Source organism: Equus asinus, chromosome 6, assembly GCF_041296235.1.
Source record: "Equus asinus isolate D_3611 breed Donkey chromosome 6, EquAss-T2T_v2, whole genome shotgun sequence".
In the NCBI taxonomy this organism is placed as follows: domain Eukaryota; kingdom Metazoa; phylum Chordata; class Mammalia; order Perissodactyla; family Equidae; genus Equus; species Equus asinus.
Genome location: NC_091795.1, coordinates 12,196,361 through 12,328,375, shown reverse-complemented (window position 1 = coordinate 12,328,375; position 132,015 = coordinate 12,196,361). Strand labels below are relative to the sequence as shown.

At 40.6% G+C, this 132,015-nt stretch overlaps 2 protein-coding genes across 7 annotated transcripts; both read left to right on the top strand.

Annotated features, from left to right (window-relative positions):
• Positions 1-42,553: 42,553 nt before the first annotated feature.
• IL1RL1 (interleukin 1 receptor like 1) lies at positions 42,554-72,328 on the top strand. Of its 3 annotated transcripts, none has more exons than XM_044773059.2 (11): positions 42,554-42,634; positions 56,313-56,484; positions 57,043-57,253; positions 57,889-58,063; positions 58,160-58,322; positions 59,631-59,702; positions 61,142-61,283; positions 61,376-61,521; positions 66,165-66,311; positions 67,314-67,481; positions 70,047-72,328. In XM_044773059.2, the coding sequence occupies exons 2-11, from the start codon at positions 56,424-56,426 to the stop codon at positions 70,442-70,444; spliced, it is 1,683 nt and encodes a 560-aa protein (XP_044628994.1). In that variant the 5' UTR covers positions 42,554-42,634; positions 56,313-56,423; the 3' UTR covers positions 70,445-72,328. The 3 variants fall into 3 exon arrangements, with proteins under 3 accessions (XP_044628994.1, XP_070367658.1, XP_044628993.1); XM_070511557.1 differs by lacking the exon at positions 42,554-42,634 and adding an exon at positions 42,733-42,946; XM_044773058.2 differs by lacking the exon at positions 42,554-42,634 and adding an exon at positions 55,321-55,457.
• A 3,310-nt stretch (positions 72,329-75,638) lies between these two features.
• IL18R1 (interleukin 18 receptor 1) lies at positions 75,639-116,214 on the top strand. Of its 4 annotated transcripts, none has more exons than XM_014854113.3 (11): positions 75,639-76,414; positions 82,404-82,488; positions 85,451-85,694; positions 89,486-89,651; positions 92,275-92,425; positions 96,787-96,849; positions 101,167-101,287; positions 103,863-104,002; positions 107,358-107,519; positions 111,933-112,091; positions 113,970-116,214. In XM_014854113.3, the coding sequence occupies exons 2-11, from the start codon at positions 82,431-82,433 to the stop codon at positions 114,323-114,325; spliced, it is 1,620 nt and encodes a 539-aa protein (XP_014709599.1). In that variant the 5' UTR covers positions 75,639-76,414; positions 82,404-82,430; the 3' UTR covers positions 114,326-116,214. The 4 variants fall into 4 exon arrangements, with proteins under 4 accessions (XP_014709599.1, XP_070367659.1, XP_044628996.1 ...); XM_070511558.1 differs by having other exon boundaries at positions 107,361-107,519; positions 113,970-116,207; XM_044773060.2 differs by having other exon boundaries at positions 75,661-76,530; positions 113,970-116,207.
• Positions 116,215-132,015: the final 15,801 nt, after the last annotated feature.

The window sequence follows — 132,015 nt, the reverse complement described above, 5'->3', positions numbered from 1 at the left end:
CCAGGATTTCTGAGGAAGTCATTCAAGCTGAACTCAGGGTCTGAGGAAGTAACTTAGGCGTGGGGTGCTGAGGAAATGGGAGAGAGGGCAGGAAAAATGGCCACTGTTCCATTGTTAGTAGACTCCTTTCACCCCTGCATTCTTCGGCGAATACTCTTTATAGCTCCTGGACTTGACTGAGACTTTATTCTCCTCTGAGGATGCCCTGTCTCCTGTGGGGCTGCTTTGTCTCCCCTTTTTCATGTCTTTGAGAGGAGAAGGTAGTGGTCTTTTGCATTCATTGTCATTTCCAAATGGACACACATTGAACTTAACTTAATGTTCTGAATCCTAGCATTTCTTTCCAGCCTACTGTGTCCTGTCCAGGCCACCCTCAACATCTCTGAAATCACTTTCAATAACGTCTTTAGTGACTGCACTGATTGCTAATGGAAACTTCGCTGTCCTTCTCTACCTTAAGCTTGTGGTAGTGTTTGCCGTTACTTACCACCTCCTTCTTATAAAAGCTCTCTCTGCCCTGGCTTCTGTCTGCATGCTCTCCCCTTTCCCTCCTACCATACTTGAAACGCTTTCACTTTCCTATAGGTACCATTCTACCTCTTGCCCATCAGGACTTCATGCTCCACAGGGATCCATCTTTGCTCTGCACTCCTTGCTCTGTTCTCTCTTCTTGAGTGATCTCAATCATCCCCATGACTCGATTACAATTTCTGTACTGACAAATCCAGAATTAATAAGTCTGGTCCATAATTTTGCTGACATATTTCTAATAGTTTGATGTCAAGAAAGCTTCTTAAAATTAGCATATCCAACATTGAACCCACCATTCCTCTCCTACTAACTGTTCCTCCTCCAGTATTTGGTGTCTCTGTGAATGGTTCTCCACCCTCCTAGCTTGCTTCAGAGGCACGTCCCCCAAACTCCTTCCCCTCTTTCCCTGCCAATGCAAAAATAGCTTAGTAAATTTAATTAATTCTACCTTTAAACACAGAAATACAATTTGTTCTTCTTTCCTATTCCACGCTAACTTTCAGTTTCTAAATTCAAGCCCTTGGTGGGATTATTGCGGGAGCCTCCCACCTGGCATTCCACCTCTTGTTGGTTACCTCTGATCCTCTATGCTGTTACCCTAAGGATTTAGAAGCTAAACTGACTCTTGCATTTCATTACAATGAAGATTGGGTTTCATAGAGCTGTGGGATGAAATGAAGACCCTTCTCTATTTCTCCTTTCTTCATCTACATCTCTTCTTTCTACACAACTCCTTCTCGTCAACCATAATTCCTTGGATCACTATTCGTCCTCAATCGTTCTTCTGAGTTCTTCCATAAACAAATGATGCCATGGGTATGCATTCTCTGAAATAGATTTAAAATGAAATTCAAAGGAAGAAGTTCAAATTTCATTTATATGTTTCTCTTAGTTTTAGATAATCTGCCTTTAAAGAATGGTGAGCCATACTTGAACATGCTAGAATTTGATGTGGGGGATCCTGTCACGTATGAATGCTCAGATTTCCCATTGCACATTTTCAAACATATCGTCGTCTTCATCTATTTTTTAAGTGTAAGATCCATGGATTATATTGCATTCCTTATCATATAACTTCAACATGTAGCTGTGGTATTTTGTTTTTTTTAACAAAAATTTGGCTTGATTCATCTAATTTTTAAATACCATAAAGGAAAAACTATAAATTAATTTTTCAACATTTTTTACAGTAATTAATCCATCTGTAACACGATCTTTACTTTGTATTTTATTCTAAGTATGTAAAATATCTCATAATCTCTGATGGTATTGCGTCAATGTATTATTATTTTAAGGTGTTCTGTGTTCAAGAAAGGTCAGAAAATGCTGGCCTAGAGAACACTGAAGTCTCTGTCATTTCCAGAAAGACGTTGACTTTTTGCTTCCAAAAGCATTTCTTGAACAGTCTGTTCTGTGGGGTGCATAATATTTATACTTTTCTAAGCATATGTGTTGATTTTGAGACATCTTATCTGTCTTTGAAAATGCTATCAATATATCTGTCTTGGCACAGAAAGTTCTAAAGAGCAGGAAACTTACATGTGGTCTATTCTCATGACGTCTAGATCTGTGATTTAGTCAGGGCTACTGGGCAACAGTTAAGGCAAAAAGGTGCAAGAATAGCATTTTGTTACTGCTAATGTTACTGATTAGACCTCACTCAATTTCCTTACCCTACAGCCAAAGGCACCCACCTAAGAGACTGATGAGACATGGACCACTTACGCAAAGACTTGGTAGACAGTATTACCCAAAGAGCAGGTGTCGGAGTCCACTTCATTGAACCTTGGATCTTAGCTTTCCAACTTAATGACTATGTGACGGCTACCTCTCTGTGCCTCAGTTTCCTATACCATAAGGGTGCTAGTAATACCTTAATCTCAGAGTTGTTTTTAGTGTGCAAATGGGCTAATATATATAAAGAGGTTAGCTCAGGGCCTGACACATGGGAAGGTCTCAATAAACAGCAGCTACTATGATTTAAGCCACAGAACTCCCTGCCAAGTGAAAACGCCCTCCTTCCCCATCATTTTTTTGGTAAGAAGTTGTGGAGCTATCTTTGTATTAAACTAGTGGATGTGGGAATACTGAGTGTGCTAATTTCAGCAGCTGCTCTGATCACAGAAGAAATGTTAGTTCCACCCTTGAGGCTCTGTTGAATCTTCAGGTGTAGCTTAAGAGACAACATCTTTGGTTCTATAGGAGATGCTCCCAATGCTTGTGGATCTTCTCAACTTTCCCTGGAGAGTTCATGTCATAGTTGTCAATGTGCTGATGTCACAGTATATTAGCTGAACACCTGTCCTCATATGACAGGCTTTCTGACCCTAAAGAAGGTAGCTGGAAGCCACTCATTCAATTCCCCAGCTGAGTTTGAATCAGTTGAAAGATTGACCTATCAATAAATCTCTAGAACTGACTCCTCTTGTTGACCATGAGGCAACATGATGAAGAGTGAGAAATAGGGACAGTCTTTCTGTGCATTCCCTAAGAGCTTTCTGCTTCAGGGCTTCTGTAGTTGTTTGCCTGATGCTTTCAGCCTGATGGGTCTCTCTGAGGATGATGAGGAAGAGTAACTTGGCTTAAGTCAGATGCCTGTCTGTGTGCTCTGTTTGCAAGTGAAGGGCCATTGTCAACAATCCCACTTCAGTAATCTGACCACAGGTGCAAGACTATAACTACTGCGTAAGCATTTGAGTGTGCAATGAGCCATTCTGAGAGGCAATTCTTCTCCTCGATGGACTTCCCATTGAACGGCCCTGCAAAATCAAGATGGATATTTGCTTTTTGGTCAAAATTTGTTCCTTCAATAGTAACACAATTTTTCCCATTAAAAAATCCTTTCCAATTATATAGATACTGCCTGCTCATCAGTTCAGGGGTGTGTGGAGCCTGATGCCACGGTGCTCCTCTGCCACACAGTCATTGTTGGGAATGGCCACTGTTGCCAGGATGTCCTTGCTGGCCTTGGAGGTGCCTTTTCTCTTTTGCACTTCCAGTTCCGGGTGTTCATTGTTTTCCAATGTACAAGCGCTGCGCTGAGGCCTCTGGTCACCAGTCTACACTCATAACTTGAGGGTCTTGTGTAGGACCACCCTACTGTACACCACCATGCCTCTCTAGCTCAGAATCCCTGAGAACAGTCTTTTTCTCCCCCAGAAAAGGTTTCTGTGCAGCAAAATCTATTTCCCCCAAAGAGGCAGCTTTATTAAGCCCATTGAGACAGAAGGTTCATTTCTATTCTTCTCTGAAGATAGTGATTGCCAAGTCAGCTATATTGCATACCTAGGAGGGCACTCAAGTGACTTCAGTCGAGAATAAAAGGTCTGTTCCAAGCTAATCAAGAGTGGTGTCTTCCAAGAAGTTTCCCTGGAAACGTCCCTGGATTAACAAAATTAAAAAAAGGTCACACCCTGTTATATGTAAAAGACTAGCTACTAGCTATTATTTGTACTTTTATTGTTGGCCAAGCACATTTTCTCACGTATCATTACAATAATCTTGGGAAGTTGTAACCTTACCTCCATTTTACAGATAAGGAAACTGAGGTTTAGAGATGCTACGTAACTTGCCCGAGATTACAATTCTGGTAAGCAATGAAACATGTCTAGCCTCAAAGCCTCTGCTCTTAACCACTGTGCTTGTCTGTCTTCTAGATCCTTATGCGGCTGGCCAAGGCCTTGATTTCCTTAAGACATTTCCTGGTAGATTCTGTAGGAAGTTCCGTCACTTGAGGTGACTAATGAGATAGGTCAGGTTGTTAAATGTTTACAGGATGTGATGTAATGTAATATAATTTGCATAGGTGATGAGCAGATTAAAAAAAAAACTAAAAAAGAAAAAAAAAAGAACGAAAAAGAGAGCTCTAAAAGACGCTTTGATCTGTAGATGTAAAACAAGTACCCTGGAATTCCTTGCTCCCTGAAACAGTAACAGAAGTACCGTTATTGGCCCATGTAGCCAGCACCACCTCTAGCGTCTTGGTACTTTGAGGTACGAGCAGCTCTGGCCTGTAAGAGGACACATCCAGCTGTAGGAGGGCTTCGTGTCCATTCTTATGTTCAGTGACAGAGATTAATCACTTTTAGACAAGGTCAACTCCTCAAACGTCCTTCAAGGCCTCAAGGTCAACGCCCTTCCCTACTAGGAACCGAAAGGCTTCCTTTCATTAAAAAAGACCCCTCCAATAGCCCCAATGAGGTTAGAAGTTCTTGTTCTTACAGTGCATGCATCATGGAATTCCTCTACTTGAAAGAGCTGGCAGGGTAGCCTAAGGAATTTCTTCTTCTTTATGCAAATACATATCGTGCTAAGACATACCAGCCTTCCTGGAGTTACTTTGTAGACAGACATTTTCTGGGACAACGATCCCTTCTGTGTGGCATGCTGGGGCCTCTTGCCTGGTGGTTCTGCTCCCTTCTTGGGGATTCATTTCATCTCTGGATCTTCCCATGAAGACTTTGCCCCATAATCCTCTTGTCATGTACCCTCAGAGTACAAGCCATGACTGTTTTTTGAGTTCTCTGGTACTGTAAAACCCATCCAATAGCATTTAAAAGATCCTACCCTTATCCTCTAGATTTGTCTAAATGTTAGTAAACCACGTCATCTGTCTTTAAGTGAGGATTTCCCATAGACACTGTTGTCCCCATCTTGAGTTTAGGAGAGCGCTTCCGTTGGTCCTTAATTCTGGGCTTCCTCCGGGGCAGTCATCCAGTCCTCTCTTAGATCTTTCATGCCTCCCTTTCTTAGTTATCTCTGGGGGGAGAGCCCTCTCTAATCTTTAGGAATAGTTAGGGCCAGTGACTCTCCTTTTCCCTTTATCAAGGTCTATCTTATCCTTTAAGATGACTACCTTCTTCCTAACAAAATCCTCTCTTCTCCAGCTCAATATTCATGCATCCTCCTTAATTCATAAAACAAAAGTTCTAACACTACACCAGGCTACAGGACCAATGCTTGTGTTTTTTTCATCTTTTTTTTTAAACAGAACGCCTTTCTTCTTTAGTGTCCATATCAACAGCACTCCTAGAGATAGTGCAAATCTTGTGCAGTTTCTTTTCAGCTCTTGTTGAGGGTTGGTTTGTTTGTTCTTTTTGTTTTAATTTCAATGCCAGAAGGTAGCTGGCTTACTATGTGATAAAGTCATTCATCCTCTTTGTAAAGACTATTAATAAAAATCACCCGAACCTAGTGATTGAACCCACAGGCTGGGCCCCTGAAATCCACAAACTTCATCAGAAATTATGCAGTTACTTTGGAGCAGAGAATCTTCTGTGTTTAAGGGCTTGTGTGTAGGTCCCCTGAACCCAAGAGGTATTTCGCCAACACTAACGTCCCTCTTGTATTTTATAAAGAGGAACAGAATGTCGGCAGCTAAGATAGTGCTACCACCTGCCCCACCCTGGTAATGATATGAGAGCAAAAAGTCTTATGTACATGTGCCCTGCAGCTTTTGCAACTTATACTCCTAGATGAGAAGTTGAATGAAGGGGATAAAAATAGATGGGTTTCTGCCTAAAATCCCACATACTAGTGATCTCCTTAACTTTGTTTTCCAGCCCCTGGGGATCCTTAAGACACTTAAGGACCCACCTGTCATGTTGGTTTTGAAGTCTGCAGGTGAAGTTTAGAGGTGAGAACTTACTAAATGACTGGATTCCCAGGAATTTACTTGGCGAGAGCACTGGGGGGCAGCTCAGCTGAGTCCTGAAGTCAAGTAGCTTCTTCCAGGATGAGTCAGAGGGTTTGGCTTCTTCATGTCAGACTTTGTCCCTCAGATATCACTAGCCTGGCAGTTTTCCAGATAACAGAGTGTGTTGGACTTTGGGGACTGTCGTCCCACAGCCCTCCACCCAGGTATGTTCTACATGATTGGTAAAAAGACCCAAAGGCCCGAAGCTCCCTGTGCAAAGAGGTAGGGTACAGAGGGAGACTTTTTTTTTGCTCTAAGACATGGTGAGCACAGTGCCACAATTAGTGTGCAGGAAAGCTGTGATGTGCTTTATGGAGAAAACACATTGTTAGATCAGCTTCGTTCAGGCCTGAGATATAGTGCTACTAGGCGTGCTGTTAATGTTAATGACTCAATAATCTATGAAATAAGATATTTAAACACAGACTCACATAAAACAAGGTCATGCATTGACTGGTTGAGAAAAATGTTGCGACGAAGAAAAATGTGCTTGAAGAAACCTAAACTTGCCTGTCCCCTGGGAGCAATGGTTCAGGATTTGCCAATCAGTGTTCATATGACTTAATAAAACATAGCCACTGAGAATAACGACAATTAACTGTATCTGATTGGGATACGAGTTGTAAAGGCTGGGATTGGTTTTCTAAATTTTATGGATCTCAATGGTGTTGGTGATATGATAATGCTATGGGCTTGGGGCATTTTCAGTAAAAGAGAATGCATGAAAAATACGATTGGATGAAATAAACTTTGGAGGGGTTTCTAGTAGCAAAGGACCAGATGGATGCTGATGGAATCCAAGGCTGCTCTGACTGAGAGTCAGAATACAAAAGTGAGTTGGAAGTGATTTGGATCTTTGGTCTTTAAGTCGAGGTGAATTGACCTGGGACTTTAATTTCTCCTTAGGTTTTGATAATGGAGGACAATTTATATTGGGGACTTTCTTGGAGTTGGGATATTATTATGTTGTCATTTGGATTTATTGTTCCCTTTCTGCTGGTCTCTTTAGTTATTGTAATTGGGTACAACTGAAGCCTAGAAGTAGATGAAGCCATGTATGTTTGGCCTTAGTTGCAGAAATGCATTTAATGTCCTATGCTGTCCCATTGCGCAACTATTTGGGGGCCAAAGCTGAACTTCTCTCTCTTAGAACAGCAGTTGGCGTTTTTTTGAGGAACAGCCTCAAAATGTGGGGGCAGGACTTCCCCAAACCTCTACTCTTCTGCTCTCCCAGGGGGGATAGTTACACCCGAGTAGGTCACAGGCTTGACTGATAAGCACAATGAGTTAAGAGAATTAACACTTGGGAAACGTTAGAAAGTGTCTGATCTCCCTTCTTTACATTTATCTGAGGGAGCTTCTGTTACTGATGAGATCAAGTGGGGTCGAACTTTCAAGCAGCACCTAAAAGGGATGATGGGGTCATTTCCCTGAAATTCTGGCAGGGTGGGCCACCCCTTATCTCCCTTCTGTCCCCTCCCTCATTTCCCTCATCACTCTCTCCCTCTTTTTATATAGCAGACACACATGTACTTTGTTCATATAATCAAGAGGGTAAATCAGAGTCCTATGGTTCTGAGGCTTGTGTTCAAAGAAGGTGCGTTTATTTTCCAATCTAGCTTTACTGTGAAAGTTGGTTACATATTTGGATACATAACAGATGACTTGCATGTGTTCATCAACAAATAGCTAGAAGCCAGAGAGGATTAGTACCCTTGAACCTCCATTAAGAAGGAATGTAGGGTCGAACTGGAACTATAATGGCAGGGGAATGACTATAAAGCTGATGTGAGGAGTCCAATATCACTAGTCAAAGGAGTAGAGGGCAAACTCAAGTTCAATTTGCGCATGACTTAATTCACAAAGAATCTGACCTACAGAGGAGGTGGGGCAGCTTCCAAACTTCTAGGTTGCTGCTTTATCTTCTTCAAGTAGGCATCTGATTTTGTGTTTCATAGATATGAGGTACTAGGACACAACATTGGAGAAGGGGGAAGGCAACAAGGAGATGAGGCTCAGATTCATTGGTTTCACAGGTGGGGTTGAGGATTGAGTCTGAAGAGGAGACCTGAGGAGGTCAGGCTTCCCCACATTCTGAGGGTGCAATAAGGTGTGTGGTCTTGTAGGACTGCAGTCTAACATGTGCATACATGAGAAGCATGTGAGTGAGCACTTGTCTTCCCCAGCTTCCCAAGAAGTCCACTTCTTTTTCCCCTCACCCAGATTACTGAGGTGTGCTGCATGACTGTGAAGCTGGGAGCAGCTAGGAGAACAGTAACCAGGACTCTTGAAAGTCGTCAAAGGGACATGGATCCCACTAACCATTTCACAGATTTCATCAGGAAGCCCATCAAAGAGCTGCTGGGAACTCCTCACCAACAGATTTCCACTAGCTGGCCCAGGAGCACCCCCAGTGCTCTGTGCACCTCACCCACACACAATCCCCCCACTCTCACTGTGTGGCCAGCTCCCTGTGTATGCCCCTGAAGGTGGTGAGTGTGAACCTTTGCAGACAGCTCATGAGCATTCACAGAAAGCTGGTTTGACTCTGTGGGATTGGGAAAAAACACACAAAGTTAAGCATTCAGGGCCACCCTAGGGAAAGCAAATGGGAGACTCTCAGCACCTAAGATGGCTTTGGAGGATGAAGAAGGCATACGATCTTAAGGATTCCCCCCTAAGAGGGAAGAAGAAGTGTGGAGCAGGCATATCCACAGAAGGTCTGAGAAAGCCTTAGAATCCCTAATATGGCTGACAGAAGGTATTTGTCACCTGAAACCAGGCAGTAAAGACTGGAGGAGGTGAACACTTCTCCAGAAGCAAAGACAACAATGCAAAACTTCAAGGAACATGGAAAATCAAGGAAACATGACACCACCAAAGAAACACAATAATTTTCTAGTAATTGACGCCAAAGAGATGGAGACCTATAATTTTGCTGATAAATAACTCAAAATTGTTGTTTTAAGGAAGCTCAGTGAGCTATAAGAAAACATGCAAAAAGAGTTCAGTGAAATCAGGAAAACAATACACGCACAAATCAAGAAGTTTAACAGAGAGATAGAAATCATAAAAAAGAACCAAACAGAATTTCTGGAGCTGAAGAATACAATGAAGAAAAAAAACAAAAAAGCAACAGAGAGCATTTGACGTCAGACTTGATCAAGCAGAAGAAAGAATCTGTGAAGTAGAAGATAGGTCATTTGAAATTATCCAGTCAGAGAAGAACATAGAAAAAAGGATGAAAAAGAATGAAGAAAGTCTTTGTGAACTATGGAATACCATCAAGAGAAATAATCTACACGTTGTTGGAGTCCCTAAAGAGAAGAGTGGGAAAAAGGGGCAGAAAGCTTATTTAAAGAAATAATGGCTGAGAACTCCTCAAATATGAGGAGAGCTTTGGGCATCCAAATTCATGAAATGCATAGGTGCCACAAAATTTTACCCCAATAAGATTTTCTCTAAGACACATTATAATAAAACTGTCTAAAATCAAAGACAGAGAATTTTAAAAGTAGCAAAAGGAAAAATTCCTCTCATCCAAGGCTATCAGCATATTTCTCAGCAGAACCCTGGCAGGCCAGGAGAGAGAGAGATAGTGTATTCAAAGTGCTGAAAGGAAAAAACTGCCAACCCAAAATGCTGTACCTGCCAAAGGTGTCTTTCAGAAATGAAGGAGAGAGAAAGACTTTCCCAGACAAACAAAGCTGAGGGAATTCATCATCACAAGATCTGCCTTAAAGAAAATGTTGAAGGAATTCTTCACACTAAAATGAAAAGATGCTAATTAGTAACATGATAAAATAAATAAATATAAAACACACTGGTAAAGGTAAGTATATAGTCAAATTCAGAATATTCTAAAATGGTGGTGTGTTAATCACTTACCTTAGTATAGAGGTGAAAGGACAAAAGTGCTAAAAATAGCTATAGTTACAATAATTTGTTAATGGAATCACAATATAAAAATGTAAATTGTGACATTAAAAACATGAAATGCGTGTGTGTGAGGAATAAAGAGATAGAGTTTTTGAATACAATCAAAGTTAAGTTGTTATCAGCTTAAAGTAGACTATTATATCTATAAGATGTTTTATGTGAGTCTCATGGTAGCCACAAAGCAAAAATCTACAGTAGATATACAAAGATAACTAAGAGAGTCAAAGTTTACCACTATGGAAAAGAGTCAGTTCACAAAGGAAGACAGCAAGAGAGGAAGAAAAGAACAAGGGCAATACAAAAGAGCTATAAAACAATAAGTCCTTACTTAATAATTAATTTAAAGGTAAATGGATTGAATTCTCCAGTCAAAAGCCATAGTGGCTGAATGGGTAAAAACACAACTCAACTATATGTTGTCTATGAGAGACTCATTTTGGCTTTAAGGACACAAATAGGCTCAAAGTGAAAGGATAGAAAAAGATAGTCCATACAAATGGAAACCAAAAGTGAGCAGGGGTAGCCAAGCTTATATCAGACAAAATAAACTTAAGTCAGAAACTGTAATAAGAGACAAAGAAGGTCATTATATAATGATAAAGAGATGAATTCATCAAGAGGATATAACAATTGTAAATATATATGCACCCAACATTGAAGCACCTAAATATGTTAAGTAAAAACACTAACAGATCTGAAGGGAGAAATAGATGATACAATAATAGAGGGGGACTTCAGTACCCCACTTTCAAGAATGGATAGCTCATCCAGACAGGAAGATCAATAAGAAAACACAGGATTTGAACAATACTTTAGACCAAATGGACCTAACAGACATACACAGAATATTCCATCCAATAGCAGTAAAACTCATATTCTTCTCAGGTGCCCATGGAGCCTTCTCCAGGATAGGTCATATGTTAGGTCACAAAACAAGTCTTAGCAAATTTAAGAAAACTGAAATCATGTCAAGTATCTTTCCAACCACAATGGTATGAAACTAGAAACTAGTAACAGGATAAAACTGGAAAATTCATAAATATATGGAAATTAAAGCACATACTCCTGAGCAACCAATGGGTCAAAGAAGAAATCTAAAGGGAAATAAAAAATTATCTTGAAATAAGAGAAATGGAAACACATATACCAAAACTTACAAGATGCCAGCAAAAGCAATTCTTAGAAGGAAATTTCTAGCAATAAATGCCTACATTAAGAAAAAAGAGGGGCTGGCCCGGTGGCACAGCGGTTAAGTGTGCATGTTCCCCTTTGGCAGCCTGGGGTTCACCCGTTTGGATCCCGGGTGCGGACATGGCACCGCTTGGCACACCATGCTGTGGTAGGTGTCCCACGTATAAAGTAGAGGAAGATGGGCATGGATGTTAGCTCAGGGCTAATCTTCCTCAAAAAAAGAAAAAAGAAGAGAAAAAAGAAATATCTCAAAAAGACAACCTAACTTTACACCTCAAGAAACTAGAAAAAGAACAAACTAAGCCCAAAGTTAGCAGAAGTAAGGAAATAACAAAGATCAGAGCAGAAATAGAGACCAGAAAAACAATAGAAGTGATCAATGGAACTAAGAGCTAACTTTTTGAAAAGATAAACAAAACTGACAAACCTTTAGCTGGACTAAGAAGGAAAGAGAGAAGACTCGAATAAATGAAACAAGAAGTGAAAGAGGAAACATTACAACAGATAACACAGAAATACAAAGGATCATAAGGGAGTACTATGAACAATTATATGTCAACAAATTGGATAAAGTAGAAGAAATGGATGAATTCATAGAAATATACAACCTACCAAAACTGAATCACGAGAAAATAGAAAATCTGAACAGAGCACTAACAAGACAGGAGATTGAATTAGTAATCAAAAATCTCTCAATAAAAAAAGCCTGGGACCAGATGGTTTCACTTGTGAATTCTACTAAACGTTAAAAAAAAGAATTAACACCGATCCTTCTTAAACTCTTCCAAAAAATTGAAGAGGAGGTATCACTCCTGAACTCATTTGGCCAAAACCAGAAAAGGACACTACAAGGAAAGAAAACCATAGGCCAATATCCCTGATGGATATAGATACAAAAATTCTTAAAATATTAGCAAACAATTCATCAGTACATTAAGGGAATCATACACCATGATCAAGTGGGGTTTATCCCTGGGAGACAGGGGTGGTTCAGCACATACAAATCAATAAATGTGATATACCACATTAATAGAATGAAACATAAAAATCATATGATCTTCTCAATAGACCCAGATAAAAACATTTGACAAAATTCAACATCCTTTCATGATTAAAAAAACTCATAACAAATGGGATATATAAGGAATGTACCTCAACATAACAAAGGCTATATATGAGAGACCCACAGCAAACATCATACTCAATGGTGAAAGGCTGACCTCTTTTCCTCTAAGATCAGGAACAAGACAAGGGTGCCCACTTTGCCACTTTTATTCAACATAGTATTGGAGGTCTTAGCCAGAACAATTAAACAAGACAAAGAAATAAAAGGCATCCAAATTGGAAAGGAAGAAGTAAAATTGTCTTTGTTTGAAGATGATATGATCTTATATATAGAAGACCATAGAGATGCCACCAAAACTCTGTTAGAACTAAGAAACTAATTCAGTTAAGTTGCAGTATGAAAATCAACATGCAAAAGTCAGTTATATTTCTATACACTAACAATGAACTATCTGAAAAAGAAATTTAAAAAAAATCCCATTTACAGTAACACCAAAAACAATAAAATACTTAGGAATAAATTTAACCAAGGAAGGAAAAGATCTCTATGCTGAAAACTATGAGACATTGATGAACAAAATTGAAGAACAAATAAATGCAAAGATTTCCTTCACTCACGGATTAGAAGAATTCATGTTGTTAAAATGTCGGTACTACACAAAACGGTCTGTAGATTCAATGTAATATTTATCAAAAATTTTGATGGCATTTTTCACAGAAATAGATAATTCTAAAATTCATATGGAACTATAAAAGACCCAGAATACCAAAGTAATCCCAAAAAAGAAGAACAAAGCTGGAGGCAGCAAACTTCGTGATTTCAAACTATATTACAAAATTATAGTAAGCAAAACAGTATAGTACTGGCATGAAAACAGATACTCACCAACAGGACAGAATCGAGGGCCCAGAAATAAACCCATGCATGTATTGTCAACCAATATTTGGCAAGGGAGCCAGGAATACTCAATAAGGAAAGGACAATCTTTTCAATAAATGTTCTTGGGAAAACTGGATATTCACATGCAAACGAATGAAACTGAACCCCTATCATATGCCACTCACAAAAATTTACTTGAAATGTAAGACCTGAAAATGTAAATCTCCTAGAAGAAAGCACAGGAAAAACTCATTGACCTTGCTCTTGGCAAGGATCTTTTGGATATGACACCAACAGCACAAGCAATAACAGCAAAAATAAACAAAGGGGACTACATCAAACTAAAAAACTTCTGCACAGCAAAGGAAACCAGCAACAAAACAAAAAGGCAACCTACTGAATGGGGGAAAGTATTTGCAAATCATATATCTGATAAGGGGTTAATATCCAAAATATTTGATGAACTCATATTACTCAATAGTAAAAAAAATAATTCAGGGAAAAATGAGCAGAAGACCTGAATAGATGTTTTTAAAGAAGACAAACAAATGGCCAACAGGTACATGAAAAAATGCTCAATATCACTGATCATCAGGAAAATGTCAATCAAAACCACAATGAGACATCACCTCCCACCTGTTAGAATGTCTGTTATGAAAGAGACAAGAGATAACAAGTGTTGGCGAGAATTTAGAGCAAACAGAACCCTTGTGCACTGTTGGTGGGAATGTAAATTGGTACAGCCCCTATGGAAAACAGTATAGAAGTTCTTGAAAAAAGTAAAAATGAAACTACGATATGATTTAGCAATCCCACTTCTGGGTATATGTCTAAAGGAAATGAAATCGCTATCTCGAAGAAATATCTGCACCCCCATGTTCACTGCAGCATTATTCACGATAACCAAGAAATGGAAACAACCTAAAGTATCCATCGATGGATAACTGGATAAAGAAAATGCGATACACACACACACACACACACACACACACACACACTGAAATATTATTCAGCCACAAAAAGAAGGAAATCCTGCCATTTGCAACAACATGGATATGGACCTTGAGGCATTCTTCTCAGCAAAATAAGTCAGACGGAGAGAGATAAATACTGGATGATCTCACTTATATTACAATCTAAAACACCTGAATTCATAGAAACTGAGAGTAGAATGGTAATTGCCAGGGTCTAGGAGTTGGGGGAAATGATGTTGGCCAAAGAGTGCACACTTCCAGTTATCAGGTGACTAAGTTCTGGGGATCTAATGTACAGCATAGTGACTATAGTAAACAGTGCTGTGCTGTATAATTGAAAGTCGCTAGGGGAGTAAATCTTAATTGTTCTCATCACACACATGAAAAGAAAAAAGTAATTATGTGAGATGGTGGATATGTTATTGTGATAGTCTTATTTTGGTTATCATTGCACAAAATATATGTGTAACAGATTATCACATTGTACAACTTAAATTTACACAATGTTACATGTCAACTATATCTCAACAAAGCTATAAAAAAAGAACTTTCCAGAACATTCCAGAAGCCTCTGGCTCACTCATATCCATATGCCATCCCTTTGTTCCTATGCACAACTGGCCTTGGCTGCTTTTGACACGTATCTCTGCTCTCTTCAAACAGAGAGAACACAATTCTGCAGATCCCTCTTTACCTGTCTAAAGAAACATCTGCTTCTACTGTGTCATCCTTAACCTTTTGTTTTTGTCTAGTTCTCTCACTTTCAGTACTTAACTGAGACAATCTGTGCAAGCCACTGGATAGGTGTGACTGTTTTGATGCAGTGATTAAAGTGGTTAAAATGAAGCTCTGGAGCTGGGCGGCCTGGGTTCATAACCCCACGCCCCTCTTTACGAGCTTCATGACTTTGGGCAAATTACTTAACGTTTCTATGTTTCAGTTTCCTTGTCCTATAAAGTACCTCTAGTGCCTACCTCATAGGGTTGGTTTGAAAAAACATATGATGCCCATAAAGTGCTCAGCAAAGTGTCGGCCCTACAGCAAGTGCTCATGTATGTTAGCTCTTATTAATATGTTTAGCAAGGACAGAAAACTCTTTTTTAACTCTTGCCTTAGAGAAAAATAATTGATGAATGCCTCTATCTTTAGTAAATGGCAGAACTTTTTCAAAAACGGTGTGTTTATTTTTCTGCACCTCTACTTTGGCTACCTGCTATGTGCCAGACAACATGTGCTTGATACGGTCCTCAAAGAGCGCTTTGCGGAAGCTGTTGACAGCTCCCACAGGTAAATCACTCCAATAACATTAATGGTCAGTAGGTCAAACCAAGAGGTCACTATATGCTTTCGATGATACCAAGTGTTTTCTCAAAGTAGACATTGCTCCACTGGCAGCAGCAGTTGAGTTAATCCTTGTACAGTGAAAAACTGCACAGTAGGATAATTAACTTTGACTATAAATCTCCAAAATTTTTGTGGAATGTTTTATAACCAAATCCAGGTCTGTAATATCACTGTGCATTAGCATACATCATGCATTCACAGTGATATTGCAAATATGCCAGTCACCGAAAACACCTTTCCCAGAATCTTCTAGCTGTGGTACCCAATCCTGGACATGAGCAGATCACCTGCCGAAAAGTATTAGATATTGCTAAGAGAGTTCTTGGATTCCAAAGGATGTATTTTTCTCAAAGTGGTCCTTTTGTTGGACATTGTACATTTTCATATTCCTGAATACACAGGCAAAACACTAGGCTAACTTGTCACATCCTGGGGAGGTATTGGTGCGTCTTAGCTGATCCGTAGATTCAAATTTTCTGGGTCAGGCATTCCTTTTAAGAGCTCTTTGTAACAAACAGTTCTCTAAAAGGTAACTGTAGCTGTATGAAGGACACAAAATAACAACTTAAAAGAAGTGAAAGAGCCAAAGTTGAACCATATCGCCTTCTAATATATGTTAGCAAAATCGCGTTTCATAGAATGTGTGGAATACCCCGACACTTTCATTTGGATTAAAATACAGGCCTACTTATATTTAGTCCAATGTTCTTACCAAGGATTGCAATTAACCTGCAATTTGGGCAGCTAATTCTACCCCCTAACTTACAGTAAACAGCACCAATCAATCATGGACTCTTGCACTGAATCTGGATGGAGTTTCAGAATCCTTCTCAACATAGTGCTCCAGGGAACCACTGTCAAAAGATCAGAGTTGATAACAAGTTGGAATCTATTAGTCACTTTTTGTTCCCTTTCGTCTTCCCCTTTCTATTTCAATCAGCTGACCACATTACAGTGTAGTAACATCTGAAGAAGAGGACTTTGAGAAACTGTTATCAGGGAGCCTGACATGTGGCCCTTAGAGCCCTACATGTGTAACACTGAATCTGGGTGATTCTTGCGAAGAAGGAGATTAATGGAAATCCAGGAGAATTCAGGAGACTGCCCTGGATGTGTGTACATGAGAGGCTGGCGGGTGGGGATGAGTCCAGGAAGCAGGAAGTCAGTAAGAAATAGAAGAAGACATCAGAATTTGACACATAGGGAACTAGAAGCAGAGAGCAATGGCAAGGAGAGTTTACAGGAACAATTTAATTTAACTTTGGATGTGATAAATTGTTTGCTTCAGCAACGAACTCCTCTGCATTTGACCTTCGAATCAGCCAGAAATAAAAGCTTGAGTGGAGGAAGAAACACCTGGGATGGAGATGTGCATCTGGGAAGCCATCTATCAGGCAGGTGTGACATCACAAGGTAATCGAGGCTGTGATTGGGGGGCAGCGAGGCTGCGAAGGAGAGAACCCAGATGGAGAAAGTAGATTTGGGACTCTGATGAGTGAGGTGGGGTGCCCCCAGGGAAATGGCAGGTAGAGTAAGACAGTCAGCAAAATGAAACACAGAAGAGAGTTTTCTGAGAAGCAGGTGGTTGCTGAGAAATATAAAATGTAAACATACAGTTACCTTCTTTAATAAAGAGAGATTATAGAGGCGGAGTGATTAAAAGTGCCGACAGCAGCAAAATGAGTAGAAGAGAAATTTGACAAATCACTCACTGGATTTGACCACACTGATGTCATTGGCAACTGTAGAACGAAAGCCTTGGGTCTCTCTCCACCTCCCTTTTAGACAAGCTTCTTCCCACTTTCCATCTTGCACCCATAACTCTATGGAAACAAATCTCTTAATTGTCAGTAATCACCTCCCTGCACTAGATCCTCAGACCTCTTCTCATCCAGCCTCTCAGCAGCATTTGACACTGCTGATCACTCTCCTTAATGCCTCTATTCTCTAGGATTTTGATGTACAAGCCACTCAATTTTCTTTCTTTCTTTTTTTTTTTTTTTTAAGATTGACACTTGAGCTAACATCTGCTGCCGATTGTTTTTTTTTCTTCCTCTTCTCCACTAAGCCCCCCCATACATAGTTGTAGATTCTAGCTGTAAGTGCCTCTGGCTGTGCTATGTGGGACATTGCCTCAGCATGGCTTGATGAGCGGTGCCATGTCCGCGCCCACGATCTGAACTGGTGAAACCCTGGATTGCCAAAGCAGAGCGCACGAACTTAACCACTCGGCCACGGGGCCAGCCCCCCATTCTTAGTTTTCTATTAACTCCTGACTGCTCTTCCAGGCACCTGTAGCCTCATTCTCCTCTCCATGGCTGTTAAATGTTCAATGGCTCAAATATTTATGTTCATCCTTCTTTTCTTTTCACTTTATATTCTCTCTCTGACCCCATCTACATCTATGATTTAAATGACCACTTAAATAATAACTCTCATGTTTGTATATCCAGGCCCAATTTCTCTTGTTTTTTCAACAATTCTTTTTTTTTTTTCCTAAAGATTGGCACCTGGGCTAACAACTGTTGCCAATCTTCTTTTTTTTTTTTTTTTCTGCTTTATCTCCCCAAACTCCCCCTGTACACAGTTGTGTATCTTAGTTGCCGGTCCTTCCAGTTGTGGGATGTGGGACACCGCCTCAACGTGGCCTGACGAATGGTGCCATGTCGGCGCCCAGGATCCGAACCCTGGGCCACTGCAGCAGAGCGCGCAAACTTAACCACTCCGCCACGGAGCCGGCCCCCCAATTTCTCTTTTGAGTCTATATTCAGCTGCTTACTTGACTTTCACTCAAATGTCTCAAAGTCTCTCCCAGCTCAATATTTTCAACACCAAATTCAAGTTATCCTCCCCACAAAACCAAGCAAGCGAGCCCTGGTCTTCTGCCTCTGTCCACCATCCGTTCTGCTCCACAATCTGGAAACTTCTCTTTTCTCTCACATCAATTCTATTACCAGGTCCTGCTAATCTTACCTCTTAAATACTTTCTCCACCTCTGCTACCACCACCTTAGTTCAAGCTACCTTTGTCTATCACCATCTCTACCGAAATAACCTTATTACTGATGTTGCTATTTTAAACATTGCCCTAAAGTTCTTTGATATGTCTCCATTGAGAAGTGAGGTCCATGTTCTGTTCCCTTGAATCTGGTTTCACTTGGGACTGGATCATTAAAGTCTTTGTGGTTAGTGCTGGCAAGTGGATTCCAATTCCCAGTGACCCTGTGGACAGCAGAGCAGGACCCTGCCTGATCTTTTCGCGCCATCCTCTCACCTTCCACGCTATATTAGACAATGCTCTGCTGTTATTTCATGGCTAATTCTTTCAGATGTGGGTGACTAGGTCCTTCTTCCTAGTCTGTCTGAGTCTGGAAGCTCTGATGAAATCAGTCCATCACGGGTGACTCTGCTGGTATTTGAAATACCTAAGGCATAGCTTCAGTATCACAGCAACACACAGACATCACAGTGTGACAACTGACAGATGGGTGTGTGGTTCCCTGACCGGGGAAACGAACTCAGGCCACCGTGGTGAGAGCACCGAATCTTAAGCACTGAACTACCAGGGCTGGCTATCACTAAAGTAGCAGAGTGTAACTTCTGATCTGGGTGGTAAGAGGCAATGCAGCTTTCCCTGGCTTGCTGGAGCACTCATTTTGGAGCCCTGAGAGGCCGAGATCACCCTGCTGTTAGGAAGCCATGCCACATGGAGAGGCTGCATGTAGGCATCATGGCTGGCAGTTTCAGTCTCTGTATTATCTCAGCCAAGGCCCAGACAAGCGAGTGATCAAGTCTTTTAGATGATTCCAGCCCCTGGCCGGGAGCTCGCGCCCAGTTTTTGTGCCTTCCTAGCTAAAGTCCTAGGCATTGCAGAGCAGCCACAAGCCACGCCCTTTCTCCCTCTGCCTTCCATCCCCTTCCACCCTCTTCACTTTCCACCCCCTGTGGCTTGTCCAAGTTCCAGAAACACTGAATCAGTCAGCATCATAAAAAGGTTGTTCCAAGCTGATAAATTGGGGGGTAATTTGTTCTGCAGCAATAGTAACTGAAACATATATATCCCTCTTATCTCCACACATTTCTAATATTTTCTGGACACTACAGAGCCAGAGTAACCTCCTGCTTGAAACTGTTCAATCATGTCCCAATGCCCTTAGGCTGAAGAGCAAACTTCTTCACATGACCTCGAGGGCGCCGCCAGGCATCTCCACCCATCTCTGCTGCCCAGCAGCACGGCCCTTCCTTCGGTCCTCCGTATTCGCCACGCTCGTTCCCATGGTAGTGCTTCATACCGTTTCCCTTGTCTGCCGACTCTTCTCTCCTCTCTTCACCCTTTTTAATGGCAGTTCATTCTGCAGGGCACGAATCAATTATGCCTCCTCTGGGAGACCACCCTTGACCGTAAAACTCTCAATCAAATTTTCTTCTCATCTGATTTCATAGATCCCTGACCCTCTCAGCATGGCAGTGATCACTGGCAGGAACTTTGAACTTCATTTTGAAGGCAATAGGAAGCCACTGATGATTCTGAGCAGAGGAATTGAAATATTAATCCGGCAACAGAATATAAAATGTATTGAAGTAAGAAGCATGAACACATTTTACATGTTAGGCCTTGTGTGTGTGTAAATATTTGATTGGGATCTTTTTCCTGCATTAGACTGTTGACTCTCCTGGGGCAGTAGAGACCATGCCTGTTTTTGCTCCCAGTAGCATTCTTGCTGCCTTGCATGCGTCTTTGGTCCTTAATTCACGTAAGACTCACTCCATGTCTCCTTGCAGGATGAATGGACAAGCCTTGGGTTTACGTACAAGGCCAATATTTTTAACCATGTGTATAGCTTTAGGTTATGGGAAAGATAGAGAGATGAAAGACTTATAGGTCTCTTTTTGAGGAAATTACAGTCAAGTTGGGGAAATAGGATAGGTATGTTAATACTTGTGATGGTTAGCTTCTATTATGAGACAGGCACTGTACTAGGTGCTTTATACAAACGATTTTGTTTATTTTCCTCACTCCTGTGAGGTAGGTATTATTATTATTCTTATTTTGCAGATGAGAGAACCAAAGCTCAAGCAGGCTTTGAACCAAAGACTCTGGTTCTAGTAACTGGGCTGAAAACATGATATTTTTTTGGTAGAGAATATTTTGGTAAGAACAGAAGTGGGAGATAAAGTAGGTGGGAGCCGATTTTCAGGCTAAAGAGCTTTGAGATTAGTCTGTAAACAGTAAGGATCCACTAAACGATTTTGAGCAGGACACTGCTGTATTCTAAATTGATTTTTCAGGACCGTGACAGAGTAGTTGTGTTGGACTAGCCCTCTCGCCACAAACAATTAGAAAAGTGGACAAAATCTACGAAGAAAATTCTTCCCGACTTTGGACGACAGACACTGAGCACCTTGAAAGAAGGAAGACTAGATAACCCCCACGTAACCTGAGCTTTCGCTCAGAGGCACTTTGTGAATGGCAGCGCAGGACTGGGAGCACAAACACTACTGTGGTCATGCTTAGCCCAGAGGACAGTGATCCAAGTTTGAAGTGGGCTTGAATTTTGGGGATAGAATACCAGAAAAAAGGAAACTGTACAGAGAAAGAGCCAGGAATTGCATAGGAATGCTTTTGTGGATTCGGCCAAAATTAAGCTGCACAAGCATGGACTGAGCTCCATAGTGCTAGGTAAAATTCCACTGTCGAGCACAGAGCAACTGCTAGGAAGCCATGAGCTCAAAGTCAAGTCCAAAGCTCTCAGAGGCAGGAGAACTTCCAGTTCCAATCAGCCAGAGTGGAGAGGCCTTGATAGAGTTCCAAGTATTCAGAGGAGACCCAGAAGGGCCCTCCCGTGGAGTAGAGCTAATCCGCCATGAGTAAAGGCTACTCGAGACCCACCTTAGTGGAGCTTTATAATAAGCTTTCAAAGGATCAAGCTGATCCACAAGTAAATTATTTCTTACTAGAAGAAGATTCAAAATTCAAGGAAAATAACAAAATCCAGATACACAACAGCATAGCATCCAAAATGTCCAACATACAACAACACTTTATGAGACACTCAAAAAAGCAGGAAAATGTGACACCCAAACCAAGAGAAAAAATAACTTCAATAGAGATAGAAACAGTTAAGAAAAAAATAATGGAATTAGCAGGCAAGGATTTTAAAAATAGCTCTTTTAATTACTTTCAAAGCTTTCAACAAAATATGACCACAGTAAGGGGTCAAATGGGACATCTAAGTGGGGAAATGGCAAGTAAAAAAGAAAAAAAAGAGCCAAATGGAAATTTTATAACCAAAACAATATAACATCTGCAAAAAAAATCAATGGGCTTCACAGCAGATTGAACCATGCAAGAGAAAAATAACCAGTAGACTTGAAGACAGGGGAATAGACTAAGAGACTGTAGCATAGAGAGCGGGAAAAAAGGCTGGAAAAAGAAATAGAAGAGATCCAGGGTCCTGTGGGACAATATTAAAGCAGTGGAACACGCGTGAAATTCAAGTCCTAGAAGGAAGAAAGAGAGATTTAAGCACAAAAAAAATTTAAAGAAATAATCATGGGAAAATTTCAAAATTTGGTGAAAAGAATAAATCCACAGTTCCAAGAAGTTCAACAAAGACATATAGATTAAATACAACATAATGGAACAGCATAATCAAATTGTTGAAAACCAGTGATATAGAGAAAGTTGAAGCCAGAGGGGAGGAAAATATATTACCTATAACAGAAGAATGATAATAATGATTACTGTATTGTTGTCAGAAACAATGCAAATCAGAAAATAATGGAACAGCATCTTTGAAATGCTAAAAGAAAAAACAAAAATGACAGTTAACCTGGACTTCTGTGTTCACAGAAAATATCTTTTAAAAATGAAGGTCAAATAAAAATGTTTTTGTGCAAATCAAAGCTGAGAAATTTTATGACCAGCAAACCTTCATGAAAGAGAAGTCAAAGGAAGTTCTTCAGAGTAAAGGAAAACGATGCTGGGTAGAAACCCAAATCTACACGAAGGAATGGAGAGTGTAGAATGGTAAATATGTGGGAAAATATAAAATAATTTTTCTTGTTCAATAGTGGATTTAAAACCTAATGGATTATTTAAAGCAAACAACCAACTAACCATGTATTGTAGGGTCTTCATACAATGTGGGAGTAAAACGTGCGAGAACATACCACAGAGGAGGGGACAAGCTGTACTCTTTCACGTTCTTTCATTTTATTTCGATGTATAAACTATTTGAAGGTTAGATTACGATAAGTTAAAATGCATATTGTAAATCCTAGCAACCAGTAACAATAATACAAATAAAACAAAGAGGTGGAGATAATCAGCCAATAGAGGAAAAAAAATGCAATACAAAAATAATTAATGCAAAAGAAGTCAAGAAATGATGAGTAAAGATCAATAAACAGGAGACAAATAGCAAGATGATAGACACAAACACACAATGTCAATTTGTCCATTAAAGTAAATGGACTAAACTCCCCAATTAAAGAAGAAAATGTCAGACTGGATAATAAATAATACCAATTCTGGTAATACCAATTTTCTGGAGTTTTTCGGATAACACTTGTCTATCTACTAAATGACTAAAAGACGTGGCTGTGAGTCACATCATGGGTGGCACACACCATCTCTCACAGTGCCTCTCAAGTAAAGAAGTCTCTGTGACAACATAGCTTTTGATTTCTTTCACTGTAAATTGAACTTGCAAATTCAAAACTAGTCTTCCATACTCATTTCCGCAAACATTTGGAAAAAATTAGGAATGTTTATAATTCCATGTAGCCACCACATCTGTTTTGAAATAATGTTTCAGAGTAATAAGAACGTGTAGAACATAGCATTTGGCTATGGAAAGACTGTGAAAATTAACAGGAATTTAAAAGAGTGTGACCCGAATAAACACTCACAGTTGATTCAATAATGTGGAGCTAGCAACTGATTAAAGAAAAGGCTTACGGGAATTCAGTTTGATGTGTGTGTGAGCTGAATGCAACATGGAAAATGTGAGTCTCTAAGATACCCTTAACATGAGCTCTGAACAGGATCCCAATCTACTCAAGAAAAAAATTTTTAAGTTCAGATTAAATTATACTACATAATTATAGAATTTTAGAACATTTAAAAAAGAAAAATGTAATGGACTAAACTCCCCAATTAAATGATACCTCAACACAGTTGTTAAAAATGATTAAAAGCTTCTGTTCCTCAGAAGACAGTGTTTAGAAAATGAATAGGCAAACCATGGAACAGGAAAAATATTCACAAAAACTTGCATTTGACAAAGGCCTTTTATCCAGAATATATAGTTAACTCTTACAACCCAATAATAAAAAGATGAACAACTCTATTAAAAAATAAACAAAACACTTGAAAGATCAGCTAATGGCCAAAAAGCATCATAAAAATGCCAATCATTTGTTGTTAGAAAAATGCAAATCAAAAGCACAATAAGGTCGTTAAATATCCACCAGAGTGGCTGAAACAAAACCTAAACCTGACAGTGTCAAATGGAGTGTCGATGGGGGGCAACTTCAATTCAATAGCACAAATGGATCACTTACATTTAATGATACATATATGTCTCCCATGACCCTACAACTCCATCTCTAAGTATCTACTCAAGAGAAATGAGACTATTTTTCCACAAGTAGATTTGTACAAGAATATTTTTAGCTGCATTTTTTAAGTAATAGCTCTAAATTAGAAACAATTCAAAGTTTATCGACAGGAGAACAAATTATAGTAAATCCGTGTAGTGAAATACTACTCAGCAATAAATAAGAATGAACAACTTGAAACCCACAAGAACGCGATTGAACCTCAGAAACATTGTGTTGAACAAAAGAAGCCAGACACAAAAGAATATTTTTATTTATGACAAGTTCTAGATCAGGCAAATGGAACCCATGGTGAAAGAAATCTGAACAGTGGTTTCCATCTGAGGGTGAAGGGAGTGAGACTGTCGGACTGTTGGGTAGCATGGTAGCCAGCCTCCCAGAGGGCCCCCAGTGAGTCCTGCCTCCTAATTTCACAATTTTGTGTAATTGCTTCTCTGAGTTGGCCTTTGTTATCAACAGAATAAGGCAAAAGTGATGGCTTGGTATGTCACTTGTGAGATTAGGTTGTCGACACTGTGGCTTCAACATTGTGTCCTCTCTCTCTCTTTCTCCTTCTCTCTCTCCGCTCACTCTGGGCCCTGTCTTGAACATCTCTATGGAGAGCCCAGTGTGGTGAGGAAGTGGACTCCCTGGCGACATCTGAGTGAGTTTGGAGGTGAAGCCTCCAGTTCTAGTCCAGTCCTTAGAGAATATGGCCCTGGCCACCAGCCTGACTAAAGCTTTGTGAGAGACCCACAGTCAGAAGCACCCAGCGGAGCCACTCGCAGGTTCCTGACCCTCAGAAACCATGGGAGGAAAGAAAGCAGAATGCTCGTTGTTTAAGTTGCTAAGTTTGGGGGGTAATTTGTTATTCAGTAGATACAGGCGGGCGTAGGAGAGCTTTCAGGGGTAACGGAAATGTTCTACATCTTGTTTGAGGCCTCGGCTATACAGGTTTACGTGTTTGTTAAAAATCGTGGTACTGTACACTTAAGATCTGTGAATTTATGGAAATTGTAACTCAAGACAATGTATTCTGTATATAAAAATACTTAGGTTTAGGAACTTTCTTCCAGTGAAAGAGCATATAAACAGGTGAACATTGGCTTCTTAGATATGAGTTTGTATAAAGTTAGGCGTATTTCAGAACTTTTCCTGAATAATGTGTGAGAGACTTCTCAAAAAATTTATTTAAGAGACTTGCACATAAATATCCAACAAGAGACACTTGGGGGTAATCCTGGGAAGATCTGATTTTAAATGGACCCTGGAGGTAAAATCTGTGGCAGATTCTGCAACTGGAAGGACCCACAACTAAAAACACGCAACTATGTCCCGGGGGGCTTTGGGGAGAAAAAGGAAAAAAAAAAGCCTTTAAAAAAAAAAACACAAACAGAAAACCTTTGGCAGACATCAGGGACTCCTGAGTAGTAGTTATTGCTTCTCATGCTTTATGGTTTTTTTCCCCATTATAAACAAAAACTGCAACATTTAATTTTTTCCCCCAAACCAAGATACTGACATTAGGCTGATTTCCGCTTACAATGTTGTTCCCTACAATAGAAGCTGGGACAGAAATAAAAACACAGCCCACCGAATGGAGGGGGTGGTGGAGGCAACATTCTGTTAGAAAGGAGGGAAATTTAAAAAAAAAAAAGCCTTCCCCTCGCCTCTATCTCCTGCTCACCTTCCCAAAGAGAGGAAAGCATGCACATTCTCCATCCTGGCAGATTGTGCCATGTGGTCAGTTCGTGGGGTGATCAGAAAGAAAAATAACCTAAATGTATTGTAGATCTTTATTTATTTTCTTTAAATCTCCTAACAAAAATGTCAAACTGTCTTTCAAGAAGATTCCTTCAGTTCTATTCTCTGGCTGGCAGATAGGGTGGTGAGAATGTTTCTGAAATAGGTACCCAGTGCGAAAGCATAATTCGCAAATTGTTAAAATCGTAATTCTCATATGAATAGATAGTGTCTGTCAAAGTTTAGTTAATGAAGGAACCAACAGAATGTCGGGACTGATTTCATAAGGTTACGAGAAACTGGAATTCATATAAGAAGTGGGGAAGGAATGTTGAGACAATAGTGTTAAACTGGATGCACAACGACATAAACCGTTTCCACTGTGTTATCTTACAGACCAGAGAAGAACAAAAACTCATTCCACTTATCCGTTTTCTACAAAGTAATCCCTAACTTTACAGAGTTGCAAAAGAATTGAACTCTAATCAGTTTTGGGTCAAAATTACATTTTTTTTTTTTTACTAATGTTATGATAGATTACAACCTTGTGAGATTTCAGTTGTACAATATTGTTAGTCATGCTGTGGGTACACCACTTCCCCCTTTGTGCCCTCCCCCCACCCCCCCTTTTCCCTGGTAACCACCAATCAGATCTCCTTGTCAATATGTTAACTTCCACCTATGAGTGGAGTCATATAGAGTTCGTCTTTCTCTGACTGGCTTATTTCGCTTAACATAATACCCTCGAGGTCCATCCACGTTGCTGCGAATGGGCCAATTTTGTCTTTTTTTATGGCTGAGTAGTATTCCATTGTGTATATATACCATATCTTCTTTATCCAATCATCAGTTTCTGGGCATGTAGGTTGGTTCCACATCTTGGCTATTGTAAATAATGCTGCGATGAACATAGGGGTGCAAGGGACTCTTGGGATTTCTGATTTCAGGTTCTTAGGATAGATACCCAGTAATGGGATGGCTGGGTCATAGGGTATTTCTATTTTTAACTTTTTGAGAAATCTCCATACTGTTTTCCATAGTGGCTGTACCAGTTTGCATTCCCACCAACAGTGTATGAGGGTTCCTTTTTCTCCACAAAATTACATTTTTTTGAGAGAACATGATGATTCTTAGACTGGCTTATTAGAAAATGTTCTAGTATTTATTTTTTGCTTTATTTTCAATACTTCTTAAATACCAGTAAACCTTATGCTTATTTCAAATTAGGGATTCTGAACTCATTTTTGTGTTTGGTGCTCCATAGAATGAACATGTTGCGGAAACTGAGTCAGCTGAGCAGAGAGTATACAGGAAGGCAGAGGACGCCCCTGATATGGTCCAGGTTATGGGTGATGAGCGCCTGCATAGGATGTTGGCAACGGAAAATAAATAAAAGAGAAATCTGCAGGAGATACTGTGTTGTGAGAATCAAATAAGATTTGGCACCTGGGGCAAGGGAAAGGATTGCAAGGCGTCGAGTCAGGGGGCCATTAATAAAAGCAGAGATCTGCGACCTTTAGCGGCAGGGATAGGAAGTTGGAGCTGGGAAGAGAAGTCAGTGAGGCAGCAGGAGAGCCAGGAGAAAGAAGCAATTTAACTGGGGTGTCCTTGTCTGTTGGCTCAAAGCATGGGAGTCATAAAGCTAAGGGTTTAAATCTTAGCTCAGCTGTGCGCCCTGAGACAAGTTACGTCATCTCTCCCAACCTCAGTTTCCTCTCTTATAAAATGTGAAAGTAATAGCTCCTTCCCTGGGTGGTCATAAAGATGAAGGGTCTGTAAATGTTCAGCACAGTGCCTGCCACATACAGCACCGTAGGAATGATGTGGGAGATGTTACTGTTCTCACAGATGCCTGCGTGCCTGGTATGAGAAGAGAGGTCCAAAGGACGATGCAGTGAAGTTGGATTAAGGAGGATGGAGACTGAGAAGAGCCCATTGGATCTTGTGTTGAGGGTGTTACGACCTTCACTGAGAACAATTTTAAGAGAACGGCAAGTGGAATAACCGGGTTTCAGGGTTAAGCAGTGAATGAGTTGTGAAAAAGTGGGAACAATGAGGGTAAGGACTTCTTTTTTGGTGAAGTTGAGACAGCAAGTGAAGGGGAGCAGAATATGCCACCCCAAAATATGCCTCTTTGGCGTGTGGATTATTTTGAGCTGAAGGCAATGAAGACCCAGCTGACTTGGGAAAGATTTTTCCCTCCCCTGCACAAGCCGAGTGATGGGTCAGGGAGTGGCAAGGCTGCCGAACATCCTTCTTTGTTCTGGCTTTTCTGAGAGTGGAGAAGACTGGGACGTGCTTGCAGACTAGAGGAAGAGTTTACTGAAGGAAAGCGGAAATGACAGGTGACATAAGATTTTGAGGAGATGTGAACAAGTAGGTTGGGAGAAAATTTTTTTTCCCTAATGCAAGAAGAGAAGAAGGGGAAAATGGGTGAAGATAAAGAGATGTTGAGTTGAAGAAAAGTGCAGTGAAATATATATCTGTTTTATCCTAACAGTAAAATAAGACAAGCGGGTCTGCAGAGACTGGCGGAGGTGTGGTTGCAAACTTGAGGAGCAGTTTTCCTCATCTAGGAAAAGAGAGTAAGACACGAACTTGAAGGAGCGAAGCCAAGCAGTGCAGGTGCAGGTGTGGGAGCAGAGAGAAGGGACACTAAAGATGTCAGGAGGGCAGGGAGGAAAAGATGCACAGAGAAACGGAGGTGGGGAGAGGAGAAAGAGAATGGAAGGGAGCCAGGAGAGAGGTGTGGGAGCGAGGCAGGGGAAGCCACAGGACGGCAGATGGAGAGTTTTGAAGCTGGGTGACTCTGAACAGCTTAACTACTTCTTAGGGGAAGGAGTTACATGGGGGCGTGATACGGAAAGGGTCTTGTGCTGCACATTTGCAGTTGTGATACCATCAGAAAGAGGCACTTCTTGTCAAGAGATCTTTCAAACTCATCTATGTAGTGACTCTTGGAGAATGCATTGTCAAAGCAGATCCCTGCCATCTGAACAGAAATAGTATCTACTCAGAAACACAGTCAGGCAAACTTTCCCCAGGGTCGACAATGAAAGATTCATCAGTGGGACTAGCGGCAACTGCTTTAAGGAACAAGGGGGCATTGCTGAGCTCTCAGGGCCAGCAGAGCAGCCGCACTGGTAAATACCTGTGACTTTGGTTTATCTCCGCGTTCTTAGTGATGGGAAGTCGGGGGAAGGCCGAACTCCATGCTTGTCTTTTATGGCTCTGTCAGACGAGTTTTCTCTAAGTGGCTTTCAGGGCAGTTTTATGGACAGAAAAGACTGTTCATGAGTTTATTTCGGTTTTAAAACTAATATTCAATTTGTTAAAGTTAGAAATTTAAAAATCTAGTTAATTATGGGTGGAAGTTCAGCTTAAAAATCACATTATGCCATTTATAAGTCTAGCGCATTTTAACAAACTTTCACGCTAGGTTATCCATCCCATTTAAAAATTTAGTAAACTAAGTATCTTCAAATATTTTTAAACTGTATTTATAAATTTAATGTATTTACTTTCTTAAGTACTTTGATTGAAACCTTCCTAAGTAATGAATTAATTCTTCTACTTTTAAGTTCTCTTAGTACTTCCAATGCTACCCATAAACTTACATGCTGCATATGAACTTAGTAAGAATTCGACTTAAAATTGGAAGTCTAAATCAATTGCTCAGTTACACCCTTTAACATAGAGTTAGAGGACTATCATTATGCTAGGTCAGTTTCTTAGGCATTTACAAGTACGTAATTTCAGATATGCAGATTCCTTTGTTGGATGTGCCGTGCAGTCAGTTCTGACTCCTAGTGCCCCTGTGTACAGCAGAGCGAAACCCTGCTCAGTCCTTTTTGCACCATCTTCTCACCCTCTGGCACTACATCTGACGATCTTCTGCTATGATTTGTAGGGTTTTCACGATCAATTATTTCAGAAGTGAGTGGCCAGGTCCTTCTTTCTAGTCTGTCTGAGTCTGGAAGCTCTGCTGAAACCTGTCCACCATGGGGGACCCTGCTGATGTTTGACATACTGGGTGGCATAGCTTTCAGCATCACAGCAACAAGCAGCCACCACAGTATGACAACCGGCAGACGGGTGGTGTGGTTCCCTGACCAGGAAACGAACCTGGGCCACAACGTCAAATCTTAACCACTAGGCTACCAGCCAGCAGGTTCCTTAACACACAAAAAATGATTGTATAGTTGTGATTCTCATTACATAGTTGCGGACGTATCTTCCGGTCCAGGTCTAAATACCAGTGAGCTCAACATGAGTCCTGCGTTCCTAGCATCTCAAAACTCTTAACGGATGTTAAAAAGTGACCCAGTTACTTATGGATACACCTCATAGATGTGCCTTGATTTTGGTCACAAATCCAAAGTCATTCTACTGACCAAGTGTTTGTATAAAAATATGCATGTACTTCTCACTTCGGCGTGTATGTTCAGACGTGGTTAACACATCCATTTGAATCCTATGTAACGTCCTGAGTTAGATGCTGAGGCCTGTCATATACATATCACCTCTTACAGTCAAGATGCTGGTGCCCAGAGCGAGCCACAGGAGGAAAGCAGCCTGGCAGCCTCCCTTGCAAAGTGGCATCTGGGGTGTTACAAGCCAAAGAAGCTTCAGGGTTTTGTGGTGAGGGTTAAATGAGATCATCCTTGAAGTCACCTAGCAGAGGTTCTGGTAAATAACAGGTGTTTAAAAAACTAGTTGGAAAAGGAATAGACTGAAGAGAAAATTAGGGATTTAAAAGTCATTTTATTCCCCGTCATGATCGTCTCTTCTCTCTGTCGTTACCACCTTTCCTCTTGCGCGTGTGCTGTGGAAGAGACTGTAGACAGGCCCCGGCAAGCTGCGCTTCAGATTGTTAGTCACGATCAACATGGCTGAGTCACTCTGTATATGGGATGTCTTTTGCATTAGTCAGGGTGTAAAAATAAAGAAAGCACCAAAAATAGAGTGGCAAACAAGATATTTATTCCTCTGTCACGTCACAGTGTGTGGGTAGCCTGGCGCTCTAGGGATGGTTGGCAGATCTGCTTCATGAAGTCATTCCGAATCCCAGATTCCTTCCAGCTGCTGCCACGTCACTCTCCGGAGCGTGGGTCTCATCCTCGTGGTTGGAACTGGCTCACCACTGATTCCATGTTGCAGCCCATCCACAAGAGAATAGATCCTATTTCTGCCAAACTTGTGATCTAGGTACTAGATGCTTATCATAGAGAGGCTAGCCCAAAACCTTGGTATTGCTTTTATAGATAATATAACACCTTTTGTTACAGAAATATTTTATTCTGCTACTGTTTAAGCATCAGGATAAAGTCTTAGCTCGCAGAAGCAGAAATTATCCTATATTAAGGCAAAGCATTTTATCCATGTGTTATGCTTGAAGAGGACATTAAAAAGTGATTTCTGGGCCAGCCTCATGGCCGAGTGGTTAAGTTCACGCGCTCTGCTTTGGCGGCCCAGGGTTTCGTGAGTTCGAATCCTGGGCGCGGACATGGTACCACTTGTCAAGCCATGCTGAGGTGGCATCCCACATGCCACAATTAGAAGGACCCACAACTAAAAATACCCAACTATGTACCGGGAAGCTTTGAGAGAAAAAGGAAAAATACAATCTTTGAAAAAAAAGAAGTGATTTCTTCCTTAAAATATCCCCTCCTTGCAAATTTCCACCATTTACTATGCATTCAAATTCAGCTCTCTCATTCCTGACGTTAGTATTTTGGGTCTTCTTTTGTTTCTTTCTCACATTGTGGCTAGAGATTTATAAACTCTATTCACCTTCCCAATAGCCAGTTTTTGGTTTCACTGATTTTTCTCTGTTGATTTTCTGTGTTCTGTCTTACCGTTTTCTGCATTGATTTATATTATTTCCTTTCTTCTGCTTACTTTGTGTTTCCTTTGCTCTTCTTTTTCTAGTTTGCCAAGGCGGTAGCCACGCATATCGATTTGGGGCCTGTGTTCTTTTCCTGTACAGGCATTTAGTGTCGTAAATGTCCAAGTGCTACTTTAATTGCACTCCCCAAATTTGTCTTTTTGCTTCCATTGAGTTCAAAATACTTTCTAATTTCTCTTTGAAATGACCCATGGATTTTTTAGAAGTGTGTTATTTGGTTTCTAAATATTTGAGGATTTTCTAGATATCTTTCTGTTGTTGATCTCTAATTTAATTCCGTTGTTGTCAGATAGCATACTTTGTATGCCTTGAACCCTTTTAAATGCATTGAGACTTGTTTTAGGGACTGGAATATGGTCTACCACAGCAAATGATCTGTGTGCATTTGAGAAGAATGAGTATTCTGCTGCTGTTTGGTGGAGGGTTCTGTAAATGTCAACTAGATCAAGAGAATGTTTTTCAAGTTTCCTATAGCTTTACTGATATTCTGTCAATTACTGAAATAGGGCTACTGAAATCTTTGACTCTAATTCAGGATTTCTCTATTTCTCCCTGCAGTTTGATCAGTTTTTCCCATGTGTTCTGAAGCTCCATTATTAGGAGCATAAACATCTATGGTTGTTATATTCTCCTGATAAACTGTCTCCTTTGTCATTATGAAATAATCTTCTTTATTCCTGCTAACATTTTTTTTGCTCTAAAATCAAATTTGCCTGATATAAATAATGCCACTTCAGCTATGTTTTGATGGGTATATCTTTTTTCTTCCTTTTACGTTTAACCTGTTTACATATGTGAAGTTGAATTTGTGTACCTAGCCTATTGTTGGGCTTTCTTTTTTTAATTCAACTCATAATTTCTAGCTTTTAGTTTGTGTGTTCAGATCATTTACATTTAATGTGGTTATTGATATGATTGAGTTTAAAACTCTCACCTTGCTATTTGTTTCCTTTTGAGCCAACTGGTCTTTATTCCTCTTTTTCTAACTTCTTTTAGATTAATTGCATGGTTTTTATGATACCAATTTTCCTCCTTTGTAGGCTCATTCACTCTAACTCTGTTGTGTCATTTTAGTGGTTTCTTCAGGGTTTGTACCATCCATCTTTAAACAGCACAGTCTCCCCCCGAGTGGGTTTTACCAGTTCACTCCTGGTGGGAGAGATTTAAGCCGTGTGCTTCCAGTTCTCTTCTCCTGGCTTTGGTGTGATGGTTGTCACATATCTTACTTCTGCACATATTATAAATCCCACATTACATTGCAATTATTTTTGCTTTAAGCAATCAGTTATCTTTTAAGTGATTTAAATAGTAAGAAATAAAAATCTTTATGTTTACTTACATGGTTAGTATTGCTGGTGCTCTGCATTTCTTCATGTAGTGCACATTTCTATCTGGGATTTTATTTTCCTGTTTGCAGGACTTTCCTTCAAAATGCCTCAGAGCACTTGTCTGTTGTTGAATTTTTCAGTTGTTTTATGTCTAAAAAAATCTTTGTTTCACATCAGTTTTGAACAATATTTTTATGGGTAAAGAATTCTAAGGTGACTTTTTCTTTCAGTACTTTAAAGATTTTGTTCCACTGTCTTCTTGTTTGCATTATTTCTGATGAGAAATCTGATATAATCTTTACCTTTATAGCTTTGAGTAATATTTTTCCCCCCTCTGACTTTTAAGAGTTTCTCTTTATCACTGGTTTTGAGCAATTTAATCATGATATGCATGGGGTAGCTTTCGTCATGATTTTATTTTATTTTTTCACCCTGAGGTAACATCTGTTGCCAATCTTCCTCTCTCTCTTTTTTTTCCTCCCCAAAGCCCCACTACATAGCTGTATATTCTAGTTGGAAGTCCTTCTGGTTCTTCTCTGTGAGCGTGGCTACTGACAGACAGGTGGTGTGGTTCCGCGCCTGGGAACCGAACCTGGGCCGCTGAAGCAGAGTAAGCCAAACTTTAAACACTAGGCCGTCAGGGCTGGCTCTCCTCATGATTTTAATGCTTGAATTTCACTGGGCTTCTTGGACCTGAGAATTTTATAATTTTCATCAAATTTGCAACATTTGGGGCCTTTATTTCTTCAAGTGAATTTTTTCTGTCCTCTTTCTAGCTCCTCTGCTTTGGAGTCTCAAATTACACTTATATTAGATGACTTGAAATTTTCCCACAACTAAGTGATGCTCTATTTTTCTTCTGGTCTCTTTTCTTTCTGTGTTTCATTTTGCATAGTCTCTATTCCCATGCAGTGTATTTTTTCATCTGAAATATTGTAGTTTTTATCTGTAGGAGTTCTCTTTGGGTCATTTTATATCTACCATGTCTCTGCTTAACACATTCACTCTTTCCTGTAGCTTTTTGAACATATGGAATCAGACCATCATAGCTGCTTCGATGTTCTTTTCTCTGAATTCTATCATCTGTGTCAACTCTGGGTCAGTTTTAACTGACTAACTTTTCTTTTTATTAAGGGTAGTATTTTGCCATTCCTTTCCGTGCTTGATGAGTTTTGTTGGATGCTGAACAATGTTAACTTTAATTTGCTGGGTGCGGGATATTTTTGTATTCCGGGAACTGTTCTTTAGCTGTGCTCTGGATCCCTGTCAAGGTGCGTGGAAGCAGTCTGATCCTTTGGCGTCTTCATTTTTAAGTTTTCTCAGGCGTAAGCAGAGCGGCATTTAGCCTCCGGTTAATTTACGTGACTCCTGCGACAGGACTCACTTTCCCTTCTGGACAGGGGAGGAGGCACTTTTCCTGGCCCTGGTGGGCTGTGATGACCATTCCCTCTGATCATTTGGGTGTTTCTCTCCCTGACTGCAGATGATTTCCACAAGCATGAGCTGATCAGTGTTCAGCTGAGTAATTGAGGGGACCCTCCTCAGATTTCCCTATGCTGTGCTTTTCTTGTTGATACTCTGCTCTCTAACTCTAATTACCTTGGCCTTCTCAGACTCCCAGCTCCAACTCCTCAGCTCAGAGTGACCATTGGGCTTCATCTCTTTCCCCGTCCCAGTGCCACAGTCTAGAAACGCTCCAGACAGTAAGCTGGGGCAATTTCGGGCTTGACTCATTTGCCTCCCACCTCTCAGAGTTCACAATCATTCATCGCCTGATGTCACCATCTTGAGAGCTGTTGGTTCATATATTTTGCCCAGTTTTTAGTTGTTTTAGGCAGGAGGGTAAATCTAGTCCTTATTACTCCATCTTGGTTGGAAGTGGAAATTATGAAACCTGTTCTTTAAACACTTAAAATATGTCACAAACATTTCTTATTTCTTTAAATATTATTAGTCGACATCATTTTTGATGACTATGAAGTATTTTATTAGTTAGACGTACCATAGATTATTTAATCAACTGTCTAATTCGTATGTTTAGTTTCCCCCCACTGTTATCCACAACGTTGCCAGTGAGAAGCTACATATTTTTGAACATCTATGATTTCCTCAAATTCATGAACATAAGACAAATTACCAAGTTAAAGAGGATTTTGACTTAAATTTCCAAATTACCCTCCAGAAAGGTTATCGAATTTACATAGCCATCATCTCCCCATGCTTTTTGCCAGTCTAGAATATCATAATTTTGTAAAGCTTTTCAAAAATTTAGAAGTAAAACTGGTACTTTTGTTGATTTCAATTGGAATTTCCTGATTACCTTTGACGTGTAGTATTTGTAATTAGCTTTTTGAAAAGTTCTATACCCTCTTTTTTTAATTACCTGTTCATAGCCCTTGCCTTTTTAAAAAATTGTCATCTTTGCTGTTATTAATTTACAAAATATTCTGTATAGAAAGTATATATGTGTGTGTATATATATATAAACTATACCTATAAGCTATATATGTACATATATAAAAGCACCTGTATTTTAAATGTTACCCCCGCCTTTTGCTTGCTCTCTGTTTATAGTATATTCACATGTAATGAAATTGATTTGAACACGTATTTCATATATTTCTGGGAAGTGGAGAAACAGTGTGGACACTGGATAACAGTGCAGGCTTCACTTCATCATACCTGGGTTCAAATTGCAGCTCCCTGGCGACTAGCAGGGTGACCCAGCAAAGGCACTGGCTTCTGCATGGCCAGGCTTCCTTATCTGGAAAGTGGGAGTGATCACAGTCCCTACCTTAAACGTTTATGACCACGGTGATTATCGTTAGGGTGGATGGAACCCGTGCCCAGCACACGTGAGCACGTAATAAAAAGTTATTTTTGCTATATTTATTTATTCTTCAATTTAACTTTAGAATTATTTTCTCAGATTCTAAAACAAAAATTATTGCTATTTTTATTATTGAATCTTCTCTTCTAGAAACATAACTCCACTTGTTTTCCTTTACGTCTTTTTGTGGCGGGGGGGTGTGTTTGTGTGTATATATATAATATTTATACATAATTATACATCTCTTGCACAATTATATTCACACACACTCAGAAATAGGGCTGACAGGAAATATGTGGACATGTTTAAAATGATTATCTCTGAGTATTAGGGATAATACTCAGAAATACTCAAAATTTCTTCCCTGACCTCTACTTACACAGCCAGAATTGCATGATTTTAGAATGACTCCGCTGCCCCGACATTCTGTTGCTTTGTGTTTCAGATGTAAGGGCAGTAGCTGTTGGCTGCCATGTGCTATATATTACACGAGTATCTTGGCAAATAAATTGTTTTTTAAAAAAATGTGTCATCAGTTAGGGAAGTCGATTTCAGGAGAACTGAACAGGATCCTGAAGAAAAACAATTTTAAGTGGATGAGTAAAGTGATTTCCTGAAAACACATGTGTGTGGTCTCTGTGAAATCACCTTTTGTTTCCTTCCACAATCCTCCTTCCTTCCTAAGGCTAAGTTTTCTTGGAGTGCCTCATCATATCTGGACTTGATCTTGGATGATAATCTGTCACGAATATTTATAGGACTGGAAAATTTCAGCAAATAAAGGCCATGTTTAAATTCTTACCAGCCCCAGATGGAAGCGTCTAGATTTCTAGGTTTTAGAAGACCTAGAACCATGAAGGAAAATGTTGACATTTATTTAAATAGGAGGAAAGAATGAGAAGGTGACCTACAGATCAGCCTTTCCTCTGATACTCTTACAATATTAGAAGACCAGGGATGTGATTGAGACAATAGAGAATAAAGCCAACCACACGGGGGAAATACTGAGAGTGTAACCTACACATCAGGTTTTCCTCTCACATTCTCACGGTGCTGGAAGCCAAAGCATCTGTTTAAGATCCCAGGGAGCACAGGCCACTACAAGATGAAGGCATCACATCGCAATAAGAGCATTTCTGAAGAAATCTTCCACATGCACAAAAGACTGTCTGCTCAAAGTCATAGATCCCCTGCCAGACCCCACCTCAGCTCTCGCTCACTGCTCTCTCTAATCCTGCCCTTTCCTACTTCAACTTCTGCCACTTGCTTGCTGTGCTCCTGGTCACCACATGTGGGTCATCTCACCGTCCATAGAGACCTGTTCCCATGAGGCCTCCCAGATGCCATTGTTAACCAGTACTGACTTGGGGCAGACCCTAGATTTCGAGGAAAGCATGACGAAATGCTGCTTTCTATGATAAAGTGAATTTGTTTCCTTCTGATACACGGACAAAGATCTGTTGCATATATGGAATTGTAACCGCAGGCCCACCAGGACCCGTTCAACTGACCCCATCTCTTATCAACAGAGTGATGAAGAATTGCCTTTCAGAAAATCTGCAAAGTCATGTAGCCAGAGCATGCGCAAAAGAAGAAATCTTGACCTGAAATGACCACGGAACCAAAGATCCTCCTTCCCATGGAATCCAAGGACTGAGACACGATCAGAACTGGAAACTGGACTCTTATCAGAAGCGATGGGTCCCTCATTCAGGAAGAACTGGTGTTAAAATTACTTCCCTACCTCATCAAAAATGTTTAGAACCCAGTCATAAGAGTTTAGAACCTCATCACGAGTGTTTAGAACCCTGTCAGAAATGTTTAGAACCTTACCATAAATGCTTGAACCTCCCCAATCAAAACCTGTCCCATCAGCATGTCCATGTGCCAGCCTATTCTCCCCAACCTCTTAAATTTCACCCCAAATCCTGAATCAGAAAGACAGACCTGAGGGCACTGGTCCCCTCTTCTCCCTGCAGATTGATCTCACAGAATAAAGCTGATCTCTTTTCCCAAAAGCGGATGCCGTAATTAATTGGCTTGTTTATGTGCATTGGGCAAGGGAACCCCAATTTGCTGTGGTAACAGAATGAGCATGTAGAAAAAAAAGATGCTTTATCTGATTAGACTAGGAAAGGAGTGCTTTTAAGAATTGGAACAGTCTCTGAGATAGGAAGTTTCCTCTGATAACAGAAACCCAAGTGATATAACAGAAGCAGCTTCCTGACAACACAGATAACAAAAGGCCTATTAAGTAGGAATAGAAGTTGAATTTTTGACTACTTTGTAAGGAAAATATAATGCAAAAACCCATGGAGATCAAGTCATTTCATACTAGCCAGGACTCCTGACATCTACCTCCTGGTTGATAGATCCACAAGGAAAATAGGTAGAGACATATTATGATTAACTATTGGTTATCCATTGCTGTATAACAAATTACTCTAAAATTTAGTAGCTTAAACAATAAATATTATCCCGTACATTTTATGAGTCAAGAATCTGGGCGTGCCTTAATTGGGTGGTTCTGCTTCAGTCTTTCATGAAGTTGTGGTCAAGCTGTTGGTGATGTTGGCCAGCAGTTGTCATCTCTGAAGACTTGACTGGAGCTGGAAGATTTGCCTCCAAGCTCACTAGTGTGGCTGTTGGCAGGGGTTTTTGCGACCTTTCCATGTGGCTGCTCACCACATGGCTTCTCTCAGAATGAGTGATTCAAGAGAGAGAGGCCTAGACAGCAGCCGCATGTCTTTGTAACCTAATCTTGGAAGTGGCATGTGATGGCTTATTTCATATTTTATTGGTCATATAGATCTACTTGGTGCAGTGTGGAAGAGGATTATACAAGGGTGTGAACAACAGGCAGCACAGATCATTTGGAGCCATCTTGAAGGCTGGCTGCCACACCTTTAAAGGTGCTTTTTTTTTTTGGTGAGGAAGATTGGCCCTGAGCTAACATCTGTGCCAATCATCCTCTATGTGTATGTGGGATGCTGCCTTAGCATGACTTGATGAGCAGTGCATAGGTCTGCACCTGGGATCCAAACTTGCAAACCTCAGGCTGCTGAAGTGGAGTGTGCAAACTTAACCACTATGCCACCAGGCCGGCCCCTAAAGGTGCTTTTTATTGAGGCTTTGCAATTTCTAGCTACCCAATAGCTCACTCTTTTGTTTAAACTACAGTCTGGCAGGGAACACATGAACCTGTTAAATTGTGGTGAGATCTAAATGTCTTTTATAGAAGTCATTGATTCAACATTTCCTTTCTTTCCTTTTGGAGAAGGAGGGAGTGTGTGTATGTGAGAGAGAGAGAGAGAGAGAATATAAAAATCTAATTTTTCAGATCAAAATTATTTTTCTCCTTCAGTTGAACATACGGCTTCAACATAACTCCTATTTCTCAACTCTCAAATCAAGCACCTCTGATGAGCTCCCAGCTAAACAAGGACCTTTTTAAAACTTTGGAATAGGAGAAAGGAGGAAGAGGGGAAAACACTAGCTGTCATGCTTGGTTTTAATTTTTCATTTCTCAGAGAGAGAGGGAAAGAGGACCGCAATTCAGTCTGGCCTATATGGATCATATTCTGATAAGTAGGAGCAATTCTTAAGGCTAGCTGCTTCAGAAAAATGAAGAACAGCCAATTAAACTCCTGAAAATAGAAAGATTCTTACCTATTATGGAATCATAAAAGATCTGAATGAACTTGCTGTGGTGTGACTTTAAAATAAAGATGAGTTTTTATTTCCTGTTAAATATGATGAGGAGAACAAGGACCCAGGGTGGAGGGTGAGGCAGAGAAGTACGGGGCTGGTCTTACAAGGATGTAAAGTTTCTGGTTATGTGTTGGATGTGGTTTGAGTTTTCTGGGTTAAAACACTAATCCTACAGTTCCCTTTTTCTCTTAGATGCTGAGATTCCTTTATAAGCCATTCAGATATTTGTATTCATAAAGCTTTTCTCGTTTTCAAGAAACTCTTGACTCCTTGGGAGAGTAAAGCAGCAAGTCTCATTGATCAACATATTTGATGGGTTGGGGCAACCAAGTAAGAGGTGAGAAGGTGTCAGAAGGGGGAAGAGGTGCTCGCGGGAAGGTGAGGGCGCACCCAAGGCAGAGGTGATGGAGGGAAAGGAATTTGCAATCTCTAGCCTCAGCTTCCTTCCAAAAGGGGTGCAGCCTTTCTAGCTGCTTACACCTCAGTGGATTTGGGGTGGGCCCATCTGGGACAGGTACTGGGGAGCAGTGAAAGGCTCCTAAGTACCTCTGGGAAGGAAGAGGTGGTGACGAGCAGGGGGAGAGCCCTGGCCGGGTAGGAGGGCTTGAGCTAGGTGCACATCTTACAACTGTTCAGTGTAAACGAGTTTCTTGTACAAAGTGGAGAAGGGCTTGGGTTTTGATCTTTCCTCTCGTGTCACTGGAGAGTGAATTGTCACACATGCTGTTCTGCTCTCCCATAGAGAATTGCCTTCTGTCGGTTCTGGGGCACTTTTGTTTAGGAGATTCACCTCCAAGGGGTACAGTCATTTTTAGTATGTGTGACCAGAGGGCAAATCACACTTGGGGTGCACCGTCACAGGTCTTCAGGACTGGGGACAGATCCTCAAAGGGCTGGGCTGCGGCCCCTCCCAGGCTCGCCTAGTCTTTCCCGCCAGTTGGGTACGTCAGCAGGAATCTCTAAATTCCACGTTTTGCAGAGCCCTTACAGATAGAAGGATTATTAAAGAGAAACTTCCTGAAGCTTCGCATGGCTGCTGAGACCTCTGTCTTCCTTCAATGTTACCTTCTTTCTGACTAAACCTGATGGACGTTGAAAGATGTTGGCCTCCCCGGACTTCACTCTCGAACTCTTGAACTCTTGATGGAAACCTTGAAAAAGCCAATAGTCACCTTGATAACCATCAAGTACTTAAGTGCCAACGCTGCAAGACTCTTTGAAAGGCAAATTCCAGAGTCGACTTGGCCCAAGTTTCTAAATATTGCTGTCAGAACACTCATGTGATAATAACGGATGTCAGGAGACCCCGAGTTAGAGCAGAACCATAGCTCAATCATGTCAGAAACATTTTAAACAGTTCACGCTTGAATAAAGGCTACTTTATAGTTTCTCAATAACCTACCCGAATTTTCAAAAACATTCAGATGGTTGCAAATTTCTGTCTAATTCAAGCTCAAAATTTTCAGATTTGTGAAATTCTACATCCATCCCCCTTTTGTCCTCATAAAGCTTAAGTTCCTTGAGGTCACACATGAGTCTCTCGCTTCTCTGGCATCTCTCACAGCACCTGACAGTGTGGGACACGCCAATAAGCACTGTTTGGTTTATCGGTTGTTATTTTCTCCAGTTCTCCAGCAGTGGAGAAGAAATGATGGATGACCTCACGTAAAAGTAAGCCATAGGAAGAGCGTGTAGTCTGGAGCTGGGTTCTGCTGTAGAGTTTCATCTCTTATGTAGGGTGACCACAGGAGAACAGGTGATTTGGCTCCACTGGTGAGACTGAGGTTTTGAAGAAAATATGAAAGAAAATAAATTTTGAAGTTGTTTTTAACATAGCTGGAGTGAGTAGAACTGGTTGAGTATATAATGGGGCAGAAAGCCATCAGTGTTCATTAATATGGTTGACTCCTTACATAGATTCTTCTTTAGTATTGATAATTCTACCCTTTGCATGAGAGTTAGAGATATTAGGGAATTTGCCCAAAGTCACACTACCAGTAAGAGGAAAACCAGGTTGCATCTCAAGCTTATGATCTTTCTTGTGTATCAGAGAATTCTTTGGCTGACGGCATATCCTGATTATTCAAGAGTCACCAACATTTTTTGAAAAAATCACATAGATGATTAAAGTTGGTTTGTCCAGGATTCTAATAACTGCAACAAGTGTCCACAGATCTGTATTACAGCCACCTGAGACAGGCACGTGGTGGCACGTGGAAAAAGTCCAGTTGTGGAGGCTTTGGGGGCTGACTTTATCTTGTACTGGCTGTGGCCTCGGGTAAGGTAACAGTGAGCCTCTCTGAGCCTCCCATAGGCCCTGATCTGAGCACGAGAGAGCATGTGCAAAGCCCCTGCACACAGAGCCTGGAGTACACTTAAGCACTCAGTATGTATCCATTTCAAAGCAGTGACACTGAGCTATCAGCAGTAAAACTGGCTGCAGAGAGATGTGCACCATTCCTCTTAGAGCTGCAGCTTTCAGGAAGTCAAAGCTGCCAGCCCACTCTAAGGGCACGGAGTGACCTGCCACCTAGATGGAGTCAGGAGGTTTTGCTGAGAAAGTCACCCACACGGGAGGTAAAATATAGTTAAGATAAAATGTGACCTTCTACAGAGATAATGTTATATTGAAAGTGTGGCTTCATCTTAGATCTTTCAAACAGAGAATGTGGTGAAAACTGAAGTTGACATTTGTTAACAGTACAGTTAATCAGTTTCAACTTATCAGTGACCTGATTCCTGTGTCTTAACTGATAAGGAAAATGGGAGGTTTTTAAAGAAGGATGGCTATGGTATTTAGCATAAATCTATTAGAGAAGTTGGTTTTTAGAGATAATAAATTGTGCCAGAAGGAAGCTGAGGAAGAAAGAGCTCAAGTAGGACTTGCTGATGGTAAGTGCCTCTGGGGTGTTTTTCAAAAATACTTTTATCTCAAAGGGAATGGAATTTTTTTTTTAAAGATTTTATTTTTTTCCTTTTTCTCCCCAAAGCCCCCCAGTACATAGTTGTATATTCTTCGTTGTGGGTCCTTCTAGTTGTGGCATGTGGGACGCTGCCTCAGCGTGGTTTGATGAGCAGTGCCATGTCCGCGCCCAGGATTTGAACCAACGAAACACTGGGCCGCCTGCAACGGAGCGCGTGAACTTAACCACTTGGCCACGGGGCCAGCCCCAAAGGGAATGGAATTTTAAAACAGAAATTTAGGTTAAAAATCATAATTGCTATTGACTTTTTTTTTTTTTAAATAGTATTTCCAATGGGAAAAACAAGTGACAGATCGATGAAGTCCCTTAAAGTCTTATTTGTATAATATGGAACTTTGGCTTCATGTATTGGAAAATATCTGGTGGAGGGTGGGAAAGAAAGGGGGGCTTGCAGTATACATATTGAGTGCTCGTTTTCCAGAATTATTCTTTCTGGAATCCACTGAAATCCAGAAAGGGACTCTACTCAGGTGGTGGAGAAGGGAAAAGAACTTAGGAAGTAAGAGGAGCTGGGCACAAGGGGTGAGAGAGAGGTCTGTGGTGTGGGGAAGAGGAGTCAGAACCTTCAGGGAGAAGGAAATGTGGGATGGAACATGAGAGTGATGGATATGAGGAGGCGGGCTGGTGAGGACCAGCCTTTTTTGGGGGGTGGATAGGGAGTGAAGAACTGATTTAAGTTCACGTTTGTCATTGGTACTTGCTTTGAACCTCTGGTTGACGGCTCCACTCTTTTTCTCTCTGAAGGCTGCTCAACAAAGTGTGTAGAGTCAAATGTGGCAGAGCTGGCCCCCAAAGCCATACTCCTCGAGTGTCAGTTTTTCCTTATAATTTCCTCCAGGAGCAGAGAAATGGGAGGTGTGCTTCTCTCTAGCTGTAGCAGTTTTTACCAGCTCTTGAGGCCAAGTCTCAATATGGACACTGTTACCCCATTTCTGCTATTGCACGTCTAGTACTTGCGACAGAAAGCTCTGGACTTCGGCAGAACCACATCTCAGCCTTGCTCTCACACTGATTCGGTGCATGACTCTAGGCAACTCATCTCACTTCTTAAGTCTTGTATTCCTCACCAATAAAACTGGCATGTCTGTACTCGTACCAAGCTCAGAGGATGGATTCTAAAGATTAATTGGATGTAAGGTACTTAGCGCAGTTGCTAGCTGACAGTAAATTCTTAATCATGTCAGCCCTCATTGTTGTCACCATTTTTTTCCTCTCCTGCTCTGAGAACTCATCTCTGTGCCCTGCAGACAGCCTGTCATGGCTGCTGATTTGAACTTTACAGAATCCTCGGCAGGACATCTGGTTCTCTCTTTTCTTGAACAGGTTGTTTAGATGAGGAGATTGCTCCCAAAGTACTTTTCTGTTTGCTTCCGTGTTTGGAGACGTGGACCAATAGCTCAAGCAGATCTGGGGTGTCCGGTTTTCAGATACCTGCTTTTCTAGAGGAGAACTCTTCATCTATGTCCTTCAGAATATTTGTCCTATGATTATGAGCACCTCTATATCTTCGTTCACCCCTCCACACTCCCCACTTTCTGTGAGTGCAGAGACAGACACCGGCAAAGGAGAAGGTCTCCAAAGTTTTGGGCGACATCAATATCCAAGGGCAAGTGCATTTCAGTGGGTGCAGGAGGGTCCCCGCTGTGGTGATGCTGCAAGTGTGTGAGTGTACACACGTGTGCCCGAATGTACATGCAGTAGGGTCCTGGTTCAGAGTAGAGGGAAAGGGCCCTCTGGTCAGGGGCAAACTGTAATAGCAACCAACTCCAGGTCCCAGAAAGAGGAAGGGACAGGGCTAGGCAGGTTGTCTGGATTCTAAACAGGGTCTTTAAACATTTTTACTTTTTTATTATGGTAAAAACTCTTAACATGAGATCTAGTATCTTAACAAATTTTTGAGTGTACAATCCAGTATTGTGAACTATAAGCACAATACTGCACAGCAGATTTCTGGAAATTATTCATCTTACGTAACTGAAACTTTGTGCCTATAGATTACTTCCCCATTTTCCCCTCCCTCAGCTCCTGGAAACCACCATTCCACTCTTGAAGACTACGTATTCTACTATTTTAGATAGCTCATATAAGTGGAATCATGCAGTATTTATCCTTCTGTGGCTGGCTTATTTCACTTAGCATAATGTCCTCAAAGTTCAGGCTGAATAGTATTCCATTGTATGTAAATACTACACCTTGTTTATCCGTTCCTCTCTCCATGGACATTTAGGTTGTTTCTACATCTTAGTTATTGTGAATAATGCTGCAGTGAACATGAGAGGGCTAATATCTCTTTGAGATCCTGATTTCAATTCTGTTGGGTAAATACCCAAAAGTGGGATTGCTGGATCCTATGATATTTCTATAGTTAACTTTTTCAGGAACCTTCATAATGTTTTCAATATCAACTGTACCATTTTGCATTCCCACCAACAGTGTGCAAGTGTTCCAATTTCTCCACATCCTTGCCAACACTTATCTTTTGTTTCTTTGATAGTAGCCATTCTGACTTGAGTGAGGTATTGTGGGTTTGATTTACACTTGCCTGATGATTAGTGATGTTAAGCATCTTTTCACATACTTCTTGTCCATTTGTATATCTTCTTTGGCGAAATGTCTATTCAAGTCTTTAGCTTGGGGGGCTGGCCCTGTGGCTGAGTGCTTAAGTTTGAGCGCTCCGTTGTGGCAGCCCAGGGTTTCGCCAGTTCGGATCCTGGGTGCGGACACAGCAAGGCTCGTCAGGCCATGTTGAGGCAGTACCCCACATGCCACAACTAGAAGGAATTGCAACTAAGATGTACAACTATGTACCAGGGGGATTTGGGGAGATGAAGCAGAAAAAAAAAAAAAAAAAGATTGGCAACAGTAGTTAGCTCAGGTGCCAATCTTTTAAAAAGAAAAGTCTTTAGCTCGTTTCCTAATCAGGTTGTTATTTTTTTGCTACTGAGTTGTAAGAGTTCCTAATATATTTTGAAAATCATTCCCTTATCAGATATACGGCTTGCAAATATTTTCTTCCATAGGCTGCCTTTTCACGCTGTTGATTGTTTCCTTTGCTGTGCAGAAACTTCTTAGTTTGATGTAGTCCCACTGTCTATTTTTCTTTTGCTTTTTGCCTATTTTCCGATGCTTTTCTTAACATATCAGTGAAATCATTGCCCATACCAATGTCATGAATCTTTTCCCATATGTTTTATTAAAATATGTTTTATTAAAAAGTTTTCCTGAGGACTGGGCTCAGAGAAATGGAGAAATAGGGTGATGAAGGGGACCTGGGCAAGAAGCTCCAGCTTGTCTGGGACACAAGTACCCTTAGCACAGTTGTAATAACACAGTAGTAGGAGCAACAATAACTATTTACTGAGAGTCGGCCAAGTGCTTTCCATACACCATATCCTGTTGTTCTTGTGCGAATTCTGTGAAGCAGGGGTGAAACCCAGACCTGGCTGACTCAGTCCTGTGCATTCAACCATCATGCCATGCCAATGCTGGTGAGAGCTTGGGCTCACTACAGCAAGACTGAAAATGAGCACAAGAATGCTTGGGTCGAGTCTGTGGAACTGGCTGTGCAGCCATGTGTAGCTGAGCGCCAGGTGAAAGGAGGCAGTGCTCTGATGAAAAGACGCAGAATAAAGATAGTGTCCACTAGAAGGTAACTGAGATTTAGACAAGAGCTTATAACTTATTCCCAAGTTGGACGGATAACTTTGAATTTTAGCAACTGCAGACCTTACCCAAGACAACTTCTATCTTTTGACAACTTCCTTAAACATGATTTAAGTGTGGATATTAGGTGCCGGTTTGAGCCCACCCTAGGCTGGTAACTGAGGCCTCCCTACACCTTTCTTTCAAGTCTTATAGTCAAATCGATGAAGGGACTGAGGTTTCAGTCACTGCAGACTAGAGCCTCCACCCTCTTGGGTGAGCCTGTACCCAAGGGAGGCTCCCAGGATGGGGGCTCGTCCCTGAGGAAAGGGAATGGGGTGATGCAGATGCATCTGAGGTTCCTGGCTGCTCTCCCCGTTCCTCACTCTCCGCCCACCCCCAGGACTAATTAACACTTTCTAAGGTCCTCTTTACCCTGGGCCCTTAGTTGATCAGAAAACATCAGCCGTTCTCTGCTGGAAGCTTGGCTTACTGTAGTAATGTCTTCATTGCACTATCTGAGTAGTAACATTACACTTTTAAGAAAATCACAGAGTCTCCTGACTCCCATGTTCGGGAGGGAAGGGTTTCCTTGAGCTTTACTCCTCTGTGGGGACAGTGAGCATGGAGGTAAGACAGGGCCTTCAGCTGTCATTCTCTCAGCATTCTTCTCTTGTTGAGGAGGGCTGTGATAGATTCTGGGCTGGAATGTTCAAAGTTGCTTTTTATTCATTTCAATTTGTTTCGAGCATGGTTTCCTGGAAATATAAGCATTTTCACCCCAAAAAATCTCTAGTAGATCACTGCTGACATAAACATCAACTTTTAAAAGATATCATAGAAATTACTTGTTAGAGGAATTTTTAGTAAACTAGCCTCCACGCAAAGTGATTAATCTTTTCAAAATGTGATCTATATTAAGCTTTATAAAACTAAGTCATTCTTAAATCACGGTAACCAAACAAATGCCCTTAGAATGGGTTTGGCTCCTGCTGTCATTAAGGAGCACGTTGAGCAAATTAGAGGTTGAATTCCAGTGTGGCTTCTTTGGTTTCCCCTTTTTGCTGTCCTTTGGTGTATGTCTCATGCCACTTTAATTCTCTGCTTCTTTGAATCTGTCAGCAATGGTTTGTGCCTCCTGCCTCTGGGTCAAATCCAGGGCTAATTCACCCACTTCCTATTTCTACTTCCACCTTCATAATGAAAGCATCCTTACATCTGACATTCTTATGAGCAAAAGGATTCAATTCAGTGAAAATACATACGAGGAAAAACCTAATCTTCATGCTTACCCAACAATAGATTGTTCATTCATTTGTTCACTCAAAAGGTATTTATTCAAGACCTACTCTGGGTATACATAGGCAAACAAAACAGCAAATTTACATATGATGCATAGTCAAGTGTTTATCATGTTAGAAGGTTATAAAAGTCATGGAAATAATAGAACAGGATGAGGGAGATGGGGAGGGCAGGGTGAGTTGAGGAGGAGGGTAGACCTCATCAAGGAGGAGGTGAGGGAGTGAGCCCCACAGAGGAAGGGAATCCCAGACATAGGAAACAGCTGTGCAAACACTCTAAGGTGGGGGCAAGCTTGGGGTGTTCAGGGAAGAGGGAGGAGAAAAGTGTGCAAGGAGTGGAATGAGGGTGGGGAGCATAGAAAGACCTGACTCAAAGAGAGGAGGAGGGGTCGAAGACCGTGGAGGGCCTTTTTGTCCAGTACAAACAATTTGACTTTCCCTGAGTGAAAAGGGAGGTTTGAGAAGAGGAGTGATTAAAAGGACATACTGGTTTCTCCTTTGAAAATAGATTATAAGTGGCAAAGGAAGAAATAAAGAGACAAATTTGGAGGTTATTGCAATAATCCAGGCAAGAGATAGTGGTGGCCTGGCTGGACCACTGGTGAAGGCCATGATCAGAGGTCACACGGTTGAGTTCTGAATCTAGGTGGAAAGTAGATTCAGTGGGACTTGCTGATGGATTGGATGAGATGTGCTGGAGAAAAAGAGGTGTAAGGATACCTCCATGGATTTAGATCTGTGCAGCTGTAAAGACGGAGCTTCCATCAACCAAGATAATAAGAGCTGTTGGAAAAGCAGGTTTGGGTGGGAAGAACATGAATTCAGTCTTGACACGTTAATTTGAGATGTCTAGGATACGGACAAGTGGAGATGTCAAGTTGGCAAGTGAATATCTGCGTCTGAAGTTCAGGGGAAAACTCTGGACAGCAGGTTGAGAGAGTAATCAGCACATAGATGATGTTTACAACCAGGAAACTAGACGACCTCACATGGGGATTGAGTGTAGACAGAATTAAAGAGGTTCAAGGACTGAACATGAAGTCGTGGGGTGAAGATGAGATGTGAAGGCGCAACCAGGGGGTCCTGAAGATAGATGGGGGAGAAATTGCTCAACTGCAACAGAGGCTGCTCAGAGCTCGTGGTAAGGTGAGGACTGAGGACAGACGTTGGCTTTAGCAACTACATGGAGGTAATCCATGACGTGGACAACAGCATAATACCATTACAATCTTAACTAGTTATTAATGAAATTGAAATGTAAGGAAACAAGCAATGCAGTGTTCCCAAAGTGGGTTCAGATTCTATAGGGTTATTTGCAAAACAAAGAAAAAAAAAAGAAATGATTCTAAGATAAAAACTCATTTTAATTTGTGCTAAGTTCTCGACACTTCTGCAGTATTTTACATAGAAAAATCCAAATTTATCTTTTAAGGAAAGCTGAATACCCCTCCCTAGGGAAGTTTTACAGTGAAAATAAGAAGTTGCTCTTTTGTACCCTCGTGGCCTATCTACTTTCATATTTGAAAATCTCATCCAGTCTCATGGATTTAATTTCATCTATATGCTGACAAAATCCAAATTTGTATCTCCAGCCTGAATGTGTCTTTTCTACTTCAGAGGCAAATATTCCACCCATAACTCGACATCTCCAGTTGTATGTCTAATAGATACGTAAGGCTAGATGTGTCCAAAACTGATCGAATCTTACTGCAGAATCTGTTCCACCTCTAGTCTCCCCGACTCAGTAAATAGTAACCCCCTTTGTCCAATTGCTTGGCCCAAAACCTGGAAGTCATCTTTGACTGCTCTCTTTCTCGTACCCCGTATCTTATCCATCAAGAAATCCTGTCAGCAACACCTCAAAATATATCCGAAATCCAGCGTTGTCTCACCACCTCCACCTCCAGGCCCTGGTGCAAACCACCCTCTCTTTCTCACCTGGACAATCACATAGCCTCCTATCTTGTTTTCCTCCTTCATCTCTGGTCCTCCTGAAGGGTGTTTTCAGCACCCAGAGTGTTCTTGCTAACACCCATGTCAGGTTATGCCATTCCTTGCCTTGAAGCCCTCCCGTGGCCATTGATTATATTTTTCTTTTGTGAAATCTCAGTTCAAGTCTATTTCCCATTTTTCTTGATTGAGCTATTCATATTGACTTGCAAGAGTTATTTATGTACTATGGACGCAAATCTTTCATTAGATGTATAAATTGTGAGTATTTCTTCTGAGTCTATGGCTTGGCCTATTCAAATTTTAATGTCTTTTGAAGAATAGAAGTTCTTAATTTTGAAGAAGTTCAAGTTATTTTTCTTTCATGATTAGAGATTTTTGTATCCAGTCTAAGAAATATTTGTCCTACTCCAAGTTATGAAGATTTTCCACTATGTAATTTTCTATATATATGACCCATTTTGATTTTATTTTTGTGTATAATGTGAGATAAAGATATTGTTTTTCATATATATAGCTAGTTTTTCCATCATCATTTGTTGACAACACAATGCTTTCCCCATAGACTTACGTTGGTGCTTTTCTAAAAATCAATTTACTGTCTATGCTGGAGTCTATTTCTGGACTCTCTCTTTTGATCCTTTGATTTGTATGTATATCTATTTTCATACCAATATCACATTGTTTTCATTATTGTAGCTTTATATTAAGTGTTAAAGTCAGGTTGTGTAAGTTCTCCAACTTTGTTCTTTTTTTTTTAACAATGTTTTGGCTAGTTTAAGTATTTTAATTTTCCATGTAAATTTTTGAATTCTCACAGAAATTATAGACGCTGATTCTAACACCAGAAAAATGTCACACTGACCTCGAGACAAAGGAAGATGTCCATGAACTAAGTAAAGGATGACAAATGAAGATCACAGCAATAGATTCTGTGGAATTAGTCTGGGAGAGATTATACAAATGTCGTAAAAGTCTCAAAGGGATGTTAGTTATAATTTAGTCACTGCACATATGCAAACACTTAAGACTCCTGCCTGGTTTTCACAGGGTCAGCACCTCCGCTTCTCCTCCTGTCCATCCTCATTCCACGGAGCTCCTTCCGGCCCTCTTGATGCTCATTCTCTTTGCAGCCCCAGGAGTTCCTATGGTGTCTCCAGGGTTGACTTAGGCCTCACCTTACCATGAGGTAGAATAGAAAAGACAGACTTTTAAGAGATAGATGTAAAAACACAGTAGAAAGCATGTTGCTCCTGTTCAGATCCATAGGTAAAACCTTTATTTTTCCAATTAAAAACTCTCCCACCTAATCAGTCATACTAGTTCCATACTAGTTCATTCAATAAACATTTTTGAGCACCTACTTCATGCTGGGCACTGTTCCAGGCACATGAACTCTATCAGTGGACAAAACTGACAAAATACCTTTCCTTCTGGAGCTCAGATTCTAGCAGGGGAAACAGAACATAAATGATGAATCCATGGTATAAGTAGACTTTGAAGGCGATGAGTGCCCTAGAAAAAGACTAGAGCAGGGCAAGGAGATAGGGAATGGGGGAGGGGGTGCTCAGTTTAAAATTGATTCATCAGATACTCGAGCAAATACTTGAGCACCAATGTCCATAGCAGCACTATTCACAGAAGTCAGAAGTCAAAAGTCAAAAGTCAAAGTCAAGAGTCAAAGGTCAAATGTCAACTAATGGACGAATGGGTAAACAAATTGTGGTGTATTCATACAATGGAATATTACTCAGCCAGTAAAAGGAATGAAGTACTGATACATGATTCAACATGGATGAACCTTGAAAACACTATGCTAAATGAAAGAAGCCAGACACAAAAGGCACTTATTGTATGATTCTATTTATACGAAATTTTCAGGCTAGGCAAATTTGTAGAGACAGAAAGCAGATTGATTATTGTTAGGGGCTAGACGGAAGAAAGAAAGGGAGAATGACTACTAATGGGTATGGGGTTTTATTTGGTGTGGTGGAAACCTTTTGAAACTAGATAATGCTGGTGCTTACATAGCATTGTGAATGTACTAAATACCACTGAACTGTCACTTTAAAATGCTTCATTTTATGTTATGTGAATTTCACCTCAATAAAAAATATAATCAGAAGCAAAAAAAAAACTAAAAGAAAATTAGTAGTAAGGCTAAGTCTCGTTGAGAAGGTACAATTGGAGCGCTGACTTTGAGGAGGTGAGAGAGTTCGCCTTGTGAGTAACTGGGAGAAGCCACCCAGACAGAAGGAAGAGCAAGTGCAGAGTAGGAACCGGCCTGATGCGTTCAAGGAAGGGTGAGGAGGACGCAGGCCGGAGACAAAGTCAGGGAGGTGATGGGCGGCCTCAGACTACGCGGGCCTCATAGCTGCGGTAACACGGTTGACTTCTCCTCTGCGTAAGGCGGGAAGATGTGGGAGGGCTTGATGCCTTAACCTAGATTTTAACAGGATCTCTAGAGCCTCTTTGTTAGGAACAGTCTGAAGAGGGGCAAGGCTGGAAGCAGGGAGAACAGTTAGAAGCTATTCTTAAAAGTGAGAGATGATAGTGCCTCGGACAAGAAAGGTGGAAGTGGAGGTCGGGGGAAGTTCCTGCAGGTAGGATGTACTTTGACGGTGAAACCAGGAGGATGTCCGGATGGCTTGCATGTCAGATATGGGAAGAAGAGAAGAGCCAATCATATGCAGAGAGTTTTGGCGTGAGCAACTGAAAGGATGGAGTTGCCATCACTGAGCTAAGGAAGACTGTGGGAGAAGCGGCTTTCCTCAGGGGTGATGGAGAGCAGGAGGGTGGAGGACATCAGGGGTTCATTTCTGGAGGTGTAAAGGTGTTGTTAATTCCACTTTGTCTTTGAATATGTACCAGTTTCTTGTAACTTTTGAAGAAGAGAATTGGGTGAGGCCAAAAGGAGGATGGAGGGAAGCAGCTGAGCCTTGAGTGTCGCTAGAGTTAGGAGTGTGGCAAAAAAGAATCAGAAAGATAAGTGCTTTGATCACGGTGACACAGTGGCCGGAGCTGGGCGCAGAGCCATCTCCTGAGGCTCACGCCAGGGCACCTAATGCCCTTGGCTAACTCCCCCTTTGCCTGCTCTTGTGAAGATTACTGGGTGACAATCTGACCACTGAAATTCATAAAAGTTTAACACAACAAAAATGTCCTGGCTTTTGACGTGGTTTACAGTAAGAAGAGGCCACAGATGGCTGGTTCTGGAGTAGAAGATATTCATATCCTGGTCGAGCCGTGACACCAGCCAGGACAGATGAATAAGCCTTGCACGATAGCTTCTAAGTTACAAAATATTTGGGTTCCACGTTCCAGATACAAGCAGTTGGGTGTAACTCTGGAAATAGAGGTTTTGTTTCTTTGTTTGTTTTAGATTTTTTAGTGGAAATGTCAGAGAATTAGATTATAAATAGGGACATGCTAAATTCCAAAACTGTAACCCAAAAAGTCAGAAACAATTAAGGTCAAATTAGGTTAGATTAATTTTGAAAATAATGAGTAGTTCTGAGAAGTCTTTGAAAGAAGATATCTGCCGAGAAACAAGCGGACACTGGAAGATTTCTGATGAACTTGGCAGAAATTCATGGCTGCTCAAAATCTCTGTTTTATGTATATTAGAAGCCCTTGCTTTTCACATTTTCTCTTGTTGCTGCTATAAACGGCTATACTTTCGTGTCAGATGGTGTCATAGTAGTTAGAAGCCCAATGGTTTAGTTCTTTATAAAGAAGAGGCTTAAGGGAAATGATTTTGTTTAGTAAGCCAGTCACAATTTTAAGAAGGAAAGCTTTACCACTAATCTCTCTCTTTTTGAGTTGATATTAGGGGAGAAAAGCCTTGGCTTTGAGGTTCAATAAATCTGGTTTCCACCCCAGCCACAACTGGGTGAGCTTGACCAAATTGTTTAACCAGTCTCATCCTTGGGTTTTTATTTTCATCTGCAAAATTGTGAATGATGTTGATGATAAGTACCACACAGTATAATACTTTGAATGAAAGGACTTAGTTGAATGGACGACTGAATCCTTTTATAATAATAGTTAGACTTTACTAAATACTTCTGCAAGATTTCATGATGATTATGTTAAAATTCTAATTGAAATCTTGTTTTTAATTAAGCTACCTTATTTAAAACTAAGAAACCAATGTGAACGTGGCCTAGCCTAATGAATAAATGCCTAAATTGAATAAAATTTTTTAAGACATGTTTTAGGATAAAAATATAAGTTCCTATTCAAGTATAAAAACATTCAAGTTTATATTATTTTATTTAACAAAATGTTATCTAAAGCTTACACGCCCTGGGCACTGTTCCAAGCTGGCCTCCTCCTGATTCTGTGATCTCAGTGCTGAAACTCATGTGATCTTGATAACAAGAACTGTGACAACTAAGTCAAGAGTCACAAGGGGCAGACCTAATTCTTTGAATTTACCCCAAACATCTCACAGTGAATCTCCCCGTGGTGACAGGACTCATATCTCTTCCTCTCAGAGCACATGACTGACGTCCAAAATCTAAACCCCGTGCAGATGGGGAGGCCTGCTCCTGAGCATTGCCCGCCATGGGGGGTGGGAGATACTCTGGTAAACTCCAAAGACCTGCTAGAACTCTTCCTCTGTGGTGCCTCCTCTCTTCACCTTTCTCACTGGCAGCAGTGTAACTTAGTGATCAGGCATCTAGCCTTTGGAGCCAGCCTGCTTGGGTTCAAATTCTGGCTCTGTCTCACAGTGGCGTGTGACTCAGACAAGTTGCTTATCCCCTCTGAGCCTCAGTGTCGTTATCTATAAAATGGGGATAATAACAAGGACGCCTACCTCATTGGGCGGTTCTGAGAATGAAGGAGTTAATACACGTAAGGCACCTGGAACTGTATCCGGCACAGAGTAATTTCTAGAGAAGGCTTAGCTGTTACTATATTATTCCGCTGGTCTGGAATTAGTCCCTGAATCCTTCTGGGATTGGTGAGCTTTAAAAGTAGGTTGAATTTACTCATAAGAGATTCATACCGGCTATGCATAGCTAAAACCAAATTTGGCAATTAACACTTTTTTTATGTGGAGCCCAAGAGTTGAGGGGAATGGTTTTCTTTGTCGCTCCCCTTGAGGTACCCTTCTGACTCACAGCCTCCGTCTATTTCTCTGAACTCCTTAGAAAAACTTCCTTTTCCATCCAAAATGAGAGCCCTACAGGGATTTAGATGGAAGGAGCTGGAATCTGCTATGGATGAGATGATGTCACGTTTTGGACCATCAACAGAACATTTGCAAGTCCCCATTAAGTTCTGCTTACTTCTCATTGCTTGTCCCCCCTCTTTGCTTTTGAAACTCTCTGAACCAAAGCTGCCAAAATTGGCTGAGTCCTCCTAACTAGTGTCTGCCAAATGAAGCACCAAGGTCTATCTGGAAGCACAGACTCAAGGCCCTGAGATTCCAAGATCATTTGGAATCTGAAGTGTAAGAAAAGCAGGGCAACAAACAACAAGCATTATTCAGCTTGGGAAACTGATGCTCAAACAGGCGGAGGTGACTTGCTTACTTCCTCTAAAGGGATTATTCAGTGTTGTCCTTGTGTTTAAATATTTATGTACCAAAGTCAAGAATTCTTGGTACATGATGCACCAGCATTTTTGAACAAATCGTGAATTTTAGCTAGGAGTCAAATTTCAGGGTGGGTGGAGTGGTGAACTGTAGGATGTCTTTGAGTGTCTCCCCATTAAAATAAAAGAGAGCCTGCATGTGTGGAGTCTGCAAGGAGGGAGCCGCGAGACCTGGAAATTCTTCTTAGCTCAGTCATTGACTTGGAGTTAATTCCCTTCTGTCCTCCAGTCTGGGTAAGCATCAATTACTTATCTAGTTTGTAGTAAAAACCTTTTCATACATATAAAAGGAAAAGAATCAAAAATTCATGCTTAGAGGAAACAGGCTTTCTTGACATATTTAAGGGTGGTTGTGTTGATTCTTCTATTTGTAAATTTCTATATTGGTTTCATCTTTCCCTTGACTTTTTAATAAAAAGATACAGTTAAATGATCTTTTTTCTAAAAGAAAAAAAACCCATGTAATTGTTTTTCACAGACCTTCAACTGTTCTTACAAAGCCTTTGGTGAATTGTGGGGACAAGCTGGGGCAGGGACAAACTGTTGAGGGTTTGATGTAGTGTCTAGGGCAATTATTTGATTAATGCTTTCCAATTGATTCATGTCACTTTCCTATATTCCTTAGCTGCTTTGTGAGGACTATTGGCATGTGTGCCTGAGTGTGGCTCATGTGTGTGTGCACACAACCACCAGCCTGTGTGGATATCTGTGTTTTTATATTTGCATTCATAATATTCTTATTTTCTAGGATCTATTGAATTTTATGGTGTTAATTTTTTTCAAAAATAGAAACTCATTTTCTTTCCTCTCAATTTCGCTTCTTTCTAGCAATTCTCATGTGTCTGTGAAAGAGCAAGACCATTGTAAGGCCTACATGGCCCAAAGGTTCAGTAAGAATAAATGCCGTGATGGGTGTTGGAAACCCCACTGTTATACATATTTATATGTAATAAGTACCTGTTGATTGATTGATTCTCCTGGGGGATATTGAGCAAGTAAAAATCATGGATGTAAATATTTTGCTTGTGATTTTGTATGATTTACCTTTCAGGAGAGTCGCTGATAACTCTTTCCAACTATAAATCTTAGGGAGCACTATCAACCTCCTAGGGGAGACCTGCACCATCGTAGATCGCAGATTCAACTTGAATAATCTCAACAGTCAGTTACCAAAACTCGCTCTAGACTGATAAACTGAGAATGAGACAGTGGGTCTTGGCAGTTCTAACATTTCTTATATCTTCTACTGCAGCTAAGTTTCGTAAGTATTACTTGTCAAGTAAAATTTTTAAATTTTTAAATTAAATAATTCAAAGAATGTTTGCCTTGTTTTAAACTGGTTGCTTCCTGCTGTTCCAGCTGGACTGTAACCTGGAATATTCATTTATGCTCTATAGTCATTCTTCATCACAAATCTATTAGGACAAATTCTTCACAACAAATATATCATAATTTTAGTTTTACATAATATGTCAAAAGTTTACAAAAATATATCAAAATTTAACACGGTGCCTGCACATGGGACATATTGTAAGCATTTTTGTTGACTGACAACATACTTTGTGTAGATAGACATGGTTGCTGTTCCCTTGGATCAGTGTGGGAGACGGAGCTCCAAATTCATTCATTAATCTGTGGTACCCATTAGAACATTTCATAAAAGATTTTAATCATTTACCTACTCTTTCTCAGTTAAAATATCACAAAGTATAACTATTTCTAAAATTAACCCTCAAAGGGGATATTGAGAATATAGGAATTGTAATCTTCTTATATGATCATTTCAGAATCATATTTATATATATATTTTTATTTGTAGTCAAGTCATCCTGGGGCCTGGAAAATGAGGCTTTAATTGTGAGATGTCCTAGACAAGGAAAATCTCGATACCCAGTAGATTGGTATTACTCAGAAACCAACACAAATATTCTCACCGAGAAAAGAAATCATCTACTTGCCTCAGGGGAGAGTCTTAAGTTTCTCCCAGCCAACGTCAACGATTCTGGAATTTATACTTGCATTCTCAGAAGGTATTATCCAGGCAGCCACCATGATCTTTGGGCCTGCTCCCTTTTCTTCAGTAGTTGGTAGTCTGAGCTGCCTTCACTTTCCTCCCCTTTTTAGACCTTTCTGGAACAGTTGAATTTATAAAGTGATGTGAATATAAGAGTATTTATAGGAACACCATCAGGTTGCCGGTTAGGTGATTATGAACCAACTATTTAGATGTGCAATTGTGGGGATGGGTTTGTAGCCCAATTAGAAGAAAACCCTAGCTTTCCTAGGGACAAGAGAACTGAAAGCAATTGCTCATTTTGGCCTGGAAGTAAGAACAAACCAGCACAGAAAATGGTGCCCTGGATGATGGGCAGCAAAGAGGCCTTGGGAGGTGCAATGGTGGTTAGCAGTGCCTCGAACCTAAGGGATAAGCTAAAGAGGGTTACCTGAGATTGAGTCATTTTTAGGGCTACACTAGGGGTTATCTCGAATGTAACAAAAAAGTATTTAAAGCTCTAGATTTTAATGACTATTTTTAAATAAGAACAGGATCATTATATATCAATTGTTGTGAGAAGAAAAGCAATATTAAGTAAAAGCTAGAGTTGGATGAAGTTATTTCACAATGCTAAGTAACTTTTCAAAATTATTTGATTGATTTTAATAGTCCTGCTGCCAATAAGACTGGATATGTGAATGTCACCATATATAAAAAACAACCAGATTGCAATATTCCAGATTATCTGATATATTCAAAGACATCTGGATCAGAAAAAAATTCCAGAATATATTGTCCTACAATTGATCTCTACAACTGGACAGCACCTGTTGAGTGGTTTAAGGTAAAAGGAAATTTGGGGGAAACAGATGAAAATAACACAATTAAAATAGATGCAAGTAAAGAAATATTGTAAATGGAATGGAATTTTTTCTTTCAGAATTGTAAAGTTCTTCAAGGGTCAAGGTACCACACACACAGTACGTTTTTGCTGATTGACAATGCAACTAGTAAGGACGCAGGTGATTACACATGTAAATTTATGCACAGTGAAAATGGAGTCAGTTACAGCGTGACAGCAACCAGATCATTCGAAGTTAACGGTAAGCTACTGAACTTAACACAACAGAATATTTGAAAAAAGATAACATGAGAGAAATTGTGCCCTTCTTGTTGATTTTTCTGTTCTTCATCCTCCCCCCCGAGATTTCCTCCTGTATCTTATCTTAGACATTCTCTACAACTGTACTATCAAGATTTAAGAAGTTTCAGAGGACGATTATGCTGCTAAGCCAAAGCCACATCGGTTCTCTCCTCTATGACTTAATTTTTCAAAGACAATATGATCTGAACAATAATTTAATTCACTTTTTTGAATGGCGAGACAACTATTGGGAGAGCAAGATTAACTTTCCTTCTCCCAATTTGTTGTCAGAGGTTCTGTAAACAGAAAAAGATCTATCTGATCTCTAATATAACTAACTGGGTTAGAGGTTTAGCGAGAAGCTTTATAAAGGGATAGATAGATATTGTTGAGTGATTTTCGATCCTGGTTTGCAATGCTTTCAACATCATCAATGACCTCAGTAGGTCACTTCATTCTAAAACAGTTTTTTCAAATTTATTAAACTCTATAAAAGCCTGCTCAGGGAAAAGATTTCACAATTAACCATATCAAATCTTCAAAGAGTCGAAGTCTCCTCGGCATATATCTGTCTCTGCAGATGCAGTAACTTTTCTACGTGTGCCAGATTTCTTAGAGCAAAGCAGTAGCAGAGAAACGTTTTGTTTGGGGTTTTTCAATGCTCCACTGCTGTCAAACAAGCATCACCAGACCTCGTTTCTCTGAGTGCCTCTCACTGTTCAATGTCAAAACCTGTAGGGGTCCTTGGTCACACCATCCTGAAATAAACAAGAATCAAGCAGGGCTCCAGAAGACTCCCTTTTCCTTGTCTCTAGGCATCAGTGTCACAGGAATTAAGATTTCCTAATAGAGTGGGCCACAAAGGTAGAAATCTGTGAGCAGGAGAAGTGTGGACTTAGGTGTTTATCATCTTCATGGGTCTTTTGAAATCTTCTTCCCTGTAGTGTTATGCTTATTCTGCAGAATTGCGGTTTTCTAAAAACTGCTGGGGCATGCAATTAATTTAATGTGTTGAACTAACATTTGTTTTAATGATATCAAAGAGAATCAAAAATATCAAAGAGTATCATAGTTGGTAAGAGAAAGTATTACTTGAATGTTTTTGTTTCTTTTGTGTGTGTGTGTATTTATTGCCATGGGTCACTGTCAGAAAAATGTGAGAAACATGGCTATGACACAGGATAGAAATATGGATACACAAGCTTTGTACTGATGACCATCCAATGCTCTCCTAACATTTATATTCTCTTTTTGTCTTTGACTTAAGATGAGGAAGGCTTTTCTTTGTTTCCAGTAATTATAGCCCCTCCACAAAATGAAACAAAGGAAGTGGAAATTGGTAAGAAAAATTTAAGCATTCTGTAAATGTTGCCTGGAAAATCTTTCCCTCTGACCCCTGAATTCCCAAGCAGGAGTCAGGCAATTAGGACAGTGGATTTTGAGGATTAAATGAGATGCCATGTGTGCTAATAATTGGGAATGTGTGGTCACAGCAACATGCAGCATTTACATTAGTATCACACTTTGTAACTCATGGTGGTTTCACATGGGCCATCTCATTTCATTTGCACTCTATCCTGGAGGTAGATATTGTTCTCACTTTATGCTGGTGGATACTTAGGGTCAGAGAGGCTAGGTGTCAGAGTGGATCAGTGACATGCCCGAGGTTGTGGATAATCTGTGATAGAAGCACGAGAGCCCAGACTTTCTGACTCTGTCCATCTCTGCCTTTCCTGGTTCCCCACTAGAAGTGGGCTACAACTCAAAGTTCTTAGTGTGTAAAACAAGTCCCCTCATGACCTGGTTCTCACCCCAATCCTGGCCCATCTGCAGCCATTAACCCCACACGCCCCAAGTCCCCACCACACCGACTGCCTCCTGGTTATTACAATCATGCGGAGCATTTTCACATTCTTCCTGCTTTTGTCCATATTGGTCCTCCTTCTCGTCTCTTACCTGCCAGAGAGCAGGATCAGAGCCTCCATCTGATCAAGTCCAGGGGCACCATTTACATGCTCAGCGTGGTAGCCCTCCCTGCAAGATTTCCCCTTCTGTATTCCCATGTCACTTTGTCAATCTTTCTACTAAATAGAACACTAGAATACCTTGTGTTCTCATCATTTGTTTACACCCTTGTTACCTTCTGAGAGACTTCTAGCTCCTCACCCCTCTTCAGGTGCCTAAGTCTTGACACAGGAACTAAGGGTTCAGCAAGGACGGCTGAATGCATGTCTCAAGGCAGGAAGGCGGCCCTGATGTTTTCAGTTCTGAAAGGAGGAAGTCTCAAGTTAAAGACATTGGACTGGAGAATGCTCTTATTGGATGATTAAATATTGGGCTTGTAGCTGGGTCAGATAAAATACAGTTTTACCAACAAAGGTAGCTTATAGAGGGATGAAGAGAATTCAGGAGAAAGATGTGGAAGAGAGAATTTAAAAAGAAATTCCAATCGATGGTAAAGGGAAATCCTACACTGTAATGTGGGATTGATGAAGCCAGAGTCATTTGCCTCTTTAGTTTCCGCTGCATGTGAGAGGCAAGTGGGAGCTGAGCTTCAACCGGAAGTGAGTGAAATGAAGATAATGGGAGAGACAGAGGAGTCCAAGTAAAGCCATAGAGGAATGAAAGTGCTAACGACGAGGAGGGGAAATGAGAATCGATTCATGACGCATACTAGCTGTTCAACAAGTTTTTTCCCCATTAAATCAAATTAAATTAAATTAAATGCCTTTTGCAGAATTTAATTTTATTGGTGTAATTTCTTTACTTCTCATCTAGGAAAAACAGCAAGCATAACTTGCTCTGCTTGCTTTGGGAAAGGCTCTCAGATCATGGCTGCCATCCTGTGGCAGGTTAACAGAACCAAAGTTGGGGACTTTGGTGAAGCAAGAATTCAAGAGAAGCAAGAGCAAAACCAAAGGTATTTTTATATAGAAGTTAAAGCATCCCCTTCCCCTCCCACACAGTTTGCAACTGCTAAGTAAGCACAGAAAGTAACAAGTTGCCTCTTAGTTCCAGCAATGAGATGACTTGTCTCAATGCCGTTTTAAGAATAGCTGATGTGAAAGAAGAGGATTTATCCCTGAAGTATGAGTGTTGGGCCCTGAATTTGCACGGCTCAAGAAACCACATCATAAGACTAAGGAGGAAAAATCCAAGTAAGGAGTGTTTCTGAGACTCTGGTCACTTGAGATTGCTGTATCAACTATGGGCTGAAATCATTTTCTGAGACAGCAATGTGTTGGCGTGTGGTTCCAGGGGATCTATCAAGACAACGGAAGTGGCTCATCTCATAAACGTGCTTCTCCTCTTGAGGACGCTGACCGTTTGCAGCCCGGGCTTCTCAGAATGTTTTTGTTTGCTTGGTCGCCTCTCTGCTGCTTTCCGCCCCCTCCTCCCCTTCCTCCTCTCCCACCTACTCCCCTTGTTGGTTCCTCTTTGATACCCACCTGCCTCCTTGGTCATCCTTCTGTGCTTTCTAACTTCATTAGCTCTCTCTGCCTCACTGTAGGTGGAAAAAAACACACCAACAGTAAACTGTGAACATGTTCTTTTGTTACCTTTTATAACATGTTATAAACACGTTCTCTTTTTTAACTTATTTCTTTGTCATAAAGAACACACTTTTTTTTTTTTTTTTAGTGAGGCTGGCAAAGGGGACAAAAAGGTGAAGTCTTTAACTACTGCCCATTCTAGCAAGAAAATCTTAGATGCTACTTTGTAATAAGACATGCATTATCATCGTTAAACTTTTATAAAATATTAAATTTAGGTAGAACTCATGGGACGTCTGGTAGCTCAGCCCATTTCCGCGTTATATCTGTTATTCAACATGCAATCCAGGTACCACCTCTTCTGAGGAGACTTGCTTGACCACCAGTTTGGAGTATACACTCCCTCTATGTATTCCCACAGCATTCTGTCTCGATTGCTGCTGTCTTACAAAAATCTGTTTGAGAGTCTGCTCAACATGACCATAAGCTCCAGGAGGGCAGGGTGGCATCTTCCCTATCTTTGAGTCCTCAGTCTGTAGTGCAGTACTTGGCACATAGCATATGCTTAAAAAAAAATTTGCTGAATGAACGTACGCCAAAGTTATCAAGGAAAACTATTTTTGTATATTTCTACTTCTCTAGCTATAGGGCTTAATTACACAACAAAACAATAACCTATATTTGTGTTTGTTCAGTTGAATAACTTTTCTCATAAATTGGAAAGGCCAAATTATTTATAGCTTCCCTATAGTTTATAGTTTTATCTAAATCTAGCATGCTTTTACTGGCTTCATTATAATTGTTGCAATAAAATATTATAACAAAAATATGAAACTGACTACTCTTCAATGGATTAATTTCAGACACCATATATAATCTTTTAAAACGTAACACACACTTTCACAAACAATCGGTGGCATGTGGAGGCAGGGTAGAGAAAGTGATCTGTCTGGGTGTAAGCAACAGAAGGATACATTGTCTGTAGCGAGTTCAAAGCAGTAATAAAGCCATCGCAGAGTCATCGTGCTTTCTACTACCAGCATACCCAGAAAACGTTAAACAAGTCAGCAAGGACACACTCCTCCTCTCGGGGACTGACTGCTTCTTCCTCCCACTCCCACGTCACTCCATGCAATGACATCAGCAAAAATAGTTTTAGAAACATTTCCTTCCTGAGAACCTGTCGATTTCCTCACTTGCTTGCACTTCCAAGCAAACACATCCTGTTTGTGAGATGAATTTTATACTTAATTCAGTATAAAAGGGCGGGGAGAAAAATATGATATTTTTATACTTGTCACTCCATGTACAACCATGTAGAAATTATTCACTGTGTTTGTCAAATAGCCAAAGGGAGAGTGAAACTTGGTTTATACTCCTAAGTGGGGTATAGCCCAGATTAATTTGAATAAACCCACAAAGGCACAACATGATGAAAAGGATTGGGGGTGATGAGAAAGCAGGCCACCAATTTGATGTGGTTGTGGTAAGTCTTTGCCTGATGTGGTGCTTGGGATTTTTCTTGTTTTAATTTCAACTTTGTTGATTTATACGTTTTTATAAGACAAACAGAATCATGATTACCGTAAATAATTTTAAGTGCTATCATGTTCCGTGGGCTGTCAGGCTTCTGCCAGTTATAACTGTCACCCAGGACGTGTGGACCACATGGAGATGTTATGTTAGGGCAGTGTTTGTGGGGCTGACAGCGTGGTGGCTCCCGGAGGAAAGGGGAAGCCACCCTCCAACCCTGCACTGCCATCGCGTCCCTATCCCAGTGCTTTGCTTACGTTGTCATTCTATGAGTGTTCTTTGGTTACCTGTGTGTAGGAATTGTTTTCATGTTGTATGTCCTTGGCGATTTTGTTCCTTCTGATTTATTCGTACTTGCTACCTTTTACCTGTTTTTCTTCAAATCAACACAGTTTTACTCTGTTTCAACAACTGTGTAAATTAAACAAAATTGTTGTTACTGCTGTTGAATTGTCACAATGAATTCCTTCATCTCTATTCCTAGAACAAAAGAAATTACAGCACTGCCTTGAATTTTAAAAAGAAAAACTTAAAAAACCTATTCCCCCATATTATTAAATAAATATTTGATACTCATAATAATAATAGTACACATTTATTCATTATTTCCTATGTAGCAGGACATGTCTAACTATTTTTCATTTAATTTCTCATTTATTTTATCAATACTCCATGAAGAAGAGACTGTAACTATCATCTAAATTTTGTGTGTGTGTGTGTGAGGAAGATTGGCCCTGAGCTAATACCTGTTGCCAATCTTCCTCTTTTTGCTTGAGGAAGATTGTCGCTGAGCCAACATCTGTGCCAGCCTTCCTCTACTTTGTATGTGGGCCACCACCACAGCATGGTTTTGATGAGCAGTGTGTAGGTCTGTGCCCGGGATCTGAACCTGTGAACCCTGGGCTGTCAAAGCAGAGTGCATGAAGTCAGCCACTACACCACCAGGCCAGCCCCACTACCATCTCATTTTATAGATGAGGAAACTGAGACAAAGAGAGGTTGAATAACGTGCCAAGTACTACAGAGCCAGGATTCACAGGCAGGCAGGGATTTCCTGTTTACAGGCACTTACGGAAGGTATTTAGTATTTAGTCATCACACGCAAGAATTAGCTATACATTTATAAAGTCCTTAACACTTAGAAAGAAACTGAACTGCAACTTCCTTTAGTGCCTGGGATATACTTCTTTCTTGCGGTTGAAGGCAGCCAGCCCCAAGCACAGCTACGTCATAACAATCTCTACAAGAAATACAGATGCCAGCGTGCATCCAGATAGGATTTTTAGAAAGTGAACCGGAGAAGATTCCTGTTGAAGTGATGAACTTAGGGAACATTTATCATTTAAAATGATGACAGTGCAGCCAGTGAGCTCTCTGCCAGTTTTCAGCCTCTGTCCCCCAGTTTTGAATCACTTCCCCTTGGTCATTCTTCATCTCACAGTGCTGGATACTCAGGGAGCTGATAAATCAGTGGAAGAATTTGCAAACACGGGGCAGTGATTTTCTGTGGCAAAACCGAGAGCCCATGCTTTGAGACTTCAGATGAAAATGAAAAGAGAACTATGTGGCCCAACGTCATCTGACATTCTTCTCACATTCATCTTTAAGTGGAACTATTTGTAAGCTAGGATAGTTAACGATTCTAACGAGGGAAGTAAACCTAAAACAGCCAAAGATACTATTAATGAGGACAGTTCTTACGTTCAATTTGTACATATCTGTTACAAGTCCTTAGAGATGAGGACCATCTTGCCTATGTATTTTGTGAAGCGATGAATACAGGATAAAAGTTCAGTGATGGCTAAATAATGTTCACCATAAGAGAAATAAAGGCTATGTGTACGACCTAGAACCCAGTAATTTGACTTCTCCATCAAATACGCTTCAGAGACTTCCGTGGCTCTTGTTTCTAGCCTGCTTTCCTATGCCACCAACTGCAGATGCAATGAGTCCCTGAGACCTACTGATTCTTTCTCCTTGATGCCCCCAGCACTAGACTTGCTCATTCCTTTCTCTTTATTACACGATTTTGAACCCTCTTATTTCTCACCCCAAGTACTACAAAAACTTTCCATTTCATTCTACTCTGAATACCTATGCTCTCTTTCCACAGAAACAAACCTCCCACTAGATTAATCTTGCTTGAAAACCACTTTCAGTTTTAATACCCTACTCACTACTCTTCAGTGGCCCCATGACCTTCAGAATAAAGGCAAAATTCTTTACTGGAGCCTCAAGTCTGGTCAGAACCTAGCCCTGACACACCTTTCTAATTGTATCTTCCACTAATTCCCCAAATTACATTACTCCACTTCCTCAGAAAACACACTCCCATCTCCACCCTTGGGCTCCAAGCATCCTCTCTTGCCAAGAGTACACTGCCTTTTTGGCAGGTACCTGAATCTTACCCATCGTTCAGGGACCTCCTCCTCCAGGAAGCCTTCATTGCCCAGTTCAGCGTGGAGTGAGCGCTCCTTCTAGATACCTCTGCCAACTAAAAGTAATGCTTTTACCTCCTATCTTAGTTAAGTTGGCATGTGTCTCTACATCTTTTATGCTTTGAGAATCCCCTACAATGTCTAGCCTGGTGCCTTGCACAGAAGAGGGGCTCAAAAAACATTTACTTACTGATTCTTAAAGCAGCCATGACAATTCCATGGAGGCATCTCTTGTATGAATCTCGAACTCTCAGTGGAGGCAGCATAGGTGTATTTGTTTATCTTGTTTTAGTAATAATAATGATCATTTTTGTCCTCCCCCTATCTTTTGAATAGCTGAGCATCAAAGCACCTACTACATACTTGCAGGATTTAGCATATTGTTAATGCTAATCATTGTCATGATGATAATGTTAAAAGTCTTCTGGATTGAAGTTATTCTGCTCTGGAGAGACATAGCTAGACCTTACAAAACTAGGAACGGTAAGTGGCAAGTTTCAAGTTTTCCTTTAAAAGAAAAGGTCCCATAATGGTTGTTGGTTACTTATCTATTAATCTCTTAATAGCTATGCTATGAAACCCCGATTCCCCTTTGCTTACTAACATAGTAACAGTACCTCTTTCTTGAGTCCACTCAAGGAACATTCTCCATTCTGCCTTGCTGCCCCTCGTGGTTCTGAGATTTATCTCAACAGCTCAAATATCTCTCCAGTGGGATTGCTGTCCCTATGAACTCCCCAATAACAGAATCTGCTCAAACCCAGAAAGGTTTAAACATTCTGGAAAATGTGAATTGGTAAAACTTCATGGAATTCAAAACATTAACAAAATTGTTCCTGTTTTCCAGATGTGAATAGGTTAGAAATGTCCATCAGAATGCAGGTGTATTTTACCAGAAACCCTGTTCCAGAGAGAGGCTTGCCCAGGCACATGAAAGAAGCCAGTTCTGCCTGCTTAGTAGGAACACCACCCTTTCATTTGGAAGCAGATATATGTCAGATTTTCCATGTGGTCCACTCAATCAGGGGCTAATTGTTTGATTTGTGAGAAATTCTGCCCCCTTTAAACATTCTATCTCCTTGCTACTATTGGCCATTAGCATTTTCACTTCCCCAGAAGAAGCATGGGGAAAACAAAGGTAAAACTGAGATCTATCCAGCACAGAAGACCCTTATCCATGACTGTAAATACTTATTTTAATAGATCATTAATCAAAGTTGACAATATGGTTTGAACTATACTGGACAGACTCTTACCTATTCTCCATCATTCAGTCTGAGACACTAAAAAGGAGAACTTCGGGACTAAGACTGATTTCCTGATGACATTTTGAGGCTGTAAATTGTTGCCATCACCTCTGGATTCCAGAATATTTGGGAGGCTGGGATATATTCCTCAGCTCGGTGAAAAAAATGTTTACCGAGAGGCAGATGAGAATTTTTAAAAACCAAGTAATAGAATTGTACTTCTTGTTCTCATTTTCAGATGGAAAGATCTATGATGCTTATGTTATCTACCCACGGAACCACAAAAATAGTCCCGAGGGGGCCAGTTCTGTGGAGCACTTCGTTCACCAAATTCTGCCTGATGTTCTGGAAAATAAATGTGGCTATAACTTATGCATTTATGGCAGGGATCTGCGACCTGGAGAAGGTAAAGCTATCAACATACATCAGGGCCAGAAAGTCACATTCATCCGAAGGCTAAGAGATAGGTGGTCTTATCCATGCATTGGATAAGGAGTTGCAATCATGATCCTAGGCCCCGTGACCAGAGCTTTTAAGTATTTCTCCCTCCAGAAGAAGGAGACACTTATTCTTTGCTCCTCCTGCTGCCATCGCCACCCTGATCATGACGTCTTCACGGTAGTGTCAGTGACATGAAGACAGAACGAGGCGTGCTTGCTATATGGAGTAGCAAGGTACCGCCCGTACTTCCCTTTCCGCGTCCCCCACTGGGCTAACTCTGAATTCTCTTAATTCTATCTAGAAGATTTGAACGAAGGCTTAAAATTTAAAGAATTTTATTCTAATCTCCAGAGGTGCTGGCTAAAATATCCGAAAGGACTCAAGGGGTCTTCATGATGTTCCTCATATTGGGGAAACATTTGCAAATTTCTACTCTTACAAGAATAAATAGAACTGTGTCTTCTGTTTCTCAATATTCCTTGCTGGTTTCATGTACCTTTGGCAGTTGTGTCACAATTCCCGCATGTCGGGAGTTCTTCTCTTCTCTCCATATTTATGTCAAGTACCTATGAACCCTCCTGGGAACTCTTCTCGAATTCCTCAGAGACCAGGATGGTTTGAAATGTGAATGAGGCAGGGACGTCATGAGTGGAAGTCCAGAAAAGTAAATGTTTAGTGAATTTAAACTGGTATTCCTCCGGAAAAGACAGAGTCGAGTGCCTGTAGATTTAAAGGTATGCACAACAGGTGAATTCGGTTTATCCTGGAATATTTGGGTAATGTTAAGAGCCTAGTAATGGCTTGGGAGACTTACAAAATGTACAATTCAGAAAAATGTAACCCAAGCCTTCCCTCCAGGCTCTCTCCTTTCCCCAGCGCTCCCCATTGGCTGCCCATGCAAGTAGAGAGTAGCAAGTCATGGCGCTCAAAGGCTCTTTTCATGTTGCACAAGTGCTCAAGAAGCTGCGAGGACTCCAACTGTTTGTCATGTCACACCAGCTGCTACATGTGGCTGCAAGCTCTTCATCTCTTCTTTCTCAGGTCCATCAACCTCGTTTCTAATTACACCTTTCCCTAACCAAATGTGAATGCCAGCTCACTGATGCTCAAGCTTGTGTTGCCTTTTTTGTGCTATTTTTCATTTGGAAAGTTTTCCCACTTCCCCTCCCTCAAGTATGTCCTCCGACCTTTCCTCAACCAAAGTAAAATAAAATCCAACAAAACAACACCAAACTTCACTCGTCTGTAAGAGTGAAGTGAAAAGTTTATGACTGACTGATGCTGTGTATTTCTTCCTATGCTTGCTATCTTCCATTTGCTTCTTCAAATCCACTCTGCATCCCCCTCCATCCAGCAGACCTGAGTGGCCCATCATTATGGAATCCATCACTCTCTTGCCCTCTGTTCCATGTTGGGTTTGGCCGATGAGAGACACTGGCAGGAGTTCAGAGGGCAAGAACATCCCTACCCGCTCTGGGTGGGGCTGCCAGGGTAGTTGTGCTCCTCTCTCCTGGAGCACAGGTTCCTGTCCGTTGGCTTTCCTCAGGCATTTATACTCCTTGGGTTCCATAACTGCTTCTTTCCCTTCATGCCTGGACGGTGGCAATGGGTCCCTGATCCTGCCAGTTGTGCGGTTCTGCACCATCTTTTGTTGATTTTCCTTGGCTCTGCTCACATCTTGCATAAGCTGTCCTTTCATTAAACTCTCTTTAGCCAGTCCTTTGGAGTGTGCCAAATTTGCTGTTAGGTTCCTGATTGACACAAAGTCTCTATCTGACACTATTGAACACTCATTTCCTAATTTCCAGCTACTATAGGAATTGGTAGCCTTTCAGCCGCTGCTCTCTAAGAATGTCTTGAGTTGTTTTGTTCTTGATTATGTTTCCTTAATCATGCTGTGACCTCGCAGTGAAAACTGGTACTTTACGTGTTCTTTCTAAGTCCCCCCTGAAGCTAACTGAAATCACCATGGAGTTGATGCTCCATAAACCCTGACTTGATAAGGAGATCTGGTCTTTCCAAGATTTTTCTAGTCCAGATCAAATCAGCTTCTAAAGCAGAGACTATTGAGGGGCGAAGTGGATCCAGCCCTTCACTAGAGACTTTAGTTGCTTCAGAGGAGCAAGAGTTCCTGAGGTTGCATTCTTTGAGGGTTAAAATTCCAAGCCCTTTTAAAACATGTGAGCTAATGTCCTTAGAAGATATGTAGCTAATGAACCTGAACTAAGTCTCCTGCTAAATACTCCTACCTTCTCATTTAACCGGAAGAGCTGTTTCAGTTTGGACTGATCCACCTGGGAAAGAAGAGGGCCTTGGAGTGGTTGTGCTCCTGGTGACGGGGTAAGGCAAACATAGCGGGTCTCCATCCAAGTACATTCCCACTTTTCTGAATAAGTAAACTGATCACTGTCAGAATCTCACACGAGATTATAACAATGATAATTTTTTAAAAGTTCAGAACATTTGTGATCAAACCATTAGACTTAAAAAAGCAACAACAGAACGTTTTATCCATGTCTTTTATTCCCAGATGCAGTCACCGCAGTGGAAACCAACATACAAAAGAGCAGGCGGCACATTTTCATCCTAACTCCTCAAATCACGCACAGCAAGGAGTTTGCCTACGAGCAGGAGATCGCCTTGCACAGCGCCCTCATCCAGAACGACTCCAAGGTGATTCTGATTGAAATGGAGGCTCTGAGCAAGCCGGGCGGACTGCAGTTTGGGGAGCTCCAAGATTCCCTCAAGCATCTCGTGAAAGTGCAAGGTACCATCAAGTGGAGGGAAGGTCACGTGGACAACAAGAGGTCCCTGAATTCCAAATTCTGGAAGCACGTGAGGTACCACATGCCTGTGCCAAACAAACCTCCCAGAAAGACTTCCCGCTTGGCTTCCCTGAGTGCCCACGGGCAGGAGTGCTTGCTTTGATGTGCTGACGCGCCCGATTTTGCAGATCCAAACTCCTAGCTGGGTTACACCACGAAGAGACACTGGGAGCTGAGGCTGGGAAGTAGCAATGTCAAGGGTATTCAGGCCTCAGATTTCATCTAGTAACTTTACTTCCATTTTCTTGATTCTGGGAGGATGCAAAATGCCCAGAAATTTTTATCTTCAGTTCCCCTCTCTCCACCTCACATTTCTTACCCTTCTTCCCTTCTCTGGTCTTTCTGCATTGTGGAGTAGGACGTTGTCACCACGCTCTTTTCCTCTTTCTCTCTTTTTTGTTCTTCCTCTCCTCATTCCTTGTCAATAACCTACATTCTGAACATCAAACTAAAAGTTTTGAAGTTAAATTTTCATGTAATCTTGAAGAACACTCAGTTTCCCTCTCAGAACGTGAGTAGTAAATCTTCTTCCCCAGATTCCAGAATTTACTGTATTTTATTTGACCAGATGCTTAGTCCCATCATCTCAATATTGTCAACTTTGTTGGAGTACCTTATCCCAATTGCCATTATGATCGTTTTTTTCAGTTCTAAAATTTCTTTCATATATTTTTATTCTCTTCAGAAATATTTTTTCTCACTATAAAAGTGATATAAGTACATTGTAGAATGGAAACTATAAAAAAAGAAAATAACAAAAATCATTCATAAACCACATCCTAAGGTTATGACTTTTGGTAAATTTTCTTGTATTTTTAAAAAATTTTAATTCGTACTTACACATACTGTTTATACAGCTGAGATTAAACAGTGTGTAGTTTTTGTATTTTTTTCTATTTAATACTATGGTAAAAGCGTTTGACACGTCATTTAAATTTTAACATTTTAAAATATTCATAGTGTTCCATCTCACGGTTGTGCTACAGTTGACATGCCTAATTCCTTATTTTTAGATGTTTAAGTTGTATCCAACTTAAATAGCCACCATTATAAATTCTGCAATGACCATATCGGTATAACTCCTAATTAAAAAGAAACTGTTTTTTGTAACATTTCTATGAAATTAGTGTGGCATTTTGGCAGAACTGTTTTGGCAAAATGGAAGTTAATTTGCACAGTCCAGGCCACTCCCGTCAGTTCCCGGAAAGAGCTCACATTACATCAGAGCCGGTCCGTGGATCCAGAGCTAAGGCAGGGTGTCCACTGGGGCAGAGAGTTCCGTTGGAGCCTCAAATTTTGAAAGCGGATGGAGAGCCTATCCTCAGCTGAACTGCTTAAATGAAGTGTATGATTCCATGTTTAACTGACAAAAGAAAACTGCTTTCCAGACCCTTGACGTGGAGTGTAATCTTAAACTCACTGTCATTCAGTACCTACGGAGTCTCGCCTGGAAAGAAGTCGTATTTCAGGAAGGTTGCCTAAAGGATCTGTATTTACCCATCCCTCTAGATACCCTATATGTACATCTCGACTCCCTGGATTAGAGTTGCCAGATAAAATACAGGACATCAGTTAAAGTTGAATTCAGACAAGGAAATTTCATCTGAAATTGATCTGAAATTCAAATTTAGCTGGGTGTCTTTTATTTTTATTTGCTAAATCGAATTACCCTACTCTGGCAGATTATTGTGCTTTTATGTGGTGACATCTGATTTTATTGAATTACTAAAAAATTAGCCAATGAAAAGGATGCAGTATAGTTGATTGGTTAACATCATAGCAGTTGGGATCAACGAGTCCTCGTCAGCTGCCAACCAGCTGTATGACCATGAGTAAGTCATTTAACTTCTCCAAACTTAGTTACCTTTGGTAAAATGAGAATAATCATACCAAACTCTTTGTATTTATGTGCTAATCAAATGGAAAAAAAAGGAATTATTTGGACCAGACCAGAGTAAAGATTCAATAAATGGCAACAGTTGTTATAACACTTCACATGTTTCTTGTCATGTGGATTATATTCCATTCCTCTCTCAACGAGGACCTCTAGTGAATATATCCCCTCCAACCTCACCATCAGGAATAGGTGTGCCTTTATTCCTGCTTCCCCACCCAGCCAGAATGACAGATGTGTTTTGATTTATGGACATAGGGAATTTTGGAACTGATCTTATTTCTCCCTTTATATTAGCTGCTTGAAAGCATAGACCCAAATCTGGGATCTTTCAACAGCAAGTAGATAGGAATTTATAATAACCTCTTCCCTTGCTTCATATTATCTTTGTTTTTGATTTTTCCCTTATTTTTTATTTTTAAATATATTTTGACTGTCTATATTATGAGCTCCTTTGTAAGTACTCAACAAACATTTACATTTTCTGAGAGTGTGCTGAGCCTCTGTTTGTGAGGGGCGGGAGAGGAAGGGCTGTGAAGGGACATCACAGGACACAGGTGAGTAAGGCACACTCCTTACTCACCTTATGGGGTTTCAAGTCCACTGTGGGAACTTGGAAGGGAGCGGGAAACACTCCAGAGAACCCAGACAGGGCTGGCCTCAGGGGAGAGCCTGACATCGCTGAGCTCTTTCCTCCATCACCCCTTTTCTTAAACTTACACCCACCTCCCAAGTCACTTGAGATCTCTGGGCCTCAGATTCTGCAACTGAAAAATGGGAGGATGGAGAAGAAAAGCTGTGACAGCTTTCTCAGCTCCAGTAGCTCATACTTCCAAGCTTCCTGGTCAGGAAATTCCCAGAAGACCTGGCTTCTCATACCAGCAGCATCACTGACCTCTCTCAGTTTCTTCACCTGCACAGTGAGAGTCATAGATGCTTCCCCTGCCACACAGAGCATGGTGAATAAAATGAATTCGGCCAAAACTTGTTGGGTGTCTACCATATGGTCATCTAGAATCATGTACAAATTCCTGTGAATTATAAAAACACAAAGAATTACTTTCGATTGAGTCAAATTTGCATTCAATAAAATGAAGGTCCTAAGTTTGGTGAGTTTTGATGATTACACATGTCCGTGTAGTTATCACCTGAGACAAGACAGAAATATTTCCAGCACCCCAGAGAGTCCCTCCGGCTATTCCCCAGTCAATCTCTCTCCCTCCTCAGAGGCAAACAATGTCCTGATTTCTGTCGCACGGATTCATGTTATCAGGTCTTGAAATTCACGTCAATAAAGTCGGACAGCATGGTGTCTGGTTACTTCCACACAACATAATATTTTTGGGATTCATCCCTATTTCACACAGGTCAGTAGTTTGTTCCTTTGTATTACTGAGTCACATTCCATCATATGCTGTCCAACAGTTTGTTTAAACATTTCCCTGTTGATGGACATATGGGTTGCTTCCCGCTTATAGCTATTATGAATATGGCTACTATGAACATTCTTGTGGGCGTATGTCTTACTTCCTTTGAGCCAATACCTAGTAGGGGTCTTTGGGTAGGTGTAGGTTTAACCTTTTAAGAAACTGGCAAATTATTTTGTGAACTAATTGTACCATTTTACATTCTCACCAGTTATGTATGAGATTTCTGTTCCTCCACTTCCTCACCAATGATTGATATTGTCAGGTTTTTATTTTAGTGGTTGTTAAATGAATCTCATTGTAGTTTTAATTTGCAGTTCCCTGATGATTAATGGTGTTGAGCTTTTCTCATGCTCTTATTGGCCATCCATGTATCATTCAGTGAAAGGAAAATCTTCTGCGCGTTTTTAAATTGTATTGTTTCTCTACATCTTGTTGATGTGTAGAAATTATTTATATATTCTGGATACAAGTTCTTTTTCAGATAGATGTAAGAATTTTTCAAGGCTTACCTATTCATTTTTTTAATGGTGTCATTGATGAGTAGACATTTTGAATTTTGATGGCATCTAATTTATCAATTTTTCTTACATGGTTAGTGTTTTCTCTGTTCTAAGAATTTTTTTTTGTTTTAAAAGATTGGTACCTGACCTAACATCTGTTGCCAATCTTCTTTTTTTCCTCTTCTTCTTCTTCTCCCCAAGGCCTCCCATTACATAGTTGTATATTCTAGCTGTGAGTGCCTCTGGTTGTGCCATGTGGGAAGCTGCCTCAGCATGGTTTGATGAGAGGTGCTAGATCCACGCCCAGGATCTGAACCGCTGAAACCCTGGGCCACCGAAGTGGAGCGCACAAACTTAACCACTTGGCCACAGGGCTGGCCCCTCTAAGAATTTTTTTTTTTTTTGCCTACCCAAAGGTCATAAAGATATTCTCCTATGCATTTTTATGAAATATTTATGGTTCCAGCTTTTATGTTTGGCTCTATGGTTCATTGTGAATTAATATTTGTATATAAAATGAGGTAAGGGTCAAGGTTCTTTTTTTTAATAGAGATCTCAGTTGTTTCAGCAACATTTATGAAAAACTTTTCTTTCCCCATTGAATTGACAGGGTACCTTGGTCAAAAATCAACAGACTAGACATGCGTGGTCTATTATTCTACTCTCTGTTATTTTCCATTTATATGCTTATGCAAATATCACTGTCAAGATCACTATTGCCTTTTTGTAAACCTTCAAGTCAATGTAAGTCCTCTTTGTTCTTTGTTTTTTTTTTTCAAGATTGTTCTGACTATTCTGATAGCGTGCACATACATGTAAATTTTAGAAACGGTTTCTCAATTTCTTTGAAAATTCCTCCTGGGATATGGATTGCGATAGGGATTGCATTCAACACTTAGACTCTATTACCTACAGAGTCTGAAATTGTAGAGACTCTATAAACTCTGGTTTGTGGAGAATAGGTATCTTAACAACGTCTCCCAATCCATTAACATGATAAATCCTTGTGTTTACTTAGGTCTTTCATTTCTTTGAGCAATAGTCTGTAGATTTCGTAATAGATGTCTTGTACATCTTTCAAAACATTTATACTTTGGTATTTAACAAGTCACATTCTCAAGTCAACGCCCCTCTCTATTGCTTCTCGATAGAGAACCCTCATCCCTCAGGTTAAGCAGAAGGCTTCAGCACAAACCTGAGACCTGAGTGCTTGAGACAATGACCGCTTCCTCACCTCGTGCTCGCCTCAGGGAGCCGTCCCTATCTTTGGGGCTCTTCCTTGGCTTCAGTCCTGTTCCCAGGCCTCCCCAGCCCCTACTCTTAAGCGCCGATGTTGCCTCTCTGCCTGGTGCAGGTTGACTCCCTCCTCACCTTTCTCTGGTGCAGACTGCTCTGCGCCAGAAGGGAGCTCAGGAGCAGCACTGGCGCGCCACCTCCAGGCCCTGCGGGTCACTCGGCCACCGCCCACCACCCAGAGCTCCCGGCACCCGGCTTCGCTGAGGCCGCCACCTTCCGCGGGGAAAGCGCGAGGCCGGATTTTCCAGCGAAGCCTCATCGCCCCCGCGGTCGGGTAGGTCCCGGAACGCCCAGGCCGGCGCCCAGGTGGAGGAGCCCATACCCCGGCACGCTGAGAAGAGCGCGTGCACCCCGACCCGGAGCGCGTCCAAACAGGGAGCACCCCAGACCCGGAGCGCCCCAGACTCGGAGCGCCCGCGATCAGGAGTACCTCCCTACGAGGAGCACCCCAGATCAGGAGCACCGTGAGTCCGAAGTATACCCCCGCAAGGATTGTCCCAAACCCAGAGCACCCGGCGACCGAGAGTATCCCCCACCAAGGAGCACTTCCGACTGGAAAGACCCCACTACCGAGAGCGAACCCCAACGAGGAGGGAGCCTCCTACGACGAGGAGGATCCCGGACAGAGAACACTCCGCGGGACCGGCAGCAGCGCCCCACTGGGAGCACCCGAGACCCGCAGCCTCCGCCAGCCAGCGGCTGCCAGACGTTTTTTCTTTCTTCTTGCTTTCTGTTTTTTGTTTGTTTCTTCTTCTTTTGTTTTTCAACCTTCTCTAGTTGCCTTCTCTCTTTAATCACACTTGCGGCTCCTCTCTGGTTTCTTGTTTCGCAGTCCCAGGGAGGCAGGGCAGTGCTGTTTCTCACTTGCTTTTTGAACTCCTGCCTCTGCCATCGCGACAGGTGTGAAGGAGGGACCCCCGCCCCCGCCCCGGCCTCGGCACGCCCGTCTGAAGGTGAGACCGGCGCCGCCGCTGCCATCCACCCTCTCCCCCCTCCCTCTGCTGCCCGCCGGGGCGAAGGGCAACCCAGCCTGGGGGCAGGGATTCTGAAAACCTGACCAATTAAGTAGGTATGCCGTCCTGTGTACCTATTTGTGTGTGTGTGTAATTTTAAATGTTGAGTGTATACACATGAATAATTGGTGACACAGCCTCATCAACTTTCCCTGATAGTATAGTTTTGGAGGTTAAAACATTCCCAATTTTTTTTTCTGGAAAGGTAAGAACAGTTAAAGTAGGTGATAGTTTTCATTTATTAACCACTTACTGTGTGTCTGACACTTTGTAGGAAGCTTCTAGATGCTCTTAACAGATTATAGAAAGTTACACTGACACACACATAAATAGGAGTGTGAGTCACTGAACCTTCCTACAGGCCAGATGAAGTAGGCACTGTTATGAACCTCAATGAAAGGAGGGGAACCAAAGCACAGAGAGGTGCAGTAATTTATGGAAGGGCATCCAGCCACTAAGTAATAGATCCCAGATTCACACCTAAATTCTCTTGATCCCAAAACCTCGGTGTTTGATCTGAGATGCCTCCAGGAGTCAGAACTACTGACAGGTTGCCTCGTAGTTATCAGACAAGTTAATGGCCGGGTCAGCCCAGTCAAGTGTGGACACCTCAGATGACTATTAATTTCACCCTCTTCCCTTGCTGCATTCTTGGGACCTCAGCAAACACCCAATCGGCATTACGCAGTGCTAGGACCTGGGGCACACTTCTCAACCCAAGGGCTTTGGATGGGCTGGGAGGGCGTAGCTTTGGGGGAAACTGGGTTTGTGCGGGTTCTGGGGCAGTGTCACCTTCCCCCTGAAACAATCACAAATACAAAGGCTAAGAACAACTGGCTGGGAGCACAGTGAGAAGGCAGGGTCCCCATCCGCAGGGAAACCACCAGGGAGTCAGAGTGAGCCTGGAGTAAGGGGCACTCATTGGGGTGCAGGCTTGGACCAAGGCTGTGGGGGCAGCAGCAGTTGGAGAGCTTCCTTGAGATGGCAACTGTTGAGGCCAGTTGCAAGGCCTGCAGGACCCCGGCAGCTTCTGGGAGAAGTGGGTAGGGTGGTCCGGGTGGAGGACCAGCTCATGCTTGGGTGATGGGGGAAAGCCTAAGGACAGTAACAGCAGACATGTGTGTGACAAGGACAATGAGAGGGAATGATTTTCCTGGCCTTGCAGATGAGAAACCTAATTCAACATAAATTCTTTTTTTCTTAGAGTGGAAGTGTGTGTGTGCATGTGCACACGCGTCCGTGTGTGTGTGTTACATCCAAGGTCACTTTTTTCCCTTTGCGTTTGGTTGTTTTATCATCTCAGAGGCTGAGTGAAACATTTGTGCAAGGCACACTGTAGAGAAAGAATTAGGTTTAAAAAACCACTGGTGTTGTGATTTTCATCAGGGCAGTTTATCTTACGAGGTGCTCAGTGACGTGTTTGCTAATAACAGTCATATACATTGAGGCAGCCTACACCTGTTTATGTGAGTCAGTATAACTCTATAATCTGGACTTGACCGTTTCACCCGGCCAAGTCTCAGGTTCCTTGTCAGGAAGATCTTCGACGTGGCCTGGTAATTATGGGTTTCTGCGAATTATTTTTTCTAGAAAATGCGTACTTTGCTCCGGGTGGAGGCCCGTACACAAGGGCAGCGGGGCAGAACCAGGGGCTCAGGAGATGACTATTCGGACTCTATGGAGGGGCCTTGCACTGTGTTACCTTAAGGCTCCGAGAGGGGGGTCAGTGTGTATCTGACCCTTGCCCTAGGTCATGCAAATTTTGGAAGAGAATCTTTTTCATTTAGAAAATAGTCATGTTCTTGGGTGATTCAGGTGAAGTTTGCGAGTATTCTTTATGTGTGTGTTTGTGTATGCACATGCATACCTACATACATACACAGATGCATACATTTCGATGCACATATATTTAACACACCTTACATATTAAATATATATTTAAGATTATTAAATTTACTTTTAAGTATACAAATAAATCCCCTAAATGAGTGTCTCCCTCCCTTGGCTGCGTGTTAGAAACACCTGGAGGATTCTTATAAATCAGGATGTCCAGGCTGTATTCCAGGTGTCCGAGTGGACCCCAGGCATCATTATTGTTTTTAAAGCTCCAGATGAGAATGAGTACCCTAGATTTCGCATCAGTTGTTAAGACTTACTTCTCAGAGGTCGTGATTTAAGAAGAATTTCATAGGTAGAAGGTTATGCGGATGTAACAGTGGTTCAGAGGATCGCCTAAGGCTCCAAACTGTGTAGAATGAATTTCATGCATTCATTAATTCAGCAAATAACAAGCAAGCAAACAGACAGGAAATGAGAGTAAGTCAGTTAGTGGTAAGAGCTATGAATAGGAAAAGCAAAGCAAGGTGGGAGATTAGAGAGTGAGTGGTGTGTGTCTGTGTGTGTGTGAGTGAGTGCATGATTGCGTGTATCCACGTTAGCTAACATGCTGTGTTAAATTTCCCGTGGAGTGCTCAGGAAGGACCTGTACATTGTAATTACAGTATCAACGAACTGTAAAGGAAAGACAGGGCTCTTTAATTAATGATAGAGGAGTAGTTAGTAGCTATTTGGGAAAAATAAGGGAGGTTAGACCATATCTTCAGACTAAACAAGAAAATTAATTGTTAATGGATGAAAAAAATTAAGGGTAAAAAAGAGTTAAGCCATAAAAATGAAGAAAACATAGATAAGTATCTCTCTGAGCACTCAGGAGACAGGAATGCTCTAAAGGTGAAGTAACGGAAAATCTCAAAGCAAAAGAATGGTCGGTGTGACTGCCTACATGTAAAACCTTCCATATGTTAAAATATCGAAAGAGGGAAAAGGTGAACTAAACAACAAGTTGGAAGACTAGCTAAACATCTAAGAGCTGGACAAAGGCATAAAAAGGTAGTTCATCAGGGGCTGGGCCAGTGGGCAGCAGTTAAGGTCACCTGCTTCTCTTCAGAGGCCTGAGGTTCGCAGGTTCAGATCCCGGGTGTGCACCTAGCACTGCTCATCAAGCCATGCTGTGGTGGCATCCCACATAAAATAGAGGAAGACTGGCACAGATGTTAACTCAGGGCCAATCTTCCTCAGAAAAAATAAAAAAAGATAGTGCGTAAACATGGAAATAAAATAGCTGAAAATTACATGATTAATATTTTGCCTCATTTATACCAATAGAAATGAAGATTAAGAAAACCATGAGATACCATTTTACCAATTTGAACATCTAATTAGATTTAAAGAATGAGAATGCTCAATGCTTGTGTGGGAGTGGTAGGTGAATATTATCTTGTACTGTTGAGGGAGTATGAATTATGACAACATCTTTGCAATCCAGTTTGGCAGGATGCATTTATGACGTGCAAAATGTATTCTTTGACTCATAGATTGCACTGCCATGTGTAGCACCAAGAAAATAGTGAGAAGTGTGAATAAATAATAGCAACTAACATTTAAGTGACTGACGTTGACTTTGCAATAGTAACTCATGTAATCTGCACTTCCGCTCTGGGAAGTAGGATTACTATTCCCTTTCATGGATGAAGAAATTGAGGAATAGAGAGTAAGTGACTGGCCCAGTGTTATTCAGCTGGTAAAGAGTAGAATGAGGATTCAGATCCCGCCAGTCTGGGACCAGAGGCCATGCTCCACAAACTGATCCAAACTGCCTTACACAAGAAGATTCTCCTGGAGTTATTTTATAATAAAGTACATCTTGTAAGTTATAATGTATCCATACAAATGAATATTATGTGGCAATTAAAATGATGTTAACAAAGAGATTTTTGTGACATAAGAAAATGCTCATTTATTAAGTGTAAGATACAGAATACGAAGTTATTTAAACATCATCTTAATTATTTGAAAATATATAGAAAAAGCACAAGAAAACATGCTAAAGTATTAGGCATGTTGAGATTATTTTATTCTTTTCAATCTTCACTTCATAAGTGTCCTATAATGTGCATGTATTACTTTAGAAACAAGAAAAATTAAAAACAGAAAGAAAAGGAAGAGGAAGGAAATTTAAAAATTATGGAAAGGCAAAAAATGATATTAACATGAAACATAACACTAGAAAAATACCCCCTAATTTCCTACATGCAAGAAATTTGATATTTATATCCTCCTACATGTATTTTATTAATACTTCTAGGGTATCTACGACATTTCTCAGAATAGCTTTTCTTTTGAAAATGAATTTCATTATGTAATATCTTAATCTTTTAAACCCACAGTAAGTAAAAATTTTATGTACACACACCCAGAGAGTGGTGCAAATTTCAGCTAATTTGTATGCTGGGATCTTAACATGTTTCATATTGAAACTCGAAGCTCGCTCATCAGAATGCTGAATTATCACATAATAACTTTACCTCTTAGTACTTCTTGAAAATTAAAAAAAAACCCAAAACCGAAAAACCAACAGTGTCCTTTACAAGACTGTGTAAACCTTAACCAGAGGAAACAACACTTTTCTTTCTATTCGAGATAAGAGAGTAGAGTTGGTAATGTGTGTGTGTGTGGGCAGGGGTTGATTTCAAACCGTGGAAATATTCCAGTTTGGTTATGTACAGTTAGTAGTTTCCATACATACTTATCCATTTGTCTTTACATTATTGATTATATCTCTGGGAAATTACATCAAATGCTTGGTAGTATTATTCCTAAGGATTGATGTTAATGATTTAGCAGCTCAGCCATTAAACTTCATCTAGGATTTGGGCATTAACAGTCCCTTTTTTTGTATGGGACGTGAGTGGCAGTTGGTGAGAGTGCTATTTGGGGCGAAGAGGCTACTGTGTCCCCAAGAAGCCTTCATAAGAATTAGCTCATTTAATTGCTCATTAATTTTAGAGATAGGCCTTCTTATCATCTCCATTTTGGTATTGAGCAAATAGACTCTGAGACTTTTATGTAACTTGCTGAAGGTTGCACAGCTTCTCAGGGCTCAAACCTGAATGCCAACTCAGGTTTGTGTGCCCCAGAAACCAAGCTCTTTCCATCATGCTGTGCTGCCTCCACCCAGTGGAGCTAGGTGTGTTATATTCAAGGAACGTGGGATTGTTTATGAAATATTCAGACTCGGTGTATGAGCCCGCGTGCACTCGTCTCCTATTGCACTCTCTAAATTTGTAATTAGTAGGGCAAAAGATGGGTTGGAGTGGGATTGAAATTCAACACAAATTTGAATTCGTTGAGTCCTTGTAGACTCGGCATCTAGAGTATAGGAAACCCTCGCTTTGTTTCTCCATTTCCTTAAATAAACACATATGGGCATGTGAGTGCAGACACATGCATGCACATCCACACACCTAGTCCTCTTAGCAAGTATTAACGAGTGCTTACTATGTGCTAGGCATTGTGCTGGCCCTTAGTGATACAGTGATGAAAAATAGACTTGGTTCCTAACTTACGAATACCTTAGTTCTGAAGAAGAAAGATGGATATTTAAAAACTCAACCCACAAATGAAGATTGTGATGAGCATTTTTAGGTGTTGAGAGAAAAAAGCAGCTGGAACACAGACGCACGCGTGCACACACACTTCTTCATGGGCAGAACTGCTATAAATATCTTAGTATATCACAGATTGTCTCTTCATAGAGTAGCAGATATTCTGGAAACACTGTTGTCCTCAACTTTGACCTTGGCAGGAAGATTTAGTAGACCAGGCCTAAAATACATCAGACTCTCTTATAATAGAAAATTGCATTATTAGCAATTTCTTCTGGATGCCGGAATTCAGTGCCTTGAAGTTTATCAACTCTATGTGGCTGAAAGTTCTGAGAATAGTCAGTGACTATATTAAGGGATATAAAATTGACTGGGCTGATTTTTTAAAGGTCTATGTGCCAGAAGATTTTTGAAAACCTCCTTCATAAGACAGGTATGCTTTTGTCTGAAAATTGTGGCTGAACCTGTCTTATTCTGTTTTCCAGAGAAACAGTTGAAACAGAATCCTAAACATGCGTCATAGAGAAATAGCCTTGACACTTTTGGTCCTTATGTTTATAAGCACCTCAGGTAAGTAATTGTAATCATTCACAAACATACTTCGTTGTTAGTCTGGAGGGAATACCAAGGTTTTATGTGGAGGTGGCTACTGAAGATGCTGAATTTATGAAAGTTGATGATTTTGCATTTTACTTTATAAAGTTGCCAACCATTTGGTCTTCCTGCCATAGAGAATAAAAGATTCATAGGAATGGGATCAAGCCAAGACTCATATGGGATAACTAAAAAGAAAACATTCAGCAATCTGAGTTTGTAGAGAGAGCAGGGTGTGAAAACTTGTATCCTGAAATAAACTACATTTATCTGAGGTGAAAATTTGCTTACTCTTATTTGAAATTTAAGAAGTCACAGCCTTCTTTATTATTGATTTTTAGAAAGTTTTACACACATTATTTCCTCCCTGAAATGAAGGCAAAGATTCATCTCGTTATTTAGGTAAGGAAAAAAGTGAGTGGGAATACCTTACAGATCTTAACGAGAACAATAGAGTTAGAGGGAATCCATAAGAAAGAGACTGCCCAAACCAGGGAAAGCAAGCAGGCTTTAGGTCAGGAGTCAGACACCAATTTTAATTTATTAGCAGTGATGCTTGGAGACATTTATTGAGAAGGATTCTGAGGCCTCATCAGGTTTCACTGGAGAAGAGTTCCATGATTGATTAGCAAGCTTCTCTCAGGCTTTGGAGGAGAAAGTGGGGGCACAAATATTGGTTTGCCTTGATCTATTATCTAGGAGCGGGAAACACATGAGTCAGTATCCCCTATTTTGAGAATTTCTGCTGAAGAGATGATGGAGTTAAGTTACTGATACTTTCAAACAACTCAGGCCTAGTATTTGGGTATATTTACTAGTGGGTCCATGTATTGTTGAGATCCATACGATACACTGCTACCCAGACGTTAGAGAAAGGAGGTAGTTCTGCTCTTTTTGATATGGAATAATCCTGTCAGCCTGCCAAGTGAAAACACAAGGTGCAGGAAAGTGTGTGTTCTGGGTCCCTGCTCTATGCACACACACTAATACCCTTGCTTCTAGTTCCAATGGAAACATGGTTCAGTCTTAAAAACAGCCATTTGAAGAGCACCTGTGCTGAAGGGCTCTAGGCAGACATGATTATATTCTGTGTGTAGGATTTACTTAACGTAATTGAAGTTAAATGACAACATCCTACTATTGTCCAAACTCGAGGCAATTCCAAACACAGCCATCATTCCAAAGGGTACTTGGAATGATGGTACTTGACCCTGCTGGATTCTTGCACTCTGTTCACATAAGATCGGGAGTCCCTGCTCTGGACACTCCCTACACCTTGAACTCCACTCCTTTCTCCAATCAAAACCCATTTCTAATCAACAAAGCCTATAGTGTTAAACATGAGATTAGATATGTGAAGCCACTAGCTTCTCACGGAGTGTGAACTTTCAACTGCCAACCTCCCACTCCTGGGGAGTATGTCTTCCAGATTAGGGTTCTTCAAATGATCACTCCCCTCAGAGGGGGATGATGACATGTGTCTATCACAACACAGGCACAGCTGCTTATAGAAGCTTTTTTTAAGACTGTCCAAAACCTAAAAATAACCCAAATGTTCAACACCCATGGGATGGATAAATAAATTGTCAAATCCTAACACAATTGGATACTACATAACTATGAAAAAGAACAAATCGCTGCTGTGTGATGCCTGTCACAGACACAGTAATGAACAAAAGAATCCAGACACCAAAGAGCACACGTTGTATGATTTGTGCACTTTATTCTATGTATATTATATCTCTAAAACAGGAAAATAAATTAAACTGTTTATAACCTACCATCCTTTTGGGTGCCGTTTAAAAGTAACACCCACGTTTACACTTGTATCACACCTTCTGTGTTGAAGCGCTGCAGAGTGAAATAGAGATTCCCTAACGCCACCAAACGCAAAGTTGATGTTCGTTAACTCTTGTGCTTTGAGGAAGATTTGACATCCATGTTTTCAAAGAAAGCATCTATTATCTGAACTACTTCCTTTTTATGTTGTGTTTAACAACATTGAATTAAAACCAGACAGTTGCTTTGAGAAATAAAACCTAACTATAAAGAAGGCATTTTCTCCATGCCCTCAGAGAAATGCTCTGCTCAGTTTAAAGATTCTCGTTCTCAAAATGTGGTTCAAGGGCACCCTGGAGCCGCCAGAGAACAGGATGTGGGAAAGGCCCATTAATGCTGACTTCGAACTACCAGAAGTGCAAAAGGAGGGGAATGACAACCTTGTGTAGCTGAAAGGATCCGAGAAAGTTCCAAAGCCAGAGTATCTGGGTTAGTTGAGAAAGAGGGAGGATGAGAGAGAGAGCCCAATGAAGGAAGTGACAGATATCCAGATTTTGAGCGATATTATATCAATCAATTCTTGATTGCTCACATGGGTAACCTAGAGAAAGAAGAGATTTACACACACTCTAAGCTGCACAGGAGCACCTTCAACCATCCCCACACCTGCCCAGGGACTGCTTAGGGAGGCTGATTGAGAGCAGGGTAGGTGAGACTGCTGATGGTGCTGCTGAAAACCTCTGAGGGCTCTAGGTTTCTTGTTTTCTTTTCCATGGAGACTCCTCAGCTAGAGATGTTTTGAGGTAGGTGTGGCAACACTGTGACTTCTGTGGCTTTCCTTATGAGGAAGTATGTGTAACATCTTCTTTTAAGAGATTACACTGCATTTATCTGTCTTCTGGCTATGGTAGGTTAAGTTCTGGTACCTTCCTTTCTGGGAGAAGCAGTTGGAAGTTTTATCTCCATTTCTGTTCTGAAAGTGTCTGAGTGTTAGAAAGATTGACCCTAAAATCAGAGAACCCATAGGACTGAGACACTGAGATTTCTCAGGACTTTCTTGTGTACCAGCTTCTTCACCTAATGCATTAGGAAAGCACAAAAATTTACCTGTGTCATTCTGTTTTTGTTCTTTTTCTTTTACTTTGCTAATTTTTTGAAGAAACTTGTACTTCACGTCCTCGAATTACTGCAGTTGAAGGGGAACCTTTCTATCTGAAATACTGCTTCTCTTCATCTGAGCCTAAGAATGAAACAGCCACCATAAAATGGTACAAAAGCAGTGGGTCACATGGACCCAAGGAGCTAAGCTCAAGCAGTTCACCCAGAATTACTCTGCAGGGTTATGTTTTGGAGTTTTGGCCAGTTGAGTCGGATGACAGTGGGTCTTACTCTTTCCAAATGGGGTGAGTACACCTTCTCTGTGTTAGTCTGTCTCATCACACTCTTGGACTTCATTCAGCAAATCAAATGTACAGCACTCTGAAAGGTCGGATAATCCATGCATTTTTCCCTCCCAACTCTTCCTACGACATAAAAGAAATGCTTCATTATTGAAAGATTAAATTAAATACCGCCCTGTGTTTATTTTCTTAGTGACCTTAATGAAAGGAGATTACCTAATATTATTTCCTTTTAGGGAAACCTTGCCAAAGATAAGTGAAGACTGAATGAAATTCATTTCAAAATTCGCCTGCTCCTGTAATCTAGAGCTGTTAGTTAAATTAAATAAATGGCTAGGGCTTCATAGTATCGTGAACATGTGGTGAGGGGGGCTGGGGTCAGCTTCTTGAGTGGTATTCTCAGGCTGGGGAGAAGGGTTGGAATTGGTGTAGACACATCCTACGCCAGTTTTCAGGGGTCTATTGAGAGCCAGGTGGCAGTGCTAGTGAAGGGTGTGTGTGTTTGGTAACCAGTCACAAACCTACAGCTGGGGCAGTGGAAGAGGGGAACACAGAAGGGGCTTTGCACAGCTTCTCGTGACATGACCCGAGTCTGCCAGGAGACCCATAATAAGAACCATAAATTCTATGAAATGAGAGCAACCAACTGATTGTGTCATGATTATTACTCAACTTGATTTGGTGAGTTTGAGAAGGAGTAGCTGAAACAAGGAATCTTCTATGTGATGGACTGTTAGTGAGAACATTGATGCCATAGTATTTATCTGGATCACTAGTGATGATATGTATGTATTTGGGTATGTATGTGTGTATGTGTGCATGTATTTGTATGAATATATATGTATATGTGTGTATGCCTATGTATGTATGCTTGCATGTGTGTGTGTGTGTTTGTGTATGTATGTATTTTTATAAGGATTTGAAACTGCCCTGTAGAAAGTAGCTCAGGGCCAGGCGAATGGTGACGGTGTGCTGTCGGATATAGTAGATTTCTTTCATGAGTGCTTCTGGAGAGAGTCCTGATCGTTATCGACAGTGCCGTTGAAAGCAGAGTGAGATATCACAGTGAAATCTTGATATTACTCCTGTGGTTTTGCACAAAATGAGGTCATGTTGGTTTGTTTTTGTATGTAGGAACTCCCAGGAGTGAAAAAGAAATTTAAGAACTCTTTTTTTAACCCATGAATTTTATGAGAGGGATGACCTTTTGAGAGAGATGATTTCAGAAATGGGTCACAACTGGGTCTTTTCACACCAAGCTAAGGAAGCATGAATGCTCACAAATGGGGTAGAGAAAAGAGAACATGTCCCTAATCCTGAATGAGTAACGGCATGATTTCAATGAACAAAGTGTTCTGGAGAGGACAGAAAGAGCAAACTGAAGGGAAGAGATAGTCACCTCGGAATGTCACTTGGAGGCAGATGGGGACAAAGAGCATTAACTGTCTTTCTGATATGAAAGGTGGAGGAGACAGCCTGGGAAGAAAAAGTGGAATCATCAGATAGAGGGAGGATGTCGGAGAGCTGTGGAGGGACCGGAAGAGGATAGGAGAGGGCAAGAGAAATGAGATGGCTCACGGAGGCTGTGGTGATGAACTTTGGAGGGTGTTGGAAGCTGATGAATAACATGAGACAAAAGTGGTGGTGGGAGGAGCAGCCTTGACAGTAATTTTGAAAATAAATGGGAGGGTACACAGGAGCAGGTTGTTTTGGACATCCAGGAGCACTGAAGATACAGACTTTTTCAAATATGGTGCAACTCGTGAACAGGTTCCTGTGTTTGCCACAGAGGCGTGTGTGTGTGTGTGTGTGTGCGCGCGTCTTTGCCTGTGTGCACTGTCTTAGGTGAGTGAGGCTTTGTAGTTTCATCTGGGATCTGTCAATGCCCAGACTCCACTCCTGGAATCCCTCCTTTGAACTGTAATCCTTCAATTTTTCAGGAATCCATTGCTAATGATCAAATGCCCCTGGAGACCGAAACTTTAATCCTACAGTGAAAATCACTTTGTCAGATTAGAATTTAAGGAGGAAATCCGTGAAGACAGAGGGATGCAGGAGAGAGAGTTTTCCATGACAGGGCGAAGAAATGAGGGTAGAGAGAAAAGCACACACGCAAGTCTTATAATCAGGTTGTAGGCTGAGAAGAGCAAGGCTGGCTTGGTAAGAGGCCTCAGGGGAGTGGGCTAGACCTTCTCAAATCCCTTCTGTGTGTGGCCAGGAGTGGCTCTTGTAATCAGAATGGGCTGCCCTCTGGGTCACGGCTTTGGGTTTGTTAGCCTCAGCTTCACACTAGCCTTTGAGCTCCCACAGCAAGTACAGTGCGCTGCTTGTTTCAGCATTTGCAGTGCGGCGTCTTGGACATGGAGGTTTTCCACCAGTCAGTATTTGGTGAGTGTTAGGAATTGAGGACTGCAGAGGCAGAGAACAATATGGCCTGATAAATTGGGAATATGCATGCGCCCTATTCTTTGTAAGCAATAAGACAGAGAGATCCGGAAATAGATCTCTGTCCAGCTCAGCAAGGCTGAGATCAGGGAAACATTACAAACACACTTGAGAAGAGGATGCTGCCAATGGGATTCTGAATCCTTTCCAAGAGTCAGGTAGCTCTATTATGTTCCATGGCCACTGACTCACTGTCTTTAACCTTTAGGAACCCTGTGAACACCCCCGCCACCCCCCTCCCCCCAACTCACCCAGTGCTGGCCAATCTTGTATACTTTCATACCCAAGGAGAAGGGCAGGATTCACATTGATTATGAAAGCGTAGCATTGTGCAAAGCACTCCTGGCCTTTAGCACCAAACTGATGTGCGTTTGCGTCCTGGCCCTATTGGTTGCCAGGTGTGTGACCTTGGGCAAGTTATTGACCTTTGCCTGAAGTTTAGCTTTCTCATCTCACATAAGGAAAATAATTGTCTCCATTGCATATCCGTGGTACAATTCCTGGAACTCAATGAGTGCTAGTCTTCCTTCCATCCTGTTGCAGACTTAAAGGGGAACCTGAAAAGCCTACAGTGGGCACAAAATTGTCAGGCACACAAGACAAGTTAACAACACAGGTCTGCTGCATTTAGTGTATGGATCGATATATTTCACTTGTGCAGTTGAAGCAAACGTCAGATTGCAAATGTTTCCTTTCTTAAAAGCTCCTTTTTAAAAACACCATTCCACTTTTTTCCTCTTCTAGATTACTAATTTCTAATCAGAAGGCAGAACAACAGTAAACTGTGTTCAAACTAGCTTCTGTTTAGTAAGGCACTTAAAGTGCTGATACAATTATGCTAAGGGTTTACTGTTGGTTTACTCAACAGTTAAGAGAAGAGGATTAAAATCAATTGCCCTGAGAAATCATAAAACCCAATGTGTATATGCAGACTTTCGGAAAACAAGTTCAGGAGTTTGTTTATAGACCTTATGAAACCACCGCCACTCTCTCATCCTGGGTTAAGAATTTCTGAACTTGTCCATCTTCAAAGATCACTCAAGTTTTACCCATTTCTGTCCTGACATCTATAGTGTATGGTCTGTGATAGGTTGTGTGTGTGTGTGTGTGAGTGTGTGTGTTTATGACTGCTCAGTTTTCTCTCTTTCACTGCCCCCTATGCACATCCCATGACAGTTAAATTTCTTGCCGCACTAAACCAAAAAGAGGCATAGCCGGGTTTGGGCATCAGTGAATGAGTCTTTTTATACAAAAATAAGGGAAAAATTTCATTGGATTGGTTACTAAAAGGTGATATTTGCAAAGTCTCTGTACTAATTATAAAATATGTTTAAACCTTTATTTCATAGGAATGCTTCTTATGAATGGAAATTAAGTGTCATCAGAAGAAGTAAACACAGCTGTTTTACCGAAAAACAAGTAATTAGTAAAACTGTGGAAGTTAAAAAATCTTTGCAGGTAGCCTGTGAACATAGTTACTATCAAAAACTGGCCCACAGGACATCATTGTATAAGGTAACGCTTTTAAAATATTTTCACTTAAGACTTGATAGAAAAAATAAAATTCCAAAATGAAGGTCTGATGGCTGTGGAACATTTTGGTCTCGTAACCTCCGGGCTGTGTGACCCCACACAGCTCAGCTGGCCTCTCTGAGCTGGGTGCCCCTTCGGGGTTGCCGTAATGAGCTCTTACGCATAGTTGCATGTCACAGAGTTTCTGCTAACTGCTTCCTCTCTCTTGCCTCCCTTCGTCTTCCATCTCTTTCAAAAAATTAATTTTTAGGAATGCTGGTTTAAGGATTTTCATTTTCTTCTGCCACATATATTTAAAATTTAAAGTTCTATTGTATATATATTTTTTCTGAATATATGAGTTCATTTTATAAAATTGGTAGATGAAAAAATGAATAATGAATATAGCAGAAATCACTCATAATTCCACCAGCCAGAGACTTTGGTTGTTTTTCTGTGTAAATGTCTACTATTAAAAGGTGGTATTTTTTATTGCTTGTATATTGCTTTTATCTGCTAAAAATTGTATTGTGATTATTCCCCCACGTCTTTAAACATTCTTCCAAACGTGGGATTCTGTTGTGTTGTATGCTTGTATCTAACTAATCCTGTTATCGGACTTTGTCAGTTTTCTACTTTTCACCATTATTTATAAGGCTAAAAGAAATATCGTTCCTATAAGTCTTAGGGTGAATATATAATTTAATCCTTCAACAAAATCCCTAGAAGTAGAATTATTGGATCAAAGGCTATGAGCATGTTTATGACTTTCGATGCACAGTATCAAACTCTTATCCAGAGAGCTATGCCGATTTCTCACATCTTCACCACATTGGGAAGTAATACTTCTAGAACATTTAAAAATATGACATGCAGAATTTCAGTAACTTGCAGTGCCTCCCCCTACACCATTTCTTTTCATATTATAGACTGAACATTTTTAATATATTTATTGCATCCTAATATTACTTCTTTCGTGGATTGTCTGTTTTCTTTGTCTATTTCCTTCAGTTGGTGTACCTTTTGCTCGTTGAGTTGTAGGAGCTCTCTTGGACAATACTATGGAGATTATATATGCAATGTATACGTACACTCACATGGATTATGTATATACATATGTATAACATACGTGCACACACACAACACAAGTTATATTCCTTCTATAGAAGAAAGAACCTGAAAAGGGTGGCTCTCGTGGAAACTCTGAAGAGCTGTGAGAGAGGGCGGTCTGAACAGAAGAACTTGGGAGAGTTGCGCCTACTGACGACGATTTCCTAGAAACTTTTGTTTGTACCTCTTGCTTGAATAGTGTTTACTTGTGACTTTACGAGGAAGCTCTTACCCAAAATGTTTTCTAAACTTTTGAGTCAGTCCTGAGTTGACTTGACTCTGTTTCCTGTCAAATGTGCAAATATTTTAGAGTACACATAAATCTCAAAGCTTCACTGTGCTGGGTTCTAAGGAATCCCAACATGCAGATATTTAAATTTAGAAAATAAATGTAATGGGGATGTTTTTAGCTAGATAACTGACTGTAGAGTTGAGTATTCTCAGCCCGTTTACAGATTTTGACCCAGCTGCGGGGAGGGGAACAGGAAGCAAAAGCAGTAAGCAATTGATTGGAAATAAAAATAAAGAGTCTTTGATATTTTAATATGCCTTGGAAAAAACCAGTTTAGGTTTATAAAAGTTTGGCTTCTACAGAAACAATTTCCTGAGGTGAGGTATACATGTAGGGGCTTCACAAGCCTATTCTAGGCTCCCTCGGGGCCTAAAGCCCCAGTTGTCACCAGCTCTGAGAGCTGTGAGGGAGAAGTCTGTGATTTCATCGTGATACTAAGAACGGCACACAATTTAAAACTTATAAATTGTTTATTTCATTCGGTATTTGCAGGAACGGTGTCACATAGTCAAGGTTAGCAATTCAGCTCCCGTTTCCCCCTTCTGGTTCTTAGATTGTTTCAGAACCTATCTACAGGTGACTGGATTGAAGAAGGTGACTTTTTATTATTGTCAATTCCTGTGACATATATGAAAATTTGTGATAGAGAGACATATTTGTATGTGCCTATGGATTTGAATATTCTTGATGCATTTCTAATCAGTCCACTGCCTTCTGGTGGGGGGGCGTCAAGGGGGTGGGTAGTCTGCTAGGTACTCAGTTCTCTGAGTAAATCTGTCCCCACCACCACCACCCACTCTCAGGGTGGGTAGTCCTGAGTACATAGAATTGGACTAAAAGTGTTATGAAGTAGACTTGTGTGGAATGTTTTGACCCAAGCAGGGATTTTTTTATGGTAGTGTTCTCGCTGTCTCTTGCTGTCCCCCTTCCTCTCTTTGTGTGTAAAAGAGAGAGATTAAAAGAAAATGATGAAAGCAGCTACAGTGCCCCCTATATTTTATTTCCCAGCATATATTAATAATGATAATGATAATAACAGTAGTGGGACTGTATTTTGTTGTTCCAGTAAAGGCAGTGCCAAAGCACTGGGACATTTACTCAGAAATTTCTAGTTTCCATTCTGTTTCCCCTTTTCCCTAAAAATCTTCAACTTTAAAAATTTGAATTATTGTAATATAAGCCTGCTTTTACTTAAAATATTTTAACTTGTTTTTTTGAAAACAGAACTGTGAACAGATAGAGAACAATAAAAATCCATTTTTACAGAAGAATGCGGAGTTTAAAGATCGGGGATATTACACCTGCGTGTTTTTCCTTCATCATAATGGAAAACTGTTTAACGTCACCAAAACCTTCAATATAACTATAGTTGGAGGTAAGAGAAATTTGAGAAGGAGGAATAAACAAATGTATCTTAGTAAAGGGGAATATTATTTTCCCTTCTAAAGCATTATGGGAAGCCAGAGGCAACTTGGTTGGAGTTACGACCACATCACTAGTTCAAATATAAGAGTTAAAATCATTTTGGCATCATCCACTGTGCTGAAAAGATGTTTTTGGGTAAAAAAATGAAAGTTTATGTAGGTGAACTTCCCATGAGTCAGCTCTCTTATTTGGTATTTGAGTAACTTTTGGAATCTTTTGTTGTTATGCATATGCTTTCAGTCAAGAAATATTTATTGAGGATGTCTACATTCAATAAACCATACCGAATTTTGGGAGGTAAGAGAAGCAGGGAAATATGAAATGAAATGAGTAATATACTATTCTCAAGGAATGTGATTATAGTCAGGATAGGTGATAAGGCACATAGGTGTACCATAGTATATGAAACTGGAGTCATCTGTGAAGTGTCAGGGGCACAGAGGGAGGAGAGAGGAAGAACAGACACAGGAGGCTCTGAGCTGCTCTTAGAGGCTGAGCATGATGGGCAGGCAGGAGGGGACGCTGGGGAAAGGGAGCTCTGATAAGAGGATATGAGGAGCACAGGTGTGGCAGGGAAAAGGGGCAGTGCATTTTGGGATAATGGCTATTAGTCTGGTTTATCATGAACCCAGACTATATATAAAGGAAAAACTGAAGCCTGGGAGTTTAGAGTGACAGAGACCTTAGAGATGATTTCATTAAAGCTCTCCCAGTGAAGATATCCTTTTTATGGCACAGCCAATAATTGGTCATTCACTCCCTTCTTGGGAACTATCAAGGAAATTACCAAATCACACAGCAGGGTAGTCCAGATTATAACAGCTGATTGTTGAGAAGTCTTTTTTTCCATTGAGTCCAAATACGCCTTCTTGTAACTTCCACTTGCTGGGTTTTGTTTGCCTGTACAGATTGTGTCGTCTCTTCTTAAAATAGCAGCTCCTTTCAGTATTTAGAGATAGGTGGCTTATATACCCTTGACGTTCTTTTCCATCATTCCGTCTCCTGTGATGACTCATTCAACAAAATCATGGGCCCCTTTGTTTTGCAACATTTTTCCTCCTTGCTTCAACCTCCACTTATATAGCTATATACCATGTATTTCTAATATACAAATTACCACAAACTTAGCATCTTCAAACAATATGAATTTATTATCTTACAGTTCTGGAGGTAGAAGTCTGAAATGGGTTCACTGTGCTGAAATCAAGGTTTCAGCAGGATTGTGTTCCTTCTGGAGGTTCTAGAGGAGAATAGGTTTCCTTGCCTTTTCCAGCTTCTAGAGGCCATCTGCCTTCCTTGGCTCATGCCACTTCCATCACCTTCACAGTCAATAGCGTAGCATCTTCAAATCTCTCTCTGATCTTTGCTTCCTTCATCACATCTTTTCTGACTCTGATCCATCTGCCTCCCTTTTATGAGGACCTGATTACATTGGGCTCACCTGGATAATCCAGGATACTCTCATCTGAAATCCTTAATTTAATCACACTGCAGAGTCCCTTTTGCCATGTAAGGTGTAATATTCACGGGGTCTGGGGATTAGGATGTAAACAACTTTGGGGGGGTATTATTCTGCATTCCCATAACCTGAGAATCCCATAACTAAATTCTTAAACTCAAACATCTTAAATTCTATATATTTACCTTAAATTCTTCAGTTTTACTTTCCCATGTATATTCTTTAATCTCATATAAATCTCTGGTCTCTTGACATTTCCACCACCAACAACCTCCCCCCATCCATCTTTGCTTTTTGCCTACCAACTACCCAACTCTTCTTTCCTTCCTTTTTGGAGGGAGCAATAAGACTAGCCAAGATCAAGAGTGCTTGCTATAGGCCAGGAATTGTACCAAATACTTTAAATGAATCATTTCATACAATTCTCACAACGGCCCTGTGAGCTTGTGATCTTGGGTGAGTGAAATTACTTAGTTTCTCTCTGCCTCAGATTCCTCATTAGTCAGATGAGACAGTAATGGTTCATCCCTTGCAGGGTTAGTTTGAGGACTGAGTGTGTGTAAAGCATTGAGAATGGTGGCAAGGACATGGACGGCTCTGCTGTTATTAGCTCTCCCGTTGCCTTTCCTCACCTTCCCACACTGCTGCATCTGTTGTCTTTCTACCTTAACTACCCGTCTTATTTTCCTTGTCTTCTTCGAGAATGCCAACTGTATCTTTCAGGACTTAACTAAAAAGTCCCTCCTCGTCTGTGCTCCTGTGGCCTCTCGTTCTATTTCTGACTGTTAGAATTGAATTACTTGTCTGTTTCTGTCACTAGGCTGGGAAGCTCCTGGAAAGAAGGGATTGAACTGGGTTCTCTTCCTCATCTTTGCATCTCCTGTACTTACAGGTGGCACTTAGCACATAGCAGTTCTCATTACGTCTGTCAAGTGAATTATCGAGACAGCAACAGTTCCTGCAGCTGTGCCTCATTCAACAAGAAGTCTAGACTCTTAACCATCCTGGATTTTCCTTTGGATTTGATGAAGTTTGCCACCATTCTTATAAAATGTAGAGCTTAAGAGTTGAAGTTGATAGTCAGGAGATGTCATGACCCATGCTGAGGACAGTGGAACTCTGAGCTCCAACCTTCTTTATGTTGTGTCTTTATTTCAGTTCACCCGTGGTCATGGATGTAGATCTCTCAGCCACCATGTGGTAAACACCATTGCCTTGAATCACAATCCTCTTGAATCCCGCCTGGCATCTGCCATTTTCTTCATCTCATGCTCTGGCTGATCTGGTGATGTCTCTTCCTACTGCTGACAATCTCTGCGCCATTTTGATTCTGTGGTATTAGCTTCATAGGTAGACTAGACATGTCAGGGGCATACACCGAGGTGTTTTCTTCTTTCCTTTACCTTAAATAGGATCGTACCCTTCACTTTACACCAGTTTTAAAAACCTGGTGCTTCTCTGGATTCTCAATGATCTGCTTCAAGTTTTAGTAGATGGTGTCCTTTCTTAATGATGTCCTTTCCCAAAGATGTCTTTTACACCGCCACTTCCCAGGACTCCTACCAAAGTTCCTGACAAAAAAGATGAATACAGAGAAAGGTAGTCAGTAGCAATTTTCATTACACAAAACCACCTCCTGCCCCTTTGTCCTTGAATCACCTCATGCTCCTCGGTATTCTCAGATGTGAAAGTTAGTTTTTTTCTCTGGAGGCATCCCAGCTCCTCCTGCCTGTCTACGTGAATTCCAGGCCTGCCTGGAGAGGCTGATTCCCAGAGGAACTCAGAGCTGACTCAACCTGGGGTTTTGCTGCGCTGGTTTCATTCTCCAGTTCTTGCCCACATATTCCTCCACTCCCTTCTCTACTCCTCACTCCGTAGCACTGCACTTTCTGAGAGAGCTTAGGAGGATGTGGATGCTGCAGGAGAGCTCCTGAATCATCTTTTACTCCTCATGATCAGGGATTCTGTTTGCTGAGCGCCTGCAAGCCCCATGAGGGCTGCTCTGGACAGTACACGTAAATGCCCCAGAGGCACCAGATGTACTAGAGGGGATAGTCCAGGTCATGAAGAAAGTTGCCAATGCTGATAATAGGAGTAACAAGAACCTGACTGCGTAGCACTGTAAATGTATGACCATAGTTACTCTCAGAGTTCTGCAGTTAGTAGCACCCTAGGTTGTGTTATAGCATTCAGTGGGAGGCTGCGGGGGGTTATTTACTTCCAAAGCATCACTAGATGGGAGCTGAGGCAGAGAAGATTTATGTACCTCCAGTCAGGTATCAGAAGTCTCTCAGGAACAGAAGTAGAACTGAGCCTACAGGTGTGGACCCCAGCAGGCCCAGGACTAGGGGGAGGCCGGCGAGGCCTCCAGGGCACAGAATTGAAGGGGCAATCCTTTCAGTATCCTGCCAGGGGAGGGTTGGGCTCCTGAGAGGAGTGTCTTGCCTACTCCGCCCAGTAAATCTCTGTGAGGAGCTGAGGAGAGCAGATGAAGGAACCAAGGCAGAGCAGAAAGGCGCTTCCCAGTGACTTTGCATCTTCCAAGGCCAGCAAGTTTGGCTGTCTCTCTGGATGAGCATCTTCTGGCTTTTAGCTGCGGTGAGCAGAAGCCACAGGTTTGAACTGAGGGAAAACCAAACTCAACGTGCTTCCTCCAGATGTGTGAGCTCTGGAAAGTAAAACAGCAAACAATATTAGCTGCAACCATTATTTAATGAAAATATGACTAAAGAACTGTAGAGTGATGACGATTAGAATCTTTGTCATGTGGACTAAGCCTCCTACAGCACGTGTTTGTCTTAGAGAAGCTCAAAGCAACACTAACGCACACTTCTTTTCTTTTTCACTTTTAGATCGCAGTAACGTGATTCCAGTTCTTCTTGGACCAAAGCTTAACCATGTGAAAGTGGAATTAGGTATATTTTGACTTACGGATAGTCTGCATTTATGAATAGGGCCTTAACTGAGTCTTGCAAGACTAAATCTGACTCATTATTTATCCATATTGTGTGCATAACACATTCCATATTTCGTGAAGAACATTACAAATGCAGAAACAGCCTGTCCTCGTTTGCATGCTGCTATTTTTAGACTGGTTAAAATGAAGCATCTGTTCGAAAGGTTATGGAACTGCCTGTGGAACTAAAACTCTAGTTGCCCGGTGTGTGGCTTTTCTCTAATAGTGTCTGTGGTCATTTTTAAATTTGAGAACTCAGTGAGAACACTCTGGAGAAACGATTCGAACCTATTGTGTGGTTTGAATCTTTGCTTAATTGATTCACTTTGAGTCAGTGGATAGAATTGACTGTACCTTTAAGATTTGTCTAGACAGGCCTTGATGAATGAACATGTCCAGCTGAGTAATTTCTTTCCAAAAGGAAAGAAAGGGAGGAAAAATGAAATTCACATATGCTAGACCGATACTGTGTTAGGTGATTGAAATATATTATTGAATTCCATCCTCCAAGCAACTCTGAGGGGTGTTACTCCCATTTTACGAAGTAAATGAACAAAGCTCAGAACAGTTGACTAATTTGCCTGAAGTTAGGCCACTAAACAGTGGCAGAGCTGAGACGACAGTTTCTGTTATTTCCAAAGCCCACACCTTTTGACCACAGCCGGTCACCGTCATTTATGTGACGACATATGCCCAATGTAGCTTGGGCACTTTGCCATTTGTACCCGTGGTTGGCCTGCTTTCTATTTTTATTCATTTCTGAACTTATCTTCATTATTTTTTCATTTTGGGCTTAATTTGCACTTCATTTTCCGTTTGTTGACATGGAGAGTTAGAGAATTAATTTCAATTATCTTTTCTTTTAGCATATGTATTTTTAAGCTCTAAATTTCCCTGTAATCACTGCTTTAGCTGTTTCCAACAAGTATTGGTATGCCTTATTTTCATTACTATTCAGTTCAAAATATTTTTAAAAAATCCCCTGTGATTTCTTCTTTCATCTATGGATTATTTGTGTGTCTTAATTTTCAAATATTTGGAGGATTTTCTAGCTATTTTTCTGATATTGATGTCCAGATTAGTTCCATTATTGTCCAAGATTATACATTGTGTCATTTCACTCTTTTGAAATTTGTAGTAACTTGCTCAAAGACCAGAATATGGTGTATCTTGATCAATGTTCCAAGGGCACTTGAAACCGATGTTCATTCTGCAAATTTTGGTTTTATCATTCTAGAAATGTCAATTAGGTGAAGTTGGTTAATGGTATTGTTCAAATCATCTATATCATTACTAATCTTCTGTGTTCTTTCTATCTGTTGCGGAGAGAGATGTTAAATAACTATGGTGGTCAATTTGCCTAAATATCCTTTAATTCTGTCAATTTTTGCTTTATGTATGTTGAGGTTATCTTGTGAGCATAAATTGATGCCTGTTGAACTGATGCTTTATCATCATGAAATCTTTCTCTTTATTAATCTTAATACTTCTTTCCTCAGTGCCTACTCTTTCTGATATTAGATGGATACACTAGTTTTCTTTTGTTTGGACTGGCATATTTTATCTTTTTTCATCCTTTTACTTTTTTATTGTATTGCCCTGTTTTATTTACTTATTCAATTAATTTTTTAAAAATTTATTTTATTTCATTGGTGAAGAAGATTGACCCTGAGCTAGCCTCTGTTGCCAATCTTCCTCTCTTTTTTTTTCTCCTCAAAGTCCCAGTTCATAGTTGTATATCCTAGTTGGACATCATTCTAGTTCTTCTATGTGGGATGCCACCGCAGCATGGCTTGATGAGCAGTGTGTTGATCTGCGCCCAGGATCTGAACTGGCGAACCCTGGGCCGCCAAAGTGGAGCACGGGAACTTAACCACTACGCCGTGAGGCTGGCCCCTAATTATGATTTTATTGAGGTCACGTTGGTTTATAACAATATATAACTTTCAGCTGTACATCGTTATATTTCGGCTTCTGTATAGACTGCATCGTGTTCACCACACAAAGTCTGGCGTCCATCCATCACCATACACATGTGCCCCTTTTTGCCCTCACCCACCCCCTTCCCCTCTGGTAACCACCAATCTACAACAACAGCAAACAAACACGTCAACACAGAGAATAGATCGTTGGTTACATTCTTTTACTTTTAACATTTCCTTGTTTATATACAGAAAATGTGTCCCACATAAACTGCATATATTTGGATCCTTTTTGAAACCCAGTCTGTACAGTGTTTGGTCCATTTACATTTAGCGAATTACTGACATGGGTGGTTTGAAACCTTTCATCTTGCTTCCTGTTTTCCAGTTGTCTCATGTGTTATTTGTTTCTTTTGGATTAATAAAGTATTTTTCTTTATTTATCTACTTTGTTTTCGTTTTAGTTATACCTTTTTTTATCCCTCATTAGTACTTCTCTAAGAGATGACTATGTGTATCCTTGTCTTACTATCATGAGACAAATGTACATATTAGTACATTTACAACTTCACAAACATGCCAGAACCCTACAACAGTTCATTTCATTCATCCTCTTACCTCACTTTGTGCTATATTTCATATTTTTGCCTTCATATGTTATAAAACTTGTAAGAGATTGGCATTATTATTGCTTTAAACAACCAAAATTCTTTTATATTTACTCAAATATTTATCCTTTCTTGTGCTGTTCATTTGTTCACATATTTCTTTGCTTTCATCTGGGATACATTTTCTTGAGTCTCAAAAATTTCCTTTGGTATTTCTTATAGTGTGGTTGTGCTGGCAATAAATTCTTCCAGCTATTGTTTACCTGAAAATATCTTTATTTGCCTCCAGTTTTGAATAATATTTTCTTTCACTAATTTCAATAATTCTAGGTTGGCAGGTTCTCCTGCACTTCAAAGATGCCCTTCTATTGTTCGCTGGTTTCCAGGGTTTCTGTTGAAAGAGTAGCCTTCAGTCTTATTGTTGCCACTTTGATGTGTCTTCTTCTTCTGGCTGCTTTCAAAAGTGTCTCTTTGACTTTGAGGTGTTCTAGGTGTGGTTTTCTTTGCATTTATCTTGCTTGGGTTCCATTGAGCCTCTTGAGTTTGTGAATGGATGTATTTAATCTATTTTGGGGAAATTCTCTGCCATTATGTCTGAATATTTCTTTTGTCCCTTTCCTCTCACCTCTCATTCTGATGCTCCAACTTATGTGTAACTATATTCTACATGTTTCTTATGCTCTGTTCTGTTATTTTCATTCATTCCCCCCCCCCCCGTGCCTTAATTTTGATTTTGGCCTGAATTCAAGCCCTATAATCCTGCCTTCTTTTATTCCCAATCTGCTCTTAAAACCATTAAGTGAGTTCTTAAATTTGTGGGGTGTTTTTTTCAGTTATCAAATGCCATTTGATTCTTTTAAATGGATTACTCTTCTGTGTTGAAAATTTCCATCTTCTCAGGTACTTTTCCATCTTTTCCTATGTTTTCTTTAACCTATTTACACTAGTTATTTCAAACTCCTTGTCTGCTAAATTGAACATCTGAATCATCTGTGGGTCTGTTTCTATTATCTGTTTTTTCTCTGATAGCTGGGGGGAGCCTTCAGTCATGTGTTTGTTGCAAACCTTTTCCTCTAGTTGGACTTACTCTCCCAAGTACCATGAAACTGCTGGAGAAATCATCACACCTTTGCATTCTCTGCTGCTGCCCAAGACCTTAGACATGATCCTGCAAGCCTGCACAGCTCTCAAAATCTCCACTGGACTCTTTTTTCTCCACTGGATTCCCCCTTTCTTGTACAAACCAAAGCAAATTCCTCCAAGGAATTAAATGGCTGGCTATCTCGGCTCACCCTGGAAGGACATTTTCCTGACTGCACTTCCAGTTTGAGTGTTTCTCTTCATTTTCCCTGCACTTTAATGTCTTTAATTTTTAACTAATTTAATGTTTTTGTGATTTATCTGTTTTGTTTTTCTGGAAGTTGCAGTGAGAGTGTTGGCCTGACACTACCTACTAAATTGTATGTTGAAATGAAAGTCCATTGGCCACTTTAAGTTTTAATAATTGATTTTAACATAAACATTTGAAGAGAAATCAATTCGTATTTTGATGATGACTTATTAATATCTAATTTCTCTGCCTTATAAACTTTTAAAAATTTAAGAACAAGGCATATCTGTGTTCTTTCTGGGATGTAGCACTATATTAGCATTACATTTTAGGTTAACATATATTGATTATATTACTTTTAAACTGGGAAGTCTGAGTTTCTAAAATCGAATGATTGGTTGTCAACTTCTACCTAGGAAAAGATGTGCGGCTCAACTGTTCTGCTTTGCTGAATGAAAAAGATGTGGTTTATTGGAACTTCTGGAAAGAAAATGAAACAGATCCTAATGTTCATGAAGAGGGAGAAACGAGAATTAGGTATATATATGTCATATAGGATATATATCATGATATATAAAAGTCATATTGTATCATAAATATATAACATAAAAAACACCAGACTTCCGAATGGCTGATAGGATATTTGGCTTAATATAATTTACATATTTTATAATTATAATTTCCTTACTCTAGGTTGATGGATTATGGAGAAATTTATTGCCAAGATCTAAACTAGAAAAAGAAGGTCAATGAAGCTTTTTAGCATTATCTTACAAAAATCACTTTTGATCAGTTAGGATCTGATGGGGATGGGGATTTTTGCCAAGCATCTTATAAAGGAGCAATTACCTAGGCTACAGTTTGTTGGATTTTAAAAATTGTGTTAAGTACTTTGTTTTTACTAATGTGCCAGAGAAAAGACCAGGTCAAGAGACTGGGACATGGGTAAATTAGTGTTTGGGCCCCTTAAGTGCAGTGGGTGTGCCTAGCTGTGTTGCCCACGCATCACCGTGAGATGAGCCGCGGTCTGTAGGTTGCAGAGCGCATCCCCTGCCCCTTTCCCTGCAGGACCTGGTGCAGCCAAGGCCAGAGGGAGGCCGTCCGCTGCTCCCCCTCCAGATCTACGTCCTGTACCTTACTCACACACACACGTTTCTCTTTTCTGATTATTGAAAATAATTCATTATAAGAAACTTGAGAAATACTGAGAATCACAAAGAATGGAACAGTCAGTTGAAGACAGCTCTGTGTCTATTCTGGGAATTTCTTTGATCGCCATGAGCTACATTGACATAGACGCTGCCTCCTCCTCGTTTGAGATAGCCTGTAGCTTCCTTTTCCACATTCATTACAGTGATTATCTTTCTTAAAGGTGAACATTGAAAAATTTTATCAAGTATGGAAGGGTCTCCAGAGATTGTCAGATGTAAGTTATGTCTCAAGGAAATACTAGTTTAAATTACCAGCCTGCTCCATGATATTCACTATGGTGGATAGACATTGAGCATAGTAGTCATTGCAGCATTTTCCTGTCAGAGTCCATTGATGGAAATTAGAAACACACTATAAGAATGGGTAGAAAAAGCGGGAGGCTGATGGTTAGATGTAAATATCTAGGAGGCAGCGTTGGTGTAAAAAGTTCCAAATAATGTGTGTATTAATACTTAAATAGCCTATGTTCTTCCCTTGAGGAATGGTCAGACTATGAAAACAAAACATGCTAAGCATGTGATTATTTAAATGTGTCTGGATGACGTTGGGTCATCACTGTCGTTATTAACGTACTGATGCTCAGTTTCTAGTCAGCAGTGATCCTAGGGGGGCTATCCCCTTAGCTGCATTTTTGAGTTTTTTCTACTTTTAACACTTAAAAAAAATTCTTCATCATCATGCTGGCACCTCTCAATTCTTGCTGACACTGTCTACAAGCTCCTTACAGTGCAAGGTCTCTCCCCTCGCCCAGGAGCAGGCACGAGGTTAGTGCTCTGTGAATGCCGCCTCCGCTGAGTCACGTGGCTCTCCTGCCGTAGCATCTTGCCCTCAGCATCCGGCCTCCGCTGGCGTTCTGCAGTTCCCCTTCCATGGATCTCTTGCTAATCTTTGGAGGGAAAGAAGATAACTCACCAAGCTTATTAGAAATGGAGCTTCAGCTAAGCTAAGACACTGGGGAGGTCTTTTTTTCATAGTTGGGTGATTTTTATGTCATCTGTTTGGGCTTCTCAGTGGTCTTTTGCGCCTTTCCTCTGGATTTTTCATTGATGTTAGATGGTTGATATTTCTGGATAGGTGACTTCTCTACAGAATTACCTTCTAAAATGTATTTGAGAGAGTTGGAGGCTACAGTGGGCACCCTGTCCCAGGTACGAGAGACACCTGCTGCTAGGGGCATGGCAGGTGAGTGACTACACCTGCACGTGCCGGCTCACACAGTACCTTCAGAGCCTGCCATTGGCCAGGAAGCAGATGTCATAAGTGTTTACCTTGCAAGAAAGATAAGTCAGCTCAAATCCTTTAAGAAGAAAGTGAACTTGAGGCCAACAGTTGTTTCAAGTCATTTTCTGACACTCGCTGAACAGCTTAATTGGTAATTCTCATGTGCCTGGTGGTGTCTGTGAATAGTGTTGTTTTTTAATTTATTTTAAATGCTGAGCAAAATAAAAGTGATATTTAGGACTACATGGACAAACTTGATATGAATCTGTACCTATGCTGAACAGTTTGCAGCCTTGTCACAGTTGGTGGAGACCTCACCGTGGGAAGAACGCTGAGTGGTTAGGAGAGGAGAAATATGGAAAAACAGTTGAGAGAGGGAATATTTTCTGGTATTTTCAACTTAGCATCATTGCCTTCTGGCATTTTAATTATAGACTGTTCACAGCACTGTCCCCAGATGGTCCAGGAGGGCCATTCCTGTGGGTCCTGATGCTCCCCATCAGGGAGGGGTAGGAGCCTCCTTGCGGCCCACACTTTGAGGACTGACCCGAAAGGGATGGTTTGATGGAGTCCGCAGGACCTCTGCCTTTGAGTATTTGCACATATGAATTCCTCTCTCATGGATGATGCCGCTGGCTATGAACAAAGCCTATCACTCAATTATTTTCCTCTTTTATAGGACTTCAGAAGGCAAATCTTATGCTTCAAGAATATTGAGAATTGAGAATATTAATGAAAAAAATCTAAATTTTTCATATAATTGCACTGTGGCCAGCGAGGGAGGCATAGACACCAGAACCTTCATCTTGTTGAAAAAAGGTGTGAGAAAATTTTATTTTGGGGAGTTTGTGGAAACTTAGAATGTTGCTGCCGGGAGACCCCTCCAAGATCCTCACTTCCTCCTTTCCACCCAGGAACCAAGCTCCTGTGAGGTGAACGATTCACCGTGTGGTGTGTCACAGGCGTTCAGCGGCAGAGCTGGTGCTCAGCCCTCGCTGGAATCCCCTGCACCCTAGTTCCAAGCAGAGAATGAAGACACAGCTTATTCCTCTGCTCTCAGTCCCATTCCAATCCTGTGTAGAAACCAGGGGCCCGGAGCAGGGAGGCAGGTGGAGCTCGGGGACACAAATGCTGGTGGGAGAGGGTTGTAGGGGAGGCTGTCAGGGCAGCTCTGGGACATCCAGAAAAACCAGAGGGAAGTTTGCAGCTCAGCGTATGAGGCCAGTGACAGTGGGAGTAGTTGCTGCCTCTAGCCTACATTAGCTGGGCACTGCTCACAGGGGGCCCTTGGGTGTGATCATTCATTCAACAAAGATTCACTGAGGCCTCCCTTCCTTGTTCCAGTTCCTGGACTTGGCAAGTGGACAGTAGATGGTTCTGACCAAGTAACTCTTAAAGTTTTTCAGTGCCCATCTGGTGGAGCATTCCAGAGTCACTCACCTCCATCCTCCACCAAAACAGTACAACACAGGGCTATTGGCCCAGCAGCTGCTCAGAAGTGCCTGTGTCTGGGGCCAAAAAGCTATGCTTTCCAGTTGTTACTACTCATTCACTAGTTATTCCCAGGCTGGGCCAACAGCTCCCTGGATACTCTGTAGAGAAAGGCTAGAATCTGAGAGAGAAAGAGAGACAGACATGAGTGAGAGAGACAGAAACAGAAGGAGATGAGACAGAGAGAGACACACAGAGAGAGACAGACAGACAGACACAGAGAGATAAGAGACAGAGAGGGAGAGAGAGAGGGAGAGAGAGCGAGAGAGTGCTGTGTGGCTTTGGTTAGAAACTGGAGTGGGAGAGGGAGTCCCTAAGGCCGGACGCTGCCCTCCCCAGGTGTGTTATCCTGCCTACCATTTGCAGTGCACCTGGAACACCTGTTCTCAGGCTATCGCTCTACCACATGCAATATGATAATAGCTGGCATTCTTTATATGTTTATATATGTTTATTAAGTGGTAGGCTCTGTGCTGAGCTCTGCCTGTTATTTAACCTGATCTCTACAGCAAGCTTTTATAGGTGAAGAAACTCACCCCACCACACACAGCTTAGAGCTGATTAACTGAAACCTGTGCTCCTGTCTCCTCCAGGACTCACCACAGGTGTCCTGCACCTCAGATGAATGGACGTGCTCAGTCCATGCACCTGGGAGGGGGAGGCTTTCAAATCCGTGTTTTGTGTCGTTTGCTCCACTGCCTTGCCTGGATTTTCTGAAGACTGCTGGCTGCAGCCACCTCTCCCCTCCTAGATCAGTGCATGGCTGTGCTATCACTGCCGTAGAAGTTTCTACCCTGAATGTTTCTCCTTCTGCTTTGATCACAAATATTGGCTGGGGAGTAGGGTCTTTCACTCCACCATTATCCCTGGAGGAGTGTGCACCAGCGTGAGACTGTGTGCTTGTATAGTTGTGTGGCACAGCCACACATATGTAGACCTTTCAAAGAAGCAGGAACTGACAGGCTGGCCTTATTTAGCAATTTTGCTTATAAGCAACTGTGGTTGCTCACTGACATCCTAATAGTTAATTTCACTGGAAAAATCCTTCCTAAAAATTATGCTAAGATGGCAAGAGCTTTAGGCATGTTCACACTCTTTGGCCTAAAAATCCCCCCACCATTAGAATCTACTCTAGGAAAATAATCAGAAACGTGGACGAAGCTTTATGCATATGTTCATTGCAGCATTCTATATATTTATGAAAAACTGCAATCAATCTAAATATTGGGATGTTATGAATGATGATTTTAAAGACCTACTGAAATGCTCATAATATAATCTTAAGCACAATGAAGAGTGATTACCACATGATCCCAATTAAGTAAATACTTTCAGGACAAAAAGAAAACCCAAAAGGAAATATACTAGCATGTTAGCAGTGGCCATTAGCATATTGTGGGGTGGTTGCTAAAAATTATTTTATCCCAGGGGCCGGCCTGGTGGCACAGTGGTTAAGTTCACACACTCTGCTTCGGCAGCCCAGGGTTTAGCAGTTCGGATCCTGGGCACAGATCTACACACTGCTTGTCAAGCCATGCTATAGAGATGTCCCACATACAAAACAGAGGAGGATTGGTACAGATGTTAGCTCAGCAACAATCTTCCTCAAGCAAAAAGAGGAAGATTGGCAACAGATGTTAGCCAAGGGCCAATCTTCCTCACCAAAAAAAAAAAAAAACAAAGAAAGAAAGAAAGAAAAATTATTTTATCATTCAGCCATCCCTGATGGCCTGCCTAGTGGTTAAAGTTTGGGGCTCACCACTTTGGCAACCCAGATTTACTTCCTGGTCATGGAATCACACCACCTGTCTGTCAGTTGCCATGCTGTGGTGGTGGCTCACATAGAAGAACCAGAGCGACTTACAGCTAGGATATACATCTATGCACTGGGGCTTTGGGGACGGGGAAAAAAAAAACGAGGAAAACTGGCAACAGGTGTTAGCTAAGGATGAATCTTTCCCTGCAAAAAAAAATTATTTTATTCTTTATACTCCTGTGTATTATCTCATATTGTCCATAATGAGCATAAACTGAATCAATCTAGGAACCATAACTTTTTTCCCAAAGGGCACTTTTATACAAAAATGATGCTGAAATTCTGAGAGCTGTGTGCCAGGCACTGAGGTAACTACTTATGTGTAGCATCACATTTAATCTTGCCCCCAAATAGCAACCCTATTAGTGAAGCAGAAATTATTACTAGCTTCACGTTACACATGAAGATACTAAGAGTCAAGGGCATCAGTGATTTTCCTAGGACACAAAATAGGTGATGGAGCCAGGCTGGAAGCCCAGATGATCTCAGTTCAGCGCTTGCTGTCTCGATACTGTGCACCTCCCTTTATGCTCTCAGCCCGCTGGCTGAGATGTATGTTTGGGTCTCTCTGCATTTCACCTGAGTATCTCATCATCCTAGAGCTCTGACTTCCACAGCCAGGGATAGACTACAAGGCTTTCCATTCAGCTCTCTGAATATTCTTGTACACATTTTTACTCTTTAAAAATTAGAGAAGAAAGACGACTGCTCCAAACTAAAGGCAGAAATGCGGAGTGACTCAGCGGGATGTGTTGGGTAGACACCTGGACTAGTGTTTAGGTAAAAACCGACAACTGCACTGTGGATGGTGGAAGACACTGGTCAAATTTCTTGGATTAACTATTCCCATTTTCTTTTACTTTCTAGAAGATATGGTTGATATCCCAGGCCACGTCTTCACTAGAGGAATGATCATAGCTGTTTTGATCTCGGTGATAGTGGTGTGCGTAGCGATTGTGGGTGTCATTTACAGAGTTGACTTGGCTCTATTTTATAGACATTTCATGGGAAGAGATGAAACATTAACAGGTAATGAACATCGTAATGCTGGGATTTCTTATCTTATGGTTTCCCTAAGAAACCAAGTAAAGAAACATTAATCTTCATCTCATCTTGATTATATTGGTGACGTAATGTGTGGTGAAGGTTTTCCGTAGGAAACATTGATCTGAACCTATCATCTGTTATGTATGTTGGCTGTGCCATGTTTTCATGTGCTCACTTAAATGTTGCCAAAAATTGTTCTCTGCCTGTTCTCTAATTGTCTCATGCATGTATGGCGTGTCCTCTTAAATGCCCTGGGAGCTGCCTGAGCTCAGGGACTGTGTATCCGAATGTTGTTGCTCATACACCATCTGGGCACCACGTACAGTGTGCACATTCAATAAAGGGCATTTAAATTGAATTGAATTGTATTATAGTCCATTATTTGAACCTGGCAAAGGAGGCTGCATGATGTACCTGCAAGAAGACCCCACGTGACCTGGGTTCTAGTCCCTTAGATCTGCCAGTTTTTATCTCCTGCTATTTCTATCTGGTGACTCCTTGTCTCAGTTTTAAAGGTGACTTATCTTGACCTCAAGGTTCAAGATAATTACTGGATTTTAAAAAAACAATTTAATCAATTGCACTTGCTTTTGTTTTCGTGTGTGAGTGTGTGTGTAGGACACACATAGTTCAGAACACAAAAAGTCTAAGAAATGACACAGTAGAAAGTCTTCCTGCCAGCCTGTCCCATGTCTGTTTCCCATGTCATCCCCTGTTGAGAGCATGTCCAAACAAATATCAGTATAGACTCTTATTCTACTGCTGTTTCAAAGACAAATCTTGGCATACTATGCATACTTTTCTGAGCTTTGCTGTACTGTGGCTTGGATACCCTTCCATATTAGTTTATAAAGTCATTTCTTTAGGGTTGCACAGTATTTTATCTATATGGATGGACCTCTGTTAATTTAGTCACCTTTTGATGAACATTTGGGTGGTTTTACAACCCTTTGTTGTTAAGGAAGTCATGTGACGGTGCTGCATTGTTTCGTATGTGTGCTGTGTAACTGAAGGGAAAATTCCCCGAAGTGAAACTGCTGGAAATACAAGCAGTAGATGCAGCTGTAATTTTGGCAATAAAACATTGCCAATTTGCCCTCCATACTACTGTACTACCTACCACCTTCAAAGGATAGGAGTAACTTTTTTTTCCCATAGCCTTACCACAACCTTTTGGATATTTGCCAATCTGATAGATAAAAAGTTGTATCTCAGTATGGTTTTCATTTACATTTGACTTACTATGCAGGAGCAGGGCAACTTTTCATTTGTTTTAAGACTCATTTGTGTTTCCTTTCTCAAAGTAGCTGTTCATGTCCCGTCCTCATTTTCCTTTGGGTGTTTGACCTTGTTTTACTTGTTTATTTCTAGGACCTATTTACATTTTAAGGAGGTTAGCCTATTGTGTATAATGTGAAGTGTAAATATTGTTCCCAGGTTGTAATTTGTCTTTTGACTTTCCTTATAGTGGTGTGTTATGTGGAAGATTTTTTAATGGACTCAACTTTACCCTTTTTTAATGGTGTCTGAATTTGTATTCATAAGTAGAAAGGCCCTTCTAATCTCAAATTATAAAGGAATTCTCATATTTTTCCTTTGAGATTTTTATAGATTCATTATTCATATGAATTCACTAATTTACTAATATAAAATTAGCAAAGTTAATACATTTAGCTGTGAGCCTGCGTGTGTGTGCGATTTTGCTCTGAAGAGAGATGCTGCAACAAACGGGAGGGCTGTTTTTGGTCTTATGGTCGGGTCTCTACTTGCATGGACCAGCACGCATCTCAGGATGGGCATTCACTAACATCTCTCTTGCTGATTTTTAAGTAAGGTTTTTTCCTCCTCTTTGGTTGTGTTTGACGCAATTCACAGATAATTTTGTCAATGTACGTGTTTTAGCTCTCAGTGTGGCAGTGCATAGAGCTGTTTAGAGATGTGCTCTAAATCAGCTGTATGTAAAGCATGGTCTGTGGACAGAGGTCAGTCAAGAAGAAGGCATAAATGGAGATGCAAGTACAAAAATTAAAACTTTTATAGAAATTTGATACGGCTGCAATATACAAGAATGTGTTCAGTATTGGTTTATGAGGGCTTGGAAATGAAAGAAATTAATCAGCCAAAAAAACTGAAATGAAAATGTGGTCATTCGCCACACAGGGTGTGGGAAGCAGTGGTGCAACTGACTCCTTGTTGTCCCAAATACCCGTTCATGTGATAGTTTTGTTATCCAGAGCCAAGGTAATTATCATTGGCTTTCAATTTCCTTACACTGAGCACTTTAACTTGTCAGTTGTCAAAGCCACCAAATCTTTCATTATCCGGGTTTAAAATAAATTATAATATAACTCGTCATATTTGCTAAATGAAGAAGAGAATTGCTTGAAATAAGGAATTCGAAAGCTAATTAATAGTTGAAAACCTAATTTTTCATGGGTAAGAGTAAAGCTGTATCACATGTATATTACAGGATAAATTTGACTGAATTGTCTTCGCAGTTTATTGCAATTAGTTACATCCTGATTATAAGAAAACTGTACCTTTTTAAAAAGTGTACTTATTTATTTTTTACACCTTGGTGCCTGTTTTAATCGCTGACTTAATGACTACACTAATAGAAACACTACCTCCTACTTATGCTAGGAAATAGCTGTATTTCACGACAATCCAATAGAATTATCCCGAAGACCCACTTACTGATTAAACTAAGAAGTGGCTCTGTTTTTACCAGCTTCTCCTACCTTTGATATGCATGTTAATTCTTTCTTTTTCACCAAAATGTTCTATCTTTCATATGCATGCAATTCTGCAAAGCAATTGCCTTAAATCAACAATAGATTCTGACCCAAAAGACTGGACCAGAATGCTGTAGGTAGACCTGAAGAAGCCTTTGCTGGGAACAGAAAGTGTTGTTTTGTGAGCCTGGATGCTGTTGAAGATGTTGGGCTGGGCTGTTGAGCATAAATGTTGTGGTACCACAAAGAACAAGGACCTAGATTAGATCCTATTAGATTTTAGATCCTAGATTAAATCCTATTAGATTTTAATAAAGGATCCAGTAATATTTGGCCTTCAACTCAGTAGTAAATTCATTACTCCCAATAATATACCCAAGCACAAATGCAACTCCTCTCCCATCTTACCATTGTCCCGGGATAAGGAGAGACCATTCTCTTACCACTTCCCCTTCTTCCTGCCCAATTAGCATCAATTTATCTAGGAGCTGACTCAAAATCTCCTTCTTTCAGAAAGCGTGTCCATTGAGATCATTCCTTATTCTCTGACCAGGTTATTTTGTTTGTCAGTTTTTTGTGTGAGACTGTCTTGCATCTGCAAGTGTGTTCTTTGTAAAGTTTTTCACGTTGTTGCATTTGTCTGCTTTGTCTTTTCATATAGATTGGATGAAGGTGGAAGAAGGAAATATATTTAATTGTTTAGTTACCCAGTTACCCGAATGGTCTTTGATAGGTAACGCATTCTTCTTGAATCTGTCCCTTTCGCCATCTGTATACTGCTTCATTTTCAGGAATTAAATAGGAGTAGACATTAGCATCAATGAAAACCGCTCGATAGATCACAAGGTTTTATGCTGGCATTTAGGATCGTATAATATATTTTCAAATATCACCCGCTTTCCTAGAGAACATTGTTTCACTCGCCTCTATTGTTTCTTCCCACTTTCCAGTGTAAACGCTCAGCTTTGTTTCTACCTTCGCTTTCCAGGGGTTCCTTGTGAGGGTAGACATTAGGATGGTGGTAGAATTAAGTGATAGCAGCAGAGTAAGCCAAGGTGACATGTGCTTTCCAATCCTGGAACGAGGGCGTATTTGGGCTCCTTGGCCTTCTGTTGTCTTTAAATTCCTTTAGTTCCCTGATCTATATCTTGTATTTCTCTCCATTCCTCTATGGCGTCAAATGGTGGGAGTCAATGACATGCTTAAAAAAAAATTGCTAATTGGCTGCTTGATTGGTATGTGAGAATTGAGGATGCTATTTTTTGTTTGTCTTTAATAAAAGTTGGATTTATTCCTTGTTTTTGACCCTTAAAAAATCAGAGATAAAGAATAATTCATAAAAAAGAATCATAGACCAAAAGAATGTTTGAGGGGCCTTAGAAATTACCTAGTTTAAACATTCTTGTTTTATTTTTTAACTTATTTTCTATCAAAAATGTTTTCTTTATTCTTTTTTTTCACAGATTCATTGAGGTATAATTGATGTACAAACAATAGCACATATTTAATGTGTACAGTTTCATGAGTTTGGACGTGAGGATGTTGTGTTTAACTTTCCTTTTCGATGATTCTATTCCCTTTATTCATGAATTTCACTCAAATTTGTACTTAAATAAACCTTTATTTACACACCAATTAAAGATTCAACCTTATCTCCTAGATGGAAAGACATATGATGCTTTTGTGTCTTACCTGAAAGGATGTCAGCCAGAGAACAGAGAGGAGCACACCTTTGCTGTGGAGACTTTGCCCAGGGTGTTGGAGAAACATTTTGGGTATAAGTTATGCATATTTGAAAGGGATGTAGTGCCTGGAGGAGGTAAGAAAGGGAATAATACCAGATAGAAAGCTGACGGGGGCACTTTCTTTTTAAAGGATGTATAGTTAGCCTTGCAAAAGGCTATCCTGCTTTGCTTGAAAACAAACAAATGCAGGTGGTCCTCTAAACCAGAAATAACCAGCTAAATCCGCATAATCACTAGTGAGACAGCAAGCTCCTGATGCTGCTTCTGATAATGGCCTGTCTAGGACCCATCCCGGGTCTCTGAAGCTTTGGGGAGACAGAACGGGCCTTCCATTTTCAGCACCGGGTCCAGAACTGGCATTATCATGAGACAGTTATCTAGAAAGCCCCCACAGTAAGGAAGAATACCTCTTTTGATAATGTTTTATAGAACAGAACCAGTTTCTAATTGAATATGTGATCCTTTGGACTATAAACACAGGTTAATTCTTACCGGAAAATGCTTGCTCTTTATTGTGTTGTCATTGGTGAGAAAATTAAAGTAGGAAATAAGAGAGTTGGAAAAGGATCAATAAAAAGATATTGATAGGTTTGTACCATATTTCAGTTATGAATTCAATTTTTTTATTAATATCTGAATACAAATGGCCATAACACATATATTGAAGCAGATTACAGTTAGAATCAAAGAAATTAGTAACATAACATTTCCATGTTTTTTCTGAAGTCTTCCAGAGCAAATGTTTGGAATCTCGTGTCTATTATTTTGGAAGCTGATGCATCACAGAGGGTGCAAATGTTTTCATTGTTACCACCATGCATTCACTCAGCGTTTTCCGAGGGCCATCCTTGTGCCAAATGCTGAGCTGGGCATTGAAGATGTAGCAGGAATTAAGAAACGGTTGTGTTTGTCCCCTCCTAGATTACAAATTAGAAAGGGAAAATACTTCAAATTAGAAAGAGAAAATATACTGCTGTTTAATAATAAATAACTTCGCAAAAGGAATAATATGCCAAATTGTCAGATGCACACAGCACTGCGATGTTTTCCTGTGTCACTTCTTTGTATCAAAGAATGCATGTCGTCACTTAGAAAGCATTTCTGCTTGGCTTTCCATCAATTTTCTTATATTTCCCTTATTTTCTAGGAGTCATTTTGAAAATAGATTTTTTTCTTAGTTCTTAAATAAAAATAAAGAGTATGCATTCGATGGTAATTAGTTTGGGTTAAAACCTCTATCTGAGAAGAGTTAGAAGCTAGAGCAGAGGTTGGCCATCTGTCACCCATGGGTCAGGTCCGGCCTGCCACCCTTATGGAAGCACAGCCACATGCGTCTATTTATGTGTCATCTGTGGCTGCTTTTGAGCTACAACAGCAAAGACGAGTAGTGTGATAAAGATGGTGTGACCTGCAAAGCTAAAATGTTTACTGCCTGGCTCTTTACAGAAAAAGCGTGTCAATCTTTGGTCTAGAATAATGGTAGGTGTTTTTTTTTAATCTTTAAATTCTGATTTTATCATGCTTCTACATACGTGTGTATGTAGTGTAATGGTTAGGAACATATACTCCAGAGGTGGACCACTTGGGTTCAGATTCTGGTCTTGCCATTTACTAGCCGTGTGATTCTGGGCAACTAATCTGTGCTTTGGCTTCCTCATATGTACAATGGGGGTGATAAGAATGCTTTCTTCATTATGATGATTAAATGAGTTAATAAACACAAAATATTTAGAAGCAGGTGTGGCACAGAGTAAGTGCTAAGTAGGTATTCATTATTATTGTCATGTGGATGATTGCTTCTTTGAATAGGCGTATAAAATTGACAATAAATGATTTGTCTTAAAAAACTTCTCAGTGTTAATAACACAAAATAGGATTGTGCAAAATGCTTTTATCTCGTGCCCACCCTTTCCAGTTCTCTTAAATTAATACTCCACATCTTGCATTTTCAGCTGTTGTTGATGAAATCCATTCATTGATTGAGAAAAGCCGAAGACTAATCATTGTCCTGAGTAAAAGTTATATGTCAAATGAGGTCAGGTATGAACTCGAAAGTGGCCTCCACAAAGCGCTGGTGGAAAGGAAAATTAAAATAATCTTAATTGAGTTGACACCTGTGAGTGACTTCACGCTCTTGCCCCAGTCTCTAAGCCTGTTGAAATCCCACAGAGTTCTGAGGTGGAAGCCTGAGGAATCTCTGTCTTATAACTCAAGGTTCTGGAAAAATCTTCTGTATCTGATGCCTGCAAAAACAGTCAAGCCATGCGGAGACGAGTTAGAAGTCTTGCCTGCTCTTTCACAGTCCTGATGTTCAGAAAAGCGGAGCATGAGAAAGAACTCTCGACGCTGGGGGCTGAGTGTCTGAGTTCGTCTGTCACAAAGAGGGTCATTCACACATGTAACTCTACTCTGTGAAAACCCTGCTCACAGTCTGAAGATGGACCTTCTTGTCAGGTTGCCAGGGATAAGACTGAACATTGAGCTGTGGTCGTGTGCTCCCAAAAGACCCTGGAATTTGAAAGAAATGGATCTTCTGTTTCGCCTTCTTCCATAAGTGGATGCAGGTGCCCATACTCAATACTCTTATTCAGTAACTGTGAGGCTGGGCACAATGCAAAGTGACTTATGCCTTATAATAGGGGCACATCTTTAACAGATTTTAATGCTAATGATTGAACTAAAGGACTTTAAGTTCATGAAGTGTCATTTTCTATGAGCCAGTATGTGACATAGTAACTGAAACGGTGCCTTCACTTTGCCGCAATAGCTACCTACCTCTACACACCGCCGACCCTGCCTGGATGCGAGAGAGAGCTGGCAGGGCTGCGTGCAGAGCAGTGGAGTGAGGTGCGAGCCTGCTGTGACAGGGCATCGGCCGCATGATCTGTTTACTGTATCTCAGCCACAGGTGTAGCCCTACGGTTCTTGGAAACCCACTAGGGCACTGCTCAGGGCTTGCTTAATTGGGCCTATTTGTGGGAAGTACTTAAAAGGAACCCAAAGCCACTCTTTATCTTTCATGAGAAACACATATTTTAATTCAAACGATTCTCTTAGTCTTTCAAAAATTGTCTAAAACATTTGTTGATTTTACATAAATGTTTGTATGCAGGATGGGTGCCAGATTGTATTAGCCATTAAACAGAAAAAATAATAATTACTCGCTTGATTTTTTAAAAGATTACATGTTTTAAATGTCTTTAGGGTGGAGCAGCATGGCCTGGTGGTGAGGAGGAGGCGCTGTGCAGCCAGGCTGCTGGAGCTCCCGTCCTGGGTTGGTACTTACTCCGGTGACTTCTGGGACCTTTTCTAACCCGTCTGTGCATCAGTCCTCATCTGTAAAATTAGAATTTATGATAATTGTACCTACTTCACAGGAGGACGAAAGGAATAAATTTAAATAAGTACTTACAACATTTGTTGGCACAGACAACACTGTAAGTGTTGCTATTGCTATTGTGTTATTGTTAATTATTGCTTAGATCAGTTATTTAGCAGTGGACTAAAATGGAAGCCAGGGAGCAGAAAGGGAAAGACATCTGGAGAGGAAGGCAGTTTTGACTTGTGGACATTTGTATATAGAGGAGCAAATAGGAGAAGCATGTCAGTAGGGGGAAAGATATTTCTTCATTGGACATGTGCAACTTTTGATGTTGGAAGATGGATATCTGTCTCCCTAAGGTGAGTCCAGCCCTGTGGGCCTTCTTGATGGCTTCAGCAGTGATGGCCGTCCATGAAAACCCTTGAGTGAGTGATGAACATCAGCCTTAAAGAGAAAGGAAAGAGTTGGGTGGGTTTGGAAGGCTGGTTGGAGTATATAGGTGCAGTTTGAATGTCCCAGAAAAGTTTAAAGCAGACACTGTTTAAAACAGCTGTAGTGGGCATTGCTGAATGAAAGAAGTATGAGATTTTCATTAGATTTTCAGTGTAAGAAAGTGATTTAGCTTTTGTAGAGCTTACAATTTTGTGTCCTAGTTGGATGGCCCAAACAAAGCAAAAGAATTTAGTTACTAACTTATGCTTTATATGTGAAAATATAGGGTTAGGAGAAATTTTATTGCTATCATCATAGTCTCTAATACATAGAGTGATTTTGCTTTTGTCTTTTATGGTGTATGTTTTAAAATATATTAAATGTATTTTGCATTAAATGTGTTAGATGTATACATTAAAAATATGCTTTAAAATACGTTAATGAACCATTGGTCTAGAGCCTTTATTTTTGAAAGGTCTCAATGTCTTTTTCACTTCCTTTTAGATTCCAATCCCTCTTCTCAACATGATTCCCACCTGTTTTAATAAGTTATGGGTCATTCAAAATGAGCTTCTACATCTATATTTTTTTAATGTCAAATTGCTTTTTACCTACCTTCTTTGGCTTACCTTGCATCCAGGAGCAAAAGAAGAATTCCCTTCCTTCTCTCACAAGGCCACTCAACACCCAGCGTAAGTGTTAGGTCTTCACAGGCCAGTTAATTAATGTGAGTACTTTTAAATTTAAGTGCAGCCATTTCCAACTAGGACCAGTAAATAACTTTTATTGGTAGAATAACGTCCTTCAGTTCTATGACTTCAGATGTACCTAAACTGTGGAGGCCATTTCAGAGACTCAGTGAACAACCAACTAACACACTCTTAAGATGTTTAAAGATATATATCATGTATGTCTCTTATGTAATGGAAGCGTTTATTAAATTAGAGTTAATAGGCTCTTAAAGCAGAGAGATACCTTATTGCCCACATATTCCAAACCCAGGAACCTGACACGTGGTAAGCCTAGGGGCTTGGCCCAGGTCACACAACTAGCTAGTGTGACAAGGCTGGCAGAGAGGTGTTCGGTCTCCTCTCTTTGGAATTGCCCGTTGGACAGTCAGACTTGTGAGTTTTTGGAGGCCAAGGGCACTTGCCTAGGAAGGCGCCTTATGCTCAGAGGGTCTGGGACAGAGTCCTGCCGAGAGGAAGCAGGGCTGCTTAGCACTGGCTCAGAGGGGGAAAGAGCACAGGGGCTCTTCTAGGTGAGGCTGGAGGAGGGGACATAGCATTCAAATCCTCCACTGGGTCATGGTGAGCACCTGACTGGAGTGTGCCTGCTGTGGCACTGCCAAGATGCAGGGCGTCGGACCCCTGACAGGCACTAGGGGCTCATCCTATGTGGGTGCTGAATGGCCAGCCAGGTGGGCTTACCAGGACTGTCAGCAGAGGGGGGAGGACGAGTGTCCCAGCAGCTATCACCCTGATTTTCTGAAGCGGGGATGCTGGAAAACCAGAGCCCAAGGCCGAGCTGAAGAACAGCTTTAAATACTCAGAGGAATTTCTCGTCACCACGGTCTGAAGTGCAGCTCTGAGGGAGGAGACCCACACTTCGGGAGAGCCCTCTTTCAGAGCAGAAGCCTCTCTGGCAGGCAGGCTTATGAGCAGCACAGGGCTCTTCAAAGAGGCGCCAAGCCACAAATCTAACAGGAAACGGGATGTGTTTGCGCTGTGGGCAGGACACAGGGTCCCTCCAGCCCCACCTGCTTGCCACACCGAGAGTGATCACAATCTAGGCTGGGGGCTCTGAGCCCAACACCTACATTTCTGGTGTGAGGCTTGTGAAAATGAGCTTTTATCTCTTCACAGCCTGTTGTGGTTGCACATACCGAGGGAACACAATACCCCACTTATGCAATTGTTACAACTTGATGCATGAGTTTAATAATTAATGGTGAACATGTTAAACGTAGACTGTCAAGGGCTGGCCCCGGTGGCCTGGTGGTTAAGTTTGGTGCTCTCTACTTGGGCTGCCTGGGTTCTGTTCCCCAGCACAGATCTACACCACTCGGCTGTCTGTGGCCATGCTGTTGCAGTGGCTCACATACAAAAAGAAAGGAAGATTGGCAACAGATGTTAGCTCAAGGTGAATCTTCCTTGGAAAAAAAAAAAGTAGACTTTCAAATTGTGTTTTGGGAGTTAGGGTTCCTCAGAGGTGCCTTAGGGACCATTATGGGCTGTGGGATGGAGTGAGGCGGAACGTGTCTGCTGGGCTCAGCATTCTTCCCACCTCCCACTTCAACTAGAGTAACACTGCTTTTACCATTTTTATGTTTAGGTTCCACATAACAATTTTATTTAACCAAATCGAGTTAACCAATTTTATTTAACCAAATCAACTGTGAATAGGTCACAGTTTAGATGTAACACCTAATCCTCTCTAGCTAGTTTAAACAAAAATGGTTATAGAATTGTCTAGAAAGGGGAAGAAACTCTCTGGGCTAATCTTCCAAGGATGTCTTCCAAAGTCTCACAAAAAACCTAGGCTGCCAAAAGAGCTGCTGATCCCGCCACAGACAGCAATAACTCAGCGGAGCCAGGAAGCGCCTGCGGCAGCTGCCAGCTCCAGACCCCAGCTGCCATCTAAGTTGAGCCGCATATTGTGGAGTCGTTGGGGGCTGGAAAAGCCTATTGCTTCCATGCACCTGAGTTTACTAGGAGCGACAAATTATTAATTTGCTGTGTCCCACAATAGACATAATAGTCTCAGAATAATTATAATGCTAGCACAGCCATCAATGTTTTGTTTACTAAAAACACTTCAAGATTTTTTTGTCCCGTTTTATCCCTTGAGAATATCTCATTAGAATATAAAGTCAGATGTTGTGTTCTAAAGTCATTTGAAATTATTGCTCTTGATGTAGTTTTGCCAACTTGATATATAGCTAGATTTACTTCTCTTATTTTGATTTTTAGGGATTGCTTCTTAAAAATTTATTTTGTTCTATAATAATGCAAAATACTTACATCCTTCTAAGAGCAGATCGGCAACATAAGGGATATGCCGAGAGATCCAGCTTCTAGTCCTGCCCCTGCCACTTGTTCCTTTCCCAATGGGCAAACCTTTCTAAAAATGATGTTGATTTATCCCTCCATGTTTTAATATAAATAAATACGCATACATATTTAAATGCCCTCACCTTTTACAGATAAATTGTAGAGTATTACATACCATGTTTTCACCTTGCTTTTCCCGCTGAATGATTTATTCCAGCAATCACTCCCTACTTGCATGTGGAGCTATTTCTCATTCTTACAGACACATGGTGCACCATTGTGTGGCTCAGCTGTACCATAGTTTATTAGACCAGTTTCAAATGTTTCCAGACTTTTACTATTACAAATTATGTTGTGAAGAGCAGTCTTATGTATACATCTTTCCATATTTTCGCTAGAATATTTTTGAGATTGATTCCTAGTTGTAGGATCCCTGGGTCAGAGGGTAATGCATATGTAATTTGGCTTGATGTTGCCAAACTCCGTTTCAAGGGGGTTGCATCATTGTGCATTCCCAGCAGCAATGTAAGGAGTGCTTGTCCCTTAGTTTTTGCCAGTTTTACTGTAGAGATGTTGATCTTTTTCATCTATGTTGTTGCAAGGTCTTTATATATTAGAGCTGTTAAGACATTGTGATGTAAGTTGCAAATTTTTTTCCCCTTTGTCATTTGTCATTTTACTTTGCTTTTGGTATTTACCCATTCCCTAATTATAGAGGAATTCACCCATTCTTCCAATATTTGCATAGATTCATTTTTAAAATTTAAATCTTCAATCCATTTGGAATTTATCTTGGTGTACAGTGCAAGGAGTGGATCCATTACATCATTTTCCGTGTGGCAATTCAGTTAGCACAATGCTACTTTTTATTTTTTATTTTCTTTTTAAAGATTTTATTCTTTTTCCTTTTTCTCCCCAAAGCCCCCCGGTACATAGTTGTATATTCTTCGTTGTGGGTCCTTCTAGTTGTGGCATGTGGGACGCTGCCTCAGCGTAGCTTGATGAGCAGTGCCATGTCCACGCCCAGGATTCAAACCAACGAAACACTGGGCCGCCTGCAGTGGAGCACGCGAACTTAACCACTCGGCCACAGGGCCAGCCCCACAACACTACTTTTTAAAAAGGACATCTTTTACCCACTAATTTGGGGTGGCCTTTCAATTTCTACTAAATTTCCATATCTTGCTAGATCTATTTCTGGACTATCTAGTTTATTCTATTGGTCAACTTTCTATTCGTGTGGTAATACCACATTGTTTTAATTGTAGAGATTTTAAACTACACCCCACCCCAGAGCTGCTGTTCTTCAGTGATTTTCTGACTTTTCTTGCACATTCTGTTCTTCCAAATGAACTTTATAATTAGCACATTTAATTCCAGAGAAAAAACAGGTGGTATTTTATTGAGTTCACATTAAATTTTTTAATGAATATAGGGAGTATTGATTTCTCTTTGAGGTTGTGCCCTCCCAGCCAAGAACATAGGACATCTTTCCGCTTGTTCAAATCGGCATGTGGTTCTTTCAAGAATGTTTTATAGTTTCCTTCATAGAGATTTTGGATATTTCATGTTAAGTTCATGGTATTTTGCTTTAAAATGACGTCTCCTCTTCCTTAGTCTTCTGACTTCTGCTTTTGTTTATATACTTGAAGGCTATTGGCTTTTGTGTTGATTCATCTGCTACTTTATTAAAGTCTTATTGCTTGTAGCAATTATTTAATTGATTCTTTGTCTTTTCCAGATAGAATCATATCATCTGCTAAAAGAGATGACGGTTTTCCCTCTTCCTTCCAATTCCAATGCCTCTAATTGCTTTTTCTTGTTCAGTTGCATTGGTAATTAAACCTCCAATATAACGTTCAGTAATAGTGGGTGTAGATATTCCTTCTTGCTCCTGACTTTAGTGGGAGGGCCCCAGTGTTTCCCCATTAGGTATGATACTATTTTACATATCTACATCATATATATACACATGTATAGTTAATTACATTAAGGACATTTCTCTTAGTTTCAATTTTATCAAGGGATTTTAAAAATATAAATGTGTGTTGACTTTTGTCCAATGCCTTTTCTGCAACCATGGAGATAATCATATGATATTTCTATTTAGAGAATATTAATGTTTTCATAATATCAAACCATTCTTGCATGTCTGGAATAAATTCCACTTATTCGTTAGGTATTTTTAAAATAATCTATGCATTTCGTTCACTAAAGTTTTATTTAGGAATTTGCACATTTTTTTCTAAGTAAGATTGACTTGTAGTTTTGTGTATGTGTGTAATCTTTAAATATTTTTAAGTGTTAGTGAAGAGTGAAACATCAGTATACACTTGAAAAAGTTCCTTCCTATGAAAGGTCAAGATTAACACCAAAATGGAGCTCAGAGGAAAATGGAAATAAGCCAAAGGAAAACATATTTGAAAACGAACTTTAATATTCTCAGAGAAACAAGAAATGATGTTATATCAGAGCATAATAAAGCAGAGCTGGAAATTAAAAATGAGATAATTCAACTGGAAAACACAATGTCAAGACTCGAGGATAGTGTCACCTAGAATGTAAAACAAAAAGCTAAATAAATTGAAAATAGAGGAAAAAAAGAATTAGAATATTAGCCTAAATTAAAGTAATAGAACATCTATAAAATGAGAATGAGCAGATACCCTATAAAATGAGAATAGAGAAATAAAAGGAATTATTTTAGAAATAATTAAAGGGAATATCTCAAACTCAAACATGAGTTTTCAGGTTGAAAGGGCCACCAATCACCCAGCAAATTGAATAGAAAAATGCCTTCAAAACTGGAAGGAAAAATGATGTTCTCCCTAGCATTTTATACTCAACCAAACAATTGTTCAAATATAAGGAGAAAATAGAGATTTTCAGACACATAATGACTCAAGATATTTATCTCCCATGTTCCCTATGTCTGGGGTCTACTGGAAGAGGTGCTCTTCCAAAAAAGGGAACATCCCCTAAGAAGAGAAGGGTTTAGGGTTCAGAAATAGGGGCTCCAGCTTAGGCGTCTGGTATGAAGGATCTCCAGGCTGTTGGTAAACGGAAATCCCAGGATGGCAATTGTGCTTAAGCTGTATTTGAGCAGAAGAGCAAGCTCCAGACAGACTCTTTTCAAAGGAAGATGATAGATTTCCTAGTGTGTTGAATGCATTGAGAGGTGACTTATGTTTCTAGTGCAGAGTTTAGGAACAAAGTAATGATAGGTATCGAGAAGTTTAATCAAGTGGAGAAAAATTATTATTAGCTTCAAGTGAAACAAAAGTTGGTACATGAAAAGAAATGTAGTCAAATAGCACTATATGGTTCAGCCATAAATAATATTTACCTGGTTGCAATGGTGTAAACATTAAATATTTATTTAAATAAAATTGTGATATAACAATATTTGGAGGCTAAATGGAGAGAGAATGTGTTTGTGGTGGAGGAGGTGGTAAGGCACACCTTTCATTGTTAGGAAGTCAACAGATTGTATCTAAAACTTTGTTCAAAGTCAAGGTCCTTAAAAAGACAGGCTGAGCTTTGCCTTCTCATTAATCCCTGCTCCATTTGCTGCAATGTCTTCCATACTCCGCAGTCCACTGGACTGCCAAATCTAATGGAAATTTTCAGTGCTTCTGCTTGATTTCTCTGTTGTATTCAACACTGTTCACCCCTGTTTTCTTTCTGAAACCTCCCTTGGATTTCTGAAGTGACTGCCTCCTGGTTCTCATAGTATCATTTTTATATGTCCTTTTCATACTGCTTTAGTGGTTTCTCTTCCTCTGTCCCAGGCCTCCTCCACCTTAAATCTTCCAGGATCCCTTTCTGGACTCTTCTTTTCTTCTCATGCTGCGTATTCTCTTTGCCTATCTCTTCAACTAACTTATAGAGGAAAATCCCTCTTCCCATCTGGGATCTGTTTTCTAAGCTTTACTGCCATATATTCAGCTCCACATTGGGTAGCTTTGCCTAGAAATGTACAAAGCATCTAAAACTCAACTACTTCTACTGAACTGCTAGTTTCCCTAAGCTTACACTTTCTACCACATTCTCTGTCTTGGTTAATGAAACTATTTCTGCCTGATGACCAAGCGGGGAACAATTCTGTTTCTCTCACGTCTCATAACAGCAAGCAAGTTCTACCCTGGACCTGTGTTCTCTACGACAGCTCCTGAGCAGCTGCCTTACCTATGCTCCTTACTATCTCTTGCAAAGATAGGTGGGTAGATTCCTTGTAAGATGCTTATACAAGTTTTTTTCTGCTTGTTGAAGTTTTCTTAGTCATGAGCTGAGAATGAAGACGAGGGAGGCAATTTTAGATGAAAGGAAGAGCTATGAAACTGTTTTCTAGAAGGATGGGAGAGTGAATGAAATAAAGAAATATAGTATGGCTGCCAAGAAGCATCAAAGTCTCGCTTGAGTTATTCAGAGTGAGATCAATCAGCATGGCTGTGTGTTTTCTGCAGCCATGTTGAGTTGTGTACGTGCAACTAGAGAATAGCCACTATTTTTCAAGCTAGTATGATAAAGTAAGACAGTGGAAAGCGAACTAAGGGTACATGTGAGGAACTGATACTAATGAATGATGATAGAATTTAAGTTGGAAAATGCAAGCGTGGAGGGGCATTATTGGAAATTTGGTAGGCTCAAGATTCTTCTGTGACCAAATGATTGTCACAGTTGAATTGAAATTGGAGGACTTCAGGAAGTAAGCTGATGGGAGGTGATTGTCAGAGAATGGGATGCTTGAAATGGAGGTTATGGAGGCATAGCAATTATTAGTAATGACAAGTCTAAGGTATGATCATCGGAATAAACACCTGAGGTAGGGGTGGAGGACAAGACATTTGGAAGAGAGGAAGTTAAAGAACTGAGAAACCAGGGTGTTCTGTGGATTATCTATGTGAGCCCTAAAATTAACAAGAGTCAAAACAGGAAGAGTTCTGGTGAGAGTAAGAGTGAATAGGAAGCTAAACTGTTCAGAAAATGAAGCAGAGTGACCCACGGGGGTTGCGGACAACCTTGACACGCCTTGTACTGGGTGATATCACAGCATGAGAATATGCTATTCAAAGCTGGGGATTCTTAGGAAGAAGGGAGTACAATGGCTGGAAATCAGCGGTACAAGGGGTCTAGAAGAGAAAACAAGCACCATTTAAGTGGGTCGTTAAAGAAACAATGTCCTCAGGGGACAGCCAAATAGCAGTTGGTTGGGAAGGGAAGTGAAGGAAGTCTAGGGAAGAGTTTGAAAATATTGCAGATGATCACTTTAACCATCTATACCTGTGGTTAGAAAAAAACTTTAAAATTCATTGAATTCCCTCTAGGAGTCATCCCCAAGTCTGCAGTTTGGCTAAGAGCCCCACTCCTATGATGAGCTGTGCCTACCACTATTGGGCATTTACCATATAAGAAACGGCCTTCAGGGGTCCAGCCCCTCTCCCTTCAACTAAACTGGTCACTTCCTAAGGGCAATGTGCAATGACAATTGTCAGCAAAAGACCCTGCATATAGCAGATGGTTAACAAATGTTTGTCGGATTGGACTTAGTACTGTGCTCTGTTAATTATTTATTTCTCCCAAAAAATATGAGCTCTTTAAGGGTGGAGACTGTATTTTATTTATCCTTATATTGCATTTCTGATACAATAATAGATATACATAAAATGATTGGAAACACAAATTCACAGAATAGGGTAATTTTTATTTCTCCCAGCAATTTACTCCTAGTGAAATAGAATTTATTTATCTACAGTAATGGTAATACATATCTTGATTATTTATTGTCATCTAACAAACAACTCCAAAGTTTAGTTGCTTGAACAGTTTATTATTTCTCATGATTCTGCAATCTAGGTTGGGCTCAGCTGGACCATTTTTTCTGTTCCAAGTGGTGTCTGCAAAGGTTAGAACATCTAATATGTTGTTGACTCACACGTCTGAAGTTGTGATGGTTGAAGCAACTGGAGTCTGATCAGACATCTCTCGCTCTCTCTCCCTTCATATTTTTCCAACTAGTTTTTACAGCTAGGTTGGGTTTCCATACAGTGATTTCAGAATATCTGGATTTCTGAATTTGTGTCTAGCTTCCAAGAGAGATGAAGTGGAAGCTGAATATGTTTTAAAACTAGGTCTGGAACTGCCACAGGGTCACTTCTACTGCATTCTGTTGGTCAAAGCAAGTCACGAAGTCAGCCTAGATTCAAGGACAGGAAAAATAGACTCTACGTCTTGACGTGAAAAGCAGAATGCATGTGAAGGGGCCAGAGGAATCAAATGATGTGGGCTCAGTGAGCCGAGGAGTCAAAAGAAAGATTTCTTGGACTCTTAAATTCTGGTGGTAGTTCTCTCTTATTTACAGAATAGCATGGGGACAGGACCCATGGGCAGTGAAGGGGTGCAATGGGTCGAGGGTAGGGCTAAATTTATAAGGCGTAGATATGTGAGTTATTTCTTTACAAGACAAAGGAAATATCATGTGAAAAAGTTGTTGAAATGGTATCAGTGCAGGTGGGGTCTTGTTATCGTGTGGTCGTATAACTTTAGATACGAATCAGGTCAGGACGTCCTGTACTTCCTGGAGGGTGGTATATACAGGCATTTAGGCCAGAATGCCTTGAGCTTCTCTCCCTAGGGTAGCCTTGATCCACATCATAAACCCCCCGCTGAACCCATTTGGCTCCAAAATCCTTTGGGGCTATGGACGATGGTCAATCTTCTGTAACTACTTCCAGCTGTACAAGGTCATAGAACTGTACCTAAATGGGAGCTGTAGGGGTACAGGTAGGAAGTTCAGAGACCACAAGGTTGCACCCATGGAGTCCAAGGCAGACAAGGCGTACAGATCCTCTGGAGACAGAGAGTCATTTGATGAGAAGTGGTCCAGGAGGCGAAACTTTGTTCATACGTGGAAGACAAACAATGAAACAGACAACAAGTTATAATAAGAAATACCAGCAATATGATTAACCCAATGAACAAACCTTTGATAGTAGTCCAGAGACCTGCACCTGACCAGGAGTCCAACCAATCATTTAGGGATAGGGTAGGCTCAGACGTGGATTTAATTTGGTGACTCATATTGGATAGGAGGCCAGAGATATTTTGATGGTATTCAGGAATATAGACACAACGTTTGGTTTTTATAATGGCACAAGTGTCCCCCTGTGCTGTCGTCAAGACATCCAGTGACATTCGGTTTTGGAGGACTGCCTTATGCATTTGAGATACTTTTAAATTGAGCAGCAAAAGGCTATGTTATGTATCATTTAATGCCTTCATGGTAAATTTGTTTAGGGCTTCCATGAGCCAGACGCCACTTTTGATTCCTAATTGGGGAAGGAAAATTGACATGAATGTGTACTATAGCTTCTACTGAAACATAATTTTTCTCTCTAAAATCATCCTTATTTTTACAAAATATAGCCAAATTGAGATTAACTGGTTTTCAAAATAAGTGTAGTTTCAATAAAACTTGGTCCAATTATTTACATAAGTGCAGCAAGAATAGCAATTGAGTATATAGGCTCTTTTAAATCTGCTTTGCTAGAATTTTTTATGAGGAATCTCAGATTGAACATTAGAGGCCTCTTGAGCCCAGAAAAGACAAACCAAGGGCTTGCCATCAGATTTTGCCTGCAATACCTACAGATTTGGGTGGATTCCTTTCTTCACAAGCTCCCCCAAAATATTTCGAGGTTCCAGGCACCTGCCAGAGAAGTGACTTTCCTTACTTACCAGGTAAGATTGCTGGAATCTCTATAAACAAGGTACTTGGCCAATATTACCAAGTTGCTTTATTCCAGAAAATCAGCTTTTATTTCTCAAAAGCTGTCTTGTCCTATCTGAGTCTGTACGTTTCTCTCAAACATGACATTTCAGTCAAAGCCTTGGTTATATAACCAATGTTTCCAATGTGTCCTCCAAAACTTGTAAGGAGAACAGACTTCTATTGAACTTATGCAAATAACTATATTGCCATGAAAATAACCATACTTGCTGTCTCACTAAGAGTTTCCAAATTCTGGAGGGATCAGGTGGGGAGAAAAAGATAAATGTTTCAGTTCTGCTCACAAAGGTATAATTTCATCAAATTGCTATATGTCATAATTAGCATAAGAGAAAAGAGGAAAAGATTTCCTTAAATCTGAGAAAACAAAACAAAATATCAAAGAATCAACAATATTTCAAACAAAAATCATAAAAATTATAATCATCCTCATCAGTTCATTCTGTCCTGTGTAATCGATTCTTAATTTTAATCTTCTGTTTGCAGTTTTATGAGGTCATCAGTTTCTCTGTTAGAATTCTGTAATTTCTTACCCAGTTCAGTTTTATGATCTGAAAGTTTATCAGAAACCTGTACTCTGTAGTAAATGCCAGAGTCCTTTTCATGAATTTCTCTGAAGATGAAACATATTTTGCAAAAGCATCAGAGTAAAACAATAACTGTCTGTAAACAACAAAAGACTCAAAAATGGAAAATGACAAAGAAATTTGGTTAATTTTGTGACATAAAACACCTTAAAATAATAACCAGAATTATGAATGATAACCAAGACAGATCAGAATTTTAGGAATGTTATATAATTTTAAACCATTTATATCAGCATTCACCCACATAACGCCACCTAAGAAAGTTATCATCACTTATTTGACAATGCTTCCCATGTAATTTAATAGACCAAATAAGCCTAATGAGTTTAGTATTTTCCTCCTTATAGGAAGAGAGAGCAAATTTCTTTGAGAAGTCTCAGGGGCCCTCTGAAAATCCTCAGAGAAATTCTCTTCCTTCTTCCAGGTCAAAAGAAGGCATTTATTCAGGACTTGAATATTTTTTGAGGGGGGAGGGTAGGAGTATGTCAAAAATATCAAAAGATTTTAAAACACTTGTTCAGGTAGGAAACAATGCTCACTGTGAAACAAGCTCAGTTATTTATTCGAAGTGACAACAGGAACAGTCAAAAAATCTTGACAGACCTCAGTACATCTGAACATAGGAAATTATTTTAGTGAAATATGGTTTTTCTGTCTTTTAGGTGGTCTTACTCAAAGAAACACCTTTCATAACCTCTTTATGACGAGCAGGCCAAAAGTTCAAGAAAAATTACCCTTTTGAGAAAGAAAACCAAATTTTATTTTTTATACCAGCTTACTTTTTCTGTTAAAACTCATTTACTTAATTGGACTTACTTTAATCTTAGCCAACTTGACTAGGCATAAAACTCTGTCAGACCTTCTTTTTCACAAACCTTCTATAACTTTATTTTTACATTCAGGATTTCTCCCATGCTTGCTTTCTTCCTTCCCTTCTAGCACTTTAGGAGATATTTATCTTTCTTAACCCAACAAATAAAAATACTTCCCTTCTTTATACCTTCTTTACTGAAAACATATATTTTAATTTCCTTGTATACCGAGCTGTTTTCCTTATTAATTTTTAGTAGCTTTAATTACATGTATTACATATGTGTAATTACATATATTAATTAGAATTTTTAACCCTGACAGACCCTAGTAAAAACTAAAAAGGTAAGCAATTATGAACTGTCTTTTATAGCATCATTCTGAACACTTTTCATAATTTCCAGAAACATGTTACTTCATAGTAATAAAATGCAAAGCTTGTTTGCTAATATGCCCAAATGCTTTTTAATTTCTCTGTAGTAAGAAGCCAAAAGTAGATAACTTAGACAGGTTTAGCTATAATGTTTCAGTGACTTAGATACTCAGTGAAATGTTATCATTTAACTTTTCCTAACAAAATTTCAAAGTTTCAAGTTGCCAGAAAGATTTTGGAAGTTATTTAAATATATATGGCATAACACATAATTATTTTTAAAATTTCCCCCCAAATTTTTATCTTTTTCACATATGTTTAGTTTACTCATTCCCAATAATTATTTAGATTGCCTACAAAACTTTATGAGACATTAGACAAAATCGGTTATCATTCTGAGCTATTATTTTGCTGACAAGTTTGTAACAGGCAGCATGAGTTTATTTGACTAGTAAACCCAGGCTGCATGTCTGCATCATATTCAAATACTGACAACTCTGTAGTGTGTCCATTTTAATCAAACCAACAATCTTAAATAAGTTTTCAGTTACCAAAGATTAATTCACATCATGTTAACTTGAAAGACATTGGGTTAATTTCTATTACATTTAGAATTTATGTAAGTACTTACTTTAAGCCAATTAAACAGAGCTCTCAATTTTGGCCATGCCATCTGGAGATAACATATCACAAATACCTAGCATACATATAGACACACGTACAGAGTATCCACAGCTATTGTTTTAAAAATTACTGCCAAGAATCAGGTACAGTAATACAAAGCTCACCAGTTATGAATCCAAATTTTGTTTCAAGCCTTTTTACCAATATTTGTGGAGAAGACATTTAAGATGCTATATTTTTTGGCCATAAGGCCATTTTTTCCTTTTTCCCTTCAGTCTTAGGAATTAGTGATGGGCTAGGTGGTCCCCAGAGGATTTGCAAGCTATTTGAGATAAGGGAAATGGGTGGAACCTCAACTGACTCTAGAGCTGCATTTCCAGTCTTACAAGGATTTTCCAAGAACAGTTGCTCTTGGTTTCTCAGAAATTGGGTTGTAACTCAAATGACATTATATATTGATCTACCTGTCCAACTACATCATAAAGGCACAGAGAAACCCCTCAAGTTTTCTCCAAGATGGAGTTTCTGGTGCATAACCCATCCAACTGAAAGTGTTTTCAAATAGTTAAAATGCATCTGAGGGGTGAGTCTCCAGGGATGCTTGGGGCATTACCCATGGTGATAAAGACAGTGTCTGACTGACAGCTGCTAGAGAAAGTGTTCAGAGCCTGACTGTGGATGTCAACATCGTTATAAGATTTACTTAAGTCCCACTCAGGCCAGGCACTTGGTCCCTGAGTCAGCACAAGGCAAGCCCCGGGAAGCAGGAGGCAAAGGCCTGGAGCTGGCTGGGGGCTGGGGCTCCCAGGGTCAGGGTTGAGAGTTAAGTCCTTGGCAAAAGGTTTTCAAGTTTTTGATTTTACAGAAGATCTAGGTTCTGCTCAGGTCCAGCCTGAACTTAACCTTGACTTGGTGACAACAGAGGAGGTGATGAATGAGACAAAGAAAGGAAAAGAGGGGATAAGGCCTCATCCTCATAGCCTCTTCCCAAGGGTTATCAAGATAAGGGTCACACGACATTTCCCATGCCGGGGCACACAACCCCAGCAGGACAGTTCACAGAATAAATCACAGGTCTCCTATCCTCATAACCAACTCAGTAGGCACCTAAAATATTCAACAAGTCAACCACTAAGCGAGGGCTCCCCATTTAGGGTTGCTGACATGATCAGGCCCAGAAGTGGGGGGACAGAGACAATGTACATGGGAGACTCCCAGGGGTGGAGCCTTTGACTCTTTAAAGATTTCTTTGTTTCTCCATTACAAAACTCAAAAGGAGCCCAGAATGGCCACTGCAATTTTAAGAGAGATGAAAGAAAAGGGTCCGTTACCCTGAAATCCCCCCTGAACCTAAGACATTGTCCTACCTGTTGTTCTGCCTGTGGGGTTCCTATAGCAAGAGGTAAGGAAGGCTTCCCCCTGCATTGCATCCCTTGTAAGTCTTCCCTATTATGCCTGGCAGTAATAGGTGCCTGGCGAATGGTCCCAGAGATAAAAGAATAGAGAAAAACAGTGAAGAATTTTCCACTGGTCTAGGGGACATTCTACCTAATTACATCCTGGAGCTGTTCTCCCAAGAAGGGGTTCCCATACTCAACCAAAGGTTGGAGTTTGGTACTTTCCTTGAACCGGAGTCCCAATTTGGACTTTCCTGTGGTTCAGACTGTGGTCAGGAGCCATAGGGAGGGATCCCAATCCAGCCTTAGGAAAAGAAATCTGCCACGAGAGTCTTGGATATTGGCAACCATCCTAATGACTTAAGTGGTAGACCAATGCCCATGTAAAATTTATATATTAGAGATAGGGCTGGGAAGAAATGGATTAATTCATTCTTCATGACCCTCAGGCTTAAGGTACTGATTCTCTTCAGGTTGAATGCTGTGGTTTTCCCATAGAGTAGCCATGGGCAGGAAACGTAGATGCACACAGCTGTCTGAGAAGGTTCCCGATGGAGAAGTGAATTTAGATCCATCCTTGAAAAAGTGGAAGGCACAGGAAGAAAAGTGCACTTACCATAAATTAAGCTCACAAGCTGGTGAAGCAAGATCCCTGTATAGGCCCCATGTGGGATCGGGGAGCTGAGTAGTCCAAAGAAAGATTTCTTGGACTCTTAAGGTCTGGTAGTAGCACTCTTTTATTCAGAGAATAGCATGGGGACAGGACCCATGGGCAGTGAAGGGCTGCAATGGGTTGAGGGTAGGGCTAAATTTACAAGCATAGGTATGTGAGTTATTTCTTTACAAGACAAAGGAAAGATCATGTAAAAAACAAGTTGTTAAAAAGGTATCAGTGCAGGTTGGGTCTTGTTATCGGGTCTTCGTATAACTTTAGATACGAATCAGGTCAGGACGTCCTGTACTTCTTGGAGTGTGGTATACATCGCACGTAGGCCAGAATGCCTTGGGCGTCTCTCCCTGGGGTAGCCTTGATCCTCATCAGTGATGGCAGCCATTTTTGGAGACTATCCCCTAAAGCCTATACAAGGATATTCCAAACCCCATTCAAAGTCTGTTGAAATGATTGAATTCACTTTAGGCTCAGCTTCAAGGTCTGCATCAGGATCTCTGAAACTTCAGACGGGCAGTTCCCACACTGCAACTCACTGGAATCGAGTTCAATTCAACAGTTACTGAACACCTGTCATAAACAACCCCTTGTGTTGAGCCTTTCCCTTCCATCCTAGCCATATCTCTCCCCAGCTCCCCAGGTCTGCTGCCTTTATTCTCATCACAGTGCTGCTCCCACACGACACTGTGAACCTGGAGCTTCCTGTGCCTGGAATATCCTTTCAGCTGCTCCCTATAACCTCTCTTGGAACAGGCCTGGAAAAACCTCACATCCTCTTGGAATCCTAGGCAGATTCATGACAGGTGGCGAACACATTGCTGGGCTTATTCTTATCTATAATTGCTAATTTCCTCTTCTGTCCTCTCACGCTCACATTTAATTTGCCTTTAAAGTGAACTGAGTCTTCATTTGTTTTCTTAGGTTATCCTCTACTTCTGTTT

Excerpts from the sequence above, each read along its gene's own strand:
- IL18R1 (XM_014854113.3), top strand. The coding sequence starts at position 82,431 with ATGCGTCATAGAGAAATAGCCTTGACACTTTTGGTCCTTATGTTTATA. Across the intron at positions 96,850-101,166 it reads CCATGTGAAAGTGGAATTAG|GAAAAGATGTGCGGCTCAAC; the intron begins GTATATTTTGAC and ends ACTTCTACCTAG. Across the intron at positions 101,288-103,862 it reads GAGGGAGAAACGAGAATTAG|GACTTCAGAAGGCAAATCTT; the intron begins GTATATATATGT and ends CCTCTTTTATAG.
- IL1RL1 (XM_044773059.2), top strand. The coding sequence starts at position 56,424 with ATGAGACAGTGGGTCTTGGCAGTTCTAACATTTCTTATATCTTCTACT. Across the intron at positions 57,254-57,888 it reads TATACTTGCATTCTCAGAAG|TCCTGCTGCCAATAAGACTG; the intron begins GTATTATCCAGG and ends TGATTTTAATAG. Across the intron at positions 59,703-61,141 it reads AACAAAGGAAGTGGAAATTG|GAAAAACAGCAAGCATAACT; the intron begins GTAAGAAAAATT and ends CTTCTCATCTAG.